This window comes from Limanda limanda, chromosome 5 (assembly GCF_963576545.1).
Source record: "Limanda limanda chromosome 5, fLimLim1.1, whole genome shotgun sequence".
NCBI lineage: Eukaryota > Metazoa > Chordata > Actinopteri > Pleuronectiformes > Pleuronectidae > Limanda > Limanda limanda.
Window position 1 is genome coordinate 2719494 of NC_083640.1, and position 122703 is coordinate 2842196.

Here is a 122703-nt window from a genome sequence, read left to right on the forward strand (position 1 = left end):
GTGGCCTCGCCGTCACCTGCATTAGCCTGATTCTCCTGCTCACTCTAATTGATTTATCATCGCCACTCCACCTCCGTCCAAGCGCATCACTCATTTTTTCCAACACACAGTCAATACATCATTTGGAGGAAGACATGAGCGGCCCTCCATCCCATTAATCACACAAAGAGACACACACACTCACACACAGACACACACACACACACACACACACACAGGCCACCACCGGGCTGGTGGCAGGAGCAGGAAACTCAGTTTACAGAATAAACAGATCAGTGAACAAGGTAAAGTGTTTCCACTCGAAGGCTCCGAAGCAAAACAGCAGCGAGGACGAGCCGGCCCTGGATCAGCAGCTGACACCGAGGGAGGGAGGGAGCGAGGGAGGGAGCGAGGGAGGAAGGGTTGTTAGGGAGCGGAAGGTAAAACCACTTTCCTGAGCAAATCAAATAATCCGAGCCCAGCTCCGGCTCCTCCCCCTCAATCCTTCCCTCGCTGTTTCCCCGAGCGAGCGCCTGGTCCGTGAGTCCTGGCCGAGCTCCATCGGGAGCCTGATGCGAATGACAATGCCCGGACTCCTGAGGCTAATTGATTTAGCTTTCCTCTCTCAGAGATGCCAAACAATGATGCCACTTGTTGCCCCTTGCCAATTCAGGATGAGACCCCCCCCCCCCCTTGTCCCTCTCAGCCGGTTGTGATGAATTAATGCTCGTGTGGACGAATCCGCCCGAAGCTTCAGCAGATCCCAGATCAACGTTCAAAACCTGATTCACAGGGTTTTTTGATTCTTTTGCTCTTTGTCCTATTTCAGATTTTTGCCAAAAGCTTCATCTTGCAGCTGCAGTTGAAATAATGTATTTTACCAGTTTTAACAAAAGTGCTTTTGTGTGAGAGAACAGGTGTGAGACCACAGAAATGTGACATTATCATAATTTGTATGAATCATCCTGTTGAGATGGAATTTTTTTCAATAAAAGGGTTTTGAGATACAGCTCAGCTACTTCTAGCGATCACATTATATTCAGAGGAGGGAAGAAACAACATTTTAATGCTTTGTTACTGTACTAAAGTATCTGTACTTTACATGAAAAGCAATTTTTCTAGCAACTTTTGACCTTTTTACACAAATATTGGAACTTTCTACTTCTTACATTTTCAAAACCAACTCTTTAATTTCGTTTAATTGTATTTTAAGGGGAGTTATCAGTTAACATCCGACACAAAACTGAAAATAATATAATATCAATTCAAAATTGGTCTCCACACTGGTACAGAGGAGTGTGATTGTCTGACCTGAGGTTCAAGCTCTAATGAGACATTTAATTATTTCCTTTTCGTTTGTATTCACATTTCCTGTATAACTACATTCATGAGTCTATAAATAAAGAAGCACGAGTCTCATTGAGTCTCTGTGGGTTTCACACCGTGTTGCTTTGAGACTCTGTTGCTTTTCATCATGTGTTTCATGTAACATGTGAAGTTGTTCCAACTGTTGCCAGGATACTAGACGGCACTTTGTGATCTCTACATCAAGCCACACCTCAGATATGAAGGTGCTCTCATTCTGCCTCCTTCTTGTCCTTGTCTGAGTCCCTGCAGGAAACTGAGCCCCCCCCCCCCCCTCTGTCCCCCCCGCCCCTCCGTCCCTCATCCCATTTCATGTTAAGGCAGCGCTGCAGACACTGACCCTCGTTGTCTCCATTTCCCTTCTGTGTCGGCTTCAGGGCGTGGAACACATTCGTCACCTGTCGCGTCTGGACGAGACCAGACGAACCCCTGCTGAGCCAACACACACACACACATCCTTCTATTCCTATACCAGTGAGGACATACGACTAGAATCTCAAAAAAGGAATCTGACTGAGAGCTTCAGGCAGAGCGAGTCAAAGAATAAATGTATTTACACGAAAACCTGCAAAACTCAAGCAACATGAGATGAGATTGTAGAGACACTGCAAATCAATCAGGGCTCGTTTGTAGAAAACAAAACCATTTAACACACCGACATAAGAGTTAATGTTTCACAGCCAGTTTAAACTTTATTCTAATGGAAAACCTGCATCAATCGTCTAAAAGAGTAACTATTTCTATAGGGTATAATTCTAATTCTAAAGAGTCATAACAGATGCAGGCATGAACCATCAATGTTGAATATGTTTGAATCTCTGTGTAAACATCTGCATAAATAAATGTCAATGTGTCCACTGTATGAGAACCTGCTGTGTGGGGTTCACCCCGGACACCTCCTCCTCCACCCCCGGCTGCCCTGTGGTTCAAACGACACTTGATTGACAGCATCCAAATCACCGCGGCCTTTCACCGCGGCGGCCTCCGTCATCAGCGAGGTCGGCGTGCGAGCTGGAGATAATTTTCATCGTCTGTCAGTCAAACGACTGAATGTAAAAACCAACAGGATATAAGAGGCTTAAGAAAATGTTTATTTCTTTGTCGCAGCTGCAGACAAATTTGTACATAACTGGACTGCTATACTGCAGCCAACCACCAGGGGACATCAAGGCACTTTGGCTTCACTTTTGACCTCATTTTCTCCATTTTTTTAATATAAGGTTTTTGGATCTGTTTACATATTTCATTGAAAAGCACATTGAAGAATGCATTACTTAAATTACTTCATTGATAAATCGAATTCATTGGTTGATATACAACTGCGGATATAGCATTATAAGTGAATATGTTCGCCAGTAAATAACATTATAAACACGTCCACCAGGGGGCACTGACCAATAGATTTTCCCACTTCGTATGTCCCTTGGTTACTATCAAACCAAAAAAATCAGTATTGGTCTAAAAACACAGTATCAGTCAAATAAAACTAAAATGAAATCAAATCTGGTAAACGTTTCATTTACTAGAATGAAATTAATTAAAAAGACCAATTTGTATTTGTACCAAGAGCTTGAAGAATTCACTTCAACTGCAGATATTATTTTTCTTGAACATTTCCCTTTCGGTTCTTTAAAAAAAATCATCCGTCCTCATTGTAAAAATATCTACCTCCAGATGGAAAAGAAAAAACTCGTACAAATGTTAAAACAAGCCAGTAGGTGGCGATAAAGCCAACCATCAGCCAAACAGAGAAGAAGTGTTTGATGTAATTAATGTAATTAGTGACTGAGCAGTGCTAATGCATGGAAACAGATGTACAGTCCCCATTGTTGTTGTCGTGTCTGCTGCAGGATCGTTACACAAACAGTGCACATGTGAGAACAGCTGTGACATCATCATTTCAACACACAGATCCAGGAATCAGAGTTCTTTGCAATCTGCACTTCGGAAGGTGTTTGTAAAAAGACATGTTTGCATGGATGAGAGGCTCAAGTTCGTTTAGCTAAATATCTACAGTAGAGTGGACGAAGCTGCTGAGATGATCCAGAGCACCAGAGCCTCTGGGACATGTACTTTATTTAATCTCACTCTGAATAAACAGTGAAAGCACCTGATGAGTGTAGACTCTGTCTCTCACTGCAGCCGACAGGAGAGAAGCTTCCTCCACTCGTCTTCTCTGTTCATTTCTCATCCAACAAACCTGAAGCAACATTCACTCATTTCCAGGAAGCCACCATCAGAACCACCGGAGCTCAAACCTTCAGTAACAAGCTCAGAAATACGACTAAAACCGACTCGTGTGTTGTTTCCAGAGCGTTTCATGTCTAATGGCCGGCAGCGTGACCCCCTGGGGTGGAGGCACTGAATCAGGACAGTCGAGTCATTATTCAGTCTCTCCTCCACAGCTCATTCTCTCCTGCTTCTCTGCTGAGCGATGCCCTGAAGCCTGTTCCCATGAAAAATGCATCAGCACCACTGAGATTAAAAAAAAGGGGATGATTACACTCTTCTATTATTATTAGATATATGATTATTCATAATAAACTCAGTCATCCCACAGCCCACTGAAGGTTCTGACCCGCAGGTTTGAGGAGAGATGTAATGAAGCAGAGTGATGCTCTCTTCCACAGGAGAAGTTCTAACGCTGGAGCTCCGGCAAAACGCCCCAGAAACCTGGAGACGCTCACACGACACGACTGAGACTGACTCTGCACAGGATGGAGGATAAACTACATGTTGTGTGTGTGAGCTTAACGCAAACAAGAGGCAGAGGAACTATACAACATGCACACACACACACCATTTCACTGAGAGAGAGAGAGAGAGAGAAAAGTGCACGATGACTTTGATTTGGTTTCAGGAGTTAAAAATAGACTTTCTGGCATGACGGTGCAATGTGGGAGAGCAGAGGAAATGTGTTTGTGTTTGCAGCACATTCAGATCTGACACCAGGAGAACAAGAGGTTTCATCAATAGAGTCTTTAACTTGTAGAAAAGGTGGTTGATCTCAGAGATCTTCATCAAATGTCTTCATCTCTACTTGTAATGAATGTTTCTGTCGAGCACTTTCTGCTGCGAGCTGGAGTGAGAAGTGAAGACCTACCTCGTGCAGAAGGACGGTGGAATGGAGGAGAAGAAGAAGAAGAGGAAGAAGAAGAGGAGGAAGAGGAGGAAGGAGAGCAAAGTTTGACATCACAATCCAAGCATCCGTAAACCGAGAGTCTGAAAAATCCCCCGGTGAACACACTCACACCGGTTGCAGCACTTTACGTCATTTTTAGAGATACGCAAGTGGAGAGGCTTTGAAGTGACGAACAGGGAAACTAATCAAGCGCCGTGTCGTTAAAGGAGTGAAGTGATGAACTCAGACCCAGGCGATGGATCAGTGAGGAGAAGAGACATGGATTCAAAATGAGAAATGTGCCGGGTTCCTCTTGGAGACGAACGGGCGTGTCACTCTCTGTCACTTTCCCTGTGTTTCCTGTCGTCCTCTCGGTCTCGATCACAGCGAGACGCCTCCCAGCAGTCGCTTCACCTCCTGTCTCCGCCTCCCTCTCTCTCTCTCTCTCTCTCTCTCTTCCTGCCTGCCTCCCTCTCTCTCTCTCATCCTCACATCTCCTGCTTGATCTTTATTCCTTCCAGGTTTTTTTACCTCCTCCTCCTCCTCCTCCTCCTCCTCCTCCTCCTCCTCTTCCTCTTCCTCCTCCTCCTCCTCCTCCTCCTCCTCCTCCTCCTCCTCCTCCTCCTCCTCCTCCTCCTCCTCCTCCTCCTCCTCCTCCTCCTCCTCCTCCTCCTCCTCCTCCTCACATCAGTTCCACTCATCGCAGCTTGTTGCACAGACGCACCACGTGTTGGCCGCTCTCTCTCTCTCTCTCTCTCTCTCTCTCTCTCTTCCTGCCTGCCTCCCTCTCTCTCTCTCATCCTCACATCTCCTGCTTGATCTTTATTCCTTCCAGGTTTTTTACCTCCTCCTCCTCCTCCTCCTCCTCCTCCTCCTCCTCCTCCTCCTCCTCCTCCTCCTCCTCACATCAGTTCCACTCATCGCAGCTTGTTGCACAGACGCACCACGTGTTGGCCGCTCTCTCTCTCTCTCTCTCTCTCTCTCTCTCTCTCACACACACAATTTCACTTTTCACACCCTCCGGTCGCCCGACAGCCAACAACACAACACACGTTACTCAGCCTCAGTGCTGCGCTGCATGTTCATGACCTTCATACATAAATTATTGGAATGATTTGAACAGTGTTTTTTCTGATGCATGATAGTAAAGACATAAAGTATGATTATCTTCAGTATTGGTTAATACCGGATGTGGCAGTTATGTGTAGAAGGAGCCCCTGAGAGATTATTTTATCAAGACAAGAGAAAAACTATTAACAATATTAACATTTAACATGTTTTTTCTTATGCATGATGGACGTAAAGTATGATTTTCTTCAGTATTGGTTAATAGCAGATGTGGTAGTTGTAATAATTTGTAATAAGAGGCACTGAGAGATTATTTTATCAAGACAGGAGAAAACATATTAACAATAGAAGCAGGACAGTGAATGCACTCGGTTTTGTTTTGGCTCAGGCACAAAAAGCTTTGGAGCAACACGATGCTGATGTGACTTGTGTCTCATTACGGAGCTGGAAACCTGCATGAAGCCGCATTAACGAGGAAGATCAGGAAACATGACATTCATTATCTTGTATCACACACAACCCACTGATCTCAGGTTATAAAAAGATGACAAATTATGACAAAACCTTGTGTAATTATCTTTGAGACAAAAGACATATTTTTACAAATTGGTGGGTGTTTCAACGTGGTGGGAAAAGATTCAGGAGGAGGAGGAGGAGAGAAGATTCCAGCTCTTCCTCTTCTCGCTGTCATTCAACCGAAGGCCAGGACGTCAAGACTCCTTGAAACCGCTTCGTCTCTTTCATTCCCTGACGTTATTTTGAGAACTGGAATCTGCTGCGGTGGTTTTAACACAAAGCTTCTTTTTTTGCAGTATTCGAACACTGAGAGGAATCAAACGTCTGCAGCTGAAGCTCTCGAGCTGAATCCCAGAAAACCAACCGGCAACGGAGGAGGTTTTTTCCAGTGATTATTTCAGTGTGAACAAAACATCAGGAAAGGTTTCACAGAAAAGTTCCAGCTCTTCTGTGAGGAACGATGCTGCAGCTACAGGTTGAATTATGATGATTTTCATTCCTGCTGTTTCTTTGATGCAGCTTCGGGTACAAAAAATTGCCTGTAGATCTGCTCTGGTACTTTTTTTTGATGCTTTAGAGACTGTATCACAAATCTGTTGTATGGAAAAAGCCTCATTCTCATTCAGAATACCACACTCTGTCAATCTTCACGATCATCTTGCACACAGATCATCGTCAAGAACAGGAATCCTAACCTCAGCCTCAGTTTAAAAAGCTGTAAATTCTCTGAACAGAGTCTTGTCTTGTTCTAAACCGTTCGTTAACAGCACAGGAATCTTCTCCTCCAGCAGCTCCACTGACTATAAACACTTATGGCATTTTCAAATAGAAGAGAAAGTGATGGTTAAATGAGACAGTGGCTGCCAGAGCAGACAAATCAACTGTGGATTCATTTCATCTCTGCAGCAGCTCAGATGTGAGACGTGTAATTTCATCACGGATAAAAGAGTCGTCCTCTGATTTTGAGTTTGGAAGGAAAAGTATTCTTTGAAACTCACTGTAGATTCAGTGATATTGAAGTTTAGCTATTTAATTCTTGTTATTCTTTCCTCCTCTGCGTCCTGTGAGGAGCCGGCTGAGAGAAGAAGCTGGAAACCAGGCACAGTAGTACATGCCATGGGGTGTGTGCGTGTGTCTGTGTGTCTGTGTGTCTGTGTGTGTGTGTGTGTGTGTGTGTTCATGTGCCTGTGAGTTTTTTCGAGTCCCGTGTTAGAAGCCATGTTCTGTCACGGTGGTAAACACGGAGCTAACAGTCGGATCTGGGGAAGCAGACGGACAAACATCTGATTTAACGACGGCGTCCTGGAGGGAATAAATGAGGACCCCTGCTATCCCTGTACCACACACACACACACACACACACACACACACACACACACACACACACACACACACACACACACACACACACACACACACTCACACATTCACACACACAGACACACACAGGCCTGATTTCCATGGTGACTTTGAGCCAATGTCACGCAGCAGCTTCAGGAGTCGTATCTCTCCGAGGAGCCGTGTCGTTAGTATGCTGAACACAGTCACTGAAAAATACAAATACAATCTTCCCCTCCGTGCGTCTGTCTTTTCGTCCATTTATCCTTTCTTCTCCTCTTAATTCTATTTTACTTTAGCTTTGTTCTCTGGTGTCTCTCTCTCTCTCTCTGCTCTTACTCACTAACTCCAGCGCACTGAGGAAAACACAGAACCTGAAACACGAGTCGGGAAAAATAATGTTTGACTTAAAAAGAAGTCAGAGAACATTAATTTTGAGTTAATCCTCTTTAAACGATGCTCTTGTGGTTTTGTAAAAATTACATTTTAATGACTGTTCTTCCGTCTTTAATTAAGGGACAAAATATTCACTAATAACCTTGTATCAATATGTTTATTTGTTGAGTACATTTGTCATTTTATCCATTAAATGATAAATGTATTTCTTGACCCTACTAAAAGTATGATAAAGTGGAACTTAAATTGTATCTCCACAATATTTCTAATCAAGAATATGATGATAATTTGTATATTTTGAAAATTGCTTTTCACCAAAGGTTCATCTATTGAGGTAAAACAATAGAAGGAAACAACTAGAGGATAGAGGAAAGAAAGATAAATGAAAAGATGAGGAAACGGTAGAAAACCTGTTTTTTTAAGACAGATTTCATATTGAATATATTGATGGAGGCTGATTTGCTCACTCAGGTTTAAACGCTCGCTCAAAAAAACTCATTGTTGATGTTTTGAAATCCAACATTTCACATCCGAGCGGCTGAGATAAGAAGTTCTCAGCAGTCGCAGCCGCGGTTGATCAGGAAGCGCTGAAGCTGTGAGACTTAATGGATCAGAATATTCATGAAGTCCTAAACTCTCTCTGTGTTTAATCTGCTCATTTTGACTCAGAGACAGGTTTTTTATTTTCCTGCTGTGAAACGGCAACAGACACTTGATTGCAGAGATAAGACAATTTGATCTGATAAGTCTGTCTGTCTGTGTCTCACATATCTTGTTCCTCACTTGGCAGCTGTGTTGTTAAAGCTCCAGGGAGACGCAGAGTTGAACTTGGACTCCAGGTCACTTTCAGAAAGAAACCAGCATCAGCACAGACCAAACAATGTCCTCAGACTGTCCATCGCTGCAGCTCCTCTTTTCAGCCTCTGTCTGAAACACTTGGTTTTAGCTCCTGTCTCTTTAAGACCCCCCTCCTGATGAAGCCCACTGTGCTCTGATTGGCCAGCAGCTCCACTCTGCTGTGATTGGTCAACAGGTTCCAATTCATGTAGGAAATCATCGGCCTCTACTTCACCTGGCTTAGTTACAAACCTTTATAGAAAAAATACTGGACAAAGCATCATATATTTCCATTAAACTTTGCCTACATTGTAAAAGATTTGAAATTTGAAACAACTATTTAAAACGTTCTCTTTTCCTGAGTCTTCTCTAAACTCGTCCCTCTGCAGCGTCTTCATCTGGACCAGTGGACAAGCGGCTGGGCGGCGGTGCACTGGACTCCCACCGTATCCAATCACCTCTGCATGTCCTCTCTGTCGATGATGACTTATCATTCTGCTCAACCCCATCAACTCTCCTGGTTTTAATAATAATACATTTATTTCACAGCGCCTTTCATGTCACTCAAGGACGCTTTACAATTTAAAACAGGAGCAAACAAATAACAAAACAATTAAAATTAAAAGCAAGTAAAAACAGCATGGCAACTACAGTGAGAATGCAATCCTGAAAAGGTGGGTTTTGAGAGAGGATTTGAACTGAGGGAAGGAGTCAATGTTTCGGATGTCAGGTGGGAGTGAGTTCCAGAGTTTGGGAGCAGAGCGGCTGAAAGCTCTGCTCCCCATGGTGGTAAGCCGGGCAGAGGGGACAGTTAGATGGATGGAAGAGGAGGATCTGAGGGAGCGGGTGGAGGTGGCAGTGTGAAGGAGGTCAGACAGGTAGGGAGGGGCAAGGTTGTGGATGGCTTTAAAGGTATGAAGAAGAATTTTAAAGTTGATACGAAAGTGAATTGGAAGCCAGTGGAGTTGCTGTAGGATGGGGGTGACGTGGTGGAACGAGGGGGTGAGGGAGATGATACGGGCAGCTGAGTTCTGGACCAGTTGGAGTTTATGGAGGGATTTCTGGGGGAGACCAAAGTGGAGAGAATTACAGTAATCGATACGGGAGGTGACAAGGCTATGTACAAGAATAGAGGTGGTATGGGGGGTGAGGGAGGGACGGAGGCGATTTATGTTACGGAGATGGAAGTAGGCGGTGCGGGTGGTGATGTTGATATGAGATTTGAAGGAGAGGGAGCCATCGACGATGACACCCAGACTCTTTACCTGGGGGGAGGGGGAAACTATGGAGCTGTCAATTGAGAGGGAAAAACTGTCAACTTTGAGTAGAGTGGATTTAGTACCGACTAAAAGGATTTCGGTTTTATCACTGTTAAGTTTGAGGAAGTTTGAGGTGAACCAGGTATGAAGTGCAGAAAGGCAATCTGTCAAGGATGAGGGAGGAAGAATGGAGTTGGGTTTGGTGGAGAGGTAGAGCTGGGTGTCATCCGCGTAGCAGTGAAAAAGAATATTGAATTTACGGAAAATAAGGCCAAGGGGAAGGAGGTAAGTAATGAAAAGGAGGGGACCCAGGACAGAGCCCTGGGGGACACCAGAGGAGACAGGGGACGGTTGGGAACGGAAGGATTTGAGTTGGATGAACTGAGTGCCTTTTTTTCCATCGCTGCTGCTTCCTGTGTTTTCCCTTCACACGTCTCTTTGTTCACCTCCCTGTAGACGCATTGGATGTCTCTTATGTTGTGTTTACAGCCGAACGTGACTCGGAGCTGTTGGTTTCTCCTCCACAGGTATGAGGAGATGGTTTAATTGTGCGAACTGGGAGAGAGACGAGTGTGTTTGTCAGTCTTCTTTCACAGACTTTCATGATAAGATGGAGGTCGGGTTTGTTCTCACTCCCAGGAGGAGACAACAAAAGGTTTTAAAATATCAGATGAAAACTGAATTTTCCCAACAGAATCCCGTCTAAGACCTTTTTTTAACCGAGCTGTCAACCAAACTCTGACATTTCCAGGATATTCAACTGAGCGAAGCACATAATTCTACAGATTATTATGAAATCTCTTTTGTTTTATTCAATACGATGTTTTTATGTATTTATTTCCAACTTTGAGTTTTATATCTTTTGATGCTCAGAATCACGTCAACACAAGGAAAGACAACATCAAAAACAAAAACAAATCCAGAGGGTAAAGCAAACTCCACATAAAGGAACTGGTAAATACACAATGTGTGAGAGAGAGACAGAAAATAACAGGAGCTGTAAAGTTGAAATATGAAACTAGACAGAGGTTGGAGACGTCAAAATTACCTTCGCCAAGACCTAACATCAAAGTATCTTATCTCATAAAATATAAAATAGTGGGAATGAACTCTAGCAGATGAACAATTTTTTTTCCAAGTGACACAAGCAGATGAGGATGTTTTAATTTGTAAACACTGAAACAATGTGATCTGCACATGTTCACTCGCCTGCACTGTGTCCATGAAGGTTAACAAAGAGCAATGATAAAACTGTGAAATTGTTATTTTTGAATCCAATCTGAATATGATGTCCCCTGTGTGACACATAGGAAACAGAACTTTTGTGTGTGTTGAGGTTTTAAACTTCAGATCCGTCTCCTCCTCCTCTTCTCCTCGCATTTCCCTTCCCACAATCCTCTCTGGCCGCCCCTCCTGTCCTCTGCCGCTCCGTGCAGCGAGCTCATCTCATTGGTTTGCGCCGTGAATATGAATGTGTGTGTCTGACACTGGGAAGCATCTCCAAGGACAAAGGATGAGTTGTACACAACAATTTGCTCAAAAATCAGTATTTTTTAAAGTGAGTTGATTGTCATTGACTTACACGATACACAATGTAATATTCTCTCATATCAGCAACGTGCAATAACGTCTCTAATTGTTTGCAGAGCCACATTTTAATTCCTTCCTCCCCCGCCACACATTTCAATTTAAAACAGGAAACGTGTCCCTGACTACATCTGTGAATACAAGTCGTCAAAGGAACAAGCTGCTTTTCTCTCAGAGGTAAAATGTGTTCAAATCACAGTGATTCACATGTTCAACACGAGAATAGAGCTCAAACAAATTCAATTAAGCCGATGGAAATCAGTTCAGTGACAATCATGAAGGATTTATCAGTTTTTTTTATCAGAGTCTGGATGGAACAGCGTCTGGTTCTGGACCCGGACTGTGATCTCCCTATTAGTGACCCCTGCACAAATTCATGGATGGATATTATTTCCCAATCATCAAAATAATCAGGAAATCAGATGATCATGAACAAATCTGTGCAGCATGATGAACAATGAGACTTGGATTAGTATGAAATGTTTTTCCAACTAACAGATGAAATAGCAGAAGCAGCAGAATAACAAGCAGTCAAATGTCAGGACAATAATTTGACATTTTGTATTCCAGTGTGGTTTGTAAACAGGGAGCTGACAAAAGCTTAAAGCTGAATATTATTTACAACACCCAATAAATATGTTGTGTACATGTTCTGATCCAGTGCAGACACACACACACACACACACAAACACACCTTCCAGCAGCTACAGCGATGGCACCTTAATCACACAGAAATGTAAGGTTGTGTTTCCATAGAAATGTGACATCGTTGCCATGGCACAACGCTCACTACAGAGACAAAAAGACTATTTTGGTCTTTCTGGGGATAACTGCTGACCAGTGGATTCATCCTCCTCCTTCCAAATGTCACGAGCACTGACTGCTGTGTTGATTAATTTGTACTGTATGTCGTTTTAAAACAAGGCCAGGAACATCACCCAGTCTTGCAATGATTGATGCCGACTAATGGAGGAAAGAAAAACTCATTATTCCTCATGCTGAATTTTTCATGTTCGATGAAAAGTCATTTCTGCAGAGTTTTGAGCAAAGAAATATAAAATATATAAAAACATACCTTTTCAGACAGTGAAAAAGTTGTGTATCAACAGTGATCAGAGTAAAAGACAGATACAAAGATGTATCATGTGTCATGTTACAGATATTATGAGACACAATCAGCCTAAATTAGTATTAACTTGAAGTCACTCTCTTATTAAAACATAGGATTTAAGGTCACGTTATAAGAAAAGTGATGAATTTAAAGAAAATAAATTGTAGTTTGTCTTAAAATAAAGTTGTGTTTATTGCAGTATCACTTCAGGAATATGGTTTGCTGCAGTGACCCCCCTTCCTGAACCCCAGTCTGCTCTGATTGGTCAGCTGGTCCACTCACTGTTGTGATTGGTCAGCCACTTCCACTCCCTTCACCACTTTTTAACTTTGCAGAACTTTTACATTCACAAAACATCTGTACAACAAACTCAATTCCCCTCCTGTTATTGATTAGTTTGTGTTCTAACTCCAACAGGTGCCTCAGGACTCGAACCCTCATCACACAGCAGCCATTTGTCTTCTGAGCCGTTTAGACAGAGGGACGACAGTCATGATTGACATCCCACCGGACTTATTCTTTAAGCAGAAAGTGTCGCGCTCTGCAGCTGAGTCATAAATAATTTAAAACTTTATTAGAGACGTGTCATTTCCCTGAGCGCCGGGTGGGTCAGGAATCAGGAATCCTGAACAACAGGGATTCAGCGTCTTGCTCAAGGACACTTCAGCAAGGTGGAGGACTATCAACACAAGGACATGCAGCCACTTGTCTCCCTCATTAATCTGAGGGACAAATGATTCAAGCATGTGGCTTGACTCAGATGTCACAAACACCAGCCACACGTGAGATTAGATTCCTCTGAGGGCTTCATTTTTTTCTGAAAAAGCCCATCTCAAGATTTCATATTATAATTTCAATTAAAAACAGACATGATGGTGAATTTAGAAAAGAAAACCGCACGAGTCTGGGATCGAAGGTTTCAGAGGTAAAGAGAATCAACTATTTACGGTTCAGTAGCTTTTGATAAATCCGGCTAAAGATCAGACAAACAAACACAGATGAAAACGTAATAACAACTTTAGTTCAGGTTGGACTGTAACAAAAGGGACAAAAACATTTGCCAAGATTCATCCAAGGTTTTATCCGCTGGTTTCTCTTAATGTTCTTCTTCATCTCAACCATTTGCTTTCTGACCTAAGAGTCAAACTTTATGCTGCAGCAACAAATCAAAGCAATCAATGTTCTGCAAAACTAAGTCAGACTTTGTGATACAAAACATAAATTAGAACAACATTCTGAAATTAGCATTTGCCAACACATGTAGCAGCTTATTCAGCTCAATTAGGCCAGAGTTAGAAATCCCTGTTTAATCCTGCCACCCCACAAACAAGGCCCTTCAACGTGATGTGCCCTCTTTCCTTCTCCCCTCAGACCTGCAGCCTCATTACTCCTTCATTCTGTCTGATGTCAAGTGCAAATGCAACACACACATTTATACACAGAGGCCCCGGTATGAAGGAAGAAGAAAACCAGCAGAAAAGCCACATACAGCTGTGAAAGACCCCAACGCCACAGTCAGCTGTAAACCGCCTAGAGGTGCTTGGTTCTTTAAACTGAGGGAAGGGTTTCACTCGCTGTGACACATCTCAGAACTCAGCGGAGTGATAACCAGATCTGAGGGAACCCGAAGCTGTAAGAGGGGATTCCCAGATCAAAGCAGGAGCCCCCATGGAGCACAAAATCGGTGCAAATCGCTGTAACATGGAAACTCAACCAACCCAGAGGGGAAAAGAGAGAGAGAGTAACTTTACATGAGAGTAAAGGGAGAATATCTGAAATCTGTGAATGGGATTTGGGTTGAATCTCTTGTGAGTGCACAGACTTATATGTAGAGGCTTTATTGGTAATGCAGTGAGTGTGTGTGTGTGTGTGTGTGTAGTCGGAGTGGGCAGTGAGTGACTCTTCCTACCTCGAGCAGCTGTACCCTCACTTTGTTGTAAGCTTTCAGCCAGCGGACTTTGGACGGGGAACAGGGCGGAGGACCGTCTTCAAAGAACCTGTCAAACATTAAGCAGAGAGATGATCAATCGGCTGAAAGAGAAAAGTATCAAGAAGATGGGCAACATCAATCAATATCAAAATTCAATCGATTCCCTGAAACCTGCAGCACGGTTACATTTTCTTCAAGTCTGTGATGAAACAATATTTTCAATATCTTCAACATAAAAACTTTGATGTTTTTGACGTACCTGATTTTAGTCGGAGTCTTGTTGTCATGGTTGTCCAGGATCGGTTTTGGCAGAACGACGGCAGAGTCCTTTAAATCTTTGTTGGACCCAGGCTCCGGGATCGGACGCAGCTCCTTCTCATCCTCCTCCTCTTCCTCCTCCTCGTCCCAGGTCGACGGCTGGCTGTGGAGTGGGGGGTGAGGCCCTCTGGGGGGGCCGGACTCTGGGTACTGGCGTTCCTCGGGTTCGGAGCTGAGCTGGGAGCTGACCGGACTGAGGTTCCCTGAGGAATCGAACCGACTGCTGTCCGGTGGGCTGTATGGGGAATCAGGTTGTTGTTTAGAATAATGAGGTGATTTGGGAAAGTAACATGTAAATCATGAACTACACAGTGAAACTTGATTTTGGATTGAAACTGTTCAATTCAATCCAAAACCAAGAATTGGGTGTAAAACTATGGGTTAAAGGAAACTTCGGACTAAAAAGGGAAGTCGACACAAAGGTAGGAAAGGAAAATGTGAGCTGAATGAAGCTGGATGTAGATTTCTCTAACAATCATGTTAAGAGAGAACTGACGGTGCAGAATAATGACAAAAACATTCTAATACAGTGTATTTATAAGTGTGATCTCTTGATAAGACTGAAACTAAATGATCAGAGCATCAGGGATGCACTGAGCTGGCTGATAAGAATCATAAGTGGCCGACTGAACTGGAGAGACCTGCTGGAGGCCGAGGCTGCTAACGAGGAAAGTGGCTCTGTGCTTTAACCGGCATGATTTACGTCTTCTTGGGTGTCGGCCAAATTACTTCTCACTGCTGCTTTTATTCCCGCGTCCAGCCGGCCTCTGTGGTGTGTGCAGCGCCACGCCATCATAAATCTATCAGCGGTTGATTTATATTAAACAAATTGGCCGAGGCTCGGAGAATAATTCAGAGAACTGCAGGGGACAGAGAGAGGAGTGGCTTTATACAGGCCTCACAAGAGGAACGCTGATAAATAAACACCACTGGTTTGTCCGTGCACTTCCATCACTGTCAGGGAAACTATTACTTAGCTGCCGTATGTAGAGAAAAGCTCTTCTGCATTTACCCATTAAATGCACATTTTGATCATTTCTTTTCACTACCGCCCCGATCACGAAGCTTATAATCTTAAAACATCTGATTCTCACACACTGGTTTATATTTATAGTTGTGTACAAGTATATTATATTTATTATTCGCTAAGGTTAATTTGTAGGATGGGAAAAGGAAACTACAACAACTACAGAACTACAGACATAAAATGTGGTCAAAATTCAAATGGGGAAAGAAGAACAGGAAAGGTGCGGGGGAATCAACACTTCCATCTATTGTACAAATTCCACTGGCCTTCTTGCAGCTTCCTTTGTCAGGAGGTTCTTCGGCTGCTCAGAGTCCAAATCTGCATGCATGGTGTCTTGTGTCTTATTAAACTCACATGTCGTTATCTTTAACTGGGGTTTATCCAAACCTTCTGCAAAAGAATCTAACTGAGAGCGGAGGCCAGACTGCGACTGTGCCAACGTGTCACAGCTTCCGCTTTTTGAAGTTTCCGTTGGTCCTTCTGTGTCACTGGCATCTGCACTTCCTGTTTCATCCGAACATTGGGAAAGTTTCTCAGATTCTGGATCGTCAGCTTCCTCTGTAGGTTTTTGACTTTGAGACTGAGGCTGGGCTGTGATCACAGGAGTGGGGGACTCGGGTTTAGGAGGCTCAGAGCTCCCAAACATTGAGCCAAGTTTCATACCAAACATAGATGAAGCAGACGATGTTTCTTCCTTTCCAGTTGGCTTTTCATCCTGGAAAATGCCAGCTGAAAGGTTTTTAAAACCAGAGAAGAGGCTACCTTCTGTCTGTTGTGGCTGTGGTGCCTTTGCACCAGTGGCAGGAGATGGAGTGCTGGAGAAAAGTGATCCAATAGATGATGTACCTTCAGAAGCTACAGACATAAACCCGAATTTGGAGGCAGACAGACCTGGAATTTCAAACATCCCTTTGCTTTCAGGGGCTTGGGGTGGTTCAGCTTTGTCAGGCACTGCAGGATCTGGAGATCTTAAATGCTCAGAAGACTTATCATCCTCAGCTTTTTCTTTCTCAGGGAGATCAGTTTTCATGTTGGATTCTGTCAAAGAACTTTCTTCTTCCTCTGTTTTGTCTGTTCCTTCTGCCTCTTCCACTGAACCTTTTTCAGGAACCTCAGTTTCCTCAGTGCTTTTCACCGGCACATCTCCAGGTAAAGGTGTTCTCTCTGCATCAGTCTTGTCAGGGCTCTCAGAGACTGTAACGTTTGCAGAGGTGTCCCCTTGTTTAGCTTCTGAGCCAGACTGTTGTTGTTCCTCAGATTTAGCTGCTTCAGAGCCTTTGAACATACCGAATAGGTCATTGGTAAGGGATTCTGTGCCAATGCTACTTGGCAGGCCAAAAAAGCTTTTCTGCTGCTGCTGCTGTTGCTGTTGCTGTTGTTGTGGCTGTCTAGGAGCAGGCGATGATCCAAAAAACGAACCAGGGGAACTAGAAAAGAATCCACCAACAGCTGATGGTTTACTTGGGGCACTTGGAGTGGAAAACATAGACATAAAGCCAGACATTGGGGCACTTTCTGGGGGCTTCTGTGGTCCTGGATGTCTTGGTCCTTGCATTCTTGGTCCACCCATTCGTGGACCTCCCATTCGTGGACCTCCCATTCTTGGTGCTCCCATTCTTTGTCCTGGTGGACCAGATGGCCTGACCATGCCTGGCCTGGGCTGTTGATGTGGTAGAGGACTAACAGGTCCCAATGACGGAACTTTTGGAGGCTCCACAGATGTCACTATTTCTGGTGACTTGGTACCAACAGTGGTCTCTTCATCTTTTGGTGACACTACTGCAACATAATTGCTTTCAGTAGGTTTCTCCAGTCCGTGAATGGTTTCGAAACTATGTTCTTCAAGCGGTAGTTTTGTCTCGGTTGACTCCTTTGCAGTCTCATCAGATGTTGCCTTCAAGTCTTCTTCAACAGACTTTACTGATTCTGGAACTGAAGTCTCTGTGAGTGCACCCATTGCAGATTCTGAAGACGGTTTCTCCAGATCTGCGTTCACTGATTCATCTACAGTTACCTCTTCAGTGCATGTTTGTACTGGTGCAACAGCTGCTTGATCATCATCAATAACATTTAACGGTTCCTTAGTAATTTGGTTCGTATCTACAGCTGTTGTTTTGTCTTCAGTGGAAACTTCTAAAAGCTCCTCAGTTGATTCTTTCACATCTGCAACAGCTGTTTCTTCTTCACTTCTAACCTTCCGTGGCTCCTCAGCTTGTTTTTCTACTTCAGGAATTATCTCTCCTCCAACAGCAGCATTGACATGTTCCACTTCAGTAATATCTGATTTCGTGTTTTTGTCTTTATCGTCCAAGACACTTTCTTGCATCTGCTGGTCATCCCTGTTTTCTGATGGGCTTTTTAGTTCTAAGTCAGTATTATTATCTGTGTTTTTAACTTCAAGAGTTTCTGTTTCTGATTCAGCAAATTCTTTCTCAGCATTCACTGTATCTTTCATTTCTTCTGATTCTTTTTGGTTGTCTGACTGTTCCTCATTTACTGGTTTTGCAGCTTTCTGATCCAGATGTGTCTCTTCCTCATGTAGATTACTGGTCACACTCTGTGTGTCTGTGATAGAAGCATCAACAAAAACCGTTGTATTTTCCTCACAAGGTAAGTGATCTTGTATTGTGTCTACTTTGTCAACTTGGCATGGATCAGTTAGGGGAGCAGAAGTTTCAGTATTTATTTCAGTGATGTTTAAGTTTGAATCTTCAACTTTTTGTTCCACCTCAACAACTAGAGGGGATATAGACGGTGAGGGAACATTTTCTGTGGCCTCAACAATGTTAGTCTTTGCTTCCTCTGGAACGTCTTTCTTTTCTGATGATTTCACTTGTTCCGAAATTATCTCCTCCTTTGCAGTTACAGTTATTTCTGGCTCTGTTTTGGTTTCCTCCATGAAAGACATTCCAAACAGGCCAAACCCTGTTTTAGATTTGTTACCATCAGAACTTCCACCAAGTGAAAACACAGAGGGAACTTTGAAAATACCCTCTGATTCAGGTGGTTTGGGAGCTGCAGGATGTGCTTCTGGCGCCTGCTGGGATTGCCCCCCAAACATAGAGAACATTCCTTTTCCAGGGAGCTCCGAACTTCTAGGTTCTGGTTGTGTAACTGTTGGTCCAGGCGTGGGTACTCTAGGTCCAGCCTGGGGCTGGGCACCAAGACCTCCAAACTTGGAAAACAAACCTGAGCCAGAGGTATCTTTGTTTGTAGTAGAACCTGGGAGAATGCCACCAAATATAGAAGATCCAGTGGAAGGTCCTCTTGGTGCAGCACTACCCACATGTTGACCTCTGGGACTGGGTGGTTGCTGAGGTGCAGATGCACCAAACATGGAAAACAGCCCTTTGCCTGGAGGTTCTTTGGGTGGAGGACCTCTAGGCCGCACACCTCCAACATTTGGAGGTGGAGGACCTCTAGGCCGCACACCTCCAACAGATGGAGGTGGAGGACCTCTAGGCCGCACACCTCCAACAGTTGGACCTCTTGGGCCAGATGGTGGCTGACTACTGGGTCCACCAAACATTGAGAAGAATCCTTTACTCTGGGGCTCCTGTGGGGTGGGCAGTGGTGGATCTGTGGATCCAGGGGAAGATGGTGAATTGGATCCACCAAACATTGAGAGTAACCCTGTGCCAGGAGTGTCTTTAGTAGATGAGCCTGGAAGAATGCCCCCTAGCATTGAAAATCCAGTTTGGGAGGGTGTCTGTTGTGGGGTTGCACTGGAGCCACTAAATACAGAAAATAAGCCTTTCCCTGAATGCTCAGGCTCTTCAGGCTTATGCTCTTCGGGCTTGTGCTCTTCAGGCTTATGCTCTTCAGGGTTGTGCTCTTCAGGCTTATGCTGTTCAGGCTTGTGCTCTTCAGGCTTTTGCTCTTCAGCCTTATGCTCTCTAGCCTTATGCTCTTCAGCCTTATGCTCTTCAGGCTTAGGGTGATGAACCTTTACATCTAAACTGTCCTCTTTGGACGTCAATATTTCCTCTGTGGGAGGTTTATCAAGTTTGGGCTCAGTAGAAGATTTAGTGACATCAATTTCAGTTTTGTCATGAATCTGCTGTTCTCCTCCAAGTGATTTTACATCTGACATTGATAAATCTTTGTTCTGCGACAACTTATCCAAAGACTGAACATCTGTTATCAAGACAACATCTGACAATGTGCTGTCATCTCTGTGGGCCAACTCTTCATGAGTTTTAGGACTTTCTTGTGATGCTTCCACTACAGTTGTGTTGTCAGACTGGCAGGGCGAGTCAGTGTGAGGCTTCACTACTGGGGTTATGTCTGAGTCGTCCGATTTTCTGGTCATTGGAGACAACTCAGCAGATGACACACAATCTTCTCTAGTCTCCGCTCTTTCTTCAGCTTCAGAAACGGTAGCCTCTGTGGTTGAGGTTTTCAGGGTCAGGAGGTGAGGTGAGTCATTTTCATTTGTATGCTTACAATCTGTAGTCAGTTCAGGTGACACCTCTGGTGAGCAGGTTGGGACTTGCTCTGATTCGACGATTGTCTCTGTGTTTCTGATTTCTGTCGTCCTAGCATCCTCTGATATATCAGACATCTCTGATGAATCGGTCGTGATCTGCTTTGGTTCAAAGAGCTCTTCTGTGGACTTGATTTCTGCAGCAATAGCACCCCCAGAAATATCAGATTGTTTAACAATATCGGTAGATACAGATTCTTTACAGTCCGGTGGTGTCACTGCAGTGGGAGTGATTTCTTCAGGAGCACTGACTGATGGCAGTTCAGGCCTGTTACATTCTTTGACCTCATGTTCATTTGTCTCTTCTTCTGGTGAACTTGCAGCTGAGACAAAAATATGGGGAAGTCTAACATAAGGCTTTTGCTCGGTATCAACAGGAGTTACTTCTGGGCGATTAATGCCAATGTAGATTGACCTTGGATGGCCAACTTTCTGGACCTCAGTCAATGTGTCTGTTTTCTCTGGACTGCTTTCACTTAGAATTCCTTTGGGTGTAATTGTATCTGGTAGATTTGCTGGTGAAGATTCGAGATGGGGCAATTCTTTCCCTGGGCTGACATTTAGTGTTTCCTGTGATTGCTGATTGTCTTGGGAAATAGATATAAGCTTGTAGCCATAAACTGGTGACTCACTGGAGGGAGAGGTCACACGAGGCATCAATGGGGATGTTTGAGGGCTCACACCTTTTCCACTGCATTGTGATTCAATATTAGCAGTTTGGGATTCCAGAGAGATTATCCTGGTTAAAGCAATGTTGCCATTGCTAACAGTAGCTGGTGTTCGAGGCCGGGGACTTGGCACAGCAGGCGTCTGGGGGCTGAGAACCATCGTCTCTGGTGTCTTAACAACAGGAGTTGCGGGGAGAGTTTCTTCAATGTCAACTGCAATATGGCTGAAAGCAGTCTGTGTTGGAGTAACGTCTGTCCTGTGATCCACAGATGTAGAAACAATATGAGTTTTGTGAGATTGAACAGCAACTGTTTGTGATCCCAAACCACTAAATACTGAAATCAAACCCTTAACAGAACTGGATGCTGCTGGTGGTAAGGATACCGCTGGTCCTTCAGTTACAGCTCCACTGCCCTGGTTCAGATTACTTCTCTTTACTTGCATACCAGGCGTTGGCTCATGTTTTGTGGTGGATGATGATGTAATGGCACCAGCATCTTTTTGATATTGCTCTACAGTGGCAGGACTTTGGCTTAGATTAGGTTGTTTATAGAGGCGAGGAGTTTCTTTTGCACGATAATCACAACTTGCACTGCTTTGCATCGACTGGTTCAAAGATTGAAGAGAAGAATCTATTTTGTGTCTATCCTCCTCTCGCTGAATATTCAAAGCAGGCGGTGGTTGACCATGTGGCTGTGGTGTTGAAACGGCTTGGGATATACCATGTGGTTGCTGGACAGAAAAGGGGGGCAATGACTTCCCATTACTTGTCATTGGTCCACATTCTGCTGGACTTTCCTCAGCGCTGCCATAGCTCTCCTCCGTTGCCTGCTTGATAAGAATTTTGGGTCCTCGGGGAATTTCATGTCGAACAATTGTATCTTGTCTTTGCAATGCAGGAGGTTTTGGTTGAGACTGAACAAAGGATAAATTCATAGCAGTTTGCATAACAGGTTGCTGGTATTGTAGATTTAGCACTGAATGTTGTGTTTGCAACTGAGGTATGATTGCAGGCAAAAGTTCAGGCTTCTTGGATTCAACATATACATTACTGACATGTTGATGTGAACTATTTAGCGAGACCATAGTATATGCACCATCCTGCATCGTCTGGGGAGCAAAATGTTGAGGAGGAGGCTGCATTTCTCTTTGAACAGGAATCCTAGAAGAATCTGACATATTCACTGGTTCAGAGTTCAATCCTTCTGCCGGCCTTCTGCTATATGTTCCAGGTTGGATGATGGTCTGTTTCTCAGTGGAATATTCCATATATTGCAATGACTTCTGAGTTTGAGAAATGGTTGTATCTTCATTGACTTCCTGAGGAGTGGGTGGAGGTATATACTGCTGCTGCCAGCACAGACTACTTTGAGACTGAGAAGACACATGAGGGGAGGAAAGATCTTTTGCATCTTGATCACTGATGACTATGGTTTTGTTTTGAGGATCCACAGTAAGGTCAACACTTCCAAATAATGGTTTCTTTTTTAATTGCTTTTCAGTTTGCATTTCTTTATTTGAAGGCTTATTAGTGTAATTCATGGGCCGTCCATCATCTGGTTGAATGTGATTTCTTGAAATGTTAGTTGTGACCAGGTTGTCTTTTGCACTGAAGTCCATTGGCTTATTTTGTTGGTGGGTGTCCTTGTAGGTGGTCTTGGAACCATAGAAGACCTGGTTAGTATGGTGGGTAGATATCTGCCTGTGCAGTGTTTCAGTTGTGCTGATGCCGCTAAAGTCCTGTCGTGCTTGTTGATGCACAGATTGCTCAACGATGAGTGGTAAACCAACGGAACTATATCTTACATTTGGCTTATCTCTGACCAGTGGCATAGCTTCAGTTGGCATAATATCAGGAGCGATTTCTAATGGTCTCGGCTGTGTTTGTGGAGACATGTCTAAGAAGCTTTTTATGGAGTTGGAAGGTGCTGATGGTCTTTGTTCAGCGTCTTGAGATTCCCTGTGCACAAAGTGTTGCCTCTTTTCTTGCCCTCCTAGTGGTGTCGGTTGCCTTTGAGGTTGTGCTTGAGTCGGTTGTGTGTCGACAATTAGTGGAACACCATCAAAATCCATTTGACAATGTGCATAGCTTGTTGGCCTTATTGTTACCAGTGATACTGGATCTGACATGTTTAGCACTTTCTCTGATTGATATGTCCTTGTTGACATATCCAGCATGCCTCTGATAGAATTAGATGGAGCAGTAAGAGGTGGATCAGGTTGGATAATGGACTGTGACATATAATTTGTCTCATATAATTTGTGGAGTGGCTCATGCAGAACTGGATCAATACGTCTATCCAGGGTTGGCTGTTTTAGCACTGGAACCATGGTCTGAGGTTGTTTGTGGCTTGTTGACTCCAGGGGTGCTGGTTCAACCACCAAAGCAACGCCAACAGAACTTTGTCTGGCAACTTGTCTTGCACTTGGCCTATTAACAAGGGAAACTGCATCCGTTTGAATAGACTCATATTCTGGCATGATTGTCTCCATTGTGGCTTGGCTCAGCTTGGGTGACATATCCAGTGCTACAGCTGTCATTGATTTTGCTGGAGTGGATGCTTGACAAGTTTGAAAAGTGGTTGATGGCTGTGAACCAGGTTTGCTTTGCTCAGATTGTTGCTGATATAGAATATAACCTGAGTGGCACTGAGGGGATCTGATCATAATGTCACAAACTGGGTCCTGATCAGGGATAGCTACAACTAGTGGTACACCCACAGAATTCATTCGTGCAAGTTCACGGACACTGGGTTTGCCTCTCATTAGTGGTACAGCTTCATCTCCTCTTGGTTCCAAAACCACCTCTTTCCAATGGGCGGAGGATTTAGATGTCATGTCTAAAATGGCCTTAACTGTGTTGGCTGGTGCTGTGGCTTGTTGGGACAGTGTACAGGTCTCAAGGGATTCAGCGGACTGACTGAAAATAGTTTGCTGTCTTGGTAATGGCGCTCTAATTCTACCAGATGGAATCTCCTCTTTCTTAACAGAACATCTGACCTGATTATCCATTATAGAATGAGAACGATGTTGCTCAATAGGTTGTGAATGGATCTGCTCTGCTGTTTGCACTTGAGAATCCAGGGAGTCTCGTATATAGGACAAGTCAAGGGATCCATGATGACTAGGACTTTTATATTTCTCCTCAGAAATGCGTGGTGGTCTTGTTGTCAATGACATTGCCTCACCGACACAATCTTCTGATTCCACAACGGTTTGCAGGTCTTGACTTTGAGTTTGCCGGGTTGTTGTCCTGGCAGACATGTCTAATATGGCCTTAAATGTGTTGGCTGGTGCTGTGGCTTGTTGGGACAGTTTACAGGTCTCAAGGGATTCAGAGGACTGACTGAAAATAATTTGCTGTCTTGGTAATGGCGCTCTAATTCTACCAGATGGAATCTCCTCTTTCCTAACAGAACATCTGACCTGATTATCCATTATAGAATGAGAACGATGTTCCTCAATAGGTTGTGAATAGATCTGCTCTGCTGTTTGTCCTAGAGAATCCAGGGAGTCTCGTCCATAGGACAAGTCAAGGGATCCATGATGACTAGGACTTTTATATTTCTCCTCAGAAATACGTGGTGGTCTTTTTGTCAATGACATTGCCTCACCGACACAATCTTCTGATGGCACAACGGTTTGCAGGTCTTGAGTTTGAGTTTTCCGGGTTTGTGTCCTGGCAGACATGTCTAATGTAGCTGTAATTGAGTTTGCTGGTGCAGTGGTCTCCTGATATTGTTGAGCCTTTCCATGAGACTGATAGAAATGAGGTGTAAAATGTCCTCTTCTGGGATCAACAGGAATCTGCGGTGTAAAACCAGTTGCCCCAGTTGGTACAGGTTGCCTCACTCCAGCTTTTGCTGTGTTTCTGAGATCCGTATCGATGCTTGATGCTTTATGAGTAATAGCAGAGCTTGGTGCAGCTGACGGCTTTATTTTAGGGAGAGAACTTTTGGACAATTCACTCGACGATTTAAGAGATGGTTTGGATGAAATGTCTTTTGCACCTTTTCCAGAAGCTGAAATGCCAGTTTGGTTTGTTCCACTCTGGGAGACTGGTGGTCTTTGGATATCTGTAGAAGAGGCAATGGCAACTCTAATCACTGGTATGGACGATCTCTTCCCTGATTGGCTGTGCTGATCAAGTGGCCCATAGTTGGACGGAGAATGTTTACGCGGATCTGGCACTTTTGGACTCTCTTGCGGTATAACCACAGGGGGATATTCTGAATTGTGCCACTCAGCTTCATCTTCCTCTGTCAGTTTTGTCATGTCTACAGCAGCTGTGGGGTTGACATGCAAGTCAACATCTGCCTTAGTTTCCATTTGCTTCTGTTTTAATCGTTTCAGCTTGTACTTTGTACAATCAACAGCTTCATCTTGTTTTGTTGAATCTTTGTTGACAACTTTTGCTTCTTTTACTTGTCTATCTTTGTCTTTATTTATCGTGGCAGAACAATCCATAACTTTGTTGCTGAGTTGACCACCAATGGGACTTCCAAAGGAATGACTTCTTTTGTAAAGGTAGGCTTCACTGTATGAAACTGATTCATTCAATATGTGTAACTTTGGTGTTACTTTTGCAGACGAATCTTGAGGGAGATTTTTAGACAGGGAGGATGTTTTGTCCACTGCTGAAGAACTGCTGGCTTTACTTACGTCATACGTCCCTGAGACTGTAGGCTTATTTGCTTGTGATAATGCTCTGTGTCTATCTGCCTGAGAAAGCTGCCTTGCAAGCCGGGGTCTCTGCGGGGAAACAGAGGACTCAGTTGAGGGGGGGGTAGTGGGCAGACTCTGAACAGGAGCCGGCTGTGCTGGAGGAGATGACGAGCTGACTCCTTTATTAATAGTTGGTGGTGTTGGCAGTTTCCTTCCCACTGGAACAGGTCCTGGTATTTTTGAAGCTGGAGGTGTCTGAATTGGTGAAATCTTTGAAGTCTCTGAAACCTTCGTAGACACTGAGGGTGCTGTAGTGGGTTTACGTACATCAGGCTTAGAAGACATCCCAATGGCTCCTCCGATTGCTGATAATACGGAGCTAAATTTCTGTGTTTGTGGGTCTGCAGGTGTTTCATCTACATTTGCAATCCTAATTTCAGGAATTGGGCGGCTTGTTTTTGAAGAGATTTGTGGTGAAGAGCACCTTGGAGGAGGTGCAGGTGAGGATCTGAGCACGTCTGGTATTCCCTGATTCATCCAGTATGGCCCCCCATGTCCCCCTTTCAGTGTATTCAAAGTAAGATCAGCTGCCTCCATTGGTTCCTCTTGGCAGGTGTCACTATTCTCTGCTGAATCCACCTTGATCTTTTTAAGCGTGTACACGGAAAAGTCTACAGGCTGCTCCACTTGAGAAGATATGGATTCTTGAAACATTTGAGAGAAGCTTTCCAAATTCATGTTCATTAATTTTTCCCCTTTTTGAAGGGCATAAGTTAGGTCCACAGGTGCGTCCGAAAGCCTAGACTTCTCATGTTGCTGTCCAGGAATCCAGGGGCTATTGTCGTCAGTGTAGAGAGGGATTTTAAAACCACAAAGGGTGACTTTGTCTTTTTCCTTTTGTCTCAGAATGTTGGCAATGTTTTCAGTGATGTTACCTAAAGTTTGTTCTTCCTCCGGTGCAGCACAGGCATAAAGATGTCCACCAGCTCTGTCAGTTAAAAGGGAATAAATGTATCCCTCATCTGTATAAACGTAATATCCACAGTCTCCAGCCTCAGCTGGCCACCACAAGCCTTGATCCAAGAGTGAAAGCCATTGTTGATACCACTCAGGATCCTCAAAGAGTATTTCCTCATCTGCATACCCTGTGGCTCCTACAGACTTGCTTAAATCCATAGCACCACGTGTTAAATCCATTGGACCTTTTTTTGTGGCAAGTTGTTTTAGAAACTCAGTTGCGGATTTCAAACTTAAGTCTTTATTCTTTACATCAGTGCTAACAACACTTTTTTCCACTACTTTGTTGAATTCCTTCACTTCTGTAAGTGACTGACATCTACTCAACCGTGTCTTTGGTTTTTCAGTAGACAGATTCAGAGCATCTCCTCCAACAATCCAAGGTTTTCTGTTCATATCAAGATCATTTAAATGGTCACAGCTACCCCAGGATTTCTTTTCTCTACAACTCATGTCAAATAAAACAAGATCTTCATCTGGCTCAAAAAATCGATTTCTGCTCTCAAAAAGCTGGGCCCCAGGATCCCTCCAAGGATGTGAGGGTACATTGAAGTCGCTGATGTCCATTTCTTTAGGATTGAACCATTTGTGAGTCTCCCACTGGGGTGCTCTACCTGTGGGTGGTATGTGCCCTTGGCCTGCTTGGTAGCGTTCCTGAACTTCAGTGGCCAGGGCTTCAGCTAGGGCATAGTCATTGAGTTGCTGCCACAGAAGAGCTTCTATGAGACACTGATGCTCATAGAGATCTGGTGGAATAACACCATGTTCTGTAAAGTTGTATAAAAGATCCTTGTAACCGTACTCATGTGCTGTTCCATACAGGAGACGTTGAATTTCCTCAATATAAACGTGAGTTGGGGGAATTGTTGGATCTTGCCGAACCTGAGATTGCACAGGTTGTGTATTTGTGTCTGTAACAACAGTGGTTGTGAGTGTTGCTGTACTCGAAGGGATATCCTCCCTACTCTTTGTTAGTAAACGGTTTATAAAACCTTTTTCCCTTTCCTCTCCAGTGGCAGAAGAGCTACTGTCACTCGTGCCTGTTTTGAAAATGCTGGATAACAAACCAGGAGAGGTGGTATTTGTGCTGGTGGTTAGTTCTTCCTTCCCAAGCTGAGAGGTTGATGGCTGAGGTGTTTTTGATGATGACTCATCTGTGACACTAAAAAGACCAGAGAGGAAACCTTTTTGGTTTGGACCTTTCAAATCCTTATCTGTGGATACATCATTGGAGGACGGCGCCTCTACTGGTTTGTTCCTTTGAATCTGTGGTCGTCCTTGTCCTGTACGTGGATGCTGTTGCTGTTTTACTTCGAGGTTCACCTGATCAGCAGGGGATGGTGACTGTTCTGCAGTACCTGAGATTTTGTTGAATAGGTCAGAGAATATTCCTCCTGATTCAGACTGGGCTGGATTTTGTCCTGACTTAACAGATGGTTGACCTGTCTTTGCAGGCTGGGCAGACTGTTGCTGTTGTTGTTGTTGTTGTTGTTGTTGCACATTATCACCGGATGCAAGCTTCAGAATGCCTGAAAGCAAGCCTCCACCTTGACTAGGCTGTTGGGTTGCTGTATTTTGAGGCTGTTGTTGTTGAGGGGATGTCTGACCAAACAGACCAGACAAGAGTCCTCCTTGCTGACTGGGTTGAGATGACTTTTGACCAGCAGACGGACCAGGTCCAACGATATTTGACATGTTTCTTTGTTGAGACCCGGTCTGTGGGGTAGGCTGTTGTGATACATTATCAGACGGTGCTAACTTATTGAAAAGCCCCGACAACAGTCCACTCTGCTGTGGTTCTGGTGCAGAGGCAGCAGCTTGTTGAGGTAGCTGAGTTTGCCTCCGAAGAGGTTGTCTGCCACCTGCTTGTTGAGGTTGTGGCTGGTTTGGTTTGGTTGGCTGCTGCTGTGCTGGAGGAGTAGGACTTGTTGAAAAAAGCCCAGAGAGAAAGCCTCCCTGCTGATTGGGTGGTGGTTTAGAGCCTGGTTTTGGTTCCTGCTGATTCTCTGCCTGACTGGCTGTTGGCTGTGGGTTGCCAGCATCGGCAATTTTGCTGAATAATCCAGTGAGCATGCCTCCAGGACTACTTGGGGGCTGTTGTGGAGGGACTTGGTTTTGTCGTTGCAGATTCTGTCTATTGCCCATTTGCTGATTAGGCTCCCGCCCGGTTGGGCCACTCTGTGGCCGGTTTTGTGAGGGCTGGGCTGGGTTTACAGAAGCAGATTCTTGGCCCCCAATTCCAAAAAGACCTGAGAGAAAACCTCCTTGCTGAGGAGGGGCTTGCTGCCCGGTTTTTTGGTTACTCTCTTGAGCACTAGGCTGTGACTGAGATGGAGATGGAGGATTAGGTTCGACAATCTTGTTAAAGAGTCCTGACAACATGTTGCCTGATTGCTGATTTGGTTGTGTAGATTGTGTGGCCGTAGGTCCTTTCGGAGGCTGGGTAGCAGTTTCTGTGAGTTTCAACAAACCTCCCAAAAATCCGCTAGGTTGGGGTGTTTGGTCAAGTGTTTGCTGTTGGTTTTGTTGTTGATCTGCGGTGGCAGGTTGTCTTAGTTGCTGGTCAGGTTGACCTTTGTCAGGGGGAGCTGCTTCTGTTGAACCCAGTTTAATCAAGCCTGACAAAATCCCTGATGACTGAGTGGGAGGATTGGTCTTGTGACTAGTTGTTTGTTCAGATTCTTCCATTTTCACTGTCGGGTCCCCCACTTCTGGACATGACATGTGACTGGTCTGAGTCGGTTGAGATGCAGTCACTGTGTCTGTAGCTATTTTCAAGAACCCAGATAAGACTCCACCAGAAGATGCCTGTGCAGCAGCAGGTGGTCCTTGCTTTTGAGATGGAATGTTGACAGGGGATTGATTCGAAGGAGCAGAAACACTGTCAGAGGCAAATTTTAAGAATCCAGACAATAGTCCTCCTGACTGTTGTGTGGAAGAATTCTGTTGTGCTTGGTTAGAAGGCTGAGTGGTTGATGAAAATAAGCCTGAGAGTAACCCACCCTGTTGAGGCTGACAATCCCCTTCCTGGGCTTTCTTGCCAGATGACAAATCATCTGTTGATCCTAGTTTTAACAGACCAGAAAGAAGTCCTTGAGGCTGTGAGGCTTGTGGTCGTGATGTGGGATGTTCCACAGGCTTAAGAGGACCTTGATTTTTGGATGTGACATCTGCTTCAGGCTGACTATCTGTCTGGGGATCTACTTCAGACACTGTTTGCTCTTGACACAGTTGTTTTGTTTTACCATCAGTGTTTTCTGTGGTTTCAGGGACCATTTGTTCAGAATGCACTTCAGCTAGACCGCTAGGTTTGGTTACAGCAACAGAAGGAGTGATTTGTGATTTTGCAGGTTCAATATTGGGCTCACTTGAGCCAGCCTTAAAAAGGTTTGAGAACCAGCCAGTTTCTGCATTTCCTTTTGGTAAACTTTCAAGAAGCGCAGCACGGTTTGGAGAGGGAGCTTTTGTAGGGATGGGGGATGAACTTTTTGGTGGGGCATTGGCATCTTCGCCAGATGCAAACTTAAGAATTCCTGAGAACACACCTCCTTCTGCTTTTGGGGGGGTGGTTATGGAAGTATTTTCTGAGGTAAAAAAGGGGATCTTGAGTTTGCTGCCTAAAAATGACTCCTCTGGCTGCTTGGTGTCAGTTTGCTGGGAACTTTCAGGAGGAACTGTTGATATGAGGTTAGAGAGAGACTTCCTAAAAGGACTGAAGAAACCTGTTTCCTCTGAACTGCTTTCAGGTTTCGGTTCAGATATTGTAGGAGCTCTTCTTTGCTGAATATCTACTAGCTCACCGGATGACTCTGTTTCTGGCAGAAGCTCAGTTGATCCACTTCCTGATTCTGGCAATAACTCAACTGATCCACTTCCTGAACCTGGTCTGATCTCACCTGACATCTGTCGCTCTGTTTGTGAGCCATCTCTATTAGGACTCTGGGATCTGTTTAAAGACCTCTGCTGGGATTCACTGCCTGCAGCAGATCCACCTCTTTGTTCTGATGGTTGAGGTGATGGGTCCCTAGATGGTGGCGCACTGGAAAAAAGTCTCAAGGGACTAAGCCTTCCTAACATGGATTCAAATCCAGATGAGGACTGGTTAGCAGCGGTTGCACCTGCTTGTGTCTCTGTAGCTATGTGTGTTGACGTCTGATCAGTGTCAGGTGTCCGACTGGTTTCAGAGGACTGAAATGGTAAAAGAGACTGAAGGGAAAACTTTTTTTCTGTAGTGGGCTCCTGAGAGGCAGGAGGAACTATGGCAACAGGGGGGGAGGTACCAGAGCTTTTTGGAATAAATGAAAGCAGCTTTGAAATGCCAGACTCGGGCTGGGGTGATGCTTGGGAAGCTGGCGGACCTGTTGCAGTGGTACCAGAGGTTTCTGTGGGTTCAGTGGTACCTTTAGGAATCAAAGAGAGCAATTTTGACATCCCAAAGTCGGCCTGTGCAGGTTGGGGGGACGGAGTTGGACCAGAGGCGTCGGCCTCAATGGCCATTTTTGATCCTTTGATTGTACTGAACAACGAGCTCATGACATTCTTTACTCCAGCGATGCCCTGTTCAGCGACACTCTCCTCCTTCACCTCAGGTTTGACTTCAGTGCTTTCATCACCTCCAGGTTGCTCGGGTTTGGCATCGGTCGGCAGTGCCGGCAGTTTTCTTCTGATTGTTTTGGGCGATGACTCATAGCTGTTTATCTCTTCCTCTTTTACAGCCAGGTATTCAGACACCGAGTGAACTAGGCTCTGCAGTTCATCCATTGGATCTATATATTCATCACTTGGCTCCTCTACAGGAGACAACATTGGATCTTGTCCACGACCTGTTCTCCCTTTGCCTGGTCCTCCAGAAGGAGACATATACCTGCCTGGGTAGTAGAAACTTTCATATTCATAATTAACATCGCCCTCAGGGAAGGTCAGTTCATCTAGTTCCTCCTCAGATTCGAAGGAGTACTGCATCTCATCTGAACAAATTGAGCTATATTCACTCCTCACCCTGATCCTCGCAGCCTCTTCTCGAGCAGCCTCCTCCTCACGGAAAGCTGCGTAGCTCTCAAGCGTGTCCTCTAAGGCGGTTTTGGCCCACAGTCTGGTCTTGTAGAGTAAACTTTCACTGTCTGATTGCCGCCGTAGCTGATTGGCTGAGGGAATTATATCAATTTCAGGAGGGGACAATTCATTCTCAAAGCTGCCGGCTTCTTTATAAACTAAACGTACTTCTCCACTACTAAACCCACGCCTCCGTCTGTTTGAGATGCCACTCGTCTCATCAGATTCCTCCGGGGACATTGCATCACATTCCACTGTCTGATAGAACCTGCTGCCTTTGGGCTCAGACGGGCTGTCACTGATTCGGTAGATGATGCTTTTATCTTCATCCTCCCACATTTTCTGATCAGGGTCCAAGTAATCGTCCAGGACACCTGAATGAGGCACTTTGTATTTGCTCTCCCAGTCCTCCACACCCATACCTGAGTCTACTGGGATTATTCGGACTCCACGCTTAGAGCTCGATCGCCTGGATTCAATTGTTAAAAAAGAGAAAAGTGCCATGCAGGAAGCATTGGAAGGTGATGCAACGAAAAAGAAAGAAAGAGAAATGAAGCATTAGACATGAAATCAAAAACAGCAAACCATGCAAAGAAAGTGTTAACAGAGGAAATGGAATAGCAAATCAAAGAAGACAATTATGTGGAAGGACAAACAAAGTTGAATACTGTGCAAAAATAACCCACAACCTCATGTGCAGTCGTTAGCTGAAGGTGAGTTGATGCTGTTTGTTTGTCTGACTGACGTTAGTTTGATTTCCCATTTGAAAGATTTACAATCTCATCAATAAATCCGTTTAACTGATCATCAGAGTTAAATCTAATAGACACTGAAGTTGATGTCAACAACAGAAATAATTAATATATCAAGACCAAAGGTGTCGTTCATGCTAGAGAACATAACTCCCTCAGGCCTCCTCTGCTTTTCAGTGGCAATCACAATCACAATATTTGTTAGAAAAGTCTGTTTCTCTGTATCATCTGAACTCTGCTGCTCTTACTCACTCAACTCTTTATATGTGTGAATACAAATGACCTCAGGATACGAGCTGGAGAGCTTCATGATTCAGACTGATGGGAAAACGCAGGAGGTATTTTTATGCGTTAGCTGTTATTCATGAGCTCTGCACATGTATGTGGTGCCACAGGGTGTTGATGTGTGTGTTTACCTGGCCCCCCTCATTTCTCTATAGTCCAGCTCATAGCTCTGTATGGAGTCAGACTCCCGGGACGGGGTTGGATGCTGGACCCTGCGTCCTATAGGATACTGGTGCACTGATGAATTGGTCTGGGAGGCGTTGTGAAAACGCGGAGGTCTGTTGCTGGTTTCACTGCGGTAGTCACTGTCACGGTCGTCCATGGCACTGTCGTGGTCATCGAGAGCTGCATGACAGACAACATACAAATACAATACAACACAAATTCAGTTAAACACAGGTAAACAAATATTGCTTTTATTGCAGTTTAATTAGTGTATTTGAGTATATTACATACATACATACGCATATATATTTCTATATATGACTTGTGGATGAAAACCCCTCTAGGAGACCATTCTAGATATTAGATCTGCTCACTGCTCATCATTACTGTGGAACTGGGAAATTCTCATTTCATCCATTTTACTGAGCTTTCACTGTAGAAACATACAATATTCTCAGATCAGTGTGACTTTAAACAAATTGATGATTGTCAGACAGACTATGATTTAACTCCTCAGACTTCTACTCAGTAAGAATAGGTTGAATATATAGCTCCCTCTTGTGGTGGTAAAGCATCAACAGCAAGCTGACAAGGACTGGAAAACAAGTGATGCAACTTCAACAAGACCAAATGAGACATGACAACAAAATGTGCACAAGACAAAACAGTATCATGCAGGAGAGAATGTGGAGAATAAAAAAACAACCATTATACTTTACATCATATATACGTACTCTGTTGCTCGCTCCATCCAAAATAACTCCAACTGCCTGAGGGCGTGGAGGCAAGTGTTCGAAGAAGAAAAGTGAACTTACTGAAGAATCAAACCAGTAACTGTAACAGTGGATGGTTGATGAGTGTGTGACATGTGATGGGAATGAAAACATCTGTGATTGTGCTTTGATGGATGAATAAGAAATTAGCGAAGCTCGATCAGACCGAGTTATTTTCCAAATATGATCGATCAAGAGTGACACGACAAAACAGCGACAGAGAAAAGTAGTTCAACCACAGCTCTACATATCAGCGTCTGTCTGAGGATGAAGGGACATTTCTCTCTTTGCTCATCAAACACTGGGGAATCAGGAGGAAAATGTATAATGTTCAAATTCAAGTCAGAAGTGTGGAATGACACGTTGGCATGAAAATGTTTTACCAGGTTTTTATACTTACAGCACTGAGAGGGAGCGGACGCCATTCGTTGTCTCTGGACGTCTTCCTGTAGAGGAAACTTCCACCACAAACGGAAACAGAGAAGGAAAAATAACTTAAAATCAAACTCCAGTCGATTATTACTCTTCTTGTTCCTTGTGAAAATAAACATTCATCACGTGTGTTTCTCATGCCCTTAAAGTGGCATAAATATAACTCCACACCTTCCTCATGTCGTGTCTGGGTTCTATGAATTTTGTAATTTGATTGACAGGATTGGTTATTTGGCTTATGATATCACAAACACCGATTGTTTGAATCTGTTGTCATATAAACATGTTTAAAACTTGCTTTGCACCAGAGGGAGGACTTGCTCATCACATCATCTTTACTGTAATAACCCTTATCTGCCACTAGATGGGAGCAGAGAATAAAGAGACACAGTGAGACATGGAGAATGTCTCACTGTAGATATATATAATCAGAGTCAGTAGCTGAACTGTGACATTAAACTTGAACAAGATGCAATTTTATCAAATACAAAGAGGAAAGAAAACAAAATTTGACTGATTTCAGATTCCTCATATTTTCCTACTGAAAATAGATTATTGTCTCAAAGTTCTTTGACGCAGGAAACTGTAAATGCACAATGTTTGTCATGTTTTAGACACAGAAGCAGAATAAAGTTCTCTTGTTGTACTTGTATGTTTTTTTTAAGTGAAATCAAAAGTTCATATAAGTGAAGGGATTAAAATATCTAAGTTAGAATTTGCTGTAATTGTTCAACTTGTAGTTTAATAACCTTTCTCTTATTAACAGGAAACTAAACTTACCTCGTCGTGTATCCGCATGGTATTGATCCGCTCCAGTTTGCTGGTCCAGTACTGAGCCTCGTCTTCTGGGATGTCTGGACAGGAGAAGGAAACGGTTTAAAAGTGAGAGGAATCCAACGAGTGATGGGAGAGTAAGTGCTGAAAGCGGCGACTTGGAGGAAACGGACACATGGGATGGAGGGATGGATGAAAATATGGATGGATGGACAGAGGACGGGGTGACCGGGCTGGAGAGAAGGTAAATAATGGAGGAAGACGGAGAGTGAAAATACAGAATTTGAGCCAAAGTACAAGAACAAGTAAAAAACAGACGCTGTAGCTCCACCCTCCCTTCAGTCGCCTCTGCTCCACCCGATCCCATCCTGTCTCATCCCATCTCATATTCATACGTGTTTAATAGCAGATGAGGACGTTTCCTGTTAGGGGCCCAGAAATAGAAAAAGCAGGCGTCTCAGGGGCCACACGGGTCGTCCCCAAAGCCCGGAGACACTATAAAATCATGACTTTAGTCTCTGCCATGTTCCAAAGTATAAAATATCTATGTCTAGAGTTAAAAATTTAAACTTTGTAATATTCTTTTCTGTCCAGAGTCTTGAACGTGTTATCAACAGAATATGTTTGTAGCTTGTTAAGCTGATTGAAAATTTTTGTGAGCCGCTGCAAAGCTACACGCCTGATAAATCTTCTACTTCTATGAGTTTTATATATTTAAGTGACTAATATTTGTGGTAAAATATGTTTTTCTATGTATATTTCTTTGCATAATGCTTAGTTTATACTTAATACTGACATTAAACAAAGAAATACTTTTCTTGAAAGCACCTAAATGAATACTTTTACTACATTAAAGCACATTTAAATGTAAAAACTATACTCGTCTATATTCTATATATTAAAGTAGTGTGTCAACGTTTAGTGAAAGTTTATTCCCCTGAATTTCAAACTACAGATACATTAAATGTTTTATATTACTTCACTCTAAAAGGAAGATTAATCATAATTAAATGTACTTAACAATAATGTTCAGAAAGTGTGTATTTTTCACTATCTTACGACACACAGACATTACAATGTGTGTCACTTTAGTTGCATCTCTCTATTGATCAGGATCCTCGTTGTCAAAAAGCTGTCGATGATTTTACATATTTTTTAAAACATTTGTCAGATTTTCCCGAAATAGGGGAACTAGTATCTTATCTACATCTCCAGACTCTCTTGTGTCGGGCGGAGCTTGAAGCCGTGGCCCCGTGACACCGGGTGAGTGTTGATGAATCGAGTGCCGGGCGGCGTGAGGGCAGCAGGCGGCTCAACAACACACTCCTCCGACAGCTGCCGCAGATTAACAGCTTGACAGGGAAACAAAGTGCACGGCCCGGTGGAGTGCTTCAAGTGACCACACTCCAGGTATAAAGACAGGGGGAAGAAACAGAAAGAAAAAGTGCTGATGTGAAGAAATGCTTCATGAAAACTTCATGAAGTCTAATGGTACGTCCACAGGCTTGGGAACACTGTACAGGGGAGCTCATGGGAATCGAACACGGAGGCTGAACACAAGCTCCAACAACTCAGTTATGAAACTGTGTTTGATGAAGGGAAGAGTCCAACAACTGGAGATGAGCAGAGCATCAGAAACAAGTCAGGACGTCTGCAGCTAAACACTAGTTTGATTATTAATGAGACCTTTTTTAATACACTTGAAATTAAATGTAAGTACAAAGACATGGAAATAAACACTTTCCTTATCTCACTTCATGTTGCAGATCTGATCTCATGGAGAAACAGATGCACTTTGTTTTCACTTCATACCAATCAATTCAGCTCAGATAAGAATGATTGTTGTGTGATTGCGACTTTGTGAGTAAATGTGTGTTTGTGTACAGCTACACACCGAAGGGTAACTCGAAGCGAGTGTCCAGCAGCACTTGGTGTGGAGTCGGGTTGGAGGTGCCGCAGATCTCATCCTCCCTCATTAGCACCTCCGAGTCCAGAGACGTCCACTCGCCTGGTCCCTCCTGCAGGAGTGAGGAGGGAAGAGAGAGACAGAGAGAAAGAGGGAGGACACCAGGGGAGGGACAAAGACAAATATTTACTTGATGAGAACCAAAGAAGAAGAGGTGAAGATTGCAGGAACAACACCGACAGTTCAGACAAAATGTCAGCGAGCGCACAATCGTCTGGAGAAGCCAAACATTGAAGCTGAATTATTAATGAGGACGAAGGCGCTGCTGCATCACTTTAAAACTTTTCAGAAAAAAGTAACGAGTCTCTGCAGCTGGAAACTGCTTCTCACCGACAGGTAAAGACGTTTTAATAAGAACCGCTGGGTTTGTGTGTAAGTGTGTGTTTATTGGATGGGTTGTTGTCAGCTGAAGTCGCCTAAGCAGCACATTCTGTTCTGTACATGTAGAATTATTTATTTAATTCCATTTATTTTTAACGAACACTACAGTCTATACTATAGCGAGGGCGGGCGAAGACGACATCTTTACATCTCTACCTCCAATAATAATAAATACGTTTCCAAGCTCAGGATATACATCAATCTTGTGTTTTTCACTGTAAGCCCATTGTGTAGTTGTGTGTGTATATGAACTAATGAGGGTGTGTGTGTGTGTGAGGTGTGTGTGAGGTGTGTTACCTCGTCAGACTGTCGGATGCTGTCCGAGGGGATCAGCGCTGTGCCGATCATCGTGTCCCAGATCAAACCTTTATTCCACAGCTCCACCACCAGACCCGACTCCAGATGACTGATCTCACTGTGGAAACACACAAACACAATAACTGCATTAGAAACATTAACATCATTAGAGTGATTAACATGAACGTCACTCAGACGAGCTCGAACCTCCACCGAGGCCCGACAGTCCCTTAAAGTCTGAAGCAGATCCATCACGTTTGTTTGGAATTAATTCAGAAGTAATTGAAGAAACATATCAACAAGTTATTCTCTAATGAATCCTCATTATCTCAGCTTCTCTTTCAGGGTCGTTACATGTTTCTTACCTCATTTGTTTAAAAAAACTGTGGCTGAAAAAATGCCTTCCCCTGATTAAACTACATTTAAATCCACCAAATCAGTTTTTTGTTTTTAATCAACACCCACTTTAAAACCTGCTAACGTAGGCGAAAACATAAAAAAAAAAGAATGGCACTTAGTAGAGCTCATAATAACAATAACAATAAACAAACGCATAGATATTAGTCCTGTAAACATGAATAGCTCTCTGAGAAAATAAGGACAATGTTGTTCTTTCCAAACCCGTCCCACATCCTTCCACCAGGTCTCGTAGGAATCTGTTGTGTAGTTCTTGTGTAAGCGTGTTCACAATCCTATAAACTGCAACAAAAATGCTCCCTTATTCAGTTTAACTCATCTTAAAATGTTTAAAATGTAACATAAAGCCGATTATTACATGTTACAGTCTGGTCTTTAATACAGTGTTGCTCTCAGACCGAGGCCTTGACACATTAAAGCCCTGGAGACCTTTCCCCGGCTGACAGGTCGGACAGTGAGCCCATCGCACAGCAGCGAGGCTGAAGGATGACAGCCGTCGATTTCTGACAGAGAAGAGAACACAACTGTCTCCTCATCTGCATATTCATATTCACAGAGCCATTCATATTCATATCGCCTCAGTTTGGCTGTCAGTCATCTCTGCTGACACCTCCCAGCTGGGATGATAGAAAGAGGAGGGTGGGCGGGATGTGTGTGTGTGCGTGTGTGTGTGTGTGTGTGTGTGTGTGTGTGTGTGTGTGTGTGTGTGTGCGTGCACCGCAGCTACTTGCCACCAACTGGAGAAGTCAGCCAGCTGAACACATCGAGTCATAATCATGTTCGTATGATTACCACTAACCGTCTTTATTCAAATGTTGACTTGTTCACAGGCTTTTCTTGAGACTGAAGTCTTTCTAAATATCTTTAAAACGTTGTTGTGCCGGGACAGATTGTTAAATTGAGAAAAGTGACCTGGGAGCAGAGGCCAGAGAAGCCAGCTGGCATTACACCGTGAGCCGTCACCTGAATCGTAATTCACCGAGTTCTGGAAACAGAAATCAGCTCGAGCACAAATCCACTGGATGATGGAATGAAAATATGTATTGTGAAAATAAAAATTGTTGGTTCAACTGTTTGAGTTTTCAATATGACATATTTGACTCTGATATTCAAAAGCATTTACTTTCTGATCATGATTAAAAACCCTCCATACCAAACAGAACGCCTCTCACAGGGCACCACAACATCTGATCTATCCCAGATATCTGTGTCATGTGGAACAGTCAAAAAACAGCATTTCTTCTTGATAGCCAAAATGTAAAAACACCATATCAAACATTTCATAGTTCTCTGTGTTTGCATAAGGTAACAGCCCAGCCCTACCGATGTTAATCCATGAGATTATTAAATTGAAACCATGAAACATGAAATCCCAAATGGGATTAGAAACAGGTCTGACGTTGTCTTCTGAGCAGCCTGTCGCCGACCTGTCTGTGACTCACAGACCAGATGTGTGCATGTGTGTTCCTGTAGCTTTACATCCAACTCTGCCCTCCATCACAGCCCATCCATTATTGAGGGGACAGTTTTTTTTTGCAGCCGGGAAGGAAATGGTGTATTTTTATCGTTCAGAAACCACAATCTGACCCAACGTGTCCGTGCACATGTACATTCTGTCGTCTGGTGTTTAAGAGAAGAGAGAGAAATTGAAAAATGAAATGAGGGAAAGGACGAAGAGGAAGAGGCGACAGCTCAGCACGAGGCTTTGTGGAAATCATGGACTGAGAGGGAGGAAGGGGGGGGGCGGTGGACATCTTTTAACATGTTCCTGAGAAGAAAAGCTTTACACAGACAGACACTGCTGATCCGTGCGTAATGTCCCTTTAATTTGTCATTAACGACACGTTTTACAAACATGTTCTGTCTCCACAATGTGGCAGAACAAACTTTAAAACTCACACAACACTGTCACATCTTGATTCTGTGTCGTGCAGCATTAATTAATAAACTGATGCATCAGTCCAACACCTAGACGACACCCACTGGCCAGAAGTAACCATATTTGGAGGAGCAGGGGGTGGAGCCTGACTGGGAGCTCCAGACACTTCACGCCCACCACAACACATCCGGTGCTTTAAGGTTTATTTAATTCTAAATGATAATGTCTCACAAGCATCCAACGGGTTCTCTTTAAATCCAGATGTGTGAATAAGAGCGAAGGGAGAGGCTGAAGTGAATCATTCCTGTTACAGTGACTTGGTAAAGACTAACAGAGGTTCATGTGCAGCAAAGGAAGAAGGTCACCATTTTTTAAACTTAAACACAACTTAATTGACAGAGAATCGGAAGAAAAGCACAGACTGTGACCTCAATCACCGGAGAAGCTGTCAGGCAGAACGATGACGAGAGGAGAGATTCTCCCTGAAGTAAACTGGGAGAATAAACAGTAGCTGATAGATTTGAGTCTTTCACAAACATGTATCCTAACCTAATATCAGCATCGACCCCAGAAAATCTATATTGTACTTGCTCTAGTAAAAGAAACAAACATGAAATCAATATTCTGAAAATGTTTATTTTCATATTTTTTCCCAAACTCCCTTAAAAAAAAAAAAAATTCAGGAAAATATATGACTTTAGTGATAAAATCTGTTAACTATTTACCTCCTGACAGCTACACTGTGGTAACCTACACATGCAGGAGGTAGATTACGAGCAGAGAGGTGAGACAAGGGAGAGAGAGAGAAAGCTGATGACCTGTGACACGATCGGGTCAAAGATTAAATCCTTCAGTGGCAAGTGAGGTGAGAGAGAGAGACAGAGAGAGAGAGAGAGAGAGAGAGAGAGAGAGAGAGAGAGAGAGAGAGAGAGAGAGAGAGAGAGAGAGAGAGAATAAGACAGTAAGGAAGACAGAGATTGAATCTGAAAGACCAGAGATGAGCATGTGAGGTCTTTTGACCCCGAGTGTAGAGGGATCAACAGTCAACTGCTTATCCCCTTATCACACACACACTCTCACACACACACTCTCACACACTCGCACACACACTCTCTCTTTCTCACACACACACACACAGACACACAGACACACACACAGTGAGGAGAGTAACAATAAGCGGCTACAGATGATGAGCAGAGAGATGCTGCACGATGACAACAATGTGACAATCAGGCCAGAACAAGACGAGATTCCGGGGTTTAAAAATAACCTTGTGGGAAAAACCCTGGATTAGGTGTTACTGGTGAAAACCCTGTGCAGTGAGATGAGGCTTCCAGCGACAGATGACACAAACAAAACCAGGTCAAAGGTTAAGTTGGCGATGCCACGCCTCCAGAAGTGAGATGAAGGTACACAACAGATGTTAGCATTGTTGTGTTGCACATGACGGATGAAAACACACAGGACATCCAATCATTTCATCCAGGTCGAACAAAATGATTGGATGAGCATTTTACAGCCGCTTCCACACATGATGGATTTTTTTCTTTTTGTTGTCAGAAAAATTGTCTTCACGGCCGAATGTTTCTCCAAATGTGAGAAACACTTTGGAAAAGATTTGTCTCTTTTTATCACAGACACAGGAACACATGCAGAACTCTGCCGTTTGTCACGTGTTGTGGTGGTAACGTAAAAAAAATTCCCATTCTTGTTCACACCTGACGAGTGGCAGCAGAAGAAGTCGTGAATCGACCTCAATGCAACAATTCAGAGAGATGATAATTGTCACACCGCGGTGAGGTTTGTCTTGTCTTGGGGTTTTTGTCTCGCAACTTCCTGTTTTATTTTGAAATCCTAACTCTCCTCTCGTTTCAGGTCACTTGCCCTTCCTCATGTGTCACCGGTCTGATTGTCTCTGATTGTTTCCACCTGTTCCCTTCACCCTCATGTGCTTATAGTCTGCGTCTCCCCTTTGTCTTGTGCCGAAGTGTTTCGTTCTTGTTCGTGCACCTAAGCCTTACCCACAGTCATTGTCGTTTTTGCCAAAGAGTTTCTTGCTACGCCACGTAAGTTGTTTTCGGTTTCCTCCTTGAGAGTGATTTTTTGTTTGTTAAAGTTTTCCAGTTTAGCTTTGTTTTGTGTTGTTTGTAAACTGTTTTTCTTCCTCCCTTTTGGAGCGATTTATGTTAAGAGAGATTTAGTTAGTTTGTTGAGCCTCCTGTTTAGTGTGCCTTTTCTTTTGCCCCATTTATTAGTAGTTTGGTTTTCCTCCTTCGGGAGCGCTTTTGATTTCTTGCTCTTGCCATTTGTTTGTCCTCCTTCGGGAGTATAGTGTATGTTTTGTATTTATTAGGAAGTTCTTTTTCCCCAGTTATTGCTTGCCAAGTATTATATTATATTATAGATATAGTTAGTGAGATTTTCATAGCCTTCTTGTTTGTCACTCTGCATTGAGGTTCTGAAATCAATAAAGTGTGCTGGTACGTGATATTCTCTGCTTCTGAGTCCTCATTCCAGTCCAGGCCTGACAATAATGAGCCAAAGGTTCAAAGAAACAAGGAGGAAGACGCCATGTGGGTTTATATAGAAAACATCGGGTGCAGATGTTCCTGCAGATGTTTTGAAATGTGTCCAATGCCGATAGGGTATTCACACCCATTCGCATTTTCCACAGCTACTGTCCGATAGAGGCAGCAGATTGAGAGAAATCATAAAAATTGATTTGTGTCTTCAAATCAACAGTTTGACAACAGGGGTTGAAAAGTAGGTTTTACTTTGAGACTCTTTATTGTCACAGAAAATGTGGTAAAAGGTTATTTTTTTTCTGGTTCCTGTAAATTATTTAAAACATTTCTTCTTTAACTAAAAGCATTTTCATTACAAAGAGGAATTGTATTCACCTTGGACACATTCATTCAAAAAACTTTTGTTGGTGTGCGTCCACTGAGAAGCAGCAGTGACTGAGTGTGTGCATGCAGGCGTCCTGCTCGTTTACTTAATAATTAATGAGGACATTTCAATTTGAGTTTAATTTGAGGGCACGTTTTTTAAAGCAGTTGTTCGAGAATATTTAGTTTGTGAAAGAAAGACAAACAAATCAGAGACATTCTACTCGGGATAGATCGACGTTAATACGCTTTAGTTTGAAAAATATAAAGATGGAGAATGCGTCTCCACTTCCTTCTCTCATTCGAACCAGTAGGAAGCTGTGACTCATTCATTTTTCTATATCTGAATCCAGACAATCAGGAAAATGCTCCATTAGACTTCAGCCTGTCTTTCAATCTTGGGCTTCATGCAGAGAGGAGACACTTTAAAGCCGTGTGTGTTATCACCACCAGCTTTAAAGGCAGCCGGAACACTCAGGGTTTCAGAAAGGTTAACAGTCAGTGGGAAGGAGGCGGCGAGACGGAGATGGAGAGAACGTCAGCTGCTGCTTTCTCTGGACGTCTCGGCAGGAGAGTCAGACTTTGACAGGAAGTTCAAGAACAATCCAGACTCAGTCCGAACTCCGACTCACACTGAGATAAAAACTACCTTTCACATTTCACCCTGCATCCGTCTCCTAGGCTCTCTTTACCCCACAGTGATCGTCCAGGGCAACAGGACGGCACGCCACGGCACCGCTTACCTGACCACACGCAGGCATTAGCTGGGGATTCTCTCACACACACACAAACACACACACACCGGACACACACACACACACACACAACATGTAATCCCATGTAAAGAAGCTTAGAAAACTGCCTCTGCTTCGAGAGCCTGAATGCAGCACGGGCCACTGGGCTGCAGATGAAGTAACAGTAACGTTCACAGCTGGAACTATTACAGATGTGAGGAGCTGCTTGATTCTCAGATAAAAAAACAGCTAAAGACACTTTTAAGAAGCTTCTGAAGATGGATACCGACTTGAGAAGAATGAATTATCGACCCGATGAGTCAGAGTTGAGCCGTTCTCATGACCTGCAGGTAAAATCTGGAGAATTGGCCACTGAGTTTACACAGTTCCTCATCATCCTGTAAGTTATTGGCTTAAAACCGTTATAAATGTTTATAGTTTTCACCAGATCCATGTGATTAAATGTGGCTCCGTGCATTTACCAGCATTTCTTATTGACTACACATGTTTCTTGCCTCTGTATTCTCCTTTCAGCTCCTGTGGTTCAGACCTTTCAGGCAGGAGAATCCAAATCAGCTGCAATTTCTAACCTGAAACCTCCGACTGTGCAACCGCTGCCCCCCCGTGAGCCCGAGTGCTGCTAACGAGGCCCGGGAGGTAATTAGCTGTTTAGCAGACGGGCGCCTGGGGTTCAGATGTTTATAATTAAACACACTTTCTTCAAGCATTGTGGTCATATGGGCGGTGGTTTACTTGAGAAGGCTTTAGTTTGCAAAGGGGGAGAAGTGATGAAAGAAGAGAGGAAGAGGAGAGGGGAGAAGAGGGAAGGAGAGGAAGGAGAGGAAGAGGAAATGGAGAAGAGGAGAAGAAGAGAGAGAGAGGAAGAGGGAGAGCAGAGCAGAGGAGAGGAGAAAAGAGGAGAAAAGAGGAAGAGAAGAGAGAAAGAGATAAATAGATACAGTTGAGGAGGAGAGGTGATGAAGAGGAGAGGTGAGGAGGAGAGGAGAAGAAAAGGAGAAGAGGAGTAGAAGAGGAAGAAAGGAAGAGGAGAAGAGGAGAAGAAGAGAGGAAGAGGAAGAGGAAGAGGAAGAGGAAGAGGAAGGGGAAGGGGAAGAGGAAGAATAGAGGAGAGGAAGAGATAAAGTGGAGGAGGAGAGGAGATGAAGAGGAGAGGTGAGGAGGAGAGGAGAGGAGAGGAAAAGGAGAAGAGGAGAAGAAGAGAGAGAGAGGAAGAAAGGAAGAAAGGAAGAGGAGAAGAGGAGAAAAAGAGAGAGGGGAGAGGGAGAGGGAGAGGAAGACGAGAAGAGAGGAAGAGAGGAAGAGATGAAGGGATAAAGTGGAGGAGGAGAGGAGATTAAAAGGTGAGGAGAGGAAAAGGAGAGAAAGGAAGAGGAGGAGAAGAGATGAAGAGGATAGGAAGAGAGGAAGAGAGGAAGATGGGAAGAGAGGAAGAAGAGAGGAGAGGAAGAGAGGAAGAGATGAAGAGATAAAGTGGAGGAAGAGAGGTGATTAAGAGATGAGGAGAGGAAAAGGAGAGAAAGGAAGAGGAGGAGAGGAGAGGATGAGAGGAGATGAAGAGGATAGGAAGAGAGGAAGAGATGAAGAGATAAAGTGGAGGAGGAGAGTAGATCAAGAGGTGAGGAGAGGAAAAGGAGAGAAAGGAAGAGGAGAGGAGGAGAGGAGGAGAGGAGCAACCCAGTCTCGGAGGAGAGTTATGCAACCATGTGGATCCACAGTCAATCCCTGGAGGTTTGAGATCGAGTCTGGAGGAAAGTTCTGTGTCTGTCGTTCAAAATAAATAACGTTTTGTGTCTGAGACGAATAGGAAGAAGAGGAGAGACGCCTCGTGCTGGTGTTCTACAAGATTTAAAAAACACGGGTACCATTGAAAGAAAAGTATGTTTATCTTAAATGTCTAAAAACTGTCTTGATGACCTCCGTTTACTGTTACGAAAAAGTGTTTTTCTGTGGATGATTGAGAAGAGATTTCAGAAGCATTTCAGAAAACAAGTTATAAAATAATTTTTCCACAATCTCCCTCTCTTTGCCCAGGACCTCACATTTCACCTGTTGTCACGGAGATTTCTCTCAGACCTTCTGCACAACATAAAATATCTTTCTCCAAAACCTCCTCCTCCTGATGTGTGTGGAAACCAGGAGCAGGGACAATAAAGAGTGAAGTGGGATTTGTTAATCAGCTGCATCTGGACTCCTTCTCCTCGGTGGAGTCTGGACAATTCATTCGATTTATCACCGACTTGTCCACCTATCTGGGCTCGGCATGTAATTTCACTTTCCATCCATCCGACCTGCTCCAGCCACAGATTTCCATTTAGTGACCCGAGCCAGACTGGAGTCCCACAGGCGGCCGCGGCTCCCTTTCAATTTCACTGAGTCCCATTAAAGCCGAGTCAGTCGGCAGCGGATCCCTGGCAGCTTCTCATCTGAGGGCTGACACACGCTGTGAAGCTCCAATCTCGCTCTGCATTTGTCTTAATACACGTCGGAGGCCAGGAGCAGTGACACCGCTGAGCCAGAGAGCAACAACACACACACACAAAAACACACCACAACAACACACTGACACACACACCACAACACACTGACACACAAAACTCTCATCGCTTCAGATTCAAATCTACTGAATCAACTGCTTAATTCAACTACAAACTATAACAACGCACATTTAATTGAAAACAAAATACACTGTTTGACAAGAGCCGCATCGATATGGATTTAAAAAGGACGTTGCCATTAACGATACAAGCAAGTTAACAAATTCCAATACAGCAAATAATCATAAATGTATATAAAGTATTCCCAAGATGTTGTTATCGAACCCTTAGGACATGAAATGTGATTGAGGTTTTTATATTTTACAGTTTGACCATAAAGTTTATCTTTAAACTATAATTTGCAGTAAGCATTGTATATTCTGTCAAATAAAGCTTTTTGTTTAGTTCTTTTGTGGTTGGTGAATAAGAATATTCTGCGTAATTAACAAAACTGTTTTAGTGTATTTGCACATACAGTTTTCAGCAGTGTGGTAATTGAAACTGGTCCCATCGTGCTCAACGAGCTTTGAATCCAACTTGTTGCTCAGCAAAGTAAAAACACAACCGAACCTCACGCTGCGTGTTGGAGGTTCTTATTTTCACATGTTGTTATCGAACCCTTAGGACATGAAATGTTATTGGGGTCTTTATATTTTACAGTTTAACCACATAGTTTATCGTAAATAACTACCTGTAAACTATCATTTGCAATGAGCATTGTATATTCGGTCAAATAAAGAGTTTTGTGTGTCTGTGTGTGTGTGTGTATATGTGTGAATATTCTGTGTAAATAAATAAAACTCTTTTAGTGCATTTACATATTTTCAGCAGTGTGATAATTGAAACTGGTTCCATTGAGCTCGACGAGATTTGAACCCAACTTGTTGCTCAGTGAAGTAAAAAACATGAACACAACCGAACCTGATGCTGCGTGTTGGAGGTTCTGATTTTCACAGTTACACACGTTTCTACTCAGGACACAACAACCCACGTGCTACTCACAACATGAAGTCCTGCTCCCAGCACGGCTGATCCCCGCGGACCGTGATGGTCGTGCTCTTCACATTCTGAACCTTCAACGTCACGTAGGCGTTGAACTTCTCTGTGAAGGAAAGAAACAATCGAGGGTAAGAAGAGGAAGCATTTTAATTTCTCTTTTATCATTTTGGTAAAAATCTTTTAACTTGGTGAAAAACGATCCCATGTTGCTCCACTGCCTCGTCTCAGTTATTGTTTGAACTACAGGTGAAAATACAAATCTACAAAATGACATTCATGGAAGCGAAGAGATTTCCAGTAAGACAGAAGATTTTATGCAGAATATCTTCTCACATTAATATAAATGAGATGAAGCCAGAACTCTTTACTGAGCTGCAGGATGTGACCACAAAACACTGAGTTAATGCTCATTCTAACCAGAACAATTCATCATGTTTTTACCTTTAAATAACCAAACACTATAAACTAGTGTCCAGCTTTATTTCTGCAGAACTGTCTTTTACTTCTTTCGAATAGAGTCCAGTATAAAATATTGTATTTATTCATGTTAGATATCCTCATTTTCTCTTCACAAACTGTAAACTGTAGCATATCAAGCCTCAGTTACATTCCTTTGTCATCTGAGTTTGATAAAAACATTCATAGAAATATCTGTTGACACATCGGGATCAGGAAGCTTTTACTCCCCAATGACAGTTTTAACAATAACCCCAGAAGAAAATCCATATTACTGCATCTTCGAAAATAAGGTGAGATCAGAGGTTTTTCCTCACGTTGTAAAACTACATTTAAGCTGTTTAGCCGGTGAATTCTTGACACACTCTCGGTCAAAGAGCGAGAGGAGAAGGTTTGAATCTTTGAATAACGCAAATTTTCAAGGAAAGTGCTGCTATTAAGTGTAGCGCCGCTAAACAGGGAACACTTTGTACCAAGAAAAGACCGCTTCAGAGTCTGATTACGTTTCCCATCACACGCTGACGGCTGCACAGAGAACTATATGAACCCGTCCACTCTTAATATATTCACAATCCTGTCATGTTAAATCTACATTCTGTTATTCTACAGAGATCAGCTGGTGCGAAGAAAATCATCTTTCTCCTGGAAGTTTCTCCTTCATCTCATTCAGAGTCAGAGATTATTGTTTTTAAATATGTGGACATTATAATGCACTCCAATACTAATAATACATCTGCTTATTTTTTAACCTTTATACTGTAACTACTCTGCATGTTGTTTTGTTTGTTATTCTCAGCCTGGTTGCACATTCATGACTTGAAGCCCGTATCCCAAATCTTTATTTTTCTACCATCATTCCTCCCAAATCATAAAGTGCATATACAAATGGACGTGGACTCCGGGTCCAGAAAGGGAAGCCGATGAATAATCCTGTTCTTCTGCTTCACTGACACACATCAGCATAAACCACCAGCCGCCTAATCCCTGTTTGATTACCTGCCTCAAGAGGCCCCGACTCCACACGCACAGGAACGCGCACGAGCCGGAGCGAGCGCCGGGGATGCGGCTGTGTGTGTGTTTGCGTGTCCTTGTTCATCTCGGTGTTCTCAATCTCACAGCCACTTTCTGGTAAAGAGAGTCTGTGGAGCTGAGGTGAAGATGAGGTGAGGCCATGAATATGTTCATGAATACATTACACACAGGGTTCGCTTCCAGATCCTCTGAGTGTGGTTCCACGTCGGTGAAATATCAGAATTCATTAAGCTCTGAGTCTTCAGGAGGTTTTAAAGCTTCCCGTAATAATGTATCTCATCGTTTCTACTATAAATCACATGTATCTGATTTAATTTTTGAATGAATTTTCATTTGCTATAACGTTCTCTAACCCAAACCCGAACCACGGCCGCTCACGTCAGCTCCCTGGTGCTGCTGACGTTAGATGCATGGCTTCAGCGGGTTTTTTAAATTGCATAGGAGGTATTTAGAGCAAGACAATTAGAGTAAAAGCTTTTTAACAAGGTGCAGCGACGGACAAAAGGATGAACAGATGAATAGAATACCTGTTTGATATTGAAGCATTTGTTGATAAACATTTCAAAACACCCCTTGATAAAACCACATACTCTCTAGTTATAGTTCTGTCCTCATCGTGCGTCAGAGGTCCAGGAGTCGATGTCTGAGCTCTGAGGTGTTTCCCACAGATTCCTCCGTCCGTATTACCTCCGACAACAAGGTTTTATCTTCGTTTACTCGGTTATTTAGCAGGATTACGCAAAAACTACTGGATGGATTCACAAAAACAGCCGAGAGAGGCGTGTGGGAAGAGTTGTTAATGGTTCTCTCAATGTCCAAGAAACCACAAACTATACAACATATAGATCCTGTGGTTTTCACACATTTTAATGATGAATTGTTGAAATGATATCTTTAGAAACCCAGGATCAGACTGCGGAATATCCATCTCAAAAGTCAAACGGTCAAATGCATTGTTCCTGTTTGTGCATTGCATCACTTTGCCCTGTAGGAGATTCCCATCACAGACTTTGTGCACTCAATCAGTTTTCCCCGTAGGAATAAAGGTTAATGCAGATGTAACATGGAATCCTCAGCGCCCACATGAGATGTTTTTAGTAAACACACTGTTGCATACAGATGTATTTCTTTTTGCGTTTCCAATTTCCTTGTGAAAATCCCCCCGGAGCTGTTTGCTGATGACATTGTGCTGCTTCAGTAAAGTCAGCAGAGCCACGCTGAGCTAATAAAACCTCACAGGGGAAAAAGAAACACTCCCGAACCAACAGAGCACAGACGACTCCCTGTGTTTCTGTCTTAATCCTTATTTATCCAGGGAGGGTCGACTGAACACTTGACCTGCTTCACTCACACATTCACATTCATCTGAGAACTGACTGATACGACAAGGAAGATCCGGTTTGATTCAGCATAAGTAAATACATGTTAGAAACACTCCGGCTTCCTCCAGGGAAGTTACAAACCACCTGTAGCCGACTGGAATCTCCTGGTGTCGGGAGCTGGAGTCAAACTTCTTATTTTCTGCAAATGGAGACACACGCATACGAATCTAATCTTTACACAGAACCTCGTTTCGATCCTGTTGTGAGACTCAGGAAATGTCAAATGTGTAAATGTCTTCGCTCTAATGGCCGAGGCAAGACGGGGAGGTGAGAGGGTTAATCTGGAATAATCCATCATTCACTTAAGGGGGTTGCCAGGTCTGTGATGAGGGGGACGGGGACGGGGGGGGGACGGGGGACTGACAGGGTGCAGACAGCTCCATTTACTGCCTGAGCCGACAGCGCCGAGGGAAACACACAAGAAGCTGCACAAAGCACAAACAAGAAACACACAAAAAGTCTAAATTTAGCTTCTGCTTTCTTTGACATCGACGAGGTTGTCATCAGAGGTGTTTGAATGACAGGTCTCCATACACACACACAGACACACACACACACACACACACACACACACACACACACACACACAGACACACACACACACACAGAGTGGATAGGACAGATCCCAGCATGCAGCAGGACCCTCTTGGGGGGGCAGTCCACGCCATTTATAATTAAGAGGCAATGACTTGTGAAAATAAATAAGTTATATTCAGCTACACATGGACGTCTGCAGCACGGCCGGGCAAGATGACATTTACTGGGCTGTCTTCAGTAATGAATACTCTATTATGGGTGTCGGGGGAGGTGGAGGAGGAGGAGGAGGAGGTGGAGGAGGAGGGAGAGGAGGACCAGAGGAGGAGACCTTCGGGGGGTGATGAAGGTAGCTGAAGGAGGAGTGGCTGAATAAAGTGGGATCATATATTTGTTTGTGGAGATGCGTCGTCCATCTTTATTTACAGACTCAGGTTCGTTCTCTGTTTCCAGCTCTGATACAGATTCTGACTGAGAGACAATCTGGTGACGTTTGTCTCACAGGCTGGAGGAGACCCAAACAGAGCTAAAATCAAAATAAATACAATTTATTAAATGAGTATGTTGCACCTAGGGTTGCAAAGGGGCGGAAAGTTTCCGGTAAATTTCCGGAAACTTTCCGGAAACTTTCCACGGGAATATTAAGCTCGGGAATTTTGAAAAAAACGAAACTATGCAAATTAAACGCTGAGCAATAAAAACATCATTCAAAACTCTATTTTAAAGATGTATGGAACGTTGAGTTTCAACCCTCCACTGCATTCTTCCATCACATGCACAGATAACTCCCAGCATGCTTCACTCTACAGCAGGGCTATTGAGGCCTGCTGTAGAGTGAAGGACTAGTCAGGTAAGTTTCCATGATATTACTGGGAAAATATATTAGCATGCTGATTGAGGATTGTTCATCTGTTCATCTAGACTATTTCCATTCATTTATCCATCAATTGTAAAATATGTTTACAGACGATTCCAATTGTTTGGCTAACTATTTATATCTCTGGCATTGCATTAGTGTTTTTTTACAAACTTTTTTATCATCTTATTCTCCAGAACAATGCCACGTGCACTCTCTCATGTGTGGAGACATTTCACCTCATCCAATGTAGAAGGAAAGGCTGTGTACATTTGCAAATACTGTGCAAAGACCTATGTTAAGAATGACACAACGATGCAGAAGCATATAGTCAAGTGCCCAAAGTTTCCTCAGGACTTAAATCAGCCTATTACACAACGAAATGTTCATATTTATGTCTCAATATGACAAGGTAAATACAGTTAGTATAAATTACCCACAACATTTCCAGTTTATTCCCGTTAATTCCCGTTAATTCCCGTTTATTCCCGTTAATTCCCATGGAAAGTTTCCAACTTTGAAAATTCCCAGAATTTTCCAACCCTAGTTGCACCACAACAATGCTGAGTCTCACCGATAATAATAACAGCTAAACAGAAAGAAAATTCCCCAAACAAATCAGTTTTTTAAACACTCGTACAGTGAAAATCTATCTACGACCCGATGTGTTTTGGAGGAATCGTGGCCGTCTGGTCTCTGACAGAACAACAGTTGAGGCTGAGCCTCATTACACCGACGCCACCGCTTCATTATCGTTCAGGGATTCCTGAGCATTCATTAGGCTGCAGGGAGCCGTCACAGCGAGATAACCAGAGCTGCTGATGAGCTGCGAGCTCCCACAATCCCCTGCTCCTACACACCTGCAGACCTGTTGTTCAAGGTTAATGATTTATTATAACAGGTACAGCCCGATTAGTTCTCACTTCCTGCACTGAAAAAAGAGAAACAGGAACGGCAATGAACAAAAATAAATGTTGAATCTTCACCTGCAGCAGCGCTCATCTGCTGTCAGTAAAGGCAAATTTATGCTACTCCGTTTTTACGGATACGGACAGGTAGGACCGCCCTCTCCGCCGTGGAACGCCCTCTCCGAGCGCCTGGGAGAGCTTTTCGTGCACCTCTGATTTTTCTAACTATCCGTGGATATTTCGGATAGCCTACGGACCGCCCTTGGCTGTGATTGGTCCGCTAACGACATCTTTTCCGTACAACGTCATTTCCATACGACGTCATTTCCGGATTTCCCGGACATTGAAGAGCGTCTAGTGGAGGAGGTCCGGAGGTGTGTGGGAGGCAAGCCGACAGAGGTAAATAAACACACGTGGACTTCTTCTTCCCAGAAATGGGGTAGGCTTCTCTGAGCATGTCTTCCGTTGCGCCACCTACTGTTTGGCGGTGAATTGTTTTCAGACGGACGGTCATCGGAAAAGCATAAATCAAGAAGAGTCCGTGGTATCCGTGCCTCCCTCTCTGCGACACGGATACGTAGAAGCATAATGGAGCCTTCACTCACACCTGGTTTCTGCTGCCTTGTCCTTTGTGTCCTCCTCCTGTCAAACTTCTAGTCCAGAGAGGCAGAAGTTCAGTGAGTGGTGTCGTGACCCACAAGCCAAAGAGCAAGGAATTCATTCAAACGGCTGATATCACTGATTTGGATCCTTGAAACCAGAGGAACAGGATGAACTAGAATCAAATGAGCCTCTAGCTCTTTCTGGAACAATCATCTCTCACATGAAGCTAAATCAAACCACCAGGAACAGTTGGATCAGATCAGACCAACACGTTCACATCATCTTCTCTAAAGACATCACAGCTGAAAACAGGAGAATGTGCCTTAAATCCTCCAAACTAATAAAGTGACACATTAACGGGACTCGTCTCTCGGGGTCGTCCACCGCTGAGGTTTGAGGAGACACAGCAGCCGAGTCCCTGAGGCCAAAGAATCTATTGCTTCTTCATATTAAGAGTAAATCAGATCATGTTTCCCAAAGTGGGACAAAGTCTACTAGTTGTTTCTGACCTCAGACTAATAATCATGTCCCGTGACAGAACGCCATCCTGGGTATACTCGCCACCGCCAGCGTGGCTGCGTGTTCCAGCCCCCAGGAAGAAATTAGGAGGTTTCAGGTCAAATTTTAAAATAGAAATTTACAGACACAAAGTTTATATTCTGTTCTTTGTGTACGTGTCAGGAAAAGTTTCAACAATACGACATGAATAGAATCCAGCAGTCAACTGGGTTGTTTGATTCAGGCAAAGTCAATCTCTCCTAACTCTTTTTACTGTATAATTGTATATTATATATATTTAAAGGTAGAATGCAAACATTTAGAATGTGAAAAAGATATTTTTTAGGGCCCGAGCACAGACATCAAAGGTGTCTGGTGAGACCCTATTGAAATTGTAAGGATTATTATTATTATTATTATTATTATTATTATTATTATTATTATTATTATTCAGGCAAATGAATTGGCTTTTTGAGGGCTTTAACATGCTCAACTTCTTACCAAAATTTGCAGAAAGTTAGAAAGTGGTGAAAATTTTTCTAGCTCAGTAAAAATTTAAGGCCACAGAATTGGCCTCATAAAGAAAACAAACTAGGTCAGCACAAAAGGTCACTATGACATTTAGAATCAAAATATGCATATTTTGAAATAACTTAGAATTCATAGTTTTTTTTAGGTCATACCACATGATATCCAAATGTGGCAACTACATACCAGCTGTGAAAAAGGTTATTTTTTTCCAAATTTGAGAGAGAGTTACAAACCTGTTGCTGCTTCCATGGGTCCTTGTTATCTTTGACTCTCCTCTATTTGATTCTTATGTTTGTCAAATGATGTGATGTTTTCTCAAACTGTTTAATGATAAATACGTTCACGTCAAAGAACAAACTATTTAAGGCCAAATAGAGTAAACAATAAAATAATAAAGTAGAATGTCACTCGGTTGGATGCATCCAAACTTATCGTTCTTCCTCGACCCAAAACTACATCCGTCCACCAAGACTCACAATATCTGTCCAGTAGTTTCTGTGAAATCCTGCTGACAAACAAACTATCAAATAAATAGACAGAAAAAACTACATGAAAACATTAAAATACAACATTAGCAGCGTCGGACTGTTGCTTTCCTTTGTGTATGAATCACTGCTGCTTTGTTTGTCATCATATCTTTAGTTTTCCACACTTTCACACAGAAGTATTTGTGATTTCTGAATCCATGAATAAGATGTGAACATGCACAAACCACAACCTGGATGTTGGATCTTGTAAAATACGTTGTAATCTTTGTTTTGATAATTTAAAAGTCTAGTTATTCAGTTGAAGGACGCACAGAGATACAAGGAAGCTTTGCTGGAGTTTGTATCTGTAATAAAATCAGAGGTACTGTATAACTTTCAGAAAGCAGCGGTGAATCCAAACCACCAGTGAACGGAAGCGTCTGAGCTGTGGATGTTCGGCAGCAGCTCCATCAGTCATCTCCCGTTTTATGAACCCTGCGAGGGCCAATCAAAACACGCTTCCGCTCTGGAAATCTGCTCTGCGATCGGAGGCCGGAGGCGGCCAATGACAAATCATCTTCTGTATCTGGCGTCTGTCTCTGTCTCCTAAAGACAGTGAGGGATTTGTCTCCATCGCCCCTTTATGCCGGGGATGACACGTTGTCATTTCGGGCTAGCAGGTGGCCCTTTTGTCTGTGATGATCTATTGATTTGCTTCTGTCCTCCTCTGGCTTGATTTCTCATTCTCCCACTCGTCTCTGTTGTTCACCCTCATCATCGCCTGGAGAGAGGACGGAGGGACAAACAGCCGCAGCCGGCAACGAGGCACAAAGGCAGAAAGACGGGAAGAAAGGAAGGTGGAGGCAGAGTCCCACTCTTCACTGGCTGCAGAATTCATGCTTCACTGATGAGAAGTGTTTGAGAAATCTTACATTTTCGAGGTTTGGCTTTTACTTGTAATGGTAACGGTGAGAATAATAAGGTGGTGAAAGCTTCATGATATGAAAATCAACATCTGGACAGATGACAAAACAGGTAAAGATCGGTGTGAGAGAAACCAACAGTTGGTTGAAGTCAGATCTGTGCTTCCAGCCTCAGAGGTTTTACAGTTTTACCTAAAAGACTTCTTCTTTCACCGCTGAGTCATTATTCATCATTTGCAAATCTAAAGTGTCTTGACAGAGAACGATTACCTAGAGATTGATGGTGTTTTTCCCCCCCCATTAGAACAAAGTCATGTTATCGAACAGCAGCACGTGGTGTCGGACCTCAACTTCAACTTTTAAAAACTCAACTAAAGGCTCATTTCATTCTGCCTTTATGTACAAAAAGAGATTTGTCGGATGTGATCAAACTATCAGCTACACTTTCCCCTAACGATTCCCAGTGGTACTGCTCCATTTCATCTGTTTTATCCGTATCTGTTCCACACAAATCTAAGACAGACATCATTGCTGCCATCCGCATACATGTAGATGTTGGTCTTTTCTTGTTAATCATAGTTCAGGTGCCGGGGAAGTCAGTCTTTAAATATAACTGATGATATCGATCTTACTATTTAGAGAAACAAACCTTAAACAATATCTATCAATAATATCTGTCTCACTGAAAGTCAGACAACTGAGATGGAGACAGATGGTAAAAATCAATCCAACTGTCTCAATACAGTCATCAATCACAAAGCTGCACATCCTCATTATTACTGTGACTTCAGCTCCACATGGTCAAATAATAGGGATATGATACATGATATATGATATATGACATATGACATATGATGTGATATATGATTTAAGCTCTCACCTGGAGGCCCATGTAGTTTGGCTTTCTTCACTGAAAGACAAAAAGAGAAAACACAGACAATGTTAGAAACAGACACACAATGGTACTCACAGTATACTAACTATATATATAATATATAGATAGATAGATAGATAGAGTACTTTATTCATCCCCGAAGGGAAATTAAGTTGTCATAGCAGCCGGTATATTTGAATACAATTAAATACAATACAATACAATAGAATAAAATTAAAAGGTAGAAAGAATAAAAAAACAGAAGCACAAGATAAAAATACAATAAAATAGGTAGATAAGGTGCATTGGCAAGATGATGGTAAAAGTACTGATGATATGATGGTAATGGTATTGTTAGACAGTATATAAGTATAGTACAGTATATATAGTATATAATATAACATAATATATATTTATATATGATAGTAATTATACCAATATAAAAGCAGTATATGGTAATAATGGCAGCAACAGTATATATAATAATAATAGTAATGGTGATATAATAATAGTAATTATAACATGTACACATAAATAAATATGTGTATATAGACTTATGTAAACAAGAATATACAGAGAGTATGATATGATACATAGTAGAAGTATGAATATGAATATAAGTATTTGACTATACAATAGGTAATATAATATACTATGAATCTAAGAATATGTATACAGAGTGTGCAAAAGACAATATTATTGTATAAAATGATATATAATATCAATATGGTTTATATGCACACATATCACATATGATGTGAAGTAAGTGTATAAGGAGCGGTTGTACAGGTACACAGTGCAGGAGACATGTTTAGTGCAGTTCTGTGATGGTGGCTCTGACAGAGGTAGATGAGTTGAACAGTCTTATTGCAGTTGGGAGGAATGATTTCCTGTATCGTTCCTTAGAGCAGCGGGGTTGAATGAGTCTGTGGCTGAAGCTGCTCCTTAGCTTGTCCAGTGTTTTGTAGAGGGGGTGAGAGGGATGGTCCATGATTGCCAGCAGTTTTGCCAGCATCCTGTCCTCCACCACCTCCTCCAGGGTGACCAGCTTAGAGCCAACCACAGACTCTGCCTTCCTGATGAGTTTTTTCAGTCTGTTGGCGTCCTTTGCCTTGATGCCCGCACCCCAGGACACCACAGCAAAGAAGATGGTGCTCGCCACAACAGACTGATAGAACATCTGCAGCATCTTGTTGCAGACGTGGAAGGACCTGAGCCTCCTCAGGAAGTAAAGCCGGCTCAGGCCCTTCTTGTAGACGGCCTGTGTGTTGGTGGACCAGTCCAGTTTATTGTCCAGAGTGACACCCAGGTACTTGTATGCAGAATATATATGTATATTTCTTATTTATGAAATTTTGATGAAATCTCTTTTTCAGTGGGATGAACTGGATTTAACCCCAAGCCAGTTTTTTGTGAGTGTTCTTTCGTTCATGTTTCCTGTTTACTCACTGAACTAAACTGAAACCAGGCAAAGAGAAGAAGACAGAAGATTTTAAATTGTAAATGAGAAATTCATTAGACTTTTAACTTTGTGGTAAAAAAGAAAAGTGACAGTTCGCACCTACAACTTGAAAAACAGTTTGAAATGTCAGATATTCTGCATTTTGGTTCAGCGACCAAGAAACTAGAGAGAAGCTGGAAGATATGTACAATAGAGTATAAGAGACTTTTTTCTATATGACGACTGTGAACACTGATATAGAACCAGATAAACAAATGGCAGATATATCAAATAAACAAAAAGATATATCAAATAGAACCTGACTTCATGATGCAGCTGCAAAACAAGTCAAAAGTTGTTTTTCAACAGCAAACAAAACTCATAAAGATGCAAATTCTATTCATGAACAGAGCTCTTAGTTTGGCTTGTTGGACTTTATTAACTATAATATCCTTTAATATTGAAAAGAACTGACACAAAGAGATTAAGGCTTTTATAACTAATGTGAGTCATTATTTTCACTGATTATTAACATATAAAAGAATGTGTCTGGATTGTGTAGTTCATGTGGTTAAAATGTGTTCTGTGTAAATCAACACAAAGAGTGGACACAGTCCATTAACCCTCAGACACCAGCCACTGGTCGGACTCATTAGTGACACGATGGTGAATGTTTCACTCTGTGGGCGAAGGAAGGATGCAAGTGAACCAGGAAACATTCAGTAAATCTGTGTTTCTAAGGACTTCAACTTTCAAGAAAAAACACCAAATATGTTGATGTCTCTGTCCTAGAAGATGATAGTAAATCTTTGGGGTGTGAGTTTTAATTGCAAAAAGATGTACTTAATGTCATTAGCGTTGTTGGCCGACTTGATTAATCAACACGTTAATCAAGAACAGTTTGATAATGAAAATAATCATTAGAAAATTCTAAGAAGGTGTAAACCTACTTGGCAATAAATCCTTTCTGATTCTGATTCTGAATAATCTGTTATTTGCAACCCATCAAGATTTTCTGTTAAAACATCAATATCACTGCAAAGGAAGTTACAATTTGGCCTAAACTGTCTTGTGCTACATGCTGTAGACTCGATATGCTCTATGCTACACAAAAAATATCAAATAAATCAGTACAAATCTATTAAAATGGCAGCAGAGACTTATTGACGTCTTTTTTCTGCAATAACTAATGCTTGGTTTAAGAAAATAATGTGAAACTAATGTGAAGAGACAAGATATTTATGTTCCAATTGCACAGATTTACATTTACACGTATTTCTTCAAAAGAGAAGGAATGACCAAAAACTAAAGTTGGGGAACGATTAACACTGTACACGTAACAGCCATTCAACCAAAAGAATCAACAACAATATTGTGTGTTGTATAAACAAATCTTAAAGTAATACTGAACACCAGCAGCAGCGAGATCTGCAGCACAGAATGTCCTGAAATGCCAGAGTGTCTTAAAATGTCAATGTGTCGAGCTTCGGGCTAAAAAGTCTCCGGCATTGATCTGCAATGCAATTAACACCCGAGGAAATGTGTCACAGTCATTTTACCATGCAGCAGAATAAAGGTTTAATCCATCTGAAGGTAATTTGGTTTGTTTAAATCAAAGTTAAATGCATATTCTCATCCAGGCTGATCGATACGTCCACTCGATCACTGTGCGTCCGGACGAGACAGACAGACACGGAGGACAATACGCAGAGAGACACAGAGATCGTTAACTGGTCGTTTGTCTCGTGGCCGTCGCCGCCGCTCGCCGTGTGTGTCACTCCAGCCGGGCGGCGCTGGCGGCGGCTCAGAGGTGAAGCCTGGTGACCTGATTGGTCCGGAGCCAACCGGGCTCTGACAACACCTGTGAGGGGCCTGACACCGTGAAAGAGACTAAAGAGAGGGAGGAAGAGGAAGAGGAGGAGGAGGAGGAAGGTTCTAGATAATATCAAAAAGGTGCATCTACTACAGGTTTGCTATTAGAGGTTTAAACCTTCATCCACATGTGTCACATTCACCATTTTGTTGCTTTTCTAATTGTTTGGTTGCAAATATTGTTCAGTTGAACATCATTTCAGCAACTTTTAATATAGCAGCCTCTTTCATTGAAGGCTGCTGAAATCAAAAAGCACTCAGTGGAGCACACACCTCCCCCGATAAGTCTCAACAACACTACACACGATCACCTACTTCTTATATGCAAGTAAAAAGGAAGCGTTCTATGATTAATATGTCATAAAACAAGTTAAAGACAGTTATAGAGAATAAAAATCCTGCATTGGCCCCTTTAATGTGCATCTGCACCAGAGCTCAATGTGTTCTTCAGTTCATTGCTCATAAAATAACTTCCTGCTCCTTGTGTTAAAACACAAAACAACAAAGCAGATTTAATGCTTTGCGAGTGTTGTATTGATGATTTACTTTCCTGCCGTGCATCGGGGACGTGAGTGAGAGAAGCTGCGTTAGAACCTGACGAGTTCCCCGGAGAGAAGCTGCTGAAGGACACTGATCTCCTCTGTTTGATGAAGTTTCAGTTCCAGGCACAAAGACTTTATGAGAATTAATGAAATTCTTTTATTTGTGTGGTTTCACTGATCCCAGGGCGGCAATTAATTGTTTTTGGTGAAGCACAGAAGTTGGAATCTGAGCGTCTCCACTGAATGTTCTGTGTCGAGATGTTTTACGAGCATCTTGGGAGGTTTTTAATCACAGCGGCATAAACCCGAGACTTTATGACATGTGTTCTGATCCATCGCTTTGCAAACAAGTAAATAAAGAGGACCGCTCCAGCATCTGTCAAAAAAAAACACCATTCAAGTGTAATTTTATTCTCAGCAAATAAAGAAAACACTGACAATCGGTGATGTTTAGTCAAATCCATCATAACTTTCAGCTGAAAGTTGAAGCACACGTCGTAAACGCCTCGGCTCGGATTTATCCTCCTGCGTTTGCCGGAGGGATCCTCACCGCTCTGGATCTCAGGAAACTCACTTTCTTTGCTTTCTCCCAGTAGAGGATCGATCTCTCTCCTGTGAAGTTCTTTCATCAGGACGGATGTAAGTTATGTAAAAAACATTGGATGACGGGTTTTTCCGTCATCCAATGTTTTTTAACACAGACACATAACTTACATCCGTCCTGATGAAAGAACTTCACAGGAGAGAGATCGATCCTCTACTGAGAGAAAGCATAGAAAGTGAGGATTGTAATGTCAGACCAGCGATGATCACTGGTGCCCAGAGGATCCTTCTTCTTCAGATCCAGAGCGGTGATGATCCCTCTGGAAAACGCAGGAGGATAAATCCGAGCCAAGGCGTTTACGACATGTGCTTCAACTTTGAGCTAAAAGTTATGATGGATTTTACTAAACATCAACGATTGTCAGTGTTTTCTTTTCGAAAAACTCACTTTCTTTGCTTTCTCTCAGTAGTGGATCGATCTCTCTCCTGTGAAGCTCTTTCATCAGGACGGACGTAAGTTATGTGTCTGTGTTAAAAAACATTGGATGACGGGTTTTTCGAGTTCGGACACGATGTCAGAATCTTCCCTGGTGGCTCATTTCTCCTCAAGTCAAGAGTAGTAACGGGAAATCCGGTGCCAATCAGAGAAAGTATTCAGACACAATCAGACGTGCGGCAAATGTCAAATGTCAAAATCAATTCTACTTAATGAATACAAACTTAATGAAGCAGCCGGCGACACACGGATACGTCTGAAATCTGAGGTGAGGCTCCGAGTATTTTACTGTATTAAACACTGAAACTATAATTTGTTGTTAAATTATTTTATCTGGGTTCTACTCATTAGGATATTTGTGAAGAGTTTTGCACTGATGTTTATTTGTATATTCAAGTTAAACATACTTTTAATTATAAAAAGTTAATAAATACAATTTCTTCCAGTTCGTCTGACCTTGCCGGGAGGTCAGAGGTCAACAGATAAACCATAATAAATCAACTGCTGCAGTAGAACATGCAGCGGGAGCTCGTTAGCGTGACTCTCCGCGAGTCGGAGGGAAGCATCAGAGAGGTCAGTGTCACATTTCAGAGCTGGAGCAGAGGTCAGCGTCTCTCCGGGCCGCGGCGAGGACGAGCCCCCGATCACAGGAAGCAGAGCAGGACAGACAGCGAACACGTGTCCCACGCACTGATCGCCGTGCTGCTGCTGGGATTATCTCTCCGAGCTAATGCCTTAAGCAGGGCTGAAACCGACCAGACCCCCGCTGCATTGTGCCGTGGACAAACAACAGAGAAACATGGTGGAGAGGAAACACTGAGGTTTCTCTCTTCGGACGAGCGAAGGGAACTTTCCACCTGAAGCTGAATCCAAAGCTTTTGTTCCCTGAATGACGTCGAGACGCTGAGAGAAAGGAGGGAGGAGATTTGGGGCAAACAACAGACTGATGCTCGCATGACGAGTCACGGATTAGATTAAACCTGCTGCTGCAGAAATATTATGTCATATGCACATGTGTAATGACGCTGCAGTACAGAGGGATGATTCTGTGACATTAGAAAAATCGCATCTCAGCAGACTTCCTGCGCAGAGCTCGTTCACAGATTCAACACACAGACGCACAATGAACAACCAGTCTCTCACACACACACACTTTACAAAGATTTATAATTATTTTTAACAATTTTGTTCTGATATTCATCATTTTGACCAGGATTCAGTTTTGATGACACTGTGATCAGCAAACTGGTGTAAAAGTCTCAGATCTGCTTATGTGCTCCGAACAACCTGCTCATAGATATTAACATACACTTGATTTTTATAAATAAAGACTTTTATGCATATCTCCCCGTCTCATAATGTCCTAGTTTCTTCCTTGGCCCAAACCCGATGCTTCCAACAAGTTTCGATAAAATCGGTTCTGTAGTTTGTGCGTGAAAACAAACAAAAAGTAATTACAACACAACCTCCTCTGTAGGTGAAATAAAAGGATGAAATGTGTTTAACAGCACAACTCAACAACAACAAATCAACTTTAGTTAATTAGATCACAGTGTTCGTTGCTTCTGTTAGTATATTGTGGACTCATATCTCTATTTGACAGTTGTGTCGACAACCTGATCTATAAAATGCCGTTAAGTTCATGATATTGTACACATCGTTCTTCTCACCGTACACAACTCATGTCCAGATTCAACACAAAGCTTCCGGCCGTCGATAGAGACGATACCTTGAGCCTGACGTTGAAGAACTAATGACAGTTGACAGGATAACAAAGCCAAAGTGATCATATGTCATTTCCACTGTACGCTGATGACACTCTGCTCTTCATCAGATTGAAGCCACTTAATGGCTCCTGCGGCGGTTCTGGTTTGATCTCTTTGAAGTGACATGTGAAAGTGCAGCTTTGAAGCTCAGCAGTAGAAAGAAACCGCTCAGGGGTAAATTAGTGATCTTCCTGAGCCGCTGGTGGACGCTGAGCGAGGCTGAGAGACGACACACCGGTTCTACGCTGCCTTTGTCCAAATATGTCAGAGATTCTACTGGATTTCTGCCCTGGATGGTTTATATTAATGATAAAAATCTGTGTAAAGTTTAAAACCAGAGTACGAAGCAGAGCAGCGTCTTCGTTTCCTCCTTGTTTAGTGAAACTTTTTGCAGGGCGACTACTGAGTGCACAGGTTAACATTTTAGTGTTTAGTGTGTCTCTTATTCACAGCCTGACAAAAACAAGACAATATTCTCCATATTTATGCGTCAGATTCAGCGGAGCCATCATATCGTCCATGTAGTTTATATCGTGTTTATGCATTGACCTCACTGTACGTACACAAGCAAAAGAAGCAGAGGAAGAACCTTCGCCACATGATTGTTCTTATTACAGAAATATAAAAGTCAAAAGGAAGTGGTCCTATAGCTGAATTATTTGTCATAAAACTTTAAATCTTAGCTGTGTGTATCAGCACAATAGAAATAATACTAAACACAGTATGATATGAGTGAAAAAAAAGGCAACCTACAAATAAACATATTAAAATCTGTTAGATTCAGATTTTCATTTAGATCCATATCAAACTCTACACACTCAACACACACTAAAGTGATATTGTAAATCGAGATCTGTGCATTTTTCACTGTGTTGAAAGGTTAAGGAAAGTGGGGGGGGGGGGAAATCCCTTAATCTGCGCTTTAATCCACATCTACACCGAAAAGTAATGGATTCTATACCCAGACCCCGGAGATTGGTTTTGTGTAATCCTGTTAACAAACAAACCAACTAGAATGTCACTCGGTGGAGTTTAAACTTCCACCGGGGGCCGACTGACCCATCAACCACCAAGATGGCGCTGCGTGAGTGGCAGCCTGTTACAGCAGCTCTCACTTTTCGTACCTCTTTTAGTGTGTAAATAGTGTTTTTAGTGTATTTTTGTTCTGTATTTGTATTTTTATTTTTCTTATTTATTTTTTATTTTTTTACTCAGATCACTACTATGCACAATAATATTCAACACTTTACATCTATATTTATATCATGGTCACTTATAATGGTTACATTGCAATATTTATATTTCCATTATGCTATCTTGAAGTATTATTTATATTATGGTCACTTACTTTTTAATAATTTTTCTGTATCATGGTCACTACTGTTGCAATATTATACTTATAATATTTTTGTTTTCATTATCATTACAATAACACTTACATCTTTCCACTTTCTCCCCAGTACCTGCTTTTGCACAGTGTCTGTTTTGCAGGTTGTTTTTGTTTTTGTTTCTGTACTCTCATTATGTGTAGTTTAGTAGTGTATATATTTTGATCTTTTTTATTGTGCTTCGGCACTGTTATTTAAATTCTGTTTTTCTCTTATTTTGCTGTAACAAGTGAATTTCCCCGTTGTGTGGATAAATAAAGAAATCTAATCTAATCTAATTACACTCACTCATAGTGACGGCTGACTTTCTAAAATCATGATCCATTAATCATGAGCTGTGAAATCTCCTGGATCAACCCTGTTAATCAAGTTCACCCCAAAAATCCAATGGGTTCTTATACAACAAGATTCCGTCAAATCGGTTCAGTAGTTTTTGTGTAACCTGCTGACAAACTGTCACTCCAATGTGATGGTGCTGGTTTCGCTTTGCGTATTAATCATAGATCAAGTGAATATTCCTTATGGAGCAGCAGACTCATCCTGTGTTCACGCTCTCATTTCTCTCAGGTCCACTCACGCTCGCGACCTGCCACCCTCAGCGGGCAGGCGGCCGCCGAGTGGAGTCGTTACAGGAGGCCAGACGGTGGATTCTATTTTTAGCCCGAGTCCTTTGGACTGGCGGTGGGTTTGAGTGAGTGGAGGTTGGAAATCTGCTGGCCGTGTCATTAACACCCTCTCACTGCCATTAAAGGGCCGAGCCTGCAGACTCACCGGATGAGGCCGACACGGTAAATACGACTATTACAGATCTTTGCGTTGTGCGTCGGTCACGATGCACTGACGCAGGTGTGAGCTTCAGGGTTTCACATGTTTCTGTAACACTGGGGTCTGACGGTGAATTCAGGCAAGTTGAGGGCAAAACACTTGTGGCCGTTCTGAACTGAGTCAGAGACAGTGAGCAATCCAACATGGCCGCCAGGAGCACTGACCTAGCTCATCACACAGGGCCGGGTCTAGACAGGCATGTATGAGGGGGCAGCCACAAATCTTGAGGGGGCATTGTGCGTTATTATATTATTATTATTATAAATTGGGATTTAGTTTGAGGGGGCACAACATTTATTTGAGGGGACCAGGCCCCTTCTTGCCCCTGCCTAGACCCGGCCCTGTCATCACATATCAATCAAATTTTTGTATAGCCCACATTCACAAATAACAATTCGTCTCATAGGGCTTTCAGTGAGTACGTAACAAAAAAATATTACAGCAAAGAAAGGACGAAGACTTTTCATGGATATTCAGAAACTTCATCTGAGAGTAATTTTCCTCTGTCAACACAACCTACGTCAGGTCACAAAGTGATGAACCTTCGCCGCCCGTTCACTTCCAATCTGCGATGATTAAAACTCGTGACCACACTTGGCTTCAGTTTGCATAATCAGCCAAGACGGTGATGTAATACTTTGTTGTTAATGTTCTGCTGCACAAACACTGAAGAAACAACTGAAGTCACAGTAAATTAATCAAATTAAAAATGAGTCAACGGGATAATCAAATAATAATTACCATTTTTGAAAATTATAACCTAATTCTAATGCAATAAATGCAAAAACAATTCACTGGTTTATTTATGTCAGTAGAATTTATTCCACTGACTCTTTCTTGAGAGTTGTTAGCAGATGGGACCAAATTAAGAAAGTTGAATACATTTTTCTCAAAGATGTTTCTTGTCATTTTAGCTTCTTATCACACTGATGAGTTCATATTTCTCACATTTGATCTGAAACCTGGTGAAAGGTCATGATTGACAGCTGCACCGGCCCCACCCCCTCCCCCGACCACTATACTGTGCTGACAAACCGGTTTATCTGGGATATTTGTGCTTCATTCTGGACATGGGGGGGGGGGGGGGGAAGTGGAGACACATTGTCCATCTTTATTTACAATCTGAGATTTAAGAACAATGTTTCTGGAGTCAGATCACATGGATTCAAAATAGATTAAAAAAAAAGAACCTGTGGTCAGTGTTTCCCTGTGATCGGTCTGAGTCGAGACGAGAGGCCAGCAGCAGAGATTAGAGTGAGGAGAGGCGGTCAGGGGCGAGCGAGGCCGATACCAGGAAGTGGCATTATCATGGGGGGGGGGTGGGGGGAATGAGGAGGACGTGAAGACCCACGTGAGTCACAGCGCAACACAACACTCACGGATGCACATAAGCATAGACACACATTCACAGGGGAGCTCCAGCAGCAGATGGCCGGAGGATTATTCCCTCTCTATTCCCCCCCTCCCCTCCACCCCCCCGCCCTGGTCCCAGACAGGACGCTGCAGCTTTACTCGTGTCGGCCGAGCGCGGTGAGCCTCCGTCGGGCCGACCTGCTCCGTCCTCACCTTTCACATCTGGTGGCCTAAAAACAGGCTTTCACATTCCAGCAGCACGAGTCCACACTGAGACGCTACCTCACGTCAACACAATGACAATAACACAATGAGAATAACACAAGTTTCTATGTCGAGCTGCAGAAACGACAAAGAGTTTGAACTTTCAACTTATCGCAGTTTGATTCCTGCTGATTCCATTTCTTTACAGTAACCTGATTTAACACTAGGGACGGGAATCAGCAGGGACCTCCCGATACGATACTATCACGATACTTAGGTGGCGATACGATATGTATTGCGATTCTGTAAGTATTGCGATTCGATATTACGATTTCCTGGGATTTCTTTTTTTTTTTTTTTTTTTTTTTTTTAAATACTGGTCCACGGAAAAATGTTAAATCATTCCTTCAAATACAACACAGTCAAATTCACTTAGAGCTTTACCAGTTTTATTTCAAATATTAACATTAACTTAACGACTGCCGGGCAGCCGATAGAGAAAATAAATAAAAATGTGCCCTATTATTGTATAGCCCCTGTCAACTGCACACAAACTGACAGATTAAGAAATGTATGCCCTGCTACTTTTAAACAATAAATAAAAGGTCAATTAAATAGAATGAATAAAAGTTTACTTAAAATATAAACTTTGAAATAAACAAAAAGTAGGCTATTGTTGTTTGCATGTAGGCGATGCAAAGCTAGTGCTTGGGTATGTTTAGATTCTTGTGCAAAAACAAGAGCTGGTCAACATGCGCTGGGTTGATGTTGCTCCCCCCATATATCCCCCCCGGTATGAACCAATAAATATGTTTTAAAAAAAATCGATTTGGGAGGCAGCATGGCGATATAAAACCCAAAACACAAGAATCGCGATTTGTAACTGAATTGATTTTTCCCCCCATCCTTATTTAACACTCACAGAATTATGCAATGCCATTACATGCATTTATTCCACTGCTAATTGCCGTCCAGAAATAGCCGAGTGTGGGTACAGACAGATCTGTCAGAGACTACATGTGTCCTCCCGTCCTCTCGTCCTCTCGTCCTCTCTCGTCTGCAGGAGACTGGCAGCCACCATCCGGGCTCTGAGGGTCCTCCACGCGACCCGGGACAAGGAATGAGGAAAATGGATTTTTTGAAAAGCATCACGGCTCTCAAGGAACAAGAGAGCCACTCATCTGGTTTGTCTGCATTTCCCTCAAGTGAAAGTCTGGGTCTCTTTCATCAGGGAGAGAGCATCTGCCACGTCTGAGGGAAAGACCTCAACTCGGACTCGAACATATAATTGTGTCTCTGGTGTAGGAAGCTCAAAAAGCTTCTTTATGAACAGTCACTGTCCTCATGACATCATCAACATTAATACATTTTCCAAGTCAAAAAGAGACATAAGTAAACAAACTGATGTAACAAAGCCTTTTAGTGACCACACTACCTTCCCTCACTTTAAAGCAGATTTACTTCTCATCCTGCCTGTAAGGGGCAACAGATCTGAAATATATGTTGTATTATTAATAATCTTACAAAGAAATCACAGAGGATATGATTTGGAGAATCACGCGGTTGATAATCACTTCACAATTTGAATCTCGTATTAAAACCTGCAACCACTTATATTCTTTGGCCACGTGGGGTGAAGTTGTGGAAACATTTATTCACCAGAAACTTGTTTTTTTTGTCCAGAGCCATCTTGGTTTTTATGAAAGAATAAACAAACATATTTGGAGGAAGGACCTGCTCCCATTGGACGGTCTAGCTGTCAATCACACGGTATCCACGCCCCAATGCAAACGGTGCTTTATGGTCTATTTGTCTCTAAATCTTCAGAAGAAGACTTCTTAGGAAGATGTTTACTGATGTTATAAATCAAGTTTAAAGTCATTTTCTCGTTACTTCAACAGAAACAGCTTTGGCTTCACTTTCCAAACCAGAGTCTACTCCTGTTTTTTTAACAGATTATAGTTAATAACAGTTAATAACGGTCATTGGACGTCTTCCCCTGATCTCTCATCCTCGTTTCTGTCTCTCTCTCACTGTCACTATCTAATAAAGGCTAAAGGCTAAAAAACAAATCATCCAGTCGACACTGAGACAAGTTTCTTTAGAGAGGGACCAGTGAGGGAGTCAGCACCAATCCCTCTTCCCATCTTGTTAGTGAGATGAATGATTGGAGATGGTCTTGTCTCGTCCGGCTCCAGCTCCGAGTCTACATCTAAAAAACGAAGCTGTGAGAGGCTCGGGTACGAGTGGAGGACTCTCCGAAGCTTTTACTGTCACAGCTGAAACAGACTCATTCTCCATCGGTCTCTCTGCGAGATATGGAATTAAACGACAGCCTATTTCCTAATTCCACTTGGCTGAGCCTGTGCTTCACCCTATGAAACCCTGCAACCCTCAACCCTCCCCTCCACCCCCCTCCATCTCATCATTCTGTAATAGAGGAGTTGGGTGGCGGCGGTGGCGGCCGTCCAGCCTCCGGCGGCGCTCACACCTAAGATGAGAAATGGTCAGAAGCGATCAGTGGGAAACAATACGCCCGGGGCTGAGCGTGGGAGATTGGCAGACAATAGTTTGAATGGCGTGAAAATCAATCAGCGACTCTGCCAGAGACGAGCAATTTGTCTTCTGGACGGGAGCCAAGTGTGGTGAGGGGAAATGACGGCAAGGAGGGGAAATAATCTGTGTTTTTATTCTATTTTTAATGAACTAAACTTTTTTTTTTACAAACAACTTATTTATCATTTCAGTTAAAACATTACTTTTCTGCCGTTGCCCATTTATTCGCATTATTTGAACAGTGTTTTTTGCTTGAGGGCACATCAGAAGTCTCCAGATAAACCAGCATCTCTCAGGTTCCACTGATATTTACATGTCAGGAGAAACAGATGGAAGCGTTTTAGCCAGGATTCAATACACCTCTGTCGTCATGGTGAATGTGGAAGAACGACATCAGAAAACTTTCCCCTGAAATTAACGATATTTATAAATCAATTCAGGTTGTTTTTATTCATTGACTTTTGTCTGAGTTAATAATTATCCCCCATTTCATTTAATAATGTCTCTGTGGAGCTTGAGTTGTTCCTTTGAGCTTCGAGTTTACACGGTTCAATCACTTGTGACCAGGAAATACAGAATAAAACCCTAATGTACCAAACGTCAGCCAGAAACATTCATAAAACTTCATGAGTTCGTAGAGATTATCATCGGCCAGTTTCAAAGCTTTAAAAAGCCATAAACTGACAATTACATGTATAATATCATAGAGGGAAGCAGAAGATTATGATTTTGTTTTTTCATATCAACAAATCTTTGTTTCTTGTGAAATCGTTCATGTTCTAAAAATTTAAAACAAACGTCATAACAACAGATTCATATTCTTTTCAATTCTGGAGCTCGTTAATTACGAGGCCGGTAAATCCACATTGACGAGGAATGTGGATTTATCTGCCCATTCCTTGCATTGAATTCATAAAAGCATGTTCTGATGTCCAGAGGGAATGAGTTCACCTCAGTGCACGTGTGAATATGGAAGTTTTAAGAATTGTGAACAGTAGGATTTAAATCTACTCACGTTATGAAACCATAATTCAAAACAAAGTTACAGAGCAGTCAAACAAATAAAATGTGGTTTTGTGTTTATTTTCTCTCACGGAGCTGAATCCCAGTTCAGCTTTGCTTCCTTCACTTTCACACACTGCAGCTTCAGAACACACAGACTCACACAGACGCTCCAGCTTCAGAACACACAGACTCACACAGACTCACACAGAGCTACAGGCTGGAGATAAACACGGATCCTCCCACTATCCAGAGAGGAAGCTAAAGTATCCAGGATTCACCAGATTCACTTTGTCCATCTTTATATTACAGTCTTTGGATAAAATAAAAACCAATAACTGTGTATCAACAGTTATTCGGTTTGATGTGGATCCTTAACTCTGGTCACCAAGATGAGAGCCGAACTTTACACAGATGGAAAATGTTTATAAATGTGAAAACTTATTTTTTGCAATGTTGATTTCTGGTTATTTATCAGTCACAGTACAACAATACGACTTTTCTACTGGAGGAGAACAACTGAGTGTGGACTGTAACATAAAGCATTGATCAGATACACACTCCAAACAGTGTCTGTACCCACAATAACCTACACAGACACACACACACACTGTCACATCTCTAACCTGGAACCTAGACCACAGTCATCGCTTCCCTGACCTTTAACCTTACTCTAACCTCTTAACTTTAACCTGACCCTTAACTGAACACTTAACTGAACCCTGCTCTAACCTTAAAACATGTCTTCACCTTTAATTCATTGAATAAACATTGTATGGTTTTGTGTTTCGTCCCCATAAGGAAGTCAAATCCCCATAATGTCAACAAGTGTAATACCGCAACCACACACACACACAGTTACATACACAGACACACAGGTAGAAGTGTTTGTCTAGTTCTTGGTCAGTGACATTTAGAGCAACAGCTGAAAACTAAAGTTTATTTATTTCAAACATGCAACAAGTCAAATGAGTAATCTAAAACTTAAATTTACTTACAGTACTAATGTAAAAACTATAAACACGTCTCCTCACATTTTCTTATCCTAAACATTCCGGAGTGATTCCTCTGAGAAGTTGTGTTTTGTTTTTCTTGTGATATTGTTTTAAATGTCTGCAGCTGTGCAGAGATTGTTCCTCCTCAGACCCTCAGACCCTCAGACCCTCAGATTCTGGTCCTGTGTTGGGACCAGTGAGACTTGAACCTGCAGCTCTTACCTCGGACGCACAGCAGGGACATCTCGGCTCCTCTCCGGGCACCAGGAGCGGAGGAGCCTTCAGGGACCTTCAGCCCTGGAGCCTGTTGCACCGCAGTTCGTCTCTCACTCATTCATCCAGAGTCCTGCAGCTCCTCCGCCACAGAAACCAGGGGGCAGCCGGGAGGCAGGAGTGGGGGGGGGGGCACTCCGGGTCCAGGTTCCACTGATGACCGTCACCACCGCCTGAGAACCAGGGACTGAGGGAAACCACCGGTGGACTGGGGCGGCTCTAGTGCTGCGTTCAATGACTGGAGTAGAGCTGGGAATTAGGAGATGTCACCACAAGCGTCACAAGCGCTCAGATCATAAACTGAAGCCAGAAATACATGTGCATGGTGTTATGGGAGAGAAATAGGACCAGGCATAAGAGAACAACTTTTTATTCGAACTAAATATTGCATTCCAATAATAATATCAAGAATAATAATAATGCTGATGATAGAAATAATAACATCTTTCAAAACAGATGTTACAAAGTGTTTCGCAAAGATGGAAAAACAAAACATCAAAGGCAACAATAGCTATAACATTTAACATTCAAAGAGGAAATCCAAAGTTAGAGACAAGAAATAAAATGTAAACCTTAGAAACTTTAAAAAATCAAGATCAAACACAGGAGAAGCAGAAAAGAGAGATGATTAGTTTCAAGATTGATCTGCAGAATTCACAGGATCTGCAAAATAAAAGCAAACCCAAGAATTATGAAAAACCTAAAACACAACATGAAGGTTTTGGCAATAAAAATATACCATTACACCTTATTTCATAAGATCACAGTGATCATCAATCCTTTGATTTTGCCAAAATCCTTTTAGCTGGAGGAGACTCACGTGACTCGATCAGGAGGAATCTGGTGTTGGATTCTAAACATCTGGTAAAAAGATTGACATGATGCCACTTCCTGCACTTGAATGAGCTCCACATCATCTCTGAAGCATTTTGTAAAGTCACCCGATGGCTCAGTGACATGTCGGTGGAATATGAACGATGACGAGTAAATGAAACTTTACTAACTGGAGGATTGTGCGTGTCTCGTTACTTCCACCTGTTTCCAATCAACCTCTGAGCAGCAGAGAGCTGTGATTGGCTGTCGTGAGAAGGTTAAAACCCCTGCAGGGCTGGTTCCTCTCCACTGAGGCCTTCAGACGTGTGGTTGTTGAAGCTCAGCTGAAGTCAGATCGAGGTGTTTCAGTTTGTATTGGATCAAATCGCTGTCTGGAGCCATGGGACCTGTGAGAGGGTAACTGAGGTTTATTCTGTGCTGTGTTATTCTGGAAGAATTAAACGATAATCTTAAATTTAATGTGACTTTCATGTTTTATAGTGTGGTGCTTCTATGGCTGCTGGTTATTGGCCGGCTTCAAGCAAGAATAACATGTAAGAAAACAGGTCAATGTTAAGCTTCTATTAAAATTCGATCAAACCAGATAAGAGACGTGTATTGTTTCTCAACAGCGTCCAGTAAGGCCTTCGAGCCGGACATCCAGGCGCCAGGCAACCTGGCCTTTGGCTACAAGGTCCGTCCCCAGGCTCAGGCGCAGCAGATCTACCAGGTCCGTCCCCAGGCGCAGCAGGGACAGAGTTACCAGGTCCGTCCCCAGCCTCGGGCTCAGCCGCAGCAGGGACAGAGGTACCAGGTCCGTCCCCAGGCTCAGCCTCACGCACAGCAGATCTACCAGGTCCGTCCCCAGGCGCAGCAGGGACAGAGTTACAAGGTCCGTCCCCAGGCTCAGCCGCAGGCACAGCAGATCTACCAGGCCCGTCCCCAACCTCGGGCCCAGGTACAGCAGGGACAGAGCAACCAGGCCCGTCCCCAGCCGCAGGCACAGCAGATCTACCGGGCCCGTCCCCAGACTCAGCCGCAGGCGCAGCAGATCTATCAGGCCCGTCCCCAGGCGCAGCAGGGACAGAGTTACCAGGCCCATCCCCAGCCTCCGGCACAGCCGGGCCAGAGCTACCAGGCCCGTCCCCAGGGACAGCCGAGCCAGAGCAACCAGGGACAGCCGAGCCAGAGCAACCAGGCCCGTCCCCAGGGACAGCCGAGCCAGAGCAACCAGGCCCGTCCTCAGGCTCAGGCGCAGCAGGGCCAGAGCAACCAGGCCCGTCCCCAGGGACAGTCGAGCCAGAGCAACCAGGCCCGTCCCCAGGGACAGTCGAGCCAGAGCTACCAGGCCCGTCCCCAGGGACAGTCGAGCCAGAGCAACCAGGCCCGTCCCCAGGGACAGCCGAGCCAGAGTTACCAGGCCCAGCCTCAGGCGCAGAAGGGCCAGAGCTACCAGGCCCGTCCCCAGGGACAGAGCAGCCAGTCCCGTCCTCAGCCTCCGGCGCAGCAGGGCCAGAGTTACCAGACCCGTCCTCAGGGCCAGAGCAGCCAGGCCCGTCCCCCACCTCCTGTGCAGCAGGGCCAGAGCAGCCAGGCCCGTCCCCAGGGCCAGAGCAGCCAGGGCCAGAGCAGCCAGGCCCGTCCCCAGGGCCAGAGCAGCCAGGCCCGTCCCCAGGGCCAGAGCAGCCAGGCCCGTCCCCAGGGCCAGAGCAGCCAGGCCCGTCCCCAGGGACAGAGCAGCCAGGCCCGTCCCCAGGGACAGCCGAGCCAGAGTTACCAGGCCCGTCCCCAGGCTCAGGCGCCTCAGAGCTACCACACTACACCTGGTGCCAGGGATCAAACTAGGTTGGTTGAAATTGTAAATTTGGTCTAGTCTTTTTACATATCTACACTCATTGTCTTGTGAATTTCACTTTAGAGGGCAGGCGGCCAGTCTCAACTATTTTTTCAAAGGAGGAATGGGCTAAAGACTGAAATTGCGCATTATGCCTGCAGGGGTGAGTCTTAACTCCTGGTTTGAGGACATCTTCGATCTGTTCACTACACTTGATCAACTTGCACAAATTGTGGTGTTGACCCATGTAAAGTGCCTTGCTGATTAGGATTTCAAACTAATTGCTTGAATAATCTGTCCTTTCAGGTGCTGTAGGTGTTTCATCCAATGACGCATGTTGAACTGAAAGTGTACCATGTGTGTTATGAAAAATTAAAATAATTTTGGTATATTGGTGTGGAAATCTAACTTTAAACTGAGCTGAGAGTTCTCAAGGTACCAGATGAAGGTTGTTTTTATATCGGCTGTTTTCATGAGGAAGACCAAAGCAGTCGAGCCAATAGTTTGAACATGAGGTGATCTAGTAAAAAAGTGTTATATAGTGTTGTATATTCCATTTCTCAAAAATACAATCTTAATATTTAACAGTGTCCTTTGGATGAGTGATGGGGATTTTGTGACAAGACAAACTACAGGCCTCCTTTTAATCTGCAGTAACTGGTTTTGGCCTCTTGAGAACAATCCAAACAAGCTGTGAACATGAATGACACAACCTTAATGAATCTACACTTGGTTTTAAATGCAGTACGATGTTAGCACTTAGCATGTTGAGGCGCAGCACTACCTGGCTCTTTAATATGTAAATTTTTATTTGCTACCTTATACCCAAAGGGACATATGGACATAACTGTGGAGATCAGAACCAGGGAAGTGATGAGTCATTCTACTGAGTGGTAGTTTGCATCGGTGACATGGTAAAATGGATTTGGCTTGTACTGGGTAAACTTTGACTTTTCATTCAAATGAAAAGTCAGTTTTTAACTCATGACTTTAAGAAGCAGGTAGTAATGCAGTTGGTGCAAAACTAGGGGAATTGAATAATGAATCAGGTGACCAGAATATCACTGAATGCTAATTGCTAGTGTTGCTCAGTATTTGCTGTATTTATAAATAAAGTGTTCACTAACAATTTGGGCCAGTGTCTGTCGTGTTCAAAGCTGGTCTCTACTGCTCCCATGAGGCCAAAACAGGTAGTGCAGATTGAATGAGGCTTTACGACACAATGATCACATCAACTGTGCAAGAAGTGCAAAAACAAATTCAATGCATCGAGGGATTAGCTGAAATACCAACAGCACCTGAAACTACGAGGACCAGGAAGGTCATTGAGTTCATTCAGTTTCTGTACCAGACTTCTAAAGTGGACAAAACGTTTTTTGGCATCACCTGAAAACTGTCTGAATAAATGATCTGTGTGTATTGTTCCCTTTGTCTGCTGAGCATTAAGAGATAAGAAGGAAAAATATGATTGTTAAAGTTTGTGTTCCTCGCTGGTTTACACTGCCCCCCAGTGGCAGATAATGCAACTGCTGCACATCGGGTGGTTCAGATTACATCAGGCTCATCTGTTAGAGGAAATTAAAATTGTATTATGTGCAAGTTTAGCAGTAGACAACCATTTGAAGAATACCCACTTATTAATAAGACATTAACAAGTATGGAAAACAACAAAGCATGACTTATGCATGAATAAATAAGTTTTCAGATCTAGTATAGAGACGTTTATAGTATAGAGAATCTGTATTTGAGTTATAAATGTGCAGCTTTTGCTTCCTTTTCCATAAGAAGCATAATCCTTCTGTCCTCAGCTGCTGCAAAAATCATACAAATCTACAAATGTGACGACATTTAACTCAAATTACAACTGATTTTCCACTTATAGGGAAATAAAACTCCATAAAGTTATTCACACCGCTTGTGTTTTTATAACAAGAGATGACAAATGATTTGAAACTGTTTCTGGAATATGCAGCATTATGACAAATTCTGAAAATTGTCTATTCAATCACTGAGAACCTTTTCTTTGTGCTGGTAAATCTGGTCACAAATCTCTGTCAGTGATTTAGGCGCTTTATCACTTTTACTACTAGAATCAAGTTATTAAAATATATCTGGAAGGCATCATTTCAATCTTCTATTTCCTTTTACCTTAAAATAGTCGACACACTAGAGACCAGGTCAAAATAAATATTAAATCAGAATTTGTACTTGCTCAAAAGAGTAGATTCCTCGAGGCAACGTGAAATCATCTGTCTGTTGTGAAAGATTTATTTGAAATAAGTGACAATCTGGACAATGAAAACTGTATATGATTAGTAATAAATGATTCAGCAACTCAAGACTAAAGACAATTAAAAAAATGTTGTTCAGCGAAGTAGAGGAAACATATAAACGCTTCAGTGCAAATATATGATAATAACATATTATATACTATACTAATACTATGATAATAAGTATTGTTATCATCAGTACTATAAGTACTAGTTGTCGTCGTAGTAGTAGATGAAATAGTAGTATAATTTGTATTATTGTTATTATCCCTATGAGTGTAATCATAATGATAAACATTATTCTTAGTAGTAGTAACTAGTTGTAGTCGTAGGAGTAGATTAAGTTTTAATAATAATATTATCATCATTAGTATAATAATAAAAACAAAAATATTATGAATTGTAACTATTATTATTAGTATTAGTAAAAGTGTTATGATTGTGATTACTATCTTAATTATGTTTAATATGATGATGATTATAATTACTAATCATTATAATGTGATCATGCTGATAACGATGATGCTTATTATCACATTAAGCTGGATTCCCTGTCTGTGATGATGAGAGCCATCATCTCATTGACTCGGGTCAGACTCGGTTAGATAACCCGGTGATCGGAGCTCTGACACCGGCCTGAGACTCAGTGACCTCAGGCTGACGTGTCGCTGGGTCCAGCCCCTCATCTTCCTCCTCCTCCTCCTCCTCCTCTTCCTCCTCCTCCTCATGCTGCGGTGTTCAGGCTGCTCTGTTAGTCTCTCCCGTGGATCCTGGACTGTATCTGCAGCTCGGACATGTCGTCCACCCCCCCCCGGTGGATCTCCACCTGCCACGAGGTGAGAGCTTCCATCTCGTTTCAATCTCACATCTGATCTGAGGACGTTTCAAAAACCAGAGGAAAAAAAAACCCCAGTGACGCCTCATCTCCGTTTGATGTTTGCCGTCATGTTGCTACTTTGACTTGTATCATCTTGTATCAGCGGTGAGTCAGCGGTGAGTCAGCGGTGAGGGGGTGTGATGAGATGTGATGTGATGTTATGTCTTTGATGCGTTGTTTTATTCATCGCTGTGACACAAAGGCTGCGGGGACATCAGCGGTGTTTGCTCGGTGGCTCTGCGGGGGAAAGGTTCACAGACTCCGGGTGAACACAGAGGACAGGACCGTGGTATCAACACACATGATTCACTTCATTATTACACTGAAGCGGTTCATCGTTATATCCGCTGCGGCCTGTTCCACCGTTAGTTCACCATATTGATCTCAAATCGGCAGAAACAACAGCTCCACTGTCAAGTCACAGTACGTGAGAAACACCACTTCCGTTTGACATCTACAAAATAAAAGTGTGGCTATGATGTTGAGCGATGGGCTTTGATTTTACTCCTAAACATGTTTTCTAAAAAACGTCCCTTCAGTAAAACAGCCACAAAACACAAGATGTTTTGATTTGTTTTTTATATTTTTACTTTGAATGATGTCGGTTGAAAACACGTTCAGAATGTGGTCCATTGTGAACGTATTGGTTTTTGTGCTGATGCACACTCCCAGGCTTTTATTGTGAAGGCTGTGTGGCTGCACTTCCTGTTGTTGCCTTGCTGTTTCATGCTGTTTGGTGTCTTGAGCTCCATCACAACATGGTGGAGAAGCAGGTTGGGCCACTGACACAAGCAGCCGGGCCTACAGCATCGAACCGTGAGTTCTGCACCTAAATGTGTGAATTATCTATGTTTTATTATAAATGGGATTTACTGTGTGGTCTCTCAGTGACATCCTTTATATTCAGGGATGTTTCCTTTTATTTCTGCTGAACCTGTCTCACGATTATTATCTGACTGTAGCAGATATTTGTATTTGTGTTTATTATCGAGTTGTATATGACATTAGACGTAAATAATTGACAAGCAGGAGGTGGTTTTCTGACCCTGTGCAGTTAGAGATGATGGTATTGATCATCTCAGCTGAGAAGCAGAGAGAATAGTTATTTTCCTATTATGTTATTGTTATTGTATTTTACAGACTGAATTAGTCCACACCCGACTTATTTCTGGAGAATTATTATCAACCCTTACTTCCCATAGCAGCAGATAGAATGGATACGTGGAGCTCTTCCTATGAGACAACAATACTAAAGATCTTATTGTGTTGTTGTTAAATGTGATTTTTATGGTTTTTATCAGTAGTGGCAGTAACAGTAGTAAGTCAAACTTGTGACTAGTACTTACAGTAGCACAGGTTTACTTACAGTGGCACAGGTTTACTTACAGTAGCACAGGTTTAATGTTTAACTGGAATCGTCTCTGGCTTTGTTTGTTCGTTCTACACATGACCTCTGTCCTGACGTTTATGCACAGAGACACACGTTTCCCTTTTGCAAACATTACTATTCATCTGCAGAGGGTTTGTTTTGCTGCTGGAATTTAAAGCAACACAGTAACAGCCACTGCTGCGTCAGACAGACGATTGATATTTATCATCAAGCAGCTGATTGAACATGTGCCAAAGATTGAAGGTAACCGGAGGAGGACAGATGCATGATGCACTTCTGTCTGTTCAGATTCAAACGTTGGTGCAAATGAAATGAAGAGTCACAGGACCATGGAAGGATTTGTCCTCTGGTGAAAATGAATGTAAAATATCTCAAGACATCACATCTTACGTAAACAATTCGGCCAGAATCTCCACTCGGGATAAATTCAATCAGAAACATAATGTCACTCAGTAGAACTCATAACTCGATCAAGGCCTGATTGTCTGGTTCTTATTGTAGAAATATATTAGAAAAGCATGAAGATTAATTTGTCACAAAACACATTTCACGGTAAAGAAAGTGCCGGCTAATTCAAATCTGCAACAAACTTTAATGTTTTTCTTCTCAGGACCATTTCGCAACATGACGTTTTGTATAAAAATCATATCGTTGTATCGCATCATATTGTATCGTGTTGTATCTAAAGATTATTATCGTAGTACGTCTTATTGTATCATATCATGTATCGTATTGTATCATGTTGTATCTTATCATTTCATATCATGTATCGTATTGTATTGTTACATGAGGAGCTAATGAGAATTGCTCAGTTTATCTAAGCAGTAAAACCTCAAATCCTTCTTTCTGTTTGCATCAGTATTTCTGCCCATGCTCGTGTTTTCACTACCACATGTTCTCCAGTGATGATTTATCAATACCTGCGTCACCAGCAGGGACGTGTGGCCACTGAGCTACTGAACATAACAGTCTGAGTTTCAAGCCTCAGCGTTGTGGTCAGGCCCATTTTTTAAGAAAGCCTGATTCCCTGTGTCATGCGACGTGTCTGCTCTCAGTCTTCAGCTGCTCCTCCTGATCTCGGAATGTGTCTCTCTGTGTTATGTAATCGAGCTCCTGCCTGCGGAGGCCGGATGAGCATAGTTTCTCTGCTGTCGTGTGTGTGTGTGTGTGTTTTGATTTGTGTTGTGGCTTGAGTAACTCAGATTTGTAAAAGAACAGTATGCAGATGTCATGCAGGTCATGTTGTGTATTCTGTTCTTTCCCTGAATGGAGAGTTTCAACACTTATCTGCAGCAGCCCTCTGTGAATACAGTGTCACCTAAAAACTTAAGTTGACTTGTTTTGTATGTTGTCCAGAGCTAAAGGATTAAGCTTCTACATCATAATTATCTTTATTGACTGATTCTAGAAATCTAGTTCTGTCTTAATGCATAGTTCGAGAACCGTTCATGTCGTCGGCTTCACGCTTGTCATGTGTATTGTTGAGGTCCGAGTTAGGTTCAGTGTTGAGTTTGGACACGTGATACGTTCAATTTCAAACTTTTAAGAAAGCTGCAACCAGCATCACCAGTAAACAGGTCGTTCAAACCAGGCAGACCGAGCACTGCTCTAGTTTTGAGAACTGGCAACATCCTGAAAGCCTTTTCTTTTGTGTCTGTATTCTCTATTGTTGATGCTCTTCAAACTCAAAAGCAAACTTGGACCATTCCATCCCCACTGATGCTATAAATACCTCCCACCATGTGCCTTAAGGCCCTTTGAGTTACACAGCATGGCTGCACTCTGAAACTCCTTCTTTTCAATGGCCTGTGCGATGCAAGGATGTTTTTTTTGCTGTGCCACATGCGCATCCAATAGAGACGAAGCTCTCACCCAAGCACAAAATGCACAATGAAGGAAAACCTGATACTGTGGGTTCAAGATTCTTGAGTAATTATGACTCGAGTTCACCAGTTTTTTTAAAACGATTTGTTTTTAAGATGTGTTTGTCAGAAAGTGTTAAGAAAACCCTGGAACTTGTGATGCTTTCCGTCAGGGATGTGTGGAAGTCTTGTCGAGGCTGTAGGAGTTCCTCAGGGAACTGATCGAGATCCTTTTGTGTTTCCAGCCACAGGAAAGAGTCTGGATCACCCAAAGCCCTTTTGCTTTCTAGTAACAAATTTAGTTAAGTAACATTTATGTCAACATACAACATAAATACCTCACAGCATTGCAGAGTGAAACTTGTTGGGCTGTAGAAAGGTCTGTTTAATATTTTCTTGATTCATTTATTATCAGTATAAAAATAATGAAAATATATCCTCTCACAGTTTTCCAGAGCTAAAGGGGAATTCTTTAAATGTCACGAACAGCAGAAAGATATTAAATCTGCATATTTCAAAAGGTGGCAACTCAAAAAATCAAGTAGATTTTCAAGTTTAAGTGTCCGACTCTGACCTGAGCCCGAATATTATTTCAAAGTCTTTGTTCAAATATCCACACTCTTGTCTGAAAGTGTCCTTTGTTTACTTACTGCAAGAAAAACCCTTTTCCACATCTGACCGAATCATTATCAACATTGAAAGGATGTAATTGCCTAAAGGACCATGAGCATGATGAAGATTATCTTTTTGCTTCTGTGCATAAAGATAATCTTGTGTTTCTGAAGGAGAAGTAACAACGTGTGCACCTGATGCTGATGAGACATTTGAGTCCAACACATGGACACATTTTCCCCCCCGGCTTGTTACAGCAGCTGTGGATCTAAAGGAACCAGACGACCGTGTGAAAGAGCCGTGAGAGTCACAGTGAGAGTTTATTGCTGAGGAGGGAGAATGCTGCCCGACCTCGCTCTGTATATTTAGAGCTCGTTTGTCTGATGGTGAGAGATCACTGCCGGGGACACCATCATCACGCTGTGGACATTCCCTCTGCTCTGCTGTGTGAAACGTGATGTGGTGATTACATGACGACTGCTGAATCAGGGCAGAAAGAAAGAGATCGAGAACAACCCAAAAAACTTCTGTTCAAAAGGCTTTATTTTATATATTTATTTTAAATGTTCTTTCTTTTAAGATTAGTTAATATATTAGTGATTTTAAATGAATCTTTACTGTCACAAAACTATAAAATTATTTAGGCCGTGGCGTGAGTTGAATTTCAATCATCACTGGCTCCTCATTTTCTGGCTGATTCAGAGCTGACGTTGCAGAGTAACTGAACAGAGTCATTCAGCTCAATTAAGAAATGAGAACAATAAGAATACAGACAGAGACAGTCTGGTTTTCTAGTTAATTGATCAATTAGTTCAGCTTGACCTTACAAAACACATTTTTAGTCTTGTAAACGCAATATCTCAAGAATGCTTGATTGAAACCTCATTAGGATTTGGAGGTGGAAAGTCAATGTCATTGTGACAAACTCTTTCTTGCCTTTTGAACATGTTATCTTAAGAATGCTGGGAGAGAATCCTTTCAAATTTTGCACAAACATTACTTTAGACTCAGAGATTTATTAGATTTCAGTGGTGTAAGGTCACAGTTCTTTAACTGTATAGGTAGCATTAAGTTACCCTTGGGCAAGGCAGGTCACTTCATAGTTGCTTTGTGGTTGAGGGATTGTTGTCAACATGCTTTTCCAAATCTGAAAGGTAAAGACAGGTTGAGAGTTCTTCTCACCAGCACACAGACACACAGGTTGTGAGTTGTACCGTGGCCTCCTACGCTTACTGCACAGTGGGATTGTGAGGTGATCTGGCTGAACCCATCTGCAGGCCGCTCCTCGGCTGGATGTTTGTGTGTGGAAGGAGAGAAAGAGAGAGGGAGGGAGACGAGAAGGGAGGCAGAAGTGAAGCAGAGACGCTGCAGTGCACACGGTGGATGGAAGAGAGGCAGAGAGAGTAAGGGAACAGGGATTTAGTGAAGCCGAGGGGGGGGATGGGAGAAGAGAGGGGAACGATGGATGGAAACACGGCAGCAAAGAAAGAGAAAGACGGCGTCAGCAAAGCATGAGAATAAAATGGATGGAATAGAGAAGTGAATGTAGCTAAAGAGAAATATACCCCCAGAATTTAGAGGATTTCCAGTGGTACTGCTCCGGTTTTGCTGGCGAGTCACAATCAGATGTTGTGATTGGAGGAACAAGTGCAAAACAAGCATTCGATTTGAGATCCAGAAACGGTCTGATGTGTGGTTTTAGGTCTTAATGCAGTTTGTGTGTTTGTGTAACCTTAAGCCTCGAACAATAGGTTAAACCTTATTAATCCCTGGGAGGAAGTCACACGACACTAAGTGAAAACAAACTCGACTGAAGCAACATATGCACAATTCTAAGTACTCAAATTTCTGTTCCCTGAAATGCACTTTGGATTACAAGAAAAAAATAATCCTATCTCTTCCGTCAAAACCATTATCAACAGTCGGTTGCCTGTAGCTGCAGGATGGAAATGTTCTCATGTTTGCAGATGACACTGCATAATTTCTCCAAACTTTAATCTCCTGTGAATTCATTTTCTTCAGGCAGTCAGTCACTGCCACTCACCTCCTGCTGTGGAGGAAGGTCAGCTCACACTGACAGGTGAGTGGAGGTGAAGACTCAGGTCGTCTGTTTAGCAAGAGGCGCTAAGCTCAATCAAGTTCAGGCCGGGAGTCTGTCGAGGAGGGAAACTGTCCCTAAGCCTCTTGGGACGCTGGGATCAAAGTCATGTGTTCATCTTTAGCTCACACTGGTCGATCTAAGGACATGTAAGCAATTAACTTAGACGTGAAGCTAATTAAGATGTGATTACCAAACAACATTGTAAAGAAAGAACATCGATCTAAATGGACTTGTTGAAAGTTACTGGATAATCTAAACGATATATATTTTATTCTGCAGGAAACTGCTCGTCCTTTTGTTTTCTGCCGTAAAGCCATTAGCAGGTTTTCCACCAAAGTACAGTCTATGAAATGCAGCGTAGAGGCTAGAGGCCAGAAATCAATAGTGTAATTTCCCTAATGACTCAACATCATTGTGGTAATTTCCTTCCATCTATCCTTCCATTAGCTTCACCGCTGATACTTCTGAGGGGAACGCTGGGATGGTGGTAATTTTATCGATGCCAATACGCTTGATATTGCACTTTCAAAGAAGCAGTTTTATTTGGATGAAACCTTGTGAGCTTCAGGGACGATGATAGTGTCGAACCAGACCCTTGAACTGTGGAGGAGGGAAAGAGAAAAGAGCATTTTCCCATTAAGGATCAATGAAGCTTCAGATTTTGCTGCATCAAGTCATTTGATGAAAACACATCAACACAAAAGAATAAACCGTATTGCTCTTATTTAAATGATCCCAGTTGGTTTTTTGTAGTTTTTAGGTGATGTAATGTTCAGACTTATTTGAGGACCTGATGGACAGCCAGTCCTTAATTTGCAGTTGAAAAGACACAATGTCTTTTCTGACACACATTCCAGTACTTGGCTGGTGTTGGTGGGAAACTTCCCCCCTGAATACAGAGCTCAGAGCTCAAGGTCATGGTTGTTCCCTACGTCCTCTCTTTCTTGTCTGTCTCGATGTGTTTGGACATATTGTGTCTTCCTCGGCGAGAAACTGGTCAACGAACTGTAGACATTTGATGTGAGACAACTGGAAATCTTCAGACACTTTCAGGATGGTTGAACATTCAACATTCCTTCTTTTCTGCTGTTTGGCTCTTGTTGTGTGTCTTTGGTTGACACTGAAGCGGGAGGCGATGAATGTGTGCAGCAAACAAAAGCTCTTTCATGGGGGTAGGGACACACACACACATACACACACACACAGACACACACACACACACACACACACTGACACAGTAACTCAACAACCAGACTTTCCTATTCCTGCAGGAAACGAGAGAAGACAATCAGAGGCTGGCAGAGCCGAGGACGCATGAAAGAACCAGTTGATGCTCATTAAACAAATAGAATCAGTGACAGATTGAAACTAGTTCTTTTAATTCATGTTCCGATTAATGGAGAATAGAAAATGTTGTGGAATGTGATGTATGTTTAGTCTACAGCGTTATTTTCTCGTAGCCTTATTTTCTGCGACGAGGCAAAAACACATTCCACTTCCCCTTTTGTGTTGTGGAATTTATCGACTCGCTTCGATCTACATAAAAGAAGTTGTTCTACAAACAGCGACAATATTCTATTCAATAAAAGCGAGTCCCGCTGGGAGGGTGCACTTCATCTATCATCCTAATTGCCATCTCCTGTGGTTGTGTCGTCGGTCTCTTCCTGGTGAGGGTGCGCCCTCACTGGGATGCAGACTTATTCCTGGAAGTGCTGGTGATATACGAGGGAGGACGTCCTTTGTAACAGCTTGCCTTTCCTCTTCCCTTAGCGTTTTATAAATAGGTCAGTTCCCTGCCTTGCCACCACATATAGCACCTTAATGTGGGTTTTTCCAGAGAACCCATGGAGACTGTTTGTAGAGAGCAGTCACAGCTTATTGACTCATATTCATATTGAATCCCCAGTTGTAAGAGTATTAGCACAGATTGAGAACCCTCTTATTGTTTTTCTGTTTTTGTTTGGATAGAGAAAACCAGACAACCCCAATTTAAAGCTGAACAAAACCACGAAGGGAAGAAGGCTCTAGATAAGATGAGATAATATAAGATAAGAACTATTCATAGCTAAAGGAGACACATTCTGCTCATATCCAGGTTGATCATCTTATTCACTCTCCTCAGACTGTCCATTGCTGCAGCTCCTCCTTTCAGCCTCTGTCTCAAACACTTGGCACTTAGCTCCTGTCTCTTTAATGACATGTCGGCAATCTTGACATGAACAGCAGGACAGAAATAGACAGAAACCCTATAAAATTGACCAATGCATCGTCTTCAGCCTTTTCTGTGTCTTCCCTCTTACAGCTGCTAGCATGGTTGCCATGGTTACCCTCTTTCTCTGTCCTGGATTTCTTCTGTGTTTCCTCTTTCTCACGATGCGTCTGAAACACACTACGACTCCTCCCCCCTGATTGGCCGGCCCTGTAGCTATGGTCTCTAATGGTGGGTGGGAAATGAAATCCGATTGGCCAGACCCGGCCCTCTTTGTTCTCGATAACCCGTTATCTGATCTGCTGTGATGTAATCTGGTGATAGGCTCAGTTGTGTTATTGTTTGTGCTCACAGGGACCAGGAGGATGTGTGTGTTTTCTTGAAAAGTGGTTTCTCGGTGTTGGAGGTTTGAAATCTGTGATGAGCTGCACAGGATCTTTTTATGACTTTTCACTTGTTTGAGATTGAAAGGCTCGGTAAATGTAAAGGAATTTGTTGTTTTGTCCTTCTAGGAAAATCTCTTGATAACTATCTTGTGTTATGATAAAGTTTGTGTATGTTTGCTGCAAGTTCTGTATAAAAAAGCTCCGTTATAGAGCCTGTGGGAGAATAATGAGTCTATTCAACACGTTTCTGTGTGTGTGTGTGTGTGTGTGTGTTTGTGTGTGTGTTAGTGTGAATACATGAATAGCCTGTGCACATTTGTCCAGTGTGTCACTCAGCAGTCACACAACCCTACACAGCAGCTGTGATGGGTCCATTATAAATACCAGACTGAAAACTTTGCGTCATGTGACGGGCGCGGTTTCCTGTCGGCCATGACGCATTTCTGAGATCATCTTTTTCCTCAAATTTGGCAAAACTCTTCGGAATGTCTCAGCATTGAAATGGTAATGGACTGTATTTTTTATTCTACTTTTCTGGAAATATAAAGCACATTGCAGTTCAACACATTCATGCCATTTGGGTCAATTTGGGGTTGAACATCTTGCCCGAGGAGCCGGGGATCGAAACACTGACCTTCTGGTTCGTGGACTGACTTGTCATAACTAGGGTTGCAAAATTCCGGGAATATTCAAAGTTGGTAACTTTCCATGGGAATTAACGGGAATTAATGGGAATATACGGGAATTAACGGGAATTAACGGGAATAAACTGGAAATGTTGTGGGTAATTTATACTAACTGTATTTACCTTGTCATATACAGACATAAATATAAACATTTTGTTGTGTCATAGGCTGATTTGAGTCCTGAGGAAACTTTGGGCACTTGACTATATGCTTCTGCATCGTTGTGTCATTCTTAACATAGGTCTTTGCACAGTATTTGCAAATGTACACAGCCTTTCCTTCTACATTGGATGGGGTGAAATGTCTCCACACATGAGAGAGTGCACGTGGCATTGTTCTGTAGAATAAGATGAGAAAAAAGTTTGTAAAAAAACACTAATGCAATGCCAGAGATATAAATAGTTAGCCAAACAATTGGAATCGTCTGTAAACATATTTTACAATTGATGGATAAATGAATGGAAATAGGCGAGATGAACAGATGAACAATCCTCAATCAGCATGCTAATATGTTTTCTCCAGTAATATCATGGAAACTGACCTGACTAGTCCTTCACTCTACAGCAGGCCTCAATAGCCCTGCTGTAGAGTGAAGGATGCTGGGAGTTATCTGTGCATGTGATGGAAGAATGCACAGTGGAGGGTTTAAATTCAACTTGCAGCGTGTGCTGCATTCCATACATCTTTAAAATAGAGTTTTGAATGATGTTTTTATTGCTCAGCGTCTAATTTGCATATCATTATTTTTTTAAATTCCCGAGCTTAATATTCCCACGGAAATTTTCCGGTAATTTACCGGAAACTTTCCGCCCCTTTGCAACCCTAGTCATAACCCTCCATTTTTTAAACAAGGCACAATTGCACCTGCCTTATTAAAGGGAATTCGAGATGCCACTCTGATTAGTTTATTGCATCATTTGCCTTAAAATACACACAAGATTAATTAAGAGACTAACTACAATTGTTTTGAATCATACACCTGTGTACATTCCCTAAATCAGTGTTAAAGTGAACTTGCAGAGCTCAAGAGGAAAGTATGAACAGTTCAGCCTTCCTGCCACGGACATAAAACCTTTATGGATGTTTTGATTGTCCAACTATAATAAACTGCTCCATTTGTTTGTGAGAGACAAAGGAAACTGAATGAAACCATGGGGCAAAACATCGTGATTAAAATCGTTTATGAAATGTTTTGTTTCATAATCAAACTGTGGTGAGACAAAGTAGGTTAATAGTGGGAGACACTGTTTTGACTGACTCGGGCGTCTCTCATCAAAACCATGTGAGATTATGAAATGCGTTGCTATTTAGTCTGCAGCAGCTTTGTTTACAAAACATATTTTTTGTGAAAAACACACACACACACACACACACACACACACACACCCACACACACACACTGACCTCGAAATCCTTGACTTCTCATGCAGCCATATGGTGTGTTGAAAGTCCTCTCGCCTCTACCAGAAAACATCGGAGGGATAATACTTCCCCTGCATGAACTTTCTATTCTCCAACAATCAATACAAAGCTGTGATGTATTGAAATAATGCAATTTTCAGTCTAAATCATACATATATATGCAGCAAATCCTCTGAAAATCTATATCTGAACTACCCATGACATTATTCTCTGATTTCTTCATGAGGTCATATGATGGAGAATAATTTTCTCTGATCAATATCAGCTTCAGATAATCTCCCTGGTATATCTGGAAAGTGTGTTGTCTGTAGCCATATTTAGTTGACCTTGACTTTGACCTTGACCTTGACCTTTGACTGATCCAAACACACTCACACTCAGACAGTTGTCGTTGTCCTGTGTTAATGTCTGAACTCACCACCCACCCAGCCTGCTTGACCCCAGCAGCTAATCTCTTAAACCCATTTCAGTTTCTCTCGTCTGGTGTTAACATCGTCTCGCTCTCCATCACAACCTCTCAGCTCATGTGATTCATGCCACCTTCCACCGAGGACAACCTTTACACATTTTTATATATCTATATAGAATAATGAATACTTGAATACTTGAAACAAACATCAGTGGGATAGGAACTACTTAAATTGACAAAAAAACATCCTGCAAGAAGATTTATTGAACTTGTGTTTAGATTTATTTTAGTTTGGTCCACCTCCCATTGGCTAACATGGAGGTGTAGCAGTCATTTTGTGCATGTTTATATAGAATCTATAAGATCAGGATAAGGATGCATCGTGTTCTCCAGATCTTATTATATATTATTATTTAGTCTTATTGGTTTGTGGAGTGTTGGAGGTTCCTTCATTTTTACATAATCAGTTTCTTCATGTTGTGACAAATGATGATTTCAGTGGTTGATGGTCTTCGCTTAAAAAGATATTGAATCCGTCCCAGATCAGAATGTGTCAGTGTTGATAACTGTCCTCCTCCAGGCCTGCAGCAAGGCATCATGGGTAACCATGACTTCATGTTCGCAGCTATGAGATAAAAAGGTTGAGCTCCACTTGGATGGAAGAGAAGCTGAAGCCTCCCTGACAGCAAATTCCTTTCGAGTCTGTTTAAAAAGGTCATTTGTGGAGAGTGGCGTCTGAGTTATTATCCTGGCAGAGAGTGAACCTCTCACCACGCTGACGTTGAGCTTCAGACCTGACGTCTGCCACCTCTCTTCTCTTCATGGAGCAACACAAACTGATGCAGCAGCGCTTTGCTATGCTCCTCCTTGTAATCCTACTCGTAAAGGTCTACATTTGTATGTGTGGTAAATATCCATCTGAATCTATATTTGTACGTCTCTCTGTTATCCACTCTAATGTCACCGCTTGGCTTCCTGCTCGTCTTTTAAATCCCTAAATCAGATTATGTCCTTTCTCTCTCTTCATCTCCCACTTTTCCTTCTCTCCAGTCACAACCTCACTCGTCTGACTTCCGGAGAGATTTGCGAATCAAAATTTAATTTCAGGTTTCGCTTTTTATCAATCTACTGTATCTGGGATTATGATTTAAAGCAGGTGAAATAGAGGGATTACTCTTAAGAAGTGAGTTAAGTCCTTGTCAAGTCCAGGTCGCAGCCGGTGAACGGAGGATTTAAAGTAACTTATCCCCGATCCTGTTGATGACACGCTGTGTAATTCTTTATTAGAGAAATTACAATGAATGGATGAACTTCCACAATCCTGGGTCTGGTTTTCTTACAGTATATGAATAATTCATGACCACATTTTTTTGAAATAACAGTAACATCATCACAAGGGTGTTGGTGAACCAACAGTAGCGAGTTATAAAAACTCAATGTGTTTAGTTTGTCCATTTTGGGCCACTGTAAAAACATGGCGGCCTCCGTAAAACATAACCTTCTCCCGATGTAAATATTAAGAGCTTCTTCTTCTTCTTCTTAATGAAAACTAGAAATTTGTACATTCAGGTAAATATACACGGATGAAAACATAATTCAAATATGATTATTTTATATTCCATTTCTCCCAAAGAACCCCTTTAACCTACGTCTTATACACTGGACTTTTAAAAGGAACTGTAGTATTTGTGTGACATTGACAATTGTCATTTAAACTTTTAGATGGAGTCAGTGAATGTAGAAAAAAACTAGGGCTGGGCAAGTTAACTCGTTTCAATGGAGTTAACTCGAGTTAACTCGAGTTAACTCAAGTGATGAGTTAACTCGATTAATTATTTTATCTCGCATTCACTCAGGTTTGATTATTTATTGTTTTATTGTGAAAGTCAGGCTTTTATTTTGTGAAAGTCTGTTGCTGACTGCTGCAGAACAGGAAAAAAGAAAATAATGCTGCAGAACAGGAAAAAAGAAAATAATTGGCGGATAAACAATCGAGTTAACTCATCACTTGAGTTAACTCGATTAAAACGAGTTAACTTGCCCAGCCCTAAAAAAAACACTTTTTAACAAAGTTTATTCAGGAAGTGTCATGGAGTCTAGTTTGCTGCTATATTTACAAAACAGGTACTAAACGTTGTGATGAATCCACTAAAACAACTTTATTTGTGTTGTTTTTGAAAGGATGAGGGGTTTGGTGCATTAGCAGCTGCTGCGTGGTCTTCTTCACGTGAACTGTAAGAGTGTCTGTGAATCAGATGATAAATTCAAACTATTAAAAGTAAAGTAATTATCAGCTCAACACTTTCTTAGCACAACAAAGTGGATTTCATAGGAAAAAGATGTGAAGTGTAGAAATGTTTTATTTATTTTTGGTTTGACGGATGATGGTGAAGGAAACGGCTGCTGTGTTGGTGTGTGTCTGTGTGTGTGTCTGTGTGTGTGTCATGTTGGGTGTGATGTGCGAATGGGGATGAGATCATTGCCCTGTTTGAGAGTCAGCTGCTGTGTGTGTGTGTGTGTGTGTGTGTGTGTGTGTGTGTGTGTGTGTGTGTGTGTGTGTGTGTGTGTGTGTGTGTGTGTGTGTGTGTGTGTGTGTGTGTGTGTGTGTGTGTGTGTGTGTGTGTGTGTGTGTGTGTGTGTGTGTGTGTGTGTGTGTGAGTCACCCTGCGCAGTGTATAGACTTAATGGTTAAGTTCTGTTACTGGAGCTGTTTTGATCCATAGAAAATAAAAACACATAAAACCTCATAATAAACACTGGACCTGTTCTAACCCGAGTGTCAGAGGAACAAGCTCCACCATCATGGGTGGATTCAACCACATGAGAAGTCTTGTGTAGCTGAGTAAACGACCCCTGGTGGTCTCAACTGGGTGATCTCAGCGTTAGGTTGGACAGGTTATTTATTCTTTGGAGGTATTTTTATTCCTTTCTTTGAAAGCACAGTAATGGAGAGACAGGAGACGGGGAGAAGAGAGTGGAGGAACGACAAAGGAGTGGAACTGGGAACCAGCTGCTCAAGGCGTATGCACCCATGTGGTTTACACCCGAACCACTCAGCCTTTTTAGTAGAAAGCTCAGGTCCTGTGACACAGTTGAGTTATGGTTTATGATCCACTGGTTTTATAGCTTGACCCACATCGGAAACTGAGAGTCAGAATACCGCAGCTGCTGCTGTAGTGATTTGATGTATTTCTCTTTGTCTCTATTCCTCTGATTTAGTGCAAAACGAATGAGTTATACGGGAAAAGCACAATGTTGGGTCCTCAGGCCTGCAGGTGGAGTGTCTGTACCTTAATGGGTTTATTTATCTGGACTTATAACCTGCAGCGTTTCCTCTTTGTTTCTTTGTATTTTCCAGATGTACCACTCTGACCATGGCGTCGATTTCCCCGACCTCACCTTCCACATCCCTGGCAGAGCTGCTGAGCTGGGCCCAACAAACTAAGTGTGAACACAACCATCAACACATCACATTCCTACCTTCCCCTCCTTTAGCTGCTGCAGCTCCACTCCACCCCCTCCTTCCTCTTGAATGATGGACAGCCCTCCTAAACTGTCTGGCGAGACCCTGATTGTGCATCACATTCCCCTGGTGCACTGTCAGGTGTCAGGTGGGCGACAGGGCGGCTGCGGGAGCTCGCTCAAGAGGAGCAAGGCCTTCACCCTGCCTGAGAACATCGGTCTGAGTCGCACCACTTCCCTTCCCGAGAGGGACATCCTCCAGAGGGATGCTCTGCTCTACAGCAGCCTGATCCAGACCTCCAGAGGCTCCTGCTCCTCCCACAACGGAGGAAGAGAGAGGAAGGGTGGCGGGAAAGGAGGCAGCACGGCGAGTGATGATTCATCGTTCACTTCGAGTAATTCAGAGGACCAGCTGATCACAGCTCACACTTTGCCGAGGGCGAAAGCGAGGAACAGGAATCCGTTTCGTCATAATCCGTTCTTGCTGAATACCGAAAATGACAATGACGAAGAGGAGGAGGATGATGGTGACAACCTCAGCGGTTACCTTGAGGACTCGTCCTTCCACCTCCACAGCGACACCAACTCTGCCCTCGATGTTGGAATCGCATCTTTCCGCCTGCACGACCTCGGCTTCGCTTCCGAGCCCTTCCTCCTGCACAGCTCGGTGGGAGGAAGCAGACGCGAGTCCCTGAGGGCCGCCGCTTCAGATCTGTCCAACCACCTGGAAGACCTGAACATCTTAGGTCTGGACAGCCAGCGGCGCCTCGGGAGCAGCGGTTCCAACATGTCCATGGATTGCGGAGAGCAAGACTGGGGCGATGATGAAGAAGACGAAGATCATCCCATGCGCTGCGGCCGAAGCAGTAAGACCGGTTCGTACTCGTCCAGCTCCTCGGCCCATCACTGCTCCTGCTGTGTAATGTCTCAGAACTACCCTCAACACTTCCCTGAAACCTTCTCTGAGCCGTTCGCAGCGTGTCAGCAAGGCTACGGCAGCGACTCGTCCTGCAACAGCTCGGACGGCGTGCTGGTCAACTTCAGCGCCATTTACAACAAGATGAACAACGGCATACCGGAGAAGCCACCGGCCCCGGGACTCACCAACCTCAACAGCTCCACTGACCACTCCGGAACCACGTCGGTTTCTGACCCAGCAGGACACCAGCGAGACTCCAGTGGAGGGGCTTTCTATTTAGACCTCCACAGCTCCCCGACCGAACCCCCCCGGTCACAGCAACAACCCTCTTGTCTCGGCAACACCTTCCCTCTCATCCGGGAACCACACCTGTCCACCTCCTCCACCTGCTCTTGCTCTGTGGAGCACCAGGGGGCGCTCGACCTCGACGCCAACTGCAACTCCTACCACCCGCCGCATTCTGGCTCGTCCGGAGACATTGCATCCTGTCTGCAGAGCCAGGCCCGTCTGGTGGTCGCCACCCAGAACTACTACAAGCTGGTGACCTGTGACCTTTCATCGCAGTCGTCGCCGAGTCCCGTGGGCTCGTCGGTCAACAGCTGCTCCGACGAGCACAGCAAAGGAAGCCCCACCCCGACTCAGCCCAGCGAGTACTTCCTGTTCAGACAGCAAGCTGAGCAGGACGGCGTGGAAGAGGAAGAGGAGGAGGAAGGAGAGTCGTCGAAGGTGAGTGGACAATCCGGCCTCTCTGGTTTAAATAGTTTATAAACCATGTATCCGAAAACTACCACATGCACAGGTCAACAAATAAGAAGCTAATATACGACCAATTGATTTAACTGATTCTAATTATGATCGTATATCAGTTAATCAATGATACCACTTTTACACCAAAATCAACAGGTATATAAAGGTTTTTTAAAACTGGACTTTTTTGCATTTCCAGTAGTTCCGGAAAAACGAAATCGCAGGTTTATCTGAATAAATCTATTACACTCAAAAGACGTGGTATCTGATTGGGACATAGATTTTTGTTATTGCCGATAACAACCTGGTATATTTTGCCGTATCTGAGGCATTTCTTAGAAGATCTCTAATTACAATATATTGATCTGCCGACCAAAGAAAAATGAGAATGTGTCTAATTGTCTAAAAGATACAGATTTTCTAAATGATCAGTTTCAGAACATTCTCTCATTTCTACTTCAGTTTTCCCTTTGTTTTGAAACACAGCTTTTCACAGGTGGATTATCTCTCACATTTAGTTAAAGTGTTTTTAGTATTACTTATTTAAGAGTAAGGAGAAGCAGGTAAGAGAAGGCAAATGGAAGAAATCCAAAAACCCAGCAGGGACGAGACGGAAGTGATTCTGTCAGAATACATCTTACTCAACAAGGAAGGAAGTGACACAAAAATAACATATGGAATAAATTGAAAATGCTCCCAGACAGTGACAATAGCTCTGACCTTAAAATAACTGTGACTGTGGTGTTAGTCGGCCGCTGTCTGGTTTTAAATCACAGTCTCGCTCTGGGGTCATCTGCTGTCATCATGTCTGAGGATTAACTCTGTGCTTGTGTTGCTCTGCAGCGTTTTAACATCAGCCTGCGACACAGTGTCACAGAGAATGTGTCTCTAAGACAGTTCGGGCCCTAAGTTCGATTTGATCCTTCATAAAGACTTTGACCTGTTTAATCTGATGTGTTGTCTGACGTCTGTTTTGTTCTTTTCTTTTCTTTCCTTCCTTGTTTTCCATAATTCAGGAAGATGATAATGACGACGACGATGAGGAGGAGGATGAGGAAGAGACGAAGAATCACCAGGCGGATGTTGGGGCTGAAGCTGCTCCCGTTGTAATGGAGGGCCAGGTGTACGTGAACACCTCCCCTCCTGTGATTGGTCGAGCCCTCATCGGAAGCGGAGCCTCTTCGGGAAATCGTCCCCGTTCGCGCAGCTACGACCGAAACCTGGACAAGTCTCCGCCTCCTCGGCTCGGGTCTCTGGAGCGGATGTTGAGCTGTCCCGTCCGGCTCAGTGATGTCGCCGCCCCGACCCCGCCTCCACCTCCGCGCGTCACCTCCTTCGCAGAGATCGCCAGAAGTAAAAGAAGAAACGGAGCTACGGGGGGGTCGCCGCCCATGAAGGCAGCCGCGGACCTTTTCTCCTCCGCTTACTCCACCCACTCGCACTCCTCAGTGGACTTCTCTCCAATCCTGGAGCAGCGTGCGGAGGCCGACAGTCAGAGCATGTCGCCGGCGCCCTTCACCAGATGTTACAGCCATGGCAGCATAGAGCGCCACCTGGAGGGCGCCAGGGAGACGCGAGCCACAGCTGAAGGTACGTCACCCAAAGCTCCAGTCATCATTTGTTTTGCACATTTGGCAAAATTCATGTGGAGTTTTGTTTCTGTATCGTGAAATTAGTTCACGTCACCTCAGGCTTCGTCTCAACCCGTGTCCGTCGTTTGTCAGCAGAATTACACAAAAACAGTTTCACAGATTCTCCAAGAAACAACTTGTGTATCTCGAAAGATAAAATAATCAAATTGAGTTACTTTCTGACATTTATGTGTGTGAGATTTGGTTTATCTCAATTTAAGGAGACGTACGAGCAGAGATACGAGTTCTACCGAGTGCTAGACTAGTATTTTACTGTTGAGCTAATTGAGCTAAATGATGCTAACAGGCTCCACAGAGCCCTTTTCATGTGACTTCATTTTAATCTTAATGAAACAATCACTGATTAGAGGAGCTTTAAACTTTTAACTGTGTGATATCATCTTCTGCCTCAGTTAATAATTAGTGACTTCAATTGTAAATTGACTTTCTGTCTTTTAAAAAATTTAATTAGCCTCTTTGCAGCACTGATGATCGTTCACTGAGAAGTTTGTCTCATATTATATATAAATGTATATTAAACCATATTTATCTTTTAGCAGCAGCTGTTATTCTAAGATGAAGCAAACTTTTTGTATTGTACCCTAAATATTACACAAAAATTTATAAACAAAACAGAGATGCACCAACATTCCCACATGGAATGTTTCTTGTGATGTTTTCTCATCGTATGTTTGCAGTTTCTTTGTGTTTACACTGTCGCTGTGTGTCAACCAGTCGATAAGTTGTGTGTGTGTGTGTGTGTTTGTCAGAGTGTGTGTATCACCCAGCGGTGCAGAGTGTGTGTCCTCAGCTTCAGACGCACTGAAGGGTTGAACTGGGCCGAACATGTTCTGAATAACAATCAGATGTAGAGAGAGGAGATGAAGGTGCAGAGAACGCCCCCTGCTGAGGTGTGTGTGTGTCTGTGTCTGTCTGTGTCTGTGTGTGTCTGTGTGTGTCTGTGTGTGTGTGCCTGTAGGCCCAACTCGTCCCCAAAAACGATGGAAGGTCAGATAAAGTTACACAAACTTCTTCCTGCCGACAGAATAAATGACGATGCAGTTGTTTGTCCGCAAATATGTATTCTCTGTCGCGTCATTGAAAGCTAATCGTGATTATGGATTATTAATGTCGTGATGGATTGGATTCCTACAGACTCTGTTTGGATCATAAATTGTTTCTTTTTTTCTCAACCCTGTAAAATGAAGCTGTAATAAAATATATTTACGTTAAAATAATTTCCAAATATTTACTTATGATAACAACACATATAATAAAGCTGTTATTATTATGGTCCTGCTGCAATATCAGTTTATGTGAGAAAAGAACAGACCAACACAACCTTCACCTTATAAAGCTCAGTGTCAGCTGCCTGCACAGACACACACACACAGACACACACACACACACACACACACACACACACACACACACACACACACACGCACAGACACACTCACACACACAGACACACACACACACGACAGGGAGTGTTTGGAATAGCTGGAATAACAGAGACAGTTATGAGTAAACACTCCAGGACAGGAATGTCTCAGCTGTCTCCTTTTACTGATTTATACAAACTGGAATTCCTTAAATCATTTCTAATTTCAATATAAATTTTCCTTTATGCAAACTCACCGTGCAGCTTCTTAAACTGATTATTTAGACAAAACGCTGCACAATTGGAAATGAGTTATGTCCCTTTCCTCTTTGTGTTTATCTCAGTAAAACAAACCAGCTTCATGCAGTAATGCATCATATTAACACCATAATTAATTAAAAGCTTTTTCCTTTAAAATACTTCACGCCAGCTTCTTAGGAAATAAATCATCCTGCCCTCAGGTCACCTCAGCTCAGCCTGTATTATTTTCTGCTTCATTTACTCACATTGTTAATGTCAGTCCTGTAACTGGAGAACTAAATGAACCTGGTGTTTACAGAGTGGACTGACTGTGTGAAGCTCAGTCTGCAGGAATGTGGATATTCATTCCTCCACCCAAAGACTCTTTAGCTAAAGAAAGTCACTCAGTGGATAGAGCTCGTGAAACTGTCCAATTAAATTCAATCAAGCTGCACCGAGTTACTCACACTCATAGATATCAGATCCTTAAATAGACAAGATCAAGATTCTCTTGGACAAAATAATACAAAAGTCATATCGTGCAATATCAAAATAAAGTGATAAAAATATCCCTGGATCCGTCGCTTTGTCGTGATCTGAAAGAGAATCAGCTTCAAAACATCCACATCTTTCCAAATCATTTGTTGAGTATTGAATCAGCTTTGATGTATTGTAATATTGGAAAATATATTGAAATTATAAGACTTCACATTGATGGTTTTAGGATATGATCATTAGAGTAATTTGTTATTGACACATTAACCTGCAGTGGTTTTCAAGGAGAGAAAGGATTTCATGTTTTTACGGCTTGAAGCTCTTCAGTCGACGATGTGGAAGTCTGGGGGTCGTCCCTCTAAACAAGGCGTGTCTCACCCGGGCCTGAAACACATGCTCTTCACTTTGTCTCCACACACACAGGGAGATGGTTAAACGTTATAATGAGAGGCTGCGCCGCATCGCACAGCAAATATATTATTCATCAGGCTTCACATCAGTCAGCTGCGTCGCCTCACTGCAGCACGCAGGCCTCTTTAGAAACCTCAGGGAAGCAGCTCGCTCACTAATGATCCGACATGATGCTGAGAGGAGGGAGAGGTCTGCAGCCGCCTGATGGAGGAGAGGAGAGAGAGGGAGGGAGGGGGAGAGGGAGGGAGGGAGGGAGGGAGGGAGGGAGGGAGGGAGGGAGGGAGGGAGGGAGGGAGGGAGGGAGGGAGGGAGGGAGAGAGAGAGAGGGTGGGAGGGAGGGAAAGGTCTGCAACCGCCTGATGGAGGAGAGGAGAGAGAGGGAGGGAGGGAGGGAGGGAGAGAGAGAGGGAGGGAAAGGTCTGCAACCGCCTGATGGAGGAGAGGAGAGAGAGAGGGAGGGAGGGAGGAGGGAGGGAGGGAGGGAGAGAGAGAGGGTGGGAGGGAGGGAGGGAGAGAGAGAGAGAGAGAGGATGCAGGGAGGAGATGGAGGAGAAGAGAGAGAGAGGGAGGGAAGGAGAGAGAGAGGGAAGGAGGGAGGGAGAGAGAGAGAGAGGATGCAGGGAGGAGATGGAGGAGAAGAGAGAGAGAGGGAGGGAGAGAGAGGGAGGGAGAGATGATGCAGGGAGGAGATGGAGGAGAAGAGATGAGGAGAGAGGAAGAGAGGGAGGCAAAGAGAGAGAGAGGGAGAGAGAGAGGGAAGGAAGGAGGGAGAGAGAGAGAGGGTGGGAGGGAGGGAGGATGCAGGGAGGAGATGGAGGAGAAGAGATGAAGAGGGAGGCAGAGAGGGAGAGAGGGATGGAGAAAGAAAGGGAGGGAGAGAGGGAGAGAGAGAGAGGGAGGGAGAGAGGATGCAGGGAGGAGATGGAGGAGAAGAGATGAGGACTGAGGGAGGGGGAGAGAGAAGGAGAGAGAGGACCAGGGATGACGGAGCAGATAGAGGAGAGATGGGGAGGGAGCGTTTCTTTTCTCCATCTCCAGTGGGGGCTGAGGCCTGCTGTGTGTGTGTGTGTGTGTGTGTGTGTGTGTGTGTGTGTGTGTGTCAGTGTGTGTGTGTGTGTTTGTGTGTGTGTGTGTGTTAGTGTGTGTGTGTGTGTGTGCCTCCCTCCATCCTGGGTCTACAGCACCTCTTGTGGCCATAAGGCAGCACAGCACCCAGCTCAGGTGACATCGGTGGGTGGGCTTTAGGGCGACAAACAGCTTGCGCAACACTGCTGACGTCACAAACACATACACACATTCTGTCACACACACACACACACACACTCTGTCACACACTGCACTGGGATCACACACACACACACACACACACACACACACACACACACACACACACACACACACACACACACACACACACACACACACTGGTAGAAAACAGAATAAGGCCTCCTTCTCCTCGCTGGTGTCTCCTGACTGCAGAGCGTCCAGGTGTGTGTCTGTGTGTGTGTCTGTGTGTGTGTGTTGTGTGTTTTTGTGAACACGTGTGTGTCTGTGTAAGCACGTTGGGGAAAGGTCAGAGTCTCTATCGCTGGTCGATGGTGGACGGTGATAACAGACCTGTTCCGCCCTGTGACTCATGACTGGGCAGTTTTCAGGTTTCATTTTCAACTTCGTGTTTTTGCAGTTTTGTCCAGAAACGATTCATCGATTATTGAATCAGGTTTCACCTCCTGACAAGTTTATTCTATCTCTGTAATTTAAACATCTCAGTGCTGTTAGGAAAAAGTCATTGTAACTGTCAGCTTGTATTTTAGAAAATTTATGTGTGACTTATTAAATTTAATCTCAACATTTTAATCACGAAAACAATATTCCCAAACTTTCTCAACCTCAACTTCAGACTCTGAGGCCGACAACCAGATTTATACATTAACCAAAATCAGCACAACACTGAAGTGAAGGCAGCTCTGTTGCTTCAATGTGAACAAGCTGTAAAATATTTTCTCTTTAAAACCAATAAATAATCATCATAAATATTCGTGATCTTAATATTGATCAAAATAACCACGATAACCATTTTGGTCACAACTGTTCTATTCACAAATACATTATTCCCAGGTAATGTGAAAAACAATAGTATGACTTTTATGTCTTTGAGCAGCTTCACTATTAGAAACACTGCACTAATATAAAATAAATAATCAGAAATCTAATTGAATAATAGTTTCCCCTGTGAATTAAAGCCTGAACTGAGAAGTGAGCAGTATATTAGGTACACCCAATGTAAAACGAATTCACTGTAATGTCCTGAAAAACTAATTTGAAGGTTATGATGGTGAAAGTTGTGGTTTGTGGATTGTGGTGCTCGTGAATTATATTGTGTTATTTTGAGAGGTATTTCTTATATCCTGATTTTGTAGATACAGCTTATTTCAAATACTTTGTTTGATTTGATTTAGTAACTGTTCTGGCTGAGTCATGAGATAAAAGATGGATTATTGAAGCATTTCACAAAATGTTTTGATTAAATTTGAGAAAAAAGTGATTGGACTCGATACATACTCCGTCATGGACATGATTTATTTATTTCGAACACTTATTAAAGTTCACTTGTTTATTTTATTCCTTGCTTAGATCTAGATATTTTAATTATAATCATTTGTGAAACATTAACGTAGGTACACCCAATGTAAAACTAATTCACTCTAATCTCCTGAAAAACGAATTTGAAGGTAATGAGGGTGAAAGTTGGGGTTTGTGGATTGTGGTGCTCGTGAATTATATTGTGTTATTTTGAGAGGTACTTCTTATATCGGGTTTTTTAGATGCAGCTTATTTTAAATATTTTGTTTGCTGTGATTTAGTTCAACTATTCTGTCACGAGATAAAAGATGGATTATTGAAGCATTTCACAAAATGTTTTTATGAAATATGAGAAAAAGGGGGTTGGACTTGTTAAATACTCCGTCTTGGACATGATTTATTTATTTTGAACATTTGTTGCTATGTCTATTTCTTACTTGCTTAGATCTAGATATTTTAATTATAATCATTTGTGAAATAGAAAGATAACCTCTTCCTCTCCTCTCCACCAGGGGGCCTCTCCAGCTCCTCAGACACTCAGCCAGCGGTGGTCCGGTACACCCTGGACCAGCGGCCCACCTCCCTCCCCATCCAGCCCTTCACCTTCCACCACCAGTTTGCCTCTAAGCCCCCCCCGCCCAAGCCCGTGCTGCCCCTGCTCACCGGTTACGTCTCGGGGATGCAGGCCCGCTCCAGTTCTGGATCCGGCTCTGGTTCTGGTTCTGGTTCTGGTGGTGCGGTGGGGGAGGATGAAGCTGAAAATGTGCACAGTTACCAGGGGGCTCTGGCCGGGGAAGCCCCTCCCCCTGGATCGGTTCGTCCCTCGCCTCTCGGGAGCTACTCCCCGGTCCGCCTCCAGGGGGCGCCCAGCTCCGGGACCTGCTCCACCTGTAGCCCCACCCCCCAGCCGCCCCACAGCCCCTCCTGCCCGCTGTCGGCCGGCTTCAGCCCCCGGCACTCCCCGAACCAGGGGGGGGGTTCAGCACCGTCGCCGTCGACCCCCCCGCCTCCGTCGCTGGGCGTGAAGAGGGGGGCGCAGGGACACTGCTTCCACCGCGGAGCTCCGCCCACTTTACCAGCGCTGACCAGTGACACGCTGAGTCCACTGGGATCCGTGGAGTCTGGGAAACACGGCGAGGGAAGCAAAGGCTCCGGAGCCAGGCCACAGCATGGTAGGTTCCAAGTTATTATTATTATTATTATTATTATTAATATTATTAATATTCATGTTGTGTTCTCAAGAGTAAAAGCTGCTGGTGCTCCAGGAAATAAAAGTCACAATTTAAATGTTGACAAACTCCAACAAAATCTCCATTAAGATCTCGAGCCTGGTTTGGTGCAAAAGACATTCAGCATTATTTTTATTATTTTCAACTTCTTTGATCTTTGGTTTGTTTGGATCAAATTAGTTGAGTTGCTCATTTTGTGTAAAGAGTCAGAATGAGAGAAACCAGCAGGACAACGTGTGGAAGCTTCCCAGTGACGAGTGGACGTGTGGACGAGGTTTCTAACACGTGACGTGAAACTGGAAGAACACAAAGATCTCAGGATGAAGAAGAGGAGCCGGACACGTAGAAGACGAAGACGTCCACTTGGAAACATGAAGAGATTCCAGATCTTCTGGTGATGAGGCCGAGGCCGTGTGGAGGAGCTGGAAACAACAACACTGATCTGTCCACAGCAGAGTTTATACGTCATGTCCCGCCTCCTGCTGCTCTACAGGCTCCGCCTCCTGCTGCTCTACAGGCTCCGCCCCTCACCTGGATGTTCCTCACATGTTCCTGTTGTTGTGAACGAGTTCCACTCTGTGTCTGCGGTAGGGATGTCACGAGAACCGATACCTACGATACCTGTCGATACTAACATAACAAAACGATGCCGATGCCCAAGTTTTTGAAGCACCGCAGGCACCGTCAGCTCCGATGCCAGCAGCTGTTAGCAACTTAGCATTAGCATCGGTGCTGCGCCAGTCGACGTTTACATTCTGAAAACCAAGACGGCAACTGCGGCTGCAGCGTTCGCCCCCCCTCGACTTGTTTATTAAAAAGGCACAAAGAGTCGGGTATGGAAGTACTTTGCGTTTGACGCCGGGTTTACACCGGACACGGAAGCAACGCCGCCGCTCCGCGCTAATCCTTAGCGCGCCGGCACATGGTTGTTTACACCGGAAGCTGAAGCGGCGCATGGGAGTGGATTGGAGCCAGCTGTTATTTAAGGCTTGGTGCTGCGCTTACGAGTCGCTTCAGCGTCCGGTGTAAACCCGGCGTGAGGCAGATGTATCATTTAATGCATAACGTGTCTCACAACAAAGCGTCACTCACATGCGTCCGCAACTACCGTATAACCCTCAGTATATGCGCAGCGCAAGCACATTGAATTACCGTATATGACATTAACAACATCCAAATAATGCACTTTTTTTTTACCGTGGTATCGAAATTGGCATCGAGAATCGTGTTATTTTACTGGTATTGGCACAGACTACTGAATTTTTGGTATCGTGACACCCCTAGTCTGTGGTTCTGTTTCCTGTTTCCTGTTCTGTTCTTCACGACTTTACATCTGATCTCTGAACTCTTGATTTCCTTCCTGTTTTGATCCTGAATAGATTTTTTTTGTCAATTTCCAAAGTTTAGAAAATGAAACATTTAATTTTGATCGTTTTCGTGACGTTTTTCACGAGGAAACAAACATCCGAGGTTTTCACTTCACGTCACAGATATAAATTAAATGTCTCTTTAGAAGAATCTCTTACCTTTCTCTCTTTTTCTCTGTCTTCCCTCCCTTCACGCATGGACTTCTTGTATCTTCTTCACCTTCTCCTCCTCTTCCTCTTCTTTTACCCCAAACATCTCATCCATCCATCTTCTCAATAAACCACCACCCCCCCCCCATTCCCTAACAGCTCACCACCTCTCTCCTCAAGCTCTCAAATGGAGGGAGTACCGCCGGCGGAACCCACTGGGGCTGGAGAGGCTCTCCGGCGTGGGATCGTCCGTCCTGTCCGTCAGCACTGACACCCGGAGGGGCGGGGGGGCGCGGCCTGCCAGGCGCAACGTGTTCGATTTCCCAGCGGCGCCCGGCGGCTACACGCTGGGACGGATCAATGGTGCCAATTGTCTTATTGTCAGAATTATGAGGATTTATAAAAGTGTTTTTTTCCTCCACGTCAAACCTGCAGATCCTGAACATGCTTCTCATGCTTCGACTCGATGTGTGTTGATGTTGAGTTGTGTCTTATTGTGTGTTTACGTGTGTGTCTCCGCAGTCGGCCAATCAGCTAAGCTGCAGCAGAGCTACACCGACTTCCTGCCGGATTATTTCTCCATGACCGAGAAGCCGCCGGAGGAGTTCTGCCTCTCGCCCGACGCCTCCTCTTCATCGTCCTCCCGCTCTTCCTCACAGACCCACATCACTGTGGACCTGTCGCTGAAGAGAGGTGACGCCCTGCTGCTCGGTTATAAATCCTCTCTCTATATATGTTTATGTATATATTAGGGCTGGGCAAGTTAACTCGTTTTAATCGAGTTAACTCATCACTTATTTAACTCAGACAATTATTTTATCTCGCATTAACTCAGGTTTGATTATTTATTGTTTTATTGTGAAAGTCAGGCTTTTATTTTGTGAAAGTCTGTTGCTGGCTGCTGCGGAACCGGAAAAAAGAAAATAATTGGCGGATAAACAACCATGGATAAGGCTACGGAGCTTTTGCATGGCCATTTTCATTTTAAAGTCCTTCCAGACGGCGGAGTCGACAGAACCAAAGTTATTTGTAGCCACTGCCAAGGTGAATTTTCTTATCACCGGAGTACTTCCAGTCTAAAATATCACCTGAATGCAAAACACACAGTTGATATCAGCAAATCACTCAACGAAACAGTGAGTGGAGCAGGGAGGAGTATACATTTTTCATAACGAAGAGGATAACATTAATGCCCTGCCAGTGGCATTGAGCTTTAACTTTGTATTTGCTTTGATAACATTGTTAAGTTGAGATTTACACTGAATATTTTATTTAACTGCCACTGTATTAAATGCTGATGTTAAAAGTGTTTGCACAACAAATGTTATGGCACTTTCGTTCATATGGCAGAACATTGAAAATAAAATTGCGCTATACACTACTTTTTAATTCATTATTGGATTTGGCGTATACAAATGCGATTAATCGTGATTAATCAGGGAAATCATGCGATTAATCGCGATTAAAACTTTTAATCGTTTCCCAGCCCTAATATATATATATATATATAGTGTAAGTTCATTCACTCAGCGACTCTGTATTTGCGACTCGTTCTCTTTCTTCGACGACGACAACTTTTCCACATGAGCTTATAGAAGCGAAGGAATTTAATCACTTTATCAAAATAATGTAAAGTTCAGAAAAATAAGTTCCTACTAAAAGAAGTGGTTGAACTTCATCCTGATTGAACTCAAGCCTTCAGATTAGTACGACACTAGTGCAGAGTTATATATACAGTCCAAGACTAAAAAGGCTATTTCTGTATCACTACATTTATTTATTTATGTATTTCTGAGGTTTATAGTCGTGTGATTTTCTGATCAATTGCTTCTGTCTTGATATATCAGTTTTCTGATCTCAGCCGATATGAGCCTACTGCAGATATCTCATTATCTGTGATGGCGATATGAAAACTAGTTTTCTACAGAATAAATAATGCAGAAACGATTTTCAGTCACGTGATATCAGGTTATAAAGGTATTGATCGAGTGTGAAATCATAATAAGTTAAAGTTAAAATGACCAGAAAACAGATTTTCAGTGGTTGCTTCTATCTCTGACTCTCTCAGACGTTAGAAACGACCTTTAGTTGAATCTCTGTGGAGAATCGAATCCACCACACGCCACACGGTGCGGTGACTGTGCGGGTGTTTCACCAGAGAGCCGTCCTCTGTGTGAAGAGGCCACTCCACAGTGAGGAGAGTCATAAGAGTTCTGTTGAAGCAGCAGGGGGTCGTAAGACGTCCTTCATCATGAGGAGCATCCAGGTTTCACTCCCTCACTGCTGAAGTGTCCTCGAGCAAGACACCATTTACTGAACCTTTCTCACCCTGACTTCAGATACAACCTCCAAGAGCTGTGTTGTTATCCATCAGCAGCCAAGTGGCACAGTTTATTATAAATATATCGGTAACTTAATTTCTAGAAACTCCTTTCTTAAAATTTAGTTCATTCACTTTACCTGATTATAATTGTAGAGGTCAAAGGTTGAGATTCATGTTTTGATTTCCTCTCTCTCTCTCGTCAGCTTTGGTGAAAGCCGTGAACACAGCAGTGGATCTGATTGTGGCTCATTTCGGAACCAGCCGAGATCCAGACGTGAAGGTGAATGTTCGTCAATGGTTGATTAATTTTATTTAAAAGAAACAGTATTAGAATGATCGAGTTAAAAGCAGGTGAAGTGCAGAAATCTCACAGACAGATGGCGCCAGAACTCTTACCTGAGTTCCTCTTGTAGTCAGGGATATATGATTAAGATTAAGATACATTTTATTATCCCACACACATGCACAGACATGCGTGTGTTCATGTGTTTGAAGGAAAGATATTTACTTCAGGAGTATACTGCTATAACTATATCTTTATTACATTATTACACTCTTTTTATCTTATTATAACGGTGTTGTATCAGTGTCAGTGAATCTGTAACAGTCCCATCTTTTGTTGGGTTCATAATTGATCTATTTTATTTTGAAAGAACCAGGCAACAATCACAGATAAATCTCCTCCTGAGAAGAGCAGAGAAGCAGAATCAGAGAATCAGTGAATTCAATTTGTTTCTATCTTAAGCCTAAATGCAAAGTTCCATATCCTCACATGTCCCTTTACTTTCCCTGTCTCCCTCGTGATGTTTCTCCAGGCGAAGCTGGGGAACAGCTGGGTGAGTCCCAACGTGGGGCACCTGATCCTGAAGTACCTGTGCCCGGCCCTGCAGGACGTGCTGCAGGACGGCCTGAAGGCCTACGTGCTGGACCTGATCATCGGCCAGCGGCGCTGTCAGCCCTGGAGCCTGGTGGAGGCCTCCACTCAGCTGGGTGAGGAGCAGGAGATCTAAAGACCTGCGTTTCATGGGTTTCATGAATTCAACTAGAGAACAAGCAGCCTGTTGTGTGTGTGTGAGTCTCTCCGTTTGTCTCCGTCAGGCCCGTCCACTCGCGTCCTCCACAGCTTGTTCTCGAAGGTCAGCCAGTTCTCCGAGCTCAGCAGCCACAGCATGAGGATGAACTCCTTCATCTTCGGTCTGCTCAAGTGAGTCACTTCTCCTTACGGCAGTTTCCTCTTTCACTGGGAAAACCACTGAGAACCTGGAAGTTAGAATAATCAAGAAGTTCAGTCAAATGGTCAAAAGGATGTTTCTCAGTTCAGGACTTTCCTCCAGTGACCAGAGCAGGCGTTGTGTTTTAGGGTTGTGTGACTTTTTCACTCCTGTCAACACAATGTCACAAAAACACCCTGAGGGAATTTCCTCAGCTCAACTGATTACATTTTTGGTGGTAAAAGGTCAAAAGTTTAACCTTGTGAACACGTTATCTTAAAAACGCCTGAAGGGGATTCCCTTTAATATTTGGCACAGACGTCCACTTCATGTTGCCTCATGATGAACTGATAAGATTTGGGTGGTGAAAGGTCTCATTGGTTCCTGCTGTTATCTTTGTTTCATTCTGCAAAAGTTTTAATATTTGACTTATCGTCTATTCCAGCCTGAAGTCTTTGGAGTTCTGGTTCAATCACCTCTACACACATGAAGGTGAGATAACGTTGTTTATCATCTTCAAACATCTTGAGTCTCGAATCCACCTCTCATTCCTGTTTCTGTTTCCCTTTCCTCAGATATCATAGCGGCTCACTACAGCCCGTGGGGACTCCTCCCCCTGGCGCAGGGCGCCTGCCAGCCGCTCTTCGAGGAGCTGCTCCTCCTGCTGCAGCCGCTGTCGCTGCTCCCCTTCCACCTGGACCTCCTGTTCGAGCCGCACCTCCTCCAGAAGGGCCAGGAGCACCTGCGGCGCAAGGAGCAGCTGTGCTCTGCGGGTCAGAGCGTGGACCAGTCGGCTCGCTCCACCTTCCAGCTCATGAGAGGGTGGAGCACCACCGTGAGCGAGATGGTCCGAGACTCGAGCGGCGAGCTGAAGAAGGAGAGGGGGGTGCTGAGGCGGGAGGGAACGTGGCCGAGGATGGAAGGAGCCAAGTCCAGAAGGGAGGCGTGGGGGTTCAGGAAGGAGGGGGGGGCGACGGAGAGCACGACAGCCGGACCTGTGAGCAGACAGTCGAGCATGGAGGTCGGGTTCTCCAATCTGTGGAAGGAGAGGGGGATGAGTGAGGAGAGGGTGACGGGTGTGGGCCAGGAGAGAGAGGGAGAAGGGGAGGACGGACCAGAGAAGGACGAGAGGAAGAGTAGAGAGAGGGATCCAGCGGAGGAGGGGCGTCAGTGGCAGGACCGACAGGCCGGCTGGTGGTACCAGCTCATGCAGTCCTCCCAGGTCTACATCGACCAGTCCACCGAGAAGACCAAGTTCGTGAAGACCGAGAAGAGGAAGAGGTCGTCGGAGAGACGCCAGGCCCGGCTCCCGCCCACCAGGGAGGGCGTGGTGGAGGGGGCGGAGTCAAGCCAGGAAGGGGAGGGCGGCAGGAGCAGGAAGAGCAACAGCAGCTCCAGCGAGGAGTCGGGCGGATCCCGAGGGGGGAGACCCTCGTGGATGGGAAGCCCCCCGGAGTCTGTTCTCAACCAGGAGAAGGAGACGAAGTCTGTGGAGGTCCCGGGCCCCGGGGTCCCGGCTGCAGCTCGGGTGGAGAGCCCCCCCCAGGGGCAGGGCCTGCGTTGGGGGAGGCTCTTCGGAGCGAGTCTGGGTTCTCCGTCCAGAGCGGAGGCAGCTGAGCAGAGGCCGAGGAGTCAGAGGAGCAGGTGGGTTCAGATTCTGAAGAACTTTAATACAAAAGACATCAAATACCCAAGTTCACACATTATCTTCCACAAGTTACTGGAGAGAAGCAAAAGTGTTTTCCTGGGATTTGTTTCAGCTCTGATAAATAAAGACTAATCTTTAAACCTCAAGTCTCAACCTTAATCTAACTCTTCTTGTCCTTCGTCCCTCAGACCTCCGTCGGGTTGGCTCAGTCTGGACCTGTCCGTCCTCGACCTCGTGGCCCAGACGATCGGAGCCGGAGGCAGCGGGAAGAAGGCGGAGCCTCAGACTCCTCCCGCCCAGAACGTACACCCCCCACCGAGGTCGACTCGAGCACCTGAAGCCAAACGACAGCCTCTGTGGTGAGCGAGTCAGAAAGATTCAATATAAATAAGGTTTGATTGATCAAATATAAGGAGTTAAAGTTCATGTCATGTGGGAAGGTCGTTAAAGTGTCCACAAGTTGTTTAAAATTAAATTGACTTTCATCTTTTGGAAGGAATTTGCATTTTAAAGAACAGAGGTTCAGAAAAGAAAATATCCGTCACAGTTTCAGCCCAAAAACAGAGTTTAAATCACTAAAGAAAGGCAGTAAATTTGCAGAAGTCAGAAGCTTTGTTTAATCAGATGATGTGTTTAAGACTCATTTCTCATCTGTTCTCTCTTTGCTCCTCAGTGAAGTCCTGATCCATCAAACACGTGTTCCTCAACTCATCCAGTCTCATACTTCAGAATGAAGCTATAAAAACAATACAAGGAAGCTTTATTTTATGAAATAAAACAGATTTCATGGTTTTATTGTTTGTATATATTTCTTTTCATTATCATTTATCTTATTCTACAAGAGAAATGCAGTAAATTTGCAGAAGTGAGAAGCTTTGTTTAATCAGATGCAGTATAAATAAGGTTTGATTGATCAAATATAAGGACTTAAAGTTCATGTCATGTGGGAAGGTCGTTAAAGTGTCCACAAGTTGTTTAAAATTAAATTGACTTTCATCTTTTGGAAGGAATTCGCATTTTAAAGAACAGAGGTGCAGAAAAGAAAATATCCATCACAGTTTCAGCCCAAAAACTGAGTTTAAATCGCTAAAGAAATGCAGTAAATTTGCAGAAGTCAGAAGCTTTGTTTAATCAGATGCAGTATAAATAAGGTTTGATGGATCAAATATAAGGACTTAAAGTACATGTCATGTGGGAAGGTCGTTAAAGTGTCCACAAGTTGTTTAAAATTAAATTGACTTTCATCTTTTGGAAGGAATTTGCATTTTAAAGAACAGAGGTTCAGAAAAGAAAATATCCGTCACAGTTTCAGCCCAAAAACAGAGTTTAAATCACTAAAGAAATGCAGTAAATTTGCAGAAGTCAGAAGCTTTGTTTAATCAGATGCAGTATAAATAAGGTTTGATTGATCAAATATAAGGAGTTAAAGTTCATGTCATGTGGGAAGGTCGTTAAAGTGTCCACAAGTTGATTAAAATGAAATTTACTTTCATCTTTTGGAAGGAATTTGCATTTTAAAGAACAGAGGTGCAGAAAAGAAAATATCCGTCACCAGAGTTTAAATCCAACAAGACAAAGAAGAAATGCAGTAAATTTGCAGAATTCAGAAGCTTTGTTTGATGAGATGTGTTTAAGACTCCTCTCTCCGACTCTGAATCTAACGTCCTCTCTTTGCTCCTCAGTGAAGTCCGAGCTCTGTGCCACCACATCGCCACCGAGCCCGGCCAGCTGAGCTTCAACAAGGGCGACGTCCTGCTGGTCCTGAGCAAAGCGGATCCCGACTGGCTGCTCTGCTCCCTGGGCTCCACCCGGGGGCTGGTTCCCATCGTCTACGTCACCCTGAACTCCAACAGCATGGACGACAGCCAGGACGCCGCTGGCCTCTGCTGAGCCGCAGCCGAGGACGGAACAAACCAAGAGACGAAAGGCAAACACCTCCGGACACACGGGAAAACTGAAAATAAACCTATGACGATTGTTCAAACGTTGTACAGACATATGCAAGGGAAGCATGCAGCCTCAAACACGGACTCACGTCGACTCCGAGGCTTCATCCGAGACTCGTACGCATGCAAACATCCAAACAACCAAAAGACCCGATCAACAAACCGAACCCAAAGACTCTGGAAGACGCTCTCCTCTCTCTCAGCAGTGACACAAGTTTAAAAACCCGTGTGAACAGCATCCATCTTTACTTCCAACTTAACAAGGAGGGCCGACACTCGTATGATATATATATATATATATATGCTCTGCACCACTCCTAGCTGCACTTTGCCGTTCCGTCTTTACTTTCACCGGCTGTGCCGCTCTCCCAACACAGTTTGGTTTGATTTCCCGTCGCTTGCTTTCGCGCCGACTGACGACTTTAATTCACGTAGAATCGGCGAATCCTTATTCTTTAACTTTTTCAGGAGAAGATTGAAGGTGGTTGATGTAAAAGCAAAACTTGTTCCACATCTGCAGACGTGCAAGTTATTGTAATTATGATTATATCAGAGGATGAAACCTCGCTGCAGTGCTTTTAGACGCCTGATTAACTCGAGGGAAAGAGTTTTTTTATTCCCCATCTGTCGTCCCTGATCACTGCTCCTGTTTCTTTGGAGAAGAAGCGATGGATGTTTCTTCTTCCTCTCTGCTCATAGCCGGGTTGAGCAAATGGCTGATGTGGTTTCGGTGCATTTAAACTCTCTATCTCCCCCTGAAATCTGATCTCTAATCTAATCTGAAAACACGATCGAGCAAAATGCTTCAGTGCAGTTTGATCAGTCGGCCTTTTTTTGTAAATGCAAAGAGGCAAGTATCTAAATGGACAGAAAACAAGGGGAAGACGGAGCGGAGATGTCTTTGCACGTCACCCAAGGATGTTGTGTTTTCTCCCGTCTGTTCAACTACTGAACACGTTTCCTTGAAACTTGCTGGAAGGATGGAACGAGAAAGAACTAAATTTAGGGGCCGTTCCAGGATTTTTCTTTAACTTCCTTTAACATTGAAAAGTGTTTTTTGGTCCTTTTCATCAAGTCCCGAGCAATTACAGCAAGAGTTGTTAATCCTGGAAAAGCTGGCAAGGAATAATCAGTTGAAATTATCAGTTAGTGACGGGTACACCAGCCGATCATTTCACGGAACTCTCCTGAGTGTGATTCTGATTTTTGCTAATTCCTTTTGCATTTAGAAAAATGGGGTCGATGATCTTATTTATGCCTTAAAGCGCTTGAGGCCCAAACACTCGTCTTGACATTACAGTTTGTTTTATGCATACATCTAAGTGGATGTTTACTCTGGACTTCAGAGTGTAGTGGAGAATCAGAGGTGTATTCTGTGGTGATATATCTTTTGACGTCTAAAGGGAAACCCGTCCCGTGCTGGGACGTACACGGTGTAAAATGTGGCCTTAGGTTCCTAATGAGTTGACCGTAAAGTACAACTTAAGGCAATAGAGTGTAAACAGACGCCCGGTCCAAACATATTACACATTAGAAACAGGTGAAATCAATGTACATTTATTAAATAAATGAATGCTTGTGTAGTTTTTGAAAAACTTACATGGGATATAATTCTTCCAGTTTTTTTTTAATTTTTATTTTCCTTTTGGTTGCATTATTGTACAGTTTTTATTTTTATCTATAATTTCCCTTTTTTTTAAACATTGAATTTCACCAAAATGATTTTAATATTTAATTCTTGCTGAAGTGTAAATATATTTAAACCCTTCAGTGGTTAATTTCTGCCATAGATCTATATGTGTAAATGTTATTAATGCATTTTCTGTTTCATACAGGAAGCGAGTATAAGCTTTAGTTTCAGTGCTAACAACCTGCGGACTGGAAATAAGGAGTTGACACAGCTGGTGGTGAAAGAACCAATCACATCGTAGTGACGACACCAGAGAGACGAGAAGACAGATTTGCTTTTTGATTTGAGTCGTGAGTCGTCTGGTTTCTCTCGCTCTGTAAATACCGTCAGCGACCCTGCTCTTCTCTCTCTGTCCAGGATATAGGATGTGTACGACCTTATCAAACTACTGTGGATGTTCAATAACAAAGTGCTCACGTGATCACAAACCTGCTCCTGTGTCTTTTGTCCTCAACACACTCCACACAAAGCTTTTCACAGTTTGTTTGTTTGTTTGTCAGCAGAATTATTTAAAAACTACGTCACAGAATTCTATGAAACTTGGCGGGAAGATGGGATATGAACCAAGAAAGACTTGATGTTCTTATGAAGATGTAAAGCAAGAAATCACTAAACAGACATTAAATCAATCATTTCATCTCAAGCAGTGACGAAATCCAAAGAAAGCAAACTGAAAAATACAGATTATTTAATTTAGTTTCACCAACAAAGAACCAGAGACATCGGCAGGATTGACAGGAAACTCGTTTTATTCTGAAAATGTTCAACAATCATTTAAATCCATCCCAACACTCTGCAGCTGCCTGAGGAGTTCACTTCTTCACAGTTTGAGGAGCCGCACACTCACTCATTCACGTCTTTTATTACACATTCCCGGTTTTCTCAAACATAAATGCCCAAAATAAAATGTTTTAAAGTATAAAAAAATCTAAATTTTTAATTTATATTTTTGCCACTCGAGCAAAAATGTATGTTACAACACAAACATTGTACAAAAATAGAGAAATGGCTGTTTAGTATAAAAAGTAATTAATTATCAATATAATGCTTTATTATTTAAGTTGGTTTGAGTCCCTGACTCGGAGCGGCCCGAGGTCATCAAGGTGGCTGAAGGGGTCAGAGGTCAAGCTTGCTTCCCTTTGGCCGAGCGTTTGCTCTGTAAACAAAACAAAAACACAATAAATTCACCTGCAAAATTGTAAGTTTGCAGCTTTATTAAAACACTTGTCAGACTGTAGCTGTGAGGTGAGAGCAGCTGAGTTCCGGTACCTTGCAGATTCCCTTGCAGCGTTCCTTCTGGCGGTCCACGTGGCTCATCACCTTGTGGACCCAGGGTTCGTGGGCGGGGGCACAAAGACTCCGGCCGCGTCTGGTCAGCAGGCTGCAAGGACACCAGGTTTTTTAGGTCAGGTGGATGAAACCCCCCCTACACCCCCCTGGTGGTTAAACCCACAGATATGAACACTAGATATCTCGGCCGCGTTGCCGGCCAACGGAGACGGACGTCACCACATGGCGGCCATCTTGCTACGGGGCAGCTCTCTCACCCATAACATTGTGTTGGTAGTGGTAAATAACCATAACTTGCTCAATTTTCAACCGATTTTGAAACGGTCTGGTTTGTTATAAACGTCAGAGATGTAGATATGACACTGTGTACTTATGAATAATTATGTTATTTTCTAAAAAAAAAAAAAAAAATTTATGCAGTGTCATAACTACATCTCTGACGTTTATAACAAACCAGACCGTTTCAAAATCGGTTGAAAATTGAGCAAGTTATGGTTATTTACAACTACCAACACAATGTTATGGGTGAGAGAGCCTCCCGCAACAAGATGGCCGCCATGTGGTGACGTCCGGCTCCGTCGAGCGAGATATCTAGTCTTTATATATATCTATGGTTAAACCTGTTAAACACAGACTGAACTCACATGGTGGCGTCGATGGAGCAGCCGTGTCCTTTGATCTGATGACCGTAGTCCACGATCAGTCGCCGGTCGATCGGCTTGTTCCTGACGCTCAGGCAGCAGTCCATCGGGATCTGAGCCAAAGTCACTGAACCACAGAGAAGAGGAGATTAGTCTGAGTTTCAACCTGTAAGATGAGTTATAGCTTCATCCCTCTGTGAGCTCAGGGGGTCGTTGTTCCTCCTCAACAACGTTCACACTGCTGTTGAACACAGAGGAGGAGTCACTTTGTGTTAGATCCATTGTAAGTAACACACAAAGCTGACGTTATGAAATTCAAACCATTTATACAACCGGTATTTAGATGCAGAAGCTCTTTTGTTTATGAGGTTTGTGAAGGTGTGTGTGTATTTTAATGAGATTGGTCATAACACACAGTTTCAAAACATACTCAAATATATTTTGCAGCTTATATTCAGTGTCTTTCACTAATTGTTTGTCCTCTGCCTCTTAAAAGCAAATTTTTAATGATTAAAATGCATCGATTGTTCTACTTAAAATACAATAAAAAAGTTTTAAATTCTTGCTCTAATGTTTAAAAAGCATTTTAAAGCATTGTTAAAACTATCTTGAGAGAGTTGCAATAATTAGCCGATCCATCAATTTATCTAAAAACTGTATTGGCTCCAAAAGTCTGAGAAGGAAATTAGTCAGTAAATTGCTCAAGGGCACAGTGTCGGGACACACACACACACACACACACACACACACACATTGTCACTTGTAATTCAGAGTTAAACTTGAACTTCCACCTACAGCTCTACTGAACAGAGGGAAACACCGGCAGCTTCTCTCTGCAGCCTCAGAGGGTTTAAAAGTAATCATCATTATTACAACCTAATGTTTATTCATACTTAACTCAGAAATATGTTTCTTCATATTAAAATTAATTTGATTTCTGTCTGGTTTTACTCAGATTAAAAGTAAGTGGGTGTAAGATGTGAAGGGAAGCAGAGGAAGCAGCTGCTTGTTTCTGGAGCCGTTCCCAGTGGATTTGTTTGGATCCTTCACATCCTGTTATCTCTGTAAACACACAACTTAAGACGATTTCACGGGTCTTTTCACCGCTTCGGAGCGATGAGAAGATAAAAGCGTTAATGTGTAATAAAAAAAGATGAGCCTCACCTGAGCAGTAGCAGGTGATGAAGAAGATGCAGAAGAAGAGTTTGGCGTCGACCGAAGGAGCCATGGCTGGAAGCTGAGGTGGTGAAGTCGTCCCTGAGGCTCGGTGGTGACAGACTGGTTGTGTGTCAGTGTTTATATACACAACGCTGTCCACTTTGTTTCACTTTTAATATCACAGGCCACTCCTCTGACCCCCCCTCCCTCTTGAATCTCACCACCAGTCCAACTCAGGGCTTGACCTCCTCCCACCAAGCAGGGAAAAGTCCCTCTTTTCTTTTATCAGTTCCCAGCCTTTGTCAAACAGGCTCGGCTGCTCGGAGGTAACGGGAAACGTTTGACACGCGGGTCACAAACACACTAATCTCTGAACACACACACACACACACAACACTTTCTGATTTAACCCTCCGGTGACCACCCGTCCCCAATGTGATTTCCTCAGGTCAGGTTTGTGATTTCCAACCCCACCTGGAGAACTTAGATTTAGGGCTGGGCAAGTTAACTCGTTTTAATCGAGTTAACTCAAGTGATGAGTTAACTCTTGTGATTGTTTATCCGCCAATTATTTTTCATTTTTCCTGTTCTGCAGCAGTCAGCAACAGACTTTCACAAAATAAAAGCCTGACTTTCACAATAAAACAATAAATAATCAAACCTGAGTTAATGGGAGATAAAATAATTAATCGAGTTAACTCATCACCTGAGTTAACTCGATTAAATGAGTTAACTTGCCCAGCCCTACTTAGATATGAATAACAAACGTTTGAATAAGTTGCACTGTGGCAGATCATGGACTGTTGAGTCCAGGCCCCCCCAAGGAGCAGACAGACAGGTTATTGGTTATAGGGCACCACTGACACAGGAGCAGACAGGACATCACCTATGAGCTCAGGAACACATGTCAGCAGGGACCCATGACTAAAGGAAAAGACAAATCATGAGTGTGGACGGACATCTCATGATCCGGGTGGACGCGAGCCAGGACATTGTTTGTGTTGCTGGGCAGGGGCGTTGCAAAAGGGTGGGCAAGGTGGCTCACTGCCCGCTGGCTCTGGTCAGCAGGGTCTCCATCGGGAGCCATGTTCAATGTCCTTGAAAAAGTCCAGACTACCCGGTTGATTGCATCAGAACCTGGATCCAGTGGAAGCTATCGGCTCGGGGACAGGAGCAGACAGATCCGTTTGAATGAGCTGCAGCCTGAAGGCTCGTTAGAGGCCGTGACGCAGTCTGGTGGATAAATGTTATCAGATCTAAATATAAAGGTAAAGATTACGCCACTGGAACCTTTGCAGGGAACTTGTTGGTGACTCAGAAATCTGTCGCACAGGCTCGGTGGTTTCACCAGAAATGAAACAGAACAAAACTCTGTAGAAGAAACTCTTCCCATGTTGATTTACTCCCACGTGAAAGACAAGCGACAGCAGCGACAGCAGTGGAACTGATTCCACAACATTTGCATAGTGTGTCTGTATTTGTGGAAGTGCTGAGCAGTTGTGTCTTTGTGTTGACATAACCTTCACCAATATCTAATTTGCTCTCTATCACATTCACATTCACTTCTTTGACATCTTTATTGCATCACCAGAGTAAATATTTAACTGTGTTCATTAACGAGTTCAGAGCCTCTGCAGAGAAACTTTCTGTTTCTTGTAAATCGCTCTGGACGTTTGCCCGCTGTGTTTACTCTCTCGGATTTTCCCGGCTCAACCAGTTACAGGAAAAACTGGCTGGAAACCAGAGAGTAACTGATCCAAGTGTGACATCCTGCCAAGTGTTGAAATGAGCACAGAGAGTTTCGTCTTCCCCGAGGTTGAGGTCAGGCATTAATAATAATTATTATAATTGCAATATTATTACGTGCAAACATGTCAAATGTGGAGCCAACAACATCTTGGTTCTAGGGCTTGAGTAAGATTTAACGAGACAGAAGTCATAATATTAAAAGACTAAAGACGTAAATGAACGAGAATAAAGTTCCTAATGTAACAAGAAAAAAGTCATAATATCAAAAGAATAATGTCGGGATTTAAAAAGAGTATTTGTACAACAGTAGGGTCGTAATTTAATTGTAAAAAGTTATAATATTACGAGAATAAAGTTGTCATTTAACGAGAAAAGTTGTATTGTTCCAAGAATAAAGTCAGAATTTAATAAGAAAGAAGTTATAATATTACAAGGATAAAGTAGTGATTTAACAAGAGTATTACTACAACAATAAGGTCGTAATCTATTTGTAAAAAGTTATATAATAACAAGAATAAAGTCGTCATTTAACAAGAAAAAGTTGCATTATTCCAAGAATAAAGTCAGAATTTAATAAGAAAGAAGTTATAGTATTACAAGAATAAAGTGAGTATTATTACAACAATAAAGTCGTAATAAAATTTTAAAAAGTTATAATACTACAAGAATAAATTCCTCATTAGATAAATACATTCAAAGTTCAATGAAAAAAAATCATGATATTACAAGAATTAGGTTGTAATCTAATAATGAAGAAGATGTATTTACAAGAATCAATATCAAGTGTTTCATTATGTGTGAAACTTATCCTGAAGTATTATTTAACAAGACACTGACCTTCTCACAGTCTCTGAGTGTAACTTTATTCCTGTAATTTCTTTTTTCCCTAGGTGTGGCCGTAACAATCCATTAAATAAAACAGCTGAAATGGATCTTATACCGTGAAAACAAAACTATTCATCATGAGTACTTTTGCTTTTAGTCGAGGGGCTTTTTGGCTGTGCTGTCAGAGCCCACGTGCATTGTGGGAGAATCCCACAGGAAGCCGGGGTCATCTAACAATATGACTCTTGTGTCTGTGAGCTCGGAACACTGTCCCGTCGGGAGAAGGTCGAGTGGCTGGAAGAACTTTCTGTCGTCTTAAGTCTAATATTTCACCAACAGTTTAATGTGAAGAAAAAGAAGAATGAATTTTGTTAAAGGATTTGAATTCAGTTAAATTTATAGACTCATGTAAATGCAGAAGCACTTTTGTTTATGAGGTTATTAAAAGTACATGCTGTGTTTGCGTGTGTGTGTGTGTTTATTTTAATGAGAATGGTCATAACACACAGTTTCAAAACAGCTTATTTTCAGAGTTTATCTCTAATTCTTTGGCCTCTGCCTCTCAAAAAGCAAATTTTTAATGATTAAAATGCATCGATAGAGTGTAAAATACAATAAAAAAGTTTTTAATTCTTGCTCTAATGTTTAAAAAGCATTTGATCGAGCAAATGATCGAGTTTAAGAGTCAGACTTGGACTCTTATCCAGCACCCACGCCTCAATTCTATGTTACATTAACACACATAACAGTATATTGCATATTGCACATCAACATTTCTCTCCTGTTTTGCATTTTACTTTTTATTTAACTTTTTATATCCTTTATATTTTTGTTTTGTTTTATATACAGTTATTTCTTTCTTATGTGAAGTACTTATTGTGTTTTAATGCTTTATGTTAAATGTATGCACCTATTTACCAAAGAAAATTCCAGGTAGGTGTAAACCTACTTGGCAATAAATCCTTTCTGATTCTGATTCTGATTCTGATTTTTGTCAAATGACTTTGATTAAACACTGAAGTGCAGCAGCTGATTCCTGCTTCAAGCTCAGAGCTCATATCTGCTGCTTGGCAACAAGGTGATGATGTTTCAAGGAAAGTCGGAAAACTAGACGTTGGAGATTGATACCAAACTTTATTGTAAAATAATAATACAACACAAAAATCTTCACAATACTTTGTACAAGTTATTTCTCAAACAGCAAATAACGTAACTTTCTACTTTCATATGGGAATGAAATGAGTTTTACAGAGAAGAAACACAACTGTACAATAAACCAGTGTCTGGAATCACTGCCATGGAGGCTCACACAATACATCATCATTAATATGACTGAACAATATTCAGTCGGATCTGCTGCAGCTGTTCTGCTCGTCTCGTGCAGTGGTTTCCCGGTCGAGGGGTCGAGACCCCCCAGGAGGAGGGGGGGCACTTAGAGCCGAGTCGCAACATGATTTACATTAGTCTAATAAAAGTATTTTAGCCATTGTTGTTACAAAAGATAAACAAATATTAGTTAACTTAGAAATAAATTAACTCCAATGTGATTATGAGAGATCGGTGAGCACATGAGTTGCAGCAGGACAATTTACAGCATCACAGAGAACAAAGCTCCAATAAATAGATGGAAGAGATGGAAATGAATCTTGTTCTTCAGTTCTCATCTGTTTCCCAGAGTGCACTTCTCCGCCTGCCTGCAAAACAAGATGTGCAGCGAGTCGTTAGCAGATGCAAGAAACACTTTGTGCACTTTTTGTTTGTAAAGTTGAGCTAATTTTTGATTTTTACCTCATTACTTCTGTGCCTTTCTGTTGTTATCCAGATGTTTGATGTGAGCTTTCACCCATTTGTTCTTCTTGAGCGGCTCGCTGGGGTGGACGATGCAGATGGTGTTTGCCGTCTTTGTAATGAACCTGAAAACGGAAAACAATCATTAATGGAAGGACATTGAAAAACACTGAAAAGTACTGTGACTTTTCCTTTAGCTGATGTGTAAACATTGTGTATCTTTACTTACACAGTAGCACTGATGTCACAGCCCTCCCCGGCTATCTGCAGCTTGTAGGTGGAAATCCTTATCAGCGGGAAGAACTTGTCCGTGGTCTTCAGACAACAATCCACCGCAACTTCAGCTGCAAAGAAGAAAGAGAATCTAATTCACTGAGGGTTCGGGGGGGGTTAAAGAAACAGACGCATGCAATGATACATTCAAATCTTTAAATCGACCCCATGCAACCTGCAGTCAGAGCTAAAACACGAGCAGCTAACATTGTCTCTCTGTGTCTTACCTCGTGCAAACCCAGTGCACATGAGGCCCAGCAGGAGCAGAGCTGCAGCAAGTCGAGAGGCCATGTCTTCGTAGGAGTGAGTTCAGGTTCAGAGACTCTTCAGTTCAGGAGAGAAGCTGCTGCTGCTGTGTGGAGAAGGGAAGAGCAGCAGGCACCTTTTATACAGGTGTGCAAGTGAAAATGAAAGTGTGATCGGGACACTGACTGGAAGTCGTTGGGGCGCGTGCCCGGGCGGCCGCCTCTGAACTCCCACGCTCCTCTGGGTTCCTCGCCAACATCTTCCGGTCGCTCTTGTCAGATTTTCGCCCTGAGGCCGATTATCTAGTAACGTGAAATTAAAAATACCTGCCACGCTTTACGCAATCCAACTTTCCATGAAACTGACACGGTGCGTTACGGATGAGCACGAGCAGGATGGAGGAGAAACATTCAATATCATGTGCAGCTTTACGACCATGTGACTCATTCCTATTATCAGTGTAATTAGTTTATTATTAGTTTACTGTCTCACATAAATTATTTTATTACTATTGTTAATTCTATGGGCACCGGTTCTACATTTACTCTGCTTACCCTTTATATCTTTACCTAAAATACCCTTTATTTTAAAAATGTTACTTAAAATACACTTTTTATATATATGTTTTTTATTATCACTTATATTTATTCAATATATTAATACTCCATGGTTTTATAGCGTTGCACTCTGCTGTATATTGTTGCTGTAATCCTTGATCAAACTGGCACAAGGGTTTTCTTTGGGCTTAATAGAGTCAATCATATCATATATCATATCATATCATATCATATCATATCATATCATATCATATCATATCATATCATACCGTACTGTACTGTATCATTCTCAAAACCTTTTCACTATTTTGTGACTCAATTAACTGCAAAGATGATCTGAAATGTCCTCTTCAGTGAAAGTGAAGTGCGTTGGTTTCTCATTTACCTGTAATCTCCCTCAGTCAGAGTTTATACCTCATTTAAATTCACTAGATCCAGACTTTCCTCTTTGTATTTGGACCAATTTGCATTAACTCATAGACATTATTCCTCTAAACGACCTTCAAAAAACAAATCGGGCCCCTAATCCACAACCACACTAGAATGTGAGGGTCTCTCTCTCTCCCTCTCACCTCGGGGCAGTCGCCTGTTCTTCACACACATCTTTGATTCGTCCTCTTTCTGATGAGTGTGATGAATCACATGACGCAATCATAGAACTACATAGAAATCTGAAGTTTGTTCAGTAAACCCTGATATTTAATCTTCATCTACATCGTTTCCTACATTTTTTGAGTTGATATCAGTGCAGAGTGGGAATTTTTACACCTGTGTGTGCACGCTCCCGAGTCGTCGATGTCAATCTGTGAGTGTGGGAGTTGTTGAGCAACAGCAGAGAAACTTCTTTCAGCCAGAAGTCTTTACCTATTGCCAAGACATGAGATAGTAACCGTTATCACGCTGAAACAGGACGAGTGAGGTTCAACTTGGATTTCCCGACAGCCTGTCAGTAAGTTTCTGAATGAAAGGACAGGAATTCATATCAATATCAGTCTCGTTTCTGATCCTATTATTCCATTCCATCGAATCTAATCATCTAAGTTGAGTCACGTGATGAACCCACACTTGACCTCTGTTTTCATCTGTTTCTTTATTTGTCTGTTAGCAGCATTACAAAAACCTTACTGGACAGATCACATTGAAACTGGCTGGAGGGATGTCGAGACTCTTCGACTCTTTGCAAAGAATCAGAATCAGCTCAGAAATGTCCGGAGCTTTTAGGTGCAGGTGGTGAAGCAGGATTTAACGTCTTGATTCCTCAGCAGACATCACATGCTTTGTGTTTTTTTTACAGAACATCCACAATGACATTTGTCCTCGTCAACAAAACCTCTCTGGACATCTTCTTTGGAAACGAGATGAGGAAACAAGAGGACGAGTGTGAACTGCGTCTTCCCCATGAGCAGAACTGACCTTCTCCTTTACACATTTTCACATGTTGAGTAAGAGCGAATGTTGTGTTCCTCTTTTTAAAAAAAGGAGTACGGGACAAAGCGTTCATTCTGCTCTAGGGGAAGCTGCAGAGAAATGTTACTTCACATAAACAACTCACTTTCTTTTACAATTGACCCAAAATCGTTATAGTTTGTAGGTTTTTTTAGTCGTGAACACATTTCAACCCCCTCACATGACCCTGAAACCCCAGTGTGAGAGCAACCTGCACGTCCTGAAGCTGTGAGCAAGACCATGCTCGTAATCAGACTCCTACCCCGAGCTATTGTGACGTTTTATTTCAGGGAGGACAGTGACACAACTTGAATCTGTGCTACAGGTTACAGGTTATCTTTATTGTCCCACAAGGGGAAATTTGTTGTGAGGCAAGAGTTGGCAAAGACACAAAAACAAAGAGACAACGTCAACAACAGCGTCTGATCCATTCATCAACTGCTGCTCCCAGACTCTGCCAACGGAGCTTAGACACTTCTGCAGAACCACGTGATTTCCCGGAAAGCATATTCTAAGATTTACTTTGAGTGTCCATAAAATAGATCTGTAAAAAAAGGAAAAGCAGACATGGAGAATTCCTCGCTGGGGTGCAGAGAAGGGGACGAGGCCCTGAGGCTGTTGGAAATACCAAAGGGTTTATTTTGGCCGTGGGGGTTTGGACAGTATGTTACTGTTGGTGGATTTGCTTTAATAGTCTTTTTGCACTACATTTTCACACTGTAGATATTTCCTGTATCTCTTAATATGCAGTTTTTTTCATAATTTCTTGTTTTGTGCAGCTGTTTGCTCGTCTTCCTCACCTGCCGCTGTTGTATCATCCAAAGTCATATTTCACTCACTTTTGAACAGTTCCCTGTTTGTCAGATCAGGTCGAGGCACATTTCCTCTAAACTGGTGGAATGTAGGTTTCAGGTATTTTTTGGAGGACAGTGGAAGACACAACAAATTTCATTTTGGGGAAATAAAATCAAGCGGGATGCAGGGTGTCCTGCTGGGAAGGAGAAGCAGAGCTGACAGATCCACAGTGAAATGAGATCATATCTGGTTCTGCTGCTGTGAATCTCT

The 122703-nt window shown here is 43.0% G+C and overlaps 3 protein-coding genes across 4 annotated transcripts; 1 reads left to right on the forward strand and 2 right to left on the reverse strand.

The window, feature by feature from the left end:
• Window positions 1-77017: 77017 nt before the first annotated feature.
• Window positions 77018-112093, forward strand: rusc2 (RUN and SH3 domain containing 2). Of its 2 annotated transcripts, none has more exons than XM_061070982.1 (12): window positions 77018-77111; window positions 91588-93336; window positions 94374-94947; window positions 100614-101273; window positions 103370-103540; window positions 105374-105450; window positions 105986-106160; window positions 106269-106374; window positions 106827-106873; window positions 106957-108025; window positions 108218-108388; window positions 109712-112093. In XM_061070982.1, exons 2-12 carry the CDS (start codon window positions 91762-91764, stop codon window positions 109917-109919), a joined length of 4833 nt encoding a protein of 1610 aa, XP_060926965.1. In that variant the 5' UTR covers window positions 77018-77111; window positions 91588-91761; the 3' UTR covers window positions 109920-112093. The 2 variants fall into 2 exon arrangements, with proteins under 2 accessions (XP_060926965.1, XP_060926964.1); XM_061070981.1 differs by lacking the exon at window positions 77018-77111 and adding an exon at window positions 77913-77968.
• Window positions 112094-112396: 303 nt separating this feature from the next.
• Window positions 112397-114902, reverse strand: LOC133001631 (C-C motif chemokine 19-like). Its single transcript, XM_061071252.1, has 4 exons — window positions 114761-114902; window positions 113600-113723; window positions 112935-113046; window positions 112397-112821 (listed from the first exon to the last, which is right to left on the reverse strand). Exons 1-4 carry the CDS (start codon window positions 114822-114824, stop codon window positions 112789-112791), a joined length of 333 nt encoding a protein of 110 aa, XP_060927235.1. The 5' UTR covers window positions 114825-114902; the 3' UTR covers window positions 112397-112788.
• A 3597-nt stretch (window positions 114903-118499) lies between these two features.
• LOC133002272 (C-C motif chemokine 20-like) lies at window positions 118500-119730 on the reverse strand. Its single transcript, XM_061072051.1, has 4 exons — window positions 119617-119730; window positions 119346-119460; window positions 119117-119241; window positions 118500-119022 (listed from the first exon to the last, which is right to left on the reverse strand). Exons 1-3 carry the CDS (start codon window positions 119678-119680, stop codon window positions 119121-119123), a joined length of 300 nt encoding a protein of 99 aa, XP_060928034.1. The 5' UTR covers window positions 119681-119730; the 3' UTR covers window positions 118500-119022; window positions 119117-119120.
• Between the last annotated feature and the right edge of the window lie 2973 nt (window positions 119731-122703).

Bases quoted from the DNA above. Each gene is read 5' to 3' on its own strand.
- rusc2 (XM_061070982.1), top strand. From the start codon at position 91,762: ATGATGGACAGCCCTCCTAAACTGTCTGGCGAGACCCTGATTGTGCAT. The intron at 105,451-105,985 runs GTGAATGTTCGT...ATGTTTCTCCAG, and splicing joins GCCGAGATCCAGACGTGAAG to GCGAAGCTGGGGAACAGCTG. The intron at 106,161-106,268 runs GTGAGGAGCAGG...TGTCTCCGTCAG, and splicing joins GGAGGCCTCCACTCAGCTGG to GCCCGTCCACTCGCGTCCTC.
- LOC133001631 (XM_061071252.1), bottom strand. From the start codon at position 114,824: ATGGCTCCTTCGGTCGACGCCAAACTCTTCTTCTGCATCTTCTTCATC. The intron at 113,047-113,599 runs GTGAGTTCAGTC...GTGTCCTTGCAG, and splicing joins TGCTCCATCGACGCCACCAT to CCTGCTGACCAGACGCGGCC. The intron at 112,822-112,934 runs GTACCGGAACTC...TTTTGTTTACAG, and splicing joins GCTGCAAGGGAATCTGCAAG to AGCAAACGCTCGGCCAAAGG.
- LOC133002272 (XM_061072051.1), bottom strand. From the start codon at position 119,680: ATGGCCTCTCGACTTGCTGCAGCTCTGCTCCTGCTGGGCCTCATGTGC. The intron at 119,461-119,616 runs GTAAGACACAGA...TCTTCTTTGCAG, and splicing joins GTGCACTGGGTTTGCACGAG to CTGAAGTTGCGGTGGATTGT. The intron at 119,242-119,345 runs GTAAGTAAAGAT...TTCCGTTTTCAG, and splicing joins TGTGACATCAGTGCTACTGT to GTTCATTACAAAGACGGCAA.